Here is a 140,632-nt window from a genome sequence, read left to right as displayed (position 1 = left end):
TTCTGACTGCAGTTTTTTTCTAACAGATATGCTGATCGTGCAAAGAAAATCAAGAACAAAGCTGTGGTTAATGAAAATCCAATGGACAAACTGATTCGTGAGTTACGGGAAGAAAATGAAAAGCTAAAGAAAATGTTTGAAGGTGGAGGACTTACCATGGACCTTGGTGGCAGAGAAATGAGTATGTATCATTCTGTTGATCAATTACAGTAAGCTTTGGATAATCAGGAAAATATAGAGACTGGATTTTTGGATACATTCATTTCTGTTTTTCAAGTACTAAACTGTTATGACTGTTGCCCAGGTGATGCGGAGAAAGAGGAAATGCGAAAGAAAATGAAAGAGGAGCTCCTTGCACAGATGGAGTTTAATGCTCAGAGCATGATGAGCTGGGATGAAAAGGTAATGTAGGGATATTAGTATATACCTCTTACTAACCTTGTCTTGTCAGTCCGTACTGTAAGTTATGGATCCTTTATCCACCTTGATCCTTCATTAGCACCTCTTAATACACAATGTAGAGTAAAGTTTTAAACTTTAACTTGCCATGAAAGGTAGAAACACTTGGTGATAAATCACAAAAGATTTTGGCAATGAAAACAGCTTTAAATTTTAGTATGCAGTACAGTATAACACAGTCTGTTAAATTGGCAGCCCAATCATGCGTTGTAACTGCACCTTACAGTAAATATTATGAAGTCTGTTCCTTTTTTTTTGTTGTTGTAATTTTCACATCATAGCACGTTCTTCCATGAGTGATTTAAGAGATGTGGCAAACTCTTACCCATCATCATTCTCAACAGGTCCAGATGTCTCAAAGTGATTCTTCAGTTGGAGAGCAGAGTGAAAAACAGAAAAAGATTCAAACTGTACCACATTTGATCAACTTGAATGAGGATCCTATGCTGTCTAGGGTGATTTATCATTTCTTGGAACAAGGTAAGTCAGAGTATATTGACATCCTGGTATAAACAAGACTAGTCTCAATCTCATTCTTTGAGTCTTCATTCCTTACTGTGCAAGCTTGATGAAATATGTGACTCTTAAGAGTACTTATCATTACAGGCTTGATTTTGATTGGTTTTTAAAACAATAGAAGTAAAACATCAGTGACTAAATTGAGCCTCGTGTATGCAAGCTAGCCATGTGCTATTCAACTGGACGTGCAATATATTTTTTACTTCTATTCAAGCTTTCTAAGGTTGGACTAGTCTGAGATTGAATTTCAGGCAAAGGAAAACCTTCATCTGACAAATTATCTACATAGGTCTTTGTGCTTTTCATATCAGACTAGTGTGGAGAATCCAATAATCTGTCATTAGTAGATCAGTGCCTTGACAGTGGCAGAGAAGAGGAGATGTTGCTTTCGAAACAGCTCCACCAGTGAGAACCTGCTGTATGCATAAGTCTATCCTGTTGTCTGGCATTTTGGCTTCTAGCATTTACGTGATTTACTTTGAAATTACATTCTAAACTAATGTCTGTTCTTCCTAGTGGAGACAAAGATAGGAAGGAAAGATGCAGATCCTGCACCTAACATCCCTCTGACTGGCCTGAGGTGAGTAAACCAATAAAAGGTGCCCCATTGTGGACATTCCACTGGGTCTTGTCTTGCTTTACATACTGGAGGTTGATATTTTGAATTTGGCCTTGTGTCATGCAGTTCATTTGATTTCACAGTGACATATTAAAAAGTGTGCCTTTGATATACTTTACTCACCAGACTAAACCCTGGTGGCTAAATAATGCTATCCACCAGGCAAATCACTATGCAATGGATCTAAGGAAGTTTGCATTGTTAACACCTATCCACCAGATATTTGACTTATTCACTTACAGTACATAGCATCACCCATCCTTTGCACAACTGTATGACAGTACGTCACTCTGGTTTTCATAGAATGATGCACCCAGGAGTGTTAATTTTACTCCCCTGGGTAAGATGCTCATCTATTGTAGGTTACCTCCCCCACCCCTGGTGTTGACCCCTACTAAGGAGTACAAGGGGTGGCAGTATCTTATTTACGGTGAAGGTGGAGAAGAAATTCTACTTCAAGTAATTGCTTCATGCTGCACATAAATCTTGGTTAGACTATTATGTGTTGTCAACTGACTTCTTGCTTGATTAAAATCATTATTAGTTGATTTTCAAATTAATTTTTGACAACTGGTTTTAAGCTTCTTAGTTTCTTGGCTGTGCTAACTAGCTTTCTTATCTACTTTACAGTATTTTAAAGCAACATGCAGTGATAAAAACAGCTAATAATGAAATAACCATTGAGCCTGCGTCACCGGGTGCCAAGACAAAGGTGAATGGAATGCCGCTAACTGGAGAGCGTGTTCTTAAAAATTATGACAGGATCTTATTTGGTAAGCTGCAAACAGTACATTACAAAAACTTTGTAAATCCATGAGGGACAATAAAGAAAGATAGAAAAAGGAAAGAGCAAAAGTTTCAATAAGATTTATTTTATTGCCAAGTTGTCCATTCAATTTTATTAGACAAATAAAAATTTAAACATGGTAGTGTTGCGCTCATTCAAAATATGAAAACCAAATTTGTTTTTTAGTTGAAATGAAAGACCATCACAGTTATAAGTGTTGTATAAACTGTGTTTATGATTGCCTCAAACTACTGTTCTAGGAGCAAAAATGTCATGTCAAGGGGGTTTGTCTTGTTACAGGTTCAAATCACATGTACATTCTGGTAAACCCAGCCAACACCGAGAAAAGTGAAGGAACCCCTGATAATGTTGACTGGGAGTTTGCACAAAAAGAGATTGCCCAAGCTAAAGGTTTTGCAACAGGATTTGGCTCTGGACTTTCCAAAGGTAACCATGTCATCTTTTTAGAACCGGAGGGTGCTGTGGCCTAATGATTAGTGCTCTGGACATCTAATCTGGACAGAGTCATAATACGTGATGAATTATTCCTACATAATTGTACTCACTTCATACAATAAAAACAGGAGATACAACACTGTAAGCACAAGCCTGTTGGGCCACGAACCTCAAATTGAGGCTTGACGTACCTTTTTTCCATTTAGCGAAAGTGATAGGGGTAGGGAACATATTTGTCAATTATAATTCTATGTATACTTGGAGCAGATTTTGTTTTTACCCAATTTAGTTTTGATGTAAGTGGTGCTAAAACAAGCGATGGCAAAAATGATGTTTAATTTATGTTTTTGTTATTCTGACCAACAGATCAGCAGAGAGCCCAGGAACAGGTGTTAGAATTGCTTCCCATGGTCAGTGAAGTAAACGCTATCAGTGAAGAGCTCAACAAACACAAGTATGTCTGGAGAAATGTTGATTTTACTAACACTGGCCTGTGAGCAGGCTTTTATTTGGCTCCTTGCTCTTCTGATCATGTGCTTGAACCCAACAGGAAGCTGGCTCAGTTGCTTAATTAGTTCTTGCGTTTGCTTTTTTTTTTTTTGTTTGCCTTGTTGGGAAGAGGAGGTACCATGACCAACTAGAGATACTCTTGTTTCTCCCGTCTTAGGACCTTTGAAGTGATTCTAATATCAGGAGCAGCACAAGGAGGGGATTCAGAAACCAAGTAAGGCACAGGAGCTGTTGTTATTTAACACACTGTTACACACGCACAACTGTACTGCAAGGCACGTTATTGCATGGTACTGATTTATTATCAAGGGAGTTATTTTGCCATGACTGACTCCAAACATGGATATCAGAAGAAAATGGGAACATTTTCATAAACTTAGAGTGCAAAGAAAGCTTGGGGTTAGTGGATTTGCCAAGTTGAGTCTGTTTTTCACTTGAGGGCAAGTGAAGTTTCATAGCTGGGAAGTTCTTTTAGGAATAGCAGATTTGCACGTTGTTGTCATTTGACTACAACTACCAGAATTCCTTTCGTTTTTTCATTATTATTTAAAGTTTGAATTCCTAGTGGGGTTTAAGTAACATTTGCCCTGATTAGCACAAGAAACAGAAAAAGTGAAGGATTCTGGTAGTTGTAGTCAAGTGATGTTATCATGCAAATCGCCTATTCCAGTGGGACTGTAAGAGATGAAATTTTTAAGGCCTGTGTGGTTCAATAAAACCAGTATTCCACCCTATGTTTCAAGGGAGCAAATAGTTAATGACATTGAATCGTCTTTCCTTTATACGATATATTCCTTACTTTACACAAATACCACCAAGCATTTATTTTTAATAACACAGTCAGATCAGTAGACCTGGTTTGTGGTCTTAAGGGTGTTGATCCCAATAATTTATTGATCTAGTTCCAATGCTGAACAATTACTGCACTATAAATGATTTATATTGTACATCCGTTAGTTTGGCTAGTTTAGTTACTGGTAGTTTAGCTACATGTAGGAATGTGGTGGTTGATAGTTGAGTAGATAGATAGGATATTAATGTCTGATTTGTTTTTTGTCATGGTAGCATAGAGATCAGGGAGTCAGAATTCTTCAGTCATGTTGAGTAGGTCACGCGGTCTCACCCTACATATTATCAACCTTTCTCCTTGTCACACAATCACTTACTGTAAGGACACTTACTGTAATGGGCGTAAGTTGATTTGGAGGGTACATACGGACATGACCAGCCACTCAGGTTTAGAAGAAGGCTGACACAAATTACTCATTGTTTTGGTTTTAGCAAATCTGGAAATCAAAACTTACAGTTTGTTCTCAGAACCCCTAGGAGGGTTGCAGCTTAGGGACCTTAGGCTCGATAGAAAGTTTGGATGCCCATTTTCAAAGTCTGACTAAAAATTATTTATAGGCCATAAATCAGGGAAAAAATGAGAGAGGTCCTAACATTCTGATGAAAGTCTTGGAGGAAGCTTACTATTTTTAACTCAAATGGAACTTTGTTAGCTTTCACTCTGTGTTTCACTTCCCTCAAGTGCAGTACAACATTTCATACAAACATCTTCAGATCCCTATTACCTTCAACCTGTTCGTATAGGGACCCTATAGGCCTTTCTTAAGGCAGGTGTTGTTAATATTAAGGAGTGCCAGTTGAGACAGGCTAGGAATTTGGTAAGCAGGAAGCCTTACTTAGAGTAGAACCCAACAAAAGAAATAACAACAATTTCACTTTTGAAAAAAAAAAACGTTTAAGACATGCTATTATACTGAAATGAAGAGTTATTTGGCGTTTTAAACCCAATTAAATTCTGTCTAAAGTTACAGTAAAACAAGTTAACATTTGAGTTATACCTGATGTTATTTTAGAGTGATGGTGAGAATGAAGAGCTTACTGAATGGTAATGTTTGGCTCTGGGACCGCGGCAAGTTCATGAACAGAAGATTTCTAATGCAGGTAATCACGGATAGTGAACAGTCATTGAGTCCTAATTTATTTATTTATCAAATATTTATTGAACTTAGCGCTTTAACAAAATCGCGCGTATTGAATTGTCCTTGGTAAATTTGCAGTTGTTTACGCGCGCGCACCGGTTTTTGGGAGGTTTGCTAAGCACTCAAGAAGCTAGAGTCGCACGAGGCTATCGCCTCGTGCGACTCTTACGCTTCTTTCGTGCTTAGCAACCTCCCGCGTGCATCCATGACTCAATAGTACACGCTATGGCGTTTACCATTTGTTAAATAGTATACGAGTAGCTCAGCCAATCAGATTGCAGCATTTGCATTAGTTTACTAGTAGAATTCTACTAACAAAGATTATGTTTTGTTTTGTTTGTTAGGAACATTACCAACGGTCCATTGACGGAGAAGATATGAGTAAAATCCCAAAGGAAGAGGATCCTTTCTGGGAACCGCCTGAAGATGTGCTTATAGGAACAGCAAGCGTGTTCCTGCAGAGTCTGAGCTATGCTCTGGATTTTGATGATAAACTTTGTATCACAGATTACAAGGTATTTAGAGAAGAGTGTGGTTTCCAAACTTAACATGAATGTAGTGCTGGAAAGGTCTGTGTAGAGTCATTACAGCGTTGAGCATTGTGCATAGCTCACGCGTCATTTTGTTAGTATTCTGTAAATCCTGACTGGCAATTTCTTTATAATAACTGTCTATTGGAAAATCTTGATTTTTGACAATGGGAGGGGAAAAAAAAATCAGCTTTTATTTGAGAGTAGTTGGGTTTGCAGGGCTGTGCAATTGGCTCGTAAACTGTTGCAACTTGCTGCAACCAATCATAGGAAACATGCTGTTTCTTTAACCAATCAGGAGACTTAATCTAAGCTCATTTTCCCGCGCTTGACGGTGATTGGTTGTTCTTACCAGGAATAAGTTTTGATTCCCGCCATCTTGCTTTTGTGGTGTCTCACGAAGACTACATATGATTTGGTCGACAACATCCGTTAGAAAAACAGTTATATAAATTAGAGTTCAGTCTTACTAAGTATCAATTAAAGTAATGTCTTCGTCCGGTTAAGCAGTCCATACCGCCGGAGCCTATCGCAGTTTCTGTAGCATAAATCAACTAGGAGTATTTCTACTCCCCCCTGGATGGGACACTAGTTCATCGCAGGGTTACCCCCCAGCATTAAATATGGTGGTACCCAGTTTCTATGCCTGGGGTGGAGAGAGGCGAAGTGTCTTCCCAAGAACACAGATCGACCTCAGCCAGTGCTTACTAAGTATAATTTCTGATTTATTTCTTGCTGTTTTAGGGCGAAGAAGTGGCGACCACAGTTATAAATGTTTCTCCTTGTTATGCCAATGGAAAACCGCTGAATGAAGAATTTTTCGTTGAAGATCCCTCTGAGCTCCTTGGCAAAGATTACCACTTCAAGGTAGACCTGACTTTTTACAGTTCTACACCTGAACTGATGAGATCTTTCAGAGGAGGGTTTTGACCATCCACCATTATCTTAAGATTTCTAGTCCTTCGCTCGTGTTTAGCTACAGTTTAAGCCGCTTTTTAAGAGGTTTTGCATATTAAGACCCACCAAAATGTGACGTAAGCCTCTTACCTAACTGTCACTCTTTAAGCGTTGCGTGACAAGCTGTTGTGTTACCATTCAAAGTAGCTACAGCTAGGGGCGTTTTAGCCTGCGAAGCAAACGTAATACGGGAGATAGGAAGGGGGAGCGCGGAGATGGTAGGAGAGGGGTGTGCGGAGAGATGTTTCGCCTTCCCTACCCCTTCCTCGTTTACGCCTGCAACGCAGGCTTAGGGCGTTTTGCCCTACTGATGCTTTCTACTTTTCTTTTGGTGCAGGTCAGCATTCGAAATGCTAACGTTCATGACAGCAGGTTCAACAAAGGGTTGTACATCAAATACAAGTCATTCCAGGAAACCGAATTCACCACAACTAAAACCGTGAAAGATACTCTATCACCGGAGTTCGATGAAAAGGATTCAAAAGTATTTCACTTTGACGTTGTGAAACAAGATCTCTTGGACTGGTTCGATTCTGGCTGCATCACTTTTCAGCTGATGGGCCGTCAAGAGGACAGCGATCCGGATTCCAGTCGTAAAAGAATGACCACTAAGGTATGCGTTACACGTTCTTGCGGTGCGTCACATTTTCGTGGATTGCCTGTCGAACTTGGACACTCTTTACGTCACGAACGGATGTCATACTTTGAAGGAATTTATGAACGTCGACGTTCTTAATCCCTCCCAATTTTAACAAATCTCGTTCCTTTTTGTCTCTGATTTCTTCCTACCCTTGAACGTTTGTATTGTGGTCGATTTGTAGCTAATTATAGAGCGGTTTTAAATTGAGTATCGTATTAGTAACTCTAGCCAATCACAAAGGACACGGACAATCCAGTGAACCAATCAAAACTCGAAGCAAATACATTTTTTTTTTTGGTTTTGCTTCTGATTGGATGACGCGTAGTGTAGTAACGCAAAACCAAAGAAACTGTGAATTACTTTCGACACTCAAGTGACAACCGCTCTGTACATCGTGAAAAAAATCACTTGCTGTCGAGACATCTTTTGAGAAATATTCCTTGTGTGGGGGATAACGTTATCACAAATTGGACTAACTGAAGTTACGAACATCGAAAAAAGCGAACCTTCGTCTTCGGTACGGCCAGCGTGCTTTTAAACAAAATTTTACAGCCAGTAAAAAAGGCCTGAAGCAATAATGAAACAATAACGAAAAGCATTTATAAAGCCAGAATGTTGGCAAGGTTTGTAATTTCTTAGTCTCTGTTCCATAGGAGTTGCGTCAAATGGAAATGGAAATGACCAGGCCTGGTATGGGTGCTCGATCTACCACCGTGATAGGCAATGACATCGCTCCTGCTCAACTTAAGGCCGAACACATTTTGCTGAAGAGGAAAAACCAACTTCTGCTCAAGAAAGAAAAACGCATCCAGGTCAGTTGGTAGTTATTCTTTCCGTTATTCGTTGGTAGGAGTGTTAAGCGCGATCTTCATCAGTGACGGGAGAAATGAGCTCAAACGCAAACTGTGTCCAGCTCCATGGTGTGGAGGTACAATGTGGTCCCAGTTGATGTGTAAGCTGGAGTTTTTCCTTGCGATTCTTACACGCGCAAATGTCGCTCCTTGCTCGACCATCAACACGGAAAAAAACAGCAATACGGGTCGCCAGAAACCCTGTTTACCAACACTTATTGGCCTTACGATTTAGCAAAATGTATCAAAATCGCCATGATAGTGTCCCTTTAAAAGAACGAACGAAATTGCGCACAGCGCAGACGGGTTTTCGGGTTAAAGGGAACGTAACGAGGACGTATTACAGCGGTTCCTGCTCGGAGTACTAGTATCCCTCTGTTACAACGTTGTTGATATGTTATGTTTATAATTTTTTTTTAAAATTTTTTTCGACAGGATCTCTGTACCGAATGGGCCAAAAAGCCGAAGGAAGAGCAGTCATTTGAAGCTTTCCATCGGGCAGTGAGCGCGGCAGCCGCTCACCAGTATGGACGAACTAAATACAAAGTCAACACGCTGATGGTGGTAAGTACAGAACTCGCATGGGTAGCCTGAGTATAACATGGAGGGCCACAGTGAGGGTGGGTGGTGGAGCTATTCTGTCCAATCTTAAAACGCTTTCGAGTTCTGAGTGTCTTTCTAAAGTACGAGAAGGCGGAGCTAGTGCAAGTTCCGGTTGATGAAAAGCGGATCTTGGAGTAAATGATATCATTAGCATATTTCGAATTAGGACAAAACTAAAACTATCGTGACAAACAAGTCTGTGCAATATATATAAACCTGAATTGAATTCTGGATTAGCCAAATTCCGCTTTGAATCCAGTTTTACCAATAAATTCAACTGTAGGAAATGCTAGTTCACCATGGAAGCCAGTAAGGGAAATGTGGAATTTGAAGTTTTCAAGGAAATGGGGTATTAAATCAACGCATTAAATTACCCTGTTTGCGGGAAATAATTGAGATATTTACCATGTCCGACGAGGTTTATGAAATATCGAGAAATCAGCCTCAGCTGATAGCGCTTACTTTGATTATTATTATTGCCAAGAATCTACTAACCATCGTGTCATTATATGTTGATGTGGCGTTCGTTGTCTTTTAATAATCAAATCTAGTTAAAAATATGAACAAGAAGTCGGTGTGTGTAATCCACCATGCTCCAAGCCGTTCAAACCCGCTAAGACAAGCTTCTTTAGTAATAATCGTAGTAACTTATGGCGTTTGTTTTCAATTTCAGATGTTGAAGAATCAAAACGGTACCACGGCTAATGGCGGAGTCATCAAAGCGGACCCCAAAGTCACAGAGGGGAGTCGCGCCTGCGTTATTATGTGATAAAGCGCTGGCCACCGTAGTAGTTTCACCGTGGGCCTTGCCATCACTGTAGTATTTTTGCCCTTAGTTGTTTGTAGATTCCTGAAGTTTTTAACAAATTGCGTAAAGAACTGATGTAAAAGACTATTGGAAACTTATATCCTTTTTAACTGTGGTCTTGCTGGACGAGCCCTTTGAACCTTGAACTTTCAGTTCCAGAAAAAGCAGCGTTTCACAGCCGTTTCTTTCGTGGAACTTAACATAACCCTCCCCCCCCCCCCCTCCCCTCTCCCTTACCCTTCACTTTGAGCTTTGAGCAGGTATCACTCCATTTGTACGTAACACTTGACCCTTTATGCCCGAGACTGATCAGCAGTCGACTTCTCTTTTCCTTAGTAGAGCATTTTTGAGCTGACGGGTGATGAGAGACAGTGAAAGCCATCAACTTTGAGATAAATTTTCTTGATTTACAACTAATTTCTCATACCTTGCACAAGAACAACCGTATGACAATTAGGAAAGGGAATTCGCAATTCAATCTTTGGACGTAAAAGGTTAATACCATGTAAGAACACTAGGATGTGAAAACCGGTGCGGTTGTTTTGCATAGCAAAATATTTAAATCTTTAATCAACGAATCAGTAAGGTATTTGAAAGTGGAGAATATATATTTTTATAAACGGAGATTGATCAGTGAATGCGTAGGTTTCTTTTTTTCTCAAGCGTGCTTCTAATGGTTGTCAGATAAGTCTTGATCTAGGTGTTCAGGAAAAAATGATAGGAACATAGTTGGTAATATTTATTGCACCTTTTGTACAGATCTGTTGTTTTTGTAGTCATAATCTTTGTAATAAAATGACAACTGTTGATTGTGATATTTAACAGTGTGAAATTAAGTCTTGCCTCGTTTCTGGTGCATTATCACGTGAACAAGTCGTGTTACAGACTACAGTGTCACGTGAACAAGTCATCTTACAGACTTGAGCAAACCAGGGTTGCCGGGTTAGGCATAGAACGGGTCGTTATCACGTGAACAAGTCATGAACAAGTCATGGCATCACGTGAACAAAGCGTGGGCTCCAGCCTGTAATGTGGTTGATATCGGGAACAGATCTTGCACGACCAGTTCTGTAATAACTACAATGCAAAGGGAAAGATTAAAGAAAATTGTCTTCACAGTAAAATCTGATTTGCAGCAAAACAAAATGTATGTGAACTGGAATGTTTATTGGCCATTTAAGGCCAGCACAAACCGCGATCTAATTGGTATTTCCCATGGAAGCTGAAGTAAGAGAGCTAAGACCTTTCCAAGACTTTCAAGGAGATCTATCTAACTCACCTGGCTGTACTTTCTGGAATCTCCAGCTTTGAGCATGTCGAGACCGGTTTCTTGTCCTTAAATTTAGCCGTAACGTTTCTGTAAATCTTTACAAACGATCCCTGAAAATTAAACGACTCTTGAATTAGCGAAACGTTTGGATTCTTTCATCATATATAAAGAGAAGACCACTGGTGAGTCACTGACATCTGAATCCCAATAAAACAAAGCATCACAGATGGAAAGCATAGAATAGACCATATTCGTATTTTCGGTTTTGGACTGGAACTAGCTTGCAATGGAGGCTTAATTATGCGGGGAGTCTTTTCAAATGCAAAATATTCCCCCGCATGAACCTCCATTGCAAGCTAGGTCCAGTCCAATACCGAGAATACGAATATGGTCTATTAACTCTAAGGTAATTTACAGTACCGGAAAATGACCCCGTAATTTCCTCTGAGAGGTAGCCCTCAAACTGCATGGGAAATGAGGACCAGAACGTTACTTACGCAAATGCACCCTTTATTCTATTCAGTAGATCAGGAAATGGTCAAAAACTATATGGTGAGATGAAATCCGCACGAAGATCGAGAGTGACTGATCATTCAAAACTAACGGACAAAGCTGAAAATCCTGTGCGCGAGGCTGTTATACTGTGTCAAAGTTTCAGAAGGTGACTGCAACTCTTGTGGCGTGTGATGTTCAGTTCAGAAAAGATTTTAAAACAAGATCCCTTTGCGGCTCACATGCACGATCCATTTTATATCAGGCGTTACTACAAATATCACCGAACCGTGGAATGGTGCCGAATTTTTGTACAGCGACCACTCCCACTTTTTTTTTTGCAGACCCGAACACATATTTTCGTGCTGTTGTGAGTTGACAGCAAGCGAAGGTCAAATAAGGGGAAACGGAAGGAAGTGGACAAATGTGTTAAAATATTTTAACACATGAAAATTTCAACGCCCAGAAAATGGGTGTGGTCGCCGGCTGTACAAACATTCGAGTCCAAACAGGCACGGTTCGGTAGTTTTCGTAACATCACAAACATTCGATCAAATGAAGAGGTTTTGCGCTAATGATGTTATACTTTCAATATCGGAATTATTCTACCTACCGATCTTGCGGGTTTCTGTCTTGGAGAAGGTAACACGCCTTTGTCACCGTCTAGTTTATCCATTCCTGTCCCAAGCGAATTGCTCAGTGCTTTCATCTGGAGGAATATGGAGCCGATGTTTTGCAGTCCTTTGTTGCGGTTCTCTCCTGACGATACGAATACTACAATTGCGAGAGGGAAAAAAAAACTCCTGTCAGTATCCTCGTTCCCAGGGTCTCTCTTCTTATCGCCCCTCTCTCGCTCCAGGGGGCGGGAAGTACAGAGACCCTGGGAACGAGGTTGTCCTGTCAGTTTATTCATGAAGTACCATCACTTTTCTTCTCTACAAAACTTATTTTACATGAAAAAAAAAAAACCTCAAGATATTCAGAAACTAAAGTAGAAAAACATCTAAGAATAAGCAATAAACCGAAAATAAGAAAGGATGAATACCACTCAGGAAGGTTAAAACAGAAACAAACGATATATTGGAAAGAGCTTGGCCTTTTTTTTTAAATGAGCCTTTGGTCGCGTAGTTTTTTTACGGTGTTGATGATGTTGCCATTATAATCTAGTGTATGTTTGTTTCTTAGGTCTCGTCCACACTACACGGAGGAATTTGAAAATGCTGGCTTTGCGTTTGAGTGACAGAAAACATTTTGAAAACCAAGCCTTTCGAAAACGACGTGCTTACGATAACCATGACGTTTCCGTGCCCAAGTTTTACTCAAACACGAATCCAAAATGATCGATGGCTGTTGCGTTTTCAGATTTCTCCAGTGTAGTGTGGACGGGGCCTAAAGAACAATCTCCCCGCGGTTTCAGATCGAAAGTTCTCTTCCATCATTTCCCGATTATGTTGCCAAATGCCACCAAATATACATATAAATCGAATAAAAAGATTCCACAAAGCAGTACAGAGAGAGGACAGGATTACGTGGGTGGAAGTGGATTGTATAGTGAAATTTTTAATCTTTCAGTCATCAGTTTTATATTTTATATCAACAGGAGTTCTGCGAAAAAGGATGAGTGCACAAATACTAACCCGATGGCGCCAGTCTTTTCCCAAGTTTACCTGAATAAAAGAAATCAAGAACACGCCCATGCACGTGGCAATTAGTTACTTTAATATGAAGCCGCGCAGTAAAAAATCTTGTCCAGCGAATTGGGCAAAATAATTTAGTATTTGCTTTGATTTTCACGCGTTTGTGGCTGAGCTCTCTGACTGATTGAAAAGTTGTTGTGCTTGGTTTTCAACCAATCAGACGCGACTTGACTTACGCGGGTTTTCCCGTGCCTCGACTCGGTTTATCTTACCACATATCTGTTCGTTGCTTGACGAAAATTGACAAAGACTGTACCTCACCCAGTGCAAACAAAGTTTCTCGCTTTTCAGTGCTCAAGTTTCCCCAGTTGTCTTATTTGTTAACAAATAACCATTGAAAGGCTCGCTATCATCAGTCGCAAAGTGACGCTGTTTTCAAGCCGAACGATATCTTACTTTGTATCCACGGTGAAGTGGCATCCTTTATGTAGTGTTTTGGCTTCCGGCCGCTGTTGTCGCGGGCGTCAATATCAGCTCCTATCAGACAGAGAAAGAGGCCGGTTATAAGTTTGGTATTGGCATTTGGAAATTTTCCTACCCGGTAGACTATTTGAGCAATAGACTAAGAACGGTTGGTGTTTTTTTCTCTAGATCACAGAGAAGTAGAAAATCCAGCGAAAAATGGCCTCGTAATGTTAACTTGAAATAGATTTTGGTTTTCCTCTAGCCAAGCACACAGATCTAGCGCGGTCATTTTCTTCAGTTTTGCTTGTTTGGTTCTCGAAATTAAAGAATAAGAGGAATTTAAACTTCTCCCCGGCCAATCTATAGGAAATATGAGTTTTAATTGACATTCACTAGTTCTCAGAACGTTTGTTTGCTCTCGAAGTTTCTTGGCTGATAGTTCCACTCCAAATCAATCAATATAAACCCCCTCATTTTCTCTTGCTATAACACTTCGTTGTGCGCAGTAGTTTGCAACAAAGAAGAGGGTGACCAAAGATATTTTCGTACCGCAATCTAACAGGGAAGCCATTATACTCTCGTGGCCTTGAATCACGGCGAGATGAAGTGCGGTGTATCCCTGAAAAATGAAATCATACCATACAGATCAAGTCAACAAATTATAACAAAAATGTAACAAAATTAGACACGCCTCTTTCCTCTAGGAGCTTCCCGTTCTGGCGATTTGCTTGTTCCCAGTTCTCTGCTCGGTTAGTCGCAGCCGTAATTTTGGTCGTCACATTACAAACTTCTCTCAATGGCGTTAGTAGCGTTGCGTGACTACGTGACACTGACGTATTAACAGATCTAAAATTCAAAGCCGCTACTTTGCTCTCCAAGTCATTTTTGTACCTCATTTCCCATCGATGCTGTGGAAGTTGAAGGCCGATTGACTACCTGGTTTGGCGTCATTGCAGTATTCAAATTCACGCGAAATAAACATAACTTTCTTTTTAATACTTACCCCCTTTAGTGAGAAAGACAAGATTACAAGGTCATCATTAACCGGAAATGAAAGAGAATTAATAAATGTTAGTAGTGTGAGCCATAGTGTGCCTAGATGGTCAGCGGAAAGCCCTGTCATTGATTACCAAAGGAGTGAAGCCTGAGAACGAGATTACGCTAAGTTGTGCAGTACGCAGAGGAAAATTTGATCGCAAAATCTTACCTTCTGGCCGATTGTAGAATAATTGGAAAGTCCAATACCAAAGCCGGAATTTAGGAATTTTAAAAGAAAGAAAAAATACTTTAGTCAAATTTTCATATTCTGCAACAGAAAAAAGATCTAGGAAAATTACTCTCACAAAGGACTTGTGGTCTTCCTGATTTAATATTTACGTCCATTCCTGTATTTGTCAGTATTTCAACTATATCTTTTCTTCCTTTTTTCGCAGCCCAGTGCAGTGCGGTCTGTAGGTAGAAAATAAAAATATTCGACAGGTGTCCATCATTGTCGTCTGTCCTCTTATTGATGATAAATTTCGTCATAACATTGTCAAAGTTTACTGCGGAACCACTTGCCTGCGGCTCGTGGTTCCACAGCCACTTTGACAATGCTATGACGCAATTTATCAACAATAAAAGGACACGCATAAAAACCTGACGTCAATTTGTTAAATTGCAAACTTCTATAGTTTCAAAACTTATTGTCAGCGTTATATTGTAAGGAAACATATACTTACAAACTAAATCGTTCAGAGGTTCATCACATCATGGTGGGGTCATTTGTAGAAAGAGAAAAAAGAACAAATCAATTAGGATAATTGACCTTTAAATGAAGGACAAAACAGAAAGCTGATGACAAATGCAATATACTTACTCCCTTTGTTGCCACATCATTGCAATGGAATCAAGGAAAACAAGAAAAGTGAATTAGTTCTGAAGAAGATATTATCGAATTAACTAAAACTGGTGACAAAAGAAACAGAGAGTGAATAAACTGAATGTGAAAAATGGCCAATCAGAAATCGCTTACCATAACAAAATCCTGTGGGTGTCGTTGCCAGTCAGGTTCAAGGACACAAAATGACAAATTTCAGTACTTCTGATATATAAGTTTACAATTATTCATTATTCCATTTTCCTATTTCATGCTGCAATTACTCCATCAATATTCTAAGATTTGCATTACATCGCTATACCTGAGTAGTTACAAGGTTAGGATCTTGTTCTAGTAACGCCAAGATTCCAGGAAGACTTCCTTGGCTTGCAGATTGGAGCCATTTTTTCTCGAGGAATCCAACCTGAACAGCAGAAATTCCAAGTTATATATCAAACACGAAAGACCATGTTTGATCACATTTCTAAACACCGAGAAGAGAGCTTAAAATACAAGCGGGATATTTTTGACTAACTTAGGAGTGTTTAGGAATGTGTTCAAACACTTCTTGAGTGTTTGAAGTATCATCTCAATCAAAATAAAAAGGCGGATTATTTAATAAACAATTATTCCACGAGCGCGTGGGATGTGAGATGATAGATAGCCAACGAGGCGCATAGCCCCGAGCTGGCTATAATCCTTTCATATCCAACAAGCGTGAGAGGAATAATCCTAGGAATAATTGTTTCATTAAAACCCCCCCCCCCCAAAATATAGAAAACTAAACTAAAAAAAAAAACGCCCCCCAAAAAATCACGAGTACACTTACCATATTTGTAGAGCATGGTATAATGGCTCATAACCCATGATGGCTAAGCCATTGAAAACTTTCGAATTGCATGATCCAGTTTTTAATAATACCTGTTACTTATTAGCTTTCTCTTCAACAAAGGGATGAGTTAGTATGAAGATTTTCTGTCTTGTCTTGTTAGGGACCGTACCGTTAAAGGGGCACTGTTCCTTCTTTCCTGAAGATCTGCCCTTCCTGTGGAGGCTGAAAAAAAAGATTATTGATCAATTAAAAGACCTTTCCTGCATTGAGAGACTTTCAAATGATTTTCAAAACGAGGTGTTTCAAAATTCTTAATCAGTGCTTGACACGTATATATCTTACAAAGTTCGAGAATCTTTCATTGAAATCGTGACTCTTCAACGCATGTACCTTTCAAATTGATTTCGTCGAGTTCTATTCCCACATGTAGATTATTTCTCGTTTCCATAATTCGAAAACATGATCACGAATCGAAAGCTACACCTGATTAACTGAGAAGTCTCAATGAACAATCTTGGAATCAAATCAGGCTTTAGGTTCGTCACTTCTAAGTGGCTTTCGCTAAATGCTACAGAGAGTGGAAAAAAAGTAAATGATCTTCCAGACAGTCTGCGTTATTTTGGCCACGTACAAATTACATTTAATTTGAAGGAAACTTGAAAATAGTGGTTTACTAAGATAGAAAGACACCAAAGGAAGAATAAGAAACCATAAAGGAACAAGGATGGTTAACACGGATTAAAAACGACGAACCTGAAAAGCTTAGGCTAAGCTTTTCAAGATGCGCAAGCCGTGACGAAGCTTCTTTATGCAACTAAACTGTGCTGAAAATGGCAAAACGTGACGGTTGTTCCAGTAAAGAGGTCTAAAAAGGCAATTATTGCAAAATGAAACGTTTCCAGTGAAATCTTAAGCGTGTTAAAAGGAGTTTCTTACTACTTCAGAACAAATATTTTGATCTATAAACCAGCGTCAGATTGATATTTCGCTTTCAAAAAAGTGTTCTGTGGTTTTTACTAGATTAATTTAATCGATAAAACTAGAAGAAAATCTAGCGTATTTCAGTCGAGTAATTCCGTGAACTTTTGTCGGCCACTTTACAGTCGTCTCACCGGGCGCGACTTATGTTGTCAGGTTGAAAACATTAATTAGAAACACCGGGTCAAAGACAAAAGTCTGTTTTAAATCAAGATCTTGGTGATTCAGTCTACTGTATCATTGCATGCTTGTAGTTACGCATTAGTCAACCGTCTAGCCAATCTCGTTCCCAGGGCCCGTGCGTTGTTAACCAAACAGAGAACGGTGGTGGGAACGAGATTTCCCGCCAATTTTGCCACATCACATCGCTCGTGCGGCCAGTTTGGCTTTACGGCCTAGAACGACGAGAAAAACGAGAGACAGCTGTATTTGTAGGCTAAACATGTGAAGCAGTAATGAGTAACCGACGCAAATTAGGGGGGTACGTGAGGGGGCGACGATGGAGAAGTGGAGAAACGGGACCAAATGTCAATATACTTGCAAATACATTCATACATACCAAAAGAAGTTTTCTTAAATCCAAGTGCTTCTAACACCTGCGATAAAACAGATTATACCTACATAAGTGAAACTTCATTTGCGTCTGGACAAATGCTGGCTTTTGATACGGGATTTGTCGTCTAATAAAATACCAGCCTGGCTGCTTTTCAGCAAGTGAGTGTTTTAATCTGTTTCAGCGTCAAACGAAGCCGATCAAGAGCACATTATACCTGTAACCTTCTCAGTCTAGCTCGCGCAGCAGTCATTTGCTCTTAGCAGAAATCGAGATATTTACAGCTTTGTGACTCAGTTGGTCGCAAGATTGCACTGAGATCGCGGGAGTTTGCCACAGTTCTCTACACAGAGATTTCGACAAAGGTTGTCCCACGAAAGAGTAATGCTAAAATAGTGTAAGCAACAATGCCGATTGTTATGAGAGGTCATTAGTTGTTTGGCGTTACTTGAGGTTGGCAGTGTGTCAACAACATGAGAAGGAAAAAGAAAGCACGTGTTTGTGCTATTTCCTTCTGTCACAATGAAACAACTTGAACTTCAGGCCCCGTCTACACTACGCCAGATAAACTTGAAAACGGCGCCTTTCACTCTGAAAACGCATCAAATGTTTTCCATCCTCACTACGCCGGAGAAAGTTGAAAATGCAACAGTCACCGGTCATTTTGTACTTTTGTTTGAGAGAGGCTCGGTCAGGGATGTCATCGTTTTCGAAAAGCTCGTTTCCAAAATGTTCTCCGTCCGCAATAAAACGCAAGGCTCCGTTTTCGTCACAGATTAGTGCGGACGGTCGACCTAACCGCAGGAATATTAAAAGCTGCGTTTTCCAATTTCTCCGACCGCGGTGGTGTGGAGGGGGCCTCAATCAAGCAACGCTAACTACCATTACCCATAATACCTTTCGATTTTGTCGCGCACGCCTTTGCACTCGTGTAGGACAAACTTTCTCGAAACAGGTGTAAACAACAATTATTAAAGCTCAATGATTTCTTTAACAATTGAATAATAATTTTTAGCCATTTTCACAGAGCCTAATAAGGCGCAAATTTGTAAATATGCGAGATTACACCGGCACAATTGCTTTATTGTAATCATGAAACTAAATTAAAAGCAAGCAGTATAAATAGCATTTTATCTCCGCTGCACTCAACGTAATTAACTAATTAATTAAAATGATTGATTAATATTCAAAAAAAGCCAAAGAATTGAGTCAATTGAGTAGCAAGGCAACCATTTTCAAGCTAAATACATTGTGCGTCCCATGGAACATTTAAAGAAACTATTTGGATGATTTGTGGTTTACGAGAAGGGTAAAATTAATTTTCGGTGGGGACGATCGACGAAACTAGGTGATTTTGTTCGAAAACAAATCCAATTTTATCTGAATGATCAGCAAGCCTTGTGAGGTTATGAGAACAATGATGTAAATTCTTCGATGCAAGATCTTACCGTTTACCAATACTTCTGTACCTACCGCTTTCGACGCCCGAGGCATTGCAGTCTAAAGTTTAAACAATAACAGCAACCCTTCTTGGTTGATCTTTTTGGCATTTACGTAGATCTGTTTCTAATTGATTTAGGATCAAGCCTTAGTAGCTGTATTTTGGATTGCTTAAAATGCTTACATTTAATTAAAATTCGCCTGTTGTCTCTTCACATGTTTGCCGATGCTTCAAGTAGACAATAGTAACAATACACTACCGAGTTTTTTTTCTGTATTATTATAAATGGTGTGTACAAAAATTTGTAAAGGACAACTAACTGCAAAAAAGAATATTTCAAAAAGAAAAGTACAGAGATTTACTAGACATTAATGAAGTTTGCTCATATCTTCGCGATCGTTTTCGAAAGTTTCAAACTTCGATTGATGTTATTTAGAAATTTCGGAATGCAAACATGGTAACGCAACGGAAAGTGTTTGAAAAGCCGCAAAAATGTCATGGAAGGCTCGTTCATTCTTACACTGCAGATGTCCTAGCAGTACTAGTTTTAAACTTTAATGATAATTCGTTGTTATCATTTCTTGTTTAAGGCCCCGTGCACACTACGTCGGAGGAATTTGAAAAACGGAGGGTTTACTTTGAAAATTCCGTTCACAGTACGCCGGAGGAATTTAGAAGCACGACAATCACCAGTCATTTTGGATTTCTGTTTAAAAAAAAAAAACGCGGGCAGTGAAATCACACGATTGTCGCGAGGTCATCGTTTTTATTTAACTCCGTTTTCAAAATGTTTTCCGTCCACACAAAAACGAAAAGCCGGCGTTTTTAAATTCCTCCGGTTTGAAGGTCGTTTTCGAAAGGCTCCGTTTTGGTGACGGATTAGTGTGGACGGTAGGCCGAACCGTAGAAATAAAGCTGCGTTTTCAAATTTCCTCGGCGTAGCGTGGATGGGGCCTGAGTTAAACGAAACCCATGTTCGTATTTGACTATTTTTCTGTGCAACTACCGTACACAAAGACACTAAAACAGCAAATACAATTCACATCCCTGATCGGCTCTAATCACCTGTGAACTGGTTCTCACTGCTTAGTGAGCTAGCGTTACAAACTGTACAGCTATCTAGAGATGTACGGCAAACAAAGAAAACGTGTTACGTAAAGAAAAATATCCTGTTTAATTTTCTCGGGAAAGTAATCTTACTTACATTCTCTGGCTATAAAACAGTATTAAATAAAGTTAATAAAACTCATTTTTCTTCTCAGCAGAGAAAAATAAAGGACACCCAAAACTGTTCAAGATTACTTTTTGCTAATTCTGGTTTTTTGTTGTTGTTGTTTTCAACTGTTGTTGTTGTTTTTCGTGATGAAAAGAAGCCTGATTTAAACTTTCCCAATCTTACCAGATACTCATAGAATTCATGGGTACCATTCATGCTTTCATCCCTTTACAACATAGCATTTTTCCTGAACCATCAAAATCCTGATTGGAACAAGTTTTGATGAGCAGATGGGCGAAGTTGTGTACGTTCCCTTGCATTGTTAGCATTTCATCAACAGCTACAGATTTGCGATGTTTTCGACAGTCTCTGACAGTTCTTCTTGAGTAACATCTTTATTCGATGGAATGAGTTTCTCTTTATTGATCTGCACGAAAAGAAATAAAAACAATGTCAGCTGAAATGAAATGCACTATGTTATAGCTTAACATGTAGAACAGGTGACAAGCCTTATTTGTCAAATGATCTTGATTGCCATAGCAATTGATAACATTTGATGACAAAACTTTGAAACTTTAACTTAAACTTTTCTTTTCTTCTTTGAAGAACTGGTGTTGGAAATTTAATTATTATAACTATCATTATGTCTGCCACAGTTTTTAGGTCTTAGTGGGACACTTCTCTAACCAGTTGAAGATCAACTAATTCTCACCACCAGCAGGTTTGACTTTGTGTTGAGATTGGTAGAAGAAAATAGATTCTGATCAACATTTGAGCTCAACTGGTTACACATTAGATGTGTGCCTAGCCAGAGTGGAAGAGTTCACAAAAGAGCTTTCTTTTTTTCATTATCTTTACCTTATCACACGATTGCTGTTCTGTCATCTTGACTTTTGAATCAGTCCCGCCTGGACTTTTAGCCTCAATCAACAGTGTGTTGTGGACAGCTGTAAAACTCTTGTTGATCTCCTCAATCTGCTGGAACGTTTTTTCTTTTAACTGTAAACAGAAGAAACGATATCAACAAACATTATACACTGTATGTCTACTGTCCCCAGGTTGTGCGAGGGTGAATAATGCTATCCAATGTGTTAATCACTATTCAGTGGGTAAGTTGGAGTGTAGATTGTAGAGACCTATAGAAGTGTAAGAGCTCCTTAATCAGATGTAAAGAGAATCAAATATTAACTTCATAATAAAACCAACTATGATATTCACTTGATGGTAATTTATCCAGTGGATGTATTGCCAATCCTTTGAACAACTGGATCTTAGATTTCAATTCAAAACTTACATCCAACCGCAAGCCCTTTGTCTTATCTCCTACTCTACTGTTTGTTGCACTGTTTATCTATAAAGCTCCTCATTGCATGCTAAGGGGTGGGGGGGAGGGGGGGTGCTTGCCCTGCTGGCTTTTCCTCATTCTGCATTTTTTTTTGTTTTTCCCAAATTAAGGGAGGGCCTGTGTCCCTCCCCTAGATCTGCCACTGCTGATTTTCCTCTAGCTTCCACTCTGCTGTAGGTTTTCCCCCCTTTTCATCACTTCCCACATGCCATCACCAATCTTTTATCAATTCTCATAGAGAATTTCTTTTCCTTTCCTTCATATTATACCCTGTTCCTTCTCCTACGTTGCACCCAAAACAGTCAAAGGAATCTAAATGTGCATCATCATGGGTCACGAAGACCAGTTATTAATCAATTCATCTGCGATCGGATTACAACATTGAGTTGCATTTGTGAGTCGAGGAAAAAGACACAAGAAGCTGAAATGTTCCTGGACGTTATTAGTTCCTTAGATGATTGTACCTTCTTTTTAGGGAGACTGTTGTTCTTGGCCTTTCTGACACCAGAACTGTTTCTTTTTCTCGTCTGAAATTTATTTTTCAGCTTCAATTTCACGTGTGTTTTACCGGGCGCCATGTTTTTATGCAATATTTAAGAGCAACACCGCTACTCAAATGAACTGCTTTCTCGTCTGCAGGGCTTTGTTACATCCGGGCTTTTACAGCCCGAGTCCCTCCCACCGCACTTGCGCATAACCGGTCCCGGCCATATTCTCCTTGTCTTCGTGGAACGTGGAGCGTTTTCTCTCCTGATTACCTTCTTTGAGGGAGGAGTTTGATCAAAGTTCCTTGATCAGGTAAGTGGTGATCATGTAGATAGTATCTCCTTTTTCTGACCTTTCTTTCGAGCTCTGTTTGGAGGTATATCTCTCTTAGGGCAGGCGGAAGAAGTAGGCAAGCAATGCGATACTCGAGTTAAACTTCACTTCATTTGCCGGATTTCACCCGAAAATGTGCAATTTTAAACAGGAACTTTGCTCAAGGGACGGTTTATCAGTTCGTGCTGTAGACTTTTTATGGCCAGTACTTTGTTAGGCATGTTTGTAGTTGGAATATTAAGCGTTTACTTAAAATCAGCTTACATGTAGTTTTTGTAAACGGGCGAATATTGTGAGCTGTGCACTTTGTAAGTAAAGTACTTTAGATACTATGTAAACTTAAATTACTCTTCTTAGATGAATACGTTGATGTGCACTATCTGAGAGTCAGTACAATTTTCGACAATGCGCACGTAATTGTGAAATAAATCAAAGTTTTAAATTAATTTTATAGTTGCTATGTTATGTTCTACGTTAGCGGCCGAGTTCAATCCAGCGACAAGGCAACATAAGACGGAATCATGCTGAATGTTGCTAACTCCTTCAGTTTTTTGATTTTGCTTGTACACGAAAACCCGTTTGTGTCAGTTGAAATTAGTGGGTGATTTGATTTTTAATTCTTCAGGCAGAAACTGAAACTCCAAGGGTAAGCTCAATGTTAAATTAGTGTCATCAGTGATGGTTTTCTGATCATTTCAAATTTAATTTGCTTAATTTCTTAACAGTGATCTTGCAGTTTGCTGGAAAGGAATACTGATATGTGATCGTTTGGTTGTAAATAAAAAAAGGCATAAGCAAGTGCTTACTGCAAGGTGTAATGAAAATCATATCTGTTAGTTTGACGCTAATCTCAATTTTCCTGTCATGTTAACAATGTTTCACTCACAGAACCAGAATTTTTGTTTCCAAATGAATTTGAATGGAAACAAGCTGAGAACACTAGGTGAAATTGCCACTGATTTTTGCAAGTGTGCTAAAATATATCATTTATTGCCAAGGATCAGAGTTGCAGACAATGTGGAGGTGTTTACATGTGACAACTGACGCCTACTTCCTGCAGAAAACGAGTTACCACTTATGACTAAATTTTAAAAGTTATTTAAAATTCCCTTGAGGCAGAAGTACACTGTGTCTCATTCTTAGCTGGTATCAAAAAGGGAAGCTCTAAATTTGATGTCTGCAAGTGATGGTTAATGCTTACAAGCTCTGGAAGTCTTTCCAAACTCCATCACAAGCATGCATGAAATTAATGAGAAATCTGGATTTATTGACTGCTCGAAGAAAGAGGATTTACAATTGAAATAATCAGTGATTTTCCTTTCTGTTGTTTGCAATAGTTTCTAAATGAATAAAAATATTATTTCTATGCGTTTTTTTCAAGTTATACAGGCATACAGATCTATAATCACATGGCATATGTAGAGAAAAAATTATCCACCTTTTTGTTGTCATTACCAAGGGCAAAAAGCTGTTACAAGCTACATGCTCATTTTGTCGCCTGTTATTTAGTTAAACTGTCTTGTAGATGAAATTAAGTATACCATGAAGTCAGCATATGTCAGACTGATATGGCCACAGGACAGGATTGTGAGAAATATGCCTATTGTAAATCTTGTACAAGTTTTTATAATATTTATGGCATGCAATGTGATTCATGTTTTAACAGGAGCTCCCGAGTTAAGGCCTAATCATGCCGGCTCCAGGGAAGCTGAGAGACCTGATACGAACAATAAGGGCTGCACGGACAGCTGCAGATGAACGAGCAGTGATAGCCAAGGAGTGTGCATACATTAGAGATTCTTTCAGGGAGGAAGATAATGATTTTAGATGCCGCAATGTTGCCAAGCTGCTTTACATTCACATGCTGGGATATCCTGCACACTTTGGTCAGGTGCGATTATTACTGGAGCTGCCTCCAATCATAATTACGACAACAACCAATGAAAAACAAATGAAACGGATCAAGATCTGCCAATCACAACCCACAGATGTTACTGCAAAAACTCTCTTCAATAATATGGTGTATTTGTTTAAAGTTTAGAGAGGTGTAGTCTGTTCAAATTCTGGAAATTAGAGTAAGATAAAAACTTGGAAATGAAAGAGTTTCCTGTAATTTTGGGTTCTGAAGAATAGTGTGACTGAATCTTTCCCGGAACTGTTTACCCATCTTTTATTGAACATCATTTATTTTTTTTTGTAGCTGGAATGTTTAAAACTGATTGCCTCACCCAAGTTTACAGACAAAAGAATAGGTTATCTAGGTGCCATGCTTTTATTGGATGAACGACAAGATGTTCACCTCTTGGTCACAAATTCTCTGAAAAAGTGAGTACAAGACAAAGTACAGTGTACATGTATGTTACATTGTGCTAAAAAGAAGTCTCTTGGTTTCTTGTTTTGATAGGTTGTTAGGGGTTCCATAGTTGAACTTTTTACACTTTAGTTGTTATTCTTGGAAGCTGTTTTGGTAAAGAAGATTAATATGCAAATTTTTAAAGCTTCATTTCAATAGTGTACAATGTACATGACAACATCAAAAGTCTTGTAGGCTTGAAAACATAGCATTAGAGAACATATGAACATATGTGGTGATTTCATTCCAGATTAGAGTCATCTGAGACTAAAAACAATTCACTCTCAGATGATGTAGCAGAGGTCTGTAATGGTTGTGATTGCTAACTTCACACGAACATAGTATTTTTAATTAATAATTATGTGTAAATGTCATTTTGTTTCTTGTTTTAGCGATTTGAGTCATTCAAACCAGTTTGTGCAAGGTCTTGCACTCTGCTCTTTAGGAAAGTAAGTTGAATACATTCCTTTTTCGTGAGTGTAGTGCAGATTGTATATTTTGAAAATCTTTTTCTAGTTGCATATTTGTCCAGCTGTGCAGATTGGTCAACCTTTAACATTTTGTTTTATCCATGTGTTACATTTGACATGTATTTTTGTCATCCTTCCTGTCATAGCATTTGCTCTCAGGAAATGAGTCGTGATTTAGCAGGTGAAGTGGAAAAGCTGCTCAAGTCCACAAATTCCTACCTAAGGAAAAAAGTAAGTGTAGAGTGAGTCTGCTATTTCTAAAGTTGATCTTCCCCTCGACGTACCGGCAGTTGAAAAAGAACTTAAGCAAGCTCATCAACATGTGCAGCTAACCAGTGCACCTTGAAAATTTTCTCAGCTCTTTTGTTTGGTAGTGAAATTTGAGCTGGTGGAAAGCTCCTTTTCACCTGGTAAAATTAGCCAGTGGGTGGGTCTTAGCTACAGGTACATGTACAACTTTGTTTCCCTCCCCATGATCTGGCAGGTTGAAATATCAATTTGTCTGTATCCATTCATACACGTGGGTGGAGAGAGGCACTGTTAGAGTATTTAAGGGACCATTAACCAATACATGCGCTCACTCGCGCGGGTTTCTAAGGGGATGAAATTTCATTCCGGTTACTTGTCTTTGCCTGAGCAAGAGACTGATTCAAACAGTTCGGTAGTGTGCAAATTTGGTTACGTATTACATGTTTTTCCTTTGTGTTTCACACAATGCCACGTAAAAAAGTACAAGCAGAAGCAAAATAAGAGAATAACAGAAAAACAATTGCAAAAGAAAAAGAAAACTATCTTTGTGTGGCTTTTGTGTGATCTTATCAAAGTGCCACTGGTAGAGAACTGCACAAGCGCCGATAGGATAACTTCGGAAACCCTTCCAGTTTCTTTTAAATGTTAAAGGAAATGTGTTTTTTTTTTTTTAAATCCAGCTTTTTTTGATGAGTTGCGATTTATGCCAAGGCTGGAAGTATAGCTACACATTCCTTTTGTGAAATTTTTGCCTTTTTCAGAAAATTATGAATTTTTCTATATTTTGAAATCCCAAAATCGGACCTTTTAGAAATGAAACAAAATCTATGCATAGCATAACGAAGATTAACATTAAATCAATGAAAAAAATTCTGATTAAGTGATATGCCTGGGAGCCTTTACATTTTTTCTGGAATTAATCACATGACCATGGGCATGACCTGATGTCATCATCACTGGTGTTACTGATCATGAAAAAGTTAAACACAAGAAATAGCTCTGAACTACAATGTAGCTAAAAATGATGAGGTTATATGAAAATGAATTTTCCTCAGCAATGGCTCAAAAAGGTCAGTTAATGGGCCCTTAAATTGTAATTCCCGAGAACACAATGCAGTGACCCGAACCAGGGTTCAAACGTAGATGACCCTAACACAAACCATTAGGCCTTGTTGTTGCCTATGTAAAGGTGCAATGTCTTCAGTCAGTGTTCGTTTGCAGAACATATGTACCTTTTAAAGTGGAAATTGTTTGTAATCCATAAATTTTGAGTTTGTACATTCCATAATGTTTTCCCTTTACCTTTCAGGCTGCACTTTGTGCTGTGAGAATTGTCCGAAAAGTACCTGAACTTATGGAAGTGTTTGTTCCTACAACAAGATCTCTTTTGAATGAAAGAAATCATGGTTAGTTCTTACACATTTGAGATTTGAATTGAAAACAGTTGGAGAGTTTAAGACAAAGTATAACTATGGCTCTGAATCGTCTTTAAACAGATACACTGTTTCCTCATTCTTTTAAACTAATACACTGTGGCACTTTCAGTTGTAGTGGAGATACATGTAGGTGTTTTTTTTTCTTAGTAATGATATCAAACTGTGGGAGAACATGCTTTACCAGATGTGCATGTAGTGTTAACTATTTTGTTCTTGATTTCTTTATCAGGTGTTTTAGTGTGTGGAGTGTCCTTGGTTACAGAGATGTGTCGTGTTAACCCTGAAACACTGTCACACTTTCGAAGGGTAAGTGAATGTTAGGCTGATGTGTAAACCTGTCTAGTGTACCATTCAACAATACTTTTGTTGTGAACTGTGTACAATACAGTGATGTGAACCTTAGTTAGTATTCCTACAAGAATTGGTACATCAAGTCTCAGAGTGCATGTATATATGTACATGACATGTACATGTAAACCAAGAATGTAAAACAAAGAAGTGACAGTAACAGCAGCTGCCATTTTATCTCTAATGTTAATTAGATGCTGATTTATAACTACGTTGTTATTACTGATATATGTATGTGGAAGAAGCAAAAAGCCTTTAAAACTCTTGCTCTAATCGTTTCACTGTCTTCGAAAACGACTTCCAGATTTTGAGATAATCTTGCACTTGGTTGCATGGCTCTACCTCCCCAAGAGTCTCACTTAGTTCATATTATTTGCAGCACGTTCCAATATTGGTCAAGACACTAAAGAACCTTGTGATGTCAGGATATTCTCCAGAACATGATGTCTCTGGAATTAGTGATCCATTCATTCAGGTATTGTACAGATTCATTGTGGTAAACATTTAACTATTAAAAACCTGTGATAAAATATTTCTCAACCACATATTGAAAAAATTATGTTATGAAACGACTACGGTTTTGATGTTGAGCTAAATGTAACCTCATTATTGCATTTTATAGATACGTGTACTAAATAAAATGATAGTTAATCACAGAGGAATAAAAGTGACAAAAAAATGTTCTTTCAGTCAGCGTTTCACACCAATGGAGTCAGCTTGTGTGTTTGAACTTGGATTATGTTCTTTTATGGATAGCACTCATTACAACCTTTTTGCATGCGTATGTATGTTGTGTTCATGACAACAAAATTTCTTTCATTTGTGTAATATTAAGTTTGTGGTGATGTTGTAGCTATCTTTTTGCAGGTTAAAGTTCTGCGACTCTTGAGAATGCTCGGTAAAGACGAGGAATCAGTTAGTGAGCAGATGAATGATGTCTTGGCTCAGGTTAGTAAGTAATTCCATAAGTGAGTATAATTTAAGTAAGTAAGTATAATTTCTCCTTACTAGATCAATGTATTGATGAGAGGTCTACAGACGAGAATATAGAATGTCATCAACTGTGCAGTGTTGTCTTGATGTATCTTCAAATTATCAAAACGTCATGTAACATTGAAAGATATGTACAGTGTATATCAAATTTTATGGAGTTAACAACAGCGACAACTGGTCTGATCTTTGCGGTCAGTGGCATTTTGATGTGCACATCCACAGGGATTCAGCTGGCTGCCAGTAATTGAAGTTCCTAGATGTCTTCTGCACCCAACCTCCATTTTTCAAGGCAGTTTTTACTAAGTGAAGTGAACAATAGTACAGTGTACAGCTCTCGTGTATCTGAAGAAAGAATGCGATATATTAATTATTCCATCATTTGTCTGTAGACTTGTACCTCTAACCTTGTACATGTATGCACTAGTACTAACATCTACATTCACTTTGTTGATGGTCTTGGTCTATTTTTTGTACATTGACAGGTTGCAACAAACACAGAAACTAGTAAAAATGTTGGAAATGCCATCCTGTATGAGACAGTTCTAACCATAATGGATACAAAATCTGAGAGTGGCCTCAGGGTATGTCTATTGTTTGAGTTACATTAGGGTTTCACTCTTTCAGATTTGCCACTCCAGTGAAAACGGCCTTCAAAGTTGTAGCCCTGGTTTCTGGCTCTTTGACCCTCAGAAAATCATAATTTTCATCTGTCATCCAGAGGTCGTGGGTTCAAGTCCCGCTCTGACCACTCAGCTGGAGTGTTTCTTGGTAGACCCCAGTTCAACTCCTCAGTCACGTTTGTGAATAGCCAACTGGTCTGCCTCCCGCCAGTTGGGATTTTTAAGCCTGTTATGTTTATTTGCAATATTTGTGTCTTTCAGTTCAAGTGGCATGACTGAAAATTAGCTAGTTGTAGCTAATTGCATCAACCACTATGAACATTCAACAAAAATTGAACTGTCCCAGAAATTTTACTACCAAAAGCTAGTGCATACATGTAGTCTGTCCAAAGCTCTGTCTTTGAGGAAATCATTAGTTAAACTGTGTATAAATCTGTTGTATATATGTGACATGGTTTAATGTATATTTAACTTTCCTTACCTTAAGTTTCTTTCCACTTTTAGGTTTTAGCAATCAATATTTTAGGACGCTTTCTTTTAAACAATGACAAAAATATAAGGTGAGATAAATATATATATATATATTTTTCTTACAATGCTTGTAAATCCAAGAATGATGACAGAAAATGACAGTATACAAGCATGTACAATCAACAAGGTCTCTCTGCGCCTGCTGGTCAGACTTAACAAGCCAGAGGAATCCTGTTTATAAATGTAGTTAAGGTCTAGAGCATGGGGTTCTGACCAGTCAATCTTTCTGCAGATACATGTAGGTTTGGCCTCGTATCCTTTAAATTATGCTCGGCTGTCCATCTAAGAGTAACATTAGGGATCTTTTAATAGAGGTTTCTGTACAGAGCATGTGATCAATCAAGTGCCATCTCCTGATAGGTCATGCCACAAACAAGGATGAAATTACCTTTTTTGTTGTCGCAACTGAGATTTAAATCCCATAAATGGAACACTGACACTGACAATTGCTATGCCTTGTTAGTTACATTTGTAAATTATGTTTCCATTAGCTATTGTGAAGTAAGAGTTTGTTTTTAAAAAAAAGCTGATGTTGTGTTGGCCTTGTGCTTGCTATTCTGTGTTATAGATATGTTGCTCTGAACACACTTTTAAAGACGGTGCATGCAGACTACAATGCTGTTCAGAGACATCGTACTACAATTCTAGACTGCCTGAAGGATCCTGATATCTCTATCAGAAGGTACTTGCAGCCCTTGCTAACCTTCCATGTTCCTGTCCCTGCCATCCATGATAAAAGCACTCCCCTCTCCCCAAGCATTTTATAGCTAGAAGATTAGGTGAACCTTGGTCAGACGTTATAGGAAACTGTTGAGAATGGCCACAAAATTTGTGATATTTTAATAGGTTTTTCCCCTGACGTTTCCTTTCTTTCATTTTCTGGCTATAATCCAGCCTTTTCATTTCCCTTTTTAACCCTGACATTTTTCTAGAATTGTGTTGCAAATTTGTGTACACTGTGCCCCTAGTCTTGTATTGCACTGACAGTCAGATAGAATAAGGGATTATGTAGGGGAATATTTCCAAGATGTTCAAAAATACAAACAATTTTGCAGTGAATTATCTCAAAAACTTTTGTTGCCTTTTGTTGCCTTTTGTTGGTCAGTAAGATTTTCGCCATTTTTCTTGAACACAATCTTCACAGCAGAAAAGTAATATAGTCGGTTATCATTAACATATTTTGAAAATGGAATGCCTTTTTGCATATTTCATTATCACGAGCTGACATGCTCACCTTTAAACCCAATGAGCACACAGTTACATAGCCTTCTGGCATTACATCACATTGTCCTTTTATTTTCAGGCGAGCTATGGAGTTGTCCTTTGCTCTGGTAAACTCTAGTAACATTCGTGGCATGATGAAGGAACTACTGACCTTCCTGGTCAAGGCTGATTTGGAGTTCAAGTCCTACGTCACCTCAGAAATTTTCTTAGCAGCTGAAAAGTAAGAACTTCTTCCTGCATCAAAGAGAAAGCCTCTTTTTCATTGCACAAATACTTAGCTCATGATTTATATAGAGGATATTGTGTGGTGGCAAGAAGATTATGAATTTTATGTTCGAGTGGCAAGAACAATACCACGTTTGCTATGCTCACTAGTGGGATAGTGTTTTTGCCACAAGAACATAAAATTCATATCTATGAGCTAACATGAAGATTTCCGAAGATTCTCCAAAACTTGTGCGAAGGTCACACGAATATTGCCGTACATTTTCCAAAAATTTCTGAAGACTACCGAAGATTGCCGAAGACTTTCAAGGAAGACCCGAAGATGTTTCGATCATACACCAATGAATTCAAGCACAATTTAAGAGACAAACTTGATATCAGTGAAATCATCGATATCTTCACTAGTGGGGATATGGAAAATATGCCACCCGAGTCCCGGATGTGGTTTTGTATGAATTTTACCACTGGTGTATTTTCCAGTAAAACACTTGTGTCTATATAATAATTACTGTTATTTTGCATTGTGTTTCTAGGTATTCTCCAAACAAGAGATGGCACATTGACACCATGATGAAAGTTCTTACTACAGTGAGTGCAATAACCTTATCTCCAAACCTCCATCATAATTTGGAAGTTACACAAGGGAAAATAAAATGAAAAGAGTTCTCAGGAATGTTCATTTACAAAATGTTGTTACAGAGACTAATTGCATTAGCCATTGCTGAACTATCTAAAAACTTTAAATGACTCAGCTGAGTGTTTGAGGTGTTAAATAGGGACAACAAAAGTCATTAAGTTTAGTCTGTGAAAACTAGGTGTTATCCTTGAGAAGTCCTTGAATTTTGTCTGTGAAGTTGTATGAATTGTGATAGTGACATTGACTATTGTGTGTAAATGTGCCCAATGATTAATGATTTTGAAACACTACTACGTTTTCTGACAAAAGGAATGATCGTTACATTCTGCAATATGAGGGCTCCTACCAATGGTTAGTTCAGTTACTACATGTTTTAGTGAACTCAGAGTAATCAAACAAGTTTTAAAGATGGCTCCTGTACTGAACACCAGTTCAATTTGAAATTACATATGTAAAAGCATGGTAATCTCTGAGGTCCAGTTCATATTATGTACATGTATGAATCAAATCAGTAACAAATTCAAAGTTAGGAAGTACTTGAGAAACTCTTTCTTTCTTTCTTTTTGCACTTCAACTACATGTATGCAACAAGTATGCAAGCATAGAACCAACTAAAAACAACAACAACAACAACAACTTTGCCATTGTTGTTTTATAATCCTACATTCCGAGAAGTTGTCTTCTTCCAGTGTTTCAAAATGACCAGCTGTGGTGGCAAGTAACAAAAACCTGTTGGTCATACAGTGTAGGTTCTTTTTGGTCTCTGTTTCGTTAATTTCTTTCATCTTGTCCTAGGCTGGAAATTTTGTTCGTGACGATGCGGTACCAAGCCTGATCCATCTAGTGTCAACATCCAGTGAGCTGCAAGCTTATGCTGTCCAACGGCTGTTTAAGGCCATGCAAAATGACATAAGCCAGGTACTTTCTTGAAAACGATGTCATCAACAAGTTTATTTATGTGATGGATGCACAGCTGAAAGCATGAACTTATAAAACCTTTTTTGTTGTTATAATGTAGCTACAGGGACTGGGAACGTTTTGACTAAATTTCTGTTGGCAAGAATTTATTGCATTTGTGCTTGATGATTCTGCTGGAAAATCCCTGTTGCGGTTCGATTTTACCCGTGGTTCAGTTTGATATTTTCCTTTGTTTCATGTACATTATTAATTCAACATTGTATCTTGCCATACACTGGTCAGAACAATGGAGATATCGAATTGTACCAAAGGTAAAATTGAACCAAAATATTCACACTAGATCTTGAGATCATATAATTAATAAATAATTTTACATAGGTTTTTAATAGATTTTTAATTATTATACATGTCTATTTAAGAGGGCAACAAGTTTATTAGTTGTGAAACTTTTAGGTGTTACCCTCTATAAATAAAGATTGAGTGAGTGAGTGAGTGAGTGATTGATTGATTGATTGATTGAAGGAGTTTTCTAGCCTAGGGTAAAGGGAAAAAAATTGCTATTACTCACTGCATTTGTGCGCCTCATTTTGTGTAGCACTGGCATCCATTCATCACTTAAGGTCATTCCCCTGAAAAAGAACGCACAATAGATTTGCATTCAAATTTTGCCTGTTGGCCTCTTACATCAAGAGAACTTAAATATTGAAATAAAAAAGGGGGGGGGGTCCCCGTACTTGTTTAGGAGCAGGAAGACCCTCAGTAAACCACATAATTCCTTACATTATCTGCTTTTAGAAACGTTTACATCTAAACCACTCACCTAATGCTTTGTGAGAGCAGAAAAATTGGGAGAAAGTTAAGCAAGAAATACAACAATGGATGTACTGCATCAATGTTAAGGAGTAATTTGATGTACGTTTTATGATAAAGGCACCCATATTTAGTCGACAGGGATTCAATATGTTCCAAGCATGCAGTGTTCTTGAGGGCACATCTTATCGTTTATGAGTGCTTGGTATGCTCTCATTTTCAGTGATAATTTGTTACTCTGCGATAGAAATTGGTCTATATTCACTGTATGGAAAGGTGATAGCTGTTTTCAAACTAAGTAAAAAAATCGTTAGGTCCCCGTACTCGTTTCTGAGAAAAAACGATCATTTGTCTCTCGCAATCCAAACCATTTAGAAAAAGCCACCATTTTGTATGTGCATGCGCTTGCGAGCACACGCTAATGACTCGAAAATCATGCGCAGTAGGGATGCACAATGCAATTCTGAGGAAAAACCTTAACTGATTTGGATTGCTTGGAGTAAATCTAACGCTTCCATTATAGAATAGTGAGAGCTAATATCTTTCAGCATTTAAATTGAAGGTTTCAATGTTGTATGTGTTTGATTTCCTTTCAGCAACCAATGGTCCAGGTAGGTTCCTGGTGCTGTGGAGAGTATGGCGATCAGTTATTTGTCGAAAATGAAGAGGATGAATCTCTCAATGTAAGTTGAAATTGCAGGTGACGTGTATGATTAAAAATGAAAGCTTTTGCAAGGATGTCTAAAGGTTGCTGATCTTACAATCTTTTCTAAGGAATTGGAAGAATAGAGTAGCAGGGTACCCAGCTGAGTTCACAAAGTTGATTGTGATTTTTGTCGCGAGCATTTGACAACCCTGAGAGTGTTTGTAATAAAGAAAGTACAAAGAAGCAGGACAAAGTTAAGGATGACACGACTGCAGGGGTTTATTAACATTTTCAGCAGGGGAGCAACTGGTTTTCACAGACAGGCAAAATATTTTGAACTGAACTTTTTTATAATAAAAATTTTCCTCTTCTTGGTCAAACCAGCTGGGCAAAATCATTCTCACACCTGGTCAATTTGCCCGGTGCACGGCCCATAATGTAACCCCTGAACTGATGGAAGCTATTTACATTGGCAGGCTTTATGTTAACGGTGTCACCTTGTTAAACTATATGCAGTTTTCACGTGTTAATGTAATGTTTCAATTTGCCAATGTTATTTCTAGCTCACTGAGAATGATGTCCTTGATGTACTCGAGAGCGTGCTCTACAGCTCACATTCTACGCCTGCCACAAAGAATTATGCATTGAATGCTGTCATGAAACTTAGTACACGCTTTACTGCTACTATGGAGTAAGTACCTGATGACTTACGACGTGTTGACAGGTTTTCTGTACATTGTTTTGGTGAGCATAGAATGAACTTTCAAATGTGTAGAATTAGCGTTTCTACAGGATTAAAAAAACGCTAAATGTCTTACACTGGTTTTTATGAAGAACTCTCATTCTTTAGTCACGAATCTGATGTACGAAAAATGTCCAGAGATCGATGTTCAAGGGGTCCTCTACTGTCAGGGCTGTCAGTAGGTTTCGAGTCACCTTGATCTTCACACTCGTAACAAACTTGTTTTCTTTTGAGTGAATTGTATCAACAACAGGTAAGTTCACCCATAACATCAAGGGCCCATCAAACATACTCAGTTGCATCAGCTGTTGAGGGTTATCAATCAATTAAGATGATATCTGCAGAACAATCGAGCAATAATGGCAAAAATAAAGTTACCAAAAAAACCTCATAGCATGGTAATATTTTTGAATAAAGGTGAGAAGATCTTATCGCGAGTTAAGTTTTCAAGCTGACCCCGCGAGAGAAATTGAACTTGAAGTTATCCATATTTCAATTAAAACGGATATTTCGCGTCTGTTGAAAACACAATAACACACGCATTAAGCATTCTTACGAGGTTTGACTTTAAATCTCTTGAGAATGCTTGGGGATTTAATCGTGGGGTCACCTAGAGAAATGAATTACAGTGAGATGTTTTGAATAGTATTCAAAAAGTTACTGTGCTGTGAGTAGATTTTTAGTAAATAATTTTTGTACTTATTGCGGGAACTTTGGATGGAATCCGTCTCAATCTTTCTTTGCACTCACTCTTGCACAAAATAAGAAATTACGACAATGAAAATATTAAAAGTGAAAATTAGAGTACTAGCTGCTTGGAATAACCATAGGGGCTAGCAGAGCCAGGCAGCCAGTTAACATCAGCATTAACTAGAAATAAAATACAGGTCAGCAAGAAAACTGAAGCACAAATGCACACTAAAGAAGAAAAGAAGAGGAAAAACGCTATTTCTACGCTATGAAGGAAGTCTAAAATGCAATATTAGGAGTTTACAAATGAAAGTCTTACTCAAAGCAACAAGGAATATGGCCCTTATTGACAACCCTGATTGTGATGAAAAATTTGTCTACCTCAACATCTTTACTGGCAACTGACTGACTGACAGACAGACAGACAGACAGACAGACAGACAGACAGAAAGACAGAAAGACAGAAAGACAGAAAGACAGAAAGACAGAAAGACAGACAGACCACCCATTCCATGGATCTAGAGTCTGTTCCACTACTTTGGATATCATGGTTACCGAAAAGGAAATGTATGCTAAAAGTACATGAAGTTGAGAGTCAGTTGACGATATGGTTTACTGAAAGAGGCTCACAGATCACAGTAGAGCAGAAGTAGGGGATTAAGTTATTTTCATGATCACTGTGTTTTGGTGTTATTTTCAGGCGGATTAAGAATGTTATCAACCAATTTGAAGTGAATATGGATGTTGAACTGCAGCAAAGAGGTGTGGAGTTTGGTTCTCTCTTCAATAAACATGACAGTATGAGGTGAGTATGCTTTATATGAAGATGTAATGGCTGGTGCACCACACCCCAGATGCAGATGTTTGGGTTGTTTATATGCATGGTCTGCTCAGGGTTCGTTACTCTTACAGTGCTTCTCCCCAACCTAGGAGTTTAAATAGGTCCCAGGTAGCTGTGGAGTGCTTGTAGTGACTTCGTGCTTCAGAAACCGGAGTTGAGGGGTGTGGTAATGAGCCATCACGATCATCTGATACCTGAGCCCTACAGATTGGTCCCAATCCTAGAGTTGGAACAAACCATCTGCAATAAAAGGTCATCCTTGGGACTAAGTCTACTGGTCTGCTTGCTTGAATGTGTAATGCTCAGCGTGACACTGAGTGACAGGGTCATACACTCAACAAACACACTTCTGAATGTACCAAGGTGATGTCAGGAAGTGGCCATTTGAAAAAGACAACTCCTCACTCCGGAAATTATCAAAATTTTCATTGAATTTTCATTGTATATGTAAAAAGATTCAGAGTCACCGCTTATACATGTAGCTGTGACTGTTCATTGTAATTTGTTGATTTTTAAACCTCAGATCTGCTCTGCTGGAGAAGATGCCTGTCATGGAATCTAAACTCTCTCCTGAGCCAGTCACAAATGGAGAAGTGCCATCACAACCAGAGGTGGAAACAAAACAAGGTACCATGTCTGCATGTTACATTTGTGTGTGTTTGTCTGGGGCGGATCGAAGGGGGTTTCGGTCGAACCCCTAAATTTTTTAAAAAAAAATTAGACATTATAACACGCTGTGTTGACTTCAGAATGCAGGATTCCAATTTTAAAAAATATTCAGGGGGAAGATGCTCCTGGACCCCCCTACAGGGGACTGGATTCAGCGGTCCGTATCTCGAACCCCCTTACACATATACGTACATACATAACTTTATTTTGACTCGAATTTCGAATCTCTAAAATCCTGTATTAACCCCAGTTTGTGTACATTAACTTTTTCTTTCCCAAACTCAGAATATTGATTATCTCTTTCTGTATTGCAGCTGTGGTGGAACAGAAACCTCCTAAACAAGGGGTAAGATTGCGAGAAAGTCAATTCTCAGTTTTATTTTTATTCACTTAGGGAATAGTATTATGTTTTCCTAGTGATTGTGCTATAAAAAAACATTATCCTGCTTTCCTGAATTCCCCTTCTCTTCCTCTTTCCTGCGCATTTGCTGATGTCCATGAAATCCTTTGGAATATAAATCGTCGTGTGCTTTCCCTGTGTTTGGAAAAAGTTCATCTGTTTTTGGGAATATTTTAAAAAGCTAAAAACGCGTAGATCACATGAAACTCATCGATAATGATTTTGAAGAAGAGTGCTTTACAAATGACAGGAATCGATTAGGAAGTGAAAATGACTTGCGATGGTTAACACGGAAACAGATAAGAACATGAAAAACAGAAAAACGATGCTCTTTTCGTTGTTTACAACATGGCCCCATGCGCCCAAGGACACGAAGAGAATTGAGCGAGTGTGAGTTGTTTGCAAGATGGAGCTCATTAAGGCTTTACTTGAAGGAACTTTACTTGTATTACCTCTGAATTGCACTCCCTTCATTCCCTACAACGTCCAGTCTGAAACCCTGTTGGATCTACTTGGAGGAGGCCCGACACCAGAACCCGCACCCGCCCCAGTCCAACCTCCGGCTCCAGCGGCCTCATCAGGCGGGGACCTCTTAGATTTATTAGGGGATCTGGACCTAGGCTCAACAAATGCAGGTCAGTTGTACCAAATTTCTCTTCTGTCCGCTATACCATCCCTTTATATTTTCTTTGCGCGATTTTAAGCAATTAGTAAAGGCTAAACTATTGACATCTTTATTCCTCACGTCCAGGTCCTCCTCCCATGAACATGATGGCGCCGTCACCAGCAGTTCCTAACTTGTTAGATGGTGGGGGACTGCTGAATCCAGCTCCATCTGGAATGCCGGCTCAGCTTCAGCTCAATCATGAACCGATCGCTCCTCAGAATCAAACTCCAAACTTCTCTTCTGGTTTGTATATTAACAAGTCTTATCACTTTTCTCACTTTCAAAATGTAAAGTTACTTGCGAATTTCTTCTCTGTAATTGAACGCTCCACTTTGGTTATTAACGCTCTCTCGTGGTATACCATAGACACTTGTATTTTCTCAGTATGCACACTCGCCTGAAGACTCGTGTTTACACCAAGAAAATACAAGTGACTCGTGGGATATTTCATGGTATACCACGAGAGAGCGTTGTATAACTATTTTATACCATGCCTTAGAAAATACAGTGGCCAACACAATCAATGCGACATACGCGCAGCGCATGATGGGAAGGTTGGGTGCAATACCGTCGAATATACAACGGCTTTCCTGTATTCTGATTGGCTGTGGCATGGTATAAATATTTAAAGGCTTGATGTGATCTTACACTTTCTTAAGCGTCGCTCGCCATATCAGATCTGAAATTTATCCTTGATCACGACATGACGAATAACTGTTGTGTTGATAACCGAGTTATATAATGTCGGACTCACTTGATCTCCTCTTTCTGTTGATAGGTTTTCCGTCCATAACAGCCTTCGAAAACAATGGTTTAAAGATAAACTTTGGGTTTGAAAAAGTTCCTGGTAATCCGTCTAACGTAGTGTCGATCATGATGACGGCTACAAACTCGCTCGCTCAACCCATGACTGACTTTGTGTTCCAAGCAGCAGTACCTAAGGTGTGCAGGCAGTTTTTCTCTTCGCTTCGTTTGAATGATAAGAACCTTACGTAAATCGTAATGGCAACAGCAACGTCGCCAAGCAAAAGATTTATGAGTAGAACAGTAACTTTGCAACTGTGTTGTGTTGTCTACTCCTAGCCACCCTTAATGAAACATCGACGCAGGGTTCGTACTTAAGTTAAAAGTCGGTGTATTCAATTCAAGGCCTTGAAAGTCCGTGAAAACCATATTGGGTCGTTGAAAAACCTTGAACTTTTTTGTGTGACGGTTTCCATGTAGAACCATAACTAAAAACGATTTAGACTTGAACAGATCCAGCAGGTATCCCTCAAACCTGAGCATCTCCTGTCACGTTCTAATGGTATGTTTTTAGTGTCCCGGAATGTCCTTGAAAGGTCCTTGAATTTTAGTCCAAGAAAGAGAACAAGAGAACGAACCCTGACGACGTGAAATGGCCAACATCTGCGTAGACGGAGAACGTAAATCATAACTGCGAATTTTTTGTCCGTAGTTTGAATTTGACAATTCGTCTACGTGTTCATACTGAATAAATTTACAGTTTAGGTAGTTACGAGATTCTTATTAAGTTAAATATAAATTCCTGTGACTTAGCCGGACGTTTTTGACAGTTTTACCGGTTAACACTGATTGAAATTGGGACACAACAAATCTTGTGTGTGGCACCCTGAAGGAAATAAGTGTAACTCATAAGTTGAAAAGCGTGTTTTAAAGTGCGACTCAAAAAAACCACTAAAGTCGAGGCGTCTTGTTTTATTGTCCTCGCAAGAAGGCTCAAAATATGCACTTAATAAACCTTGTGTCGTTGTTTTCTGTAATTTGCCCCTCGTTTGTTTTTATACACAGACATTTCAGTTACAGCTTCAAAGCCCGTCTGGTAATGTTGTACCACCCAATAATTCAGGCGCTATTAATCAAGAAGTCAAAGTAGCGAACCCTCAACAGGTAATCAATGCAGCTGTGCGTCAGTTAAATGTGATGGAAATCTAGCAGATGTAGTGTTCGCGCGTAACGCCAGTGTAAGTAATGCTCATATAACACAAGCACCAGGAATATTGACGTTGAATACACGCACAGGCTACTACTCATGAAGCCTCTTCCTGGCGTTCTGTTAGTTGGGGCACAGCGCGAAAAACGGGGAGCGAAAATAGGGGAGAAGCGCGGCGAGAAAAAGACTTCTCCCCTATTTTTTCGCTCGTCCTTTTTCGCGCTGCGCCCCAGCTAACTGAACGTCTGGAAGAGGCTACTAATCATGTGCGACACTGATCTCGTTCCATGAGGTCGTGATCGTTTTGGTCAGAAACGGGACCTCTGGGCAAAATCGGAAAATGAGCCACACAACAATTAGTCACGGCGGTTGCTCTCTGTACGCTTGTTCAGAAACCATGCACCCAATCAAACGGGAACCGGGATTTTCTGTTGCTGGTTTTTTATTTTTATACAGAGCGTTGGGTGTTCGGTTACCGCTGTCCGAAAACACGAGGGCTCTGGGTCGAGATTTTGGTGTGATTTAGGCATGAACGTCATATTTACGCATGCTCATTTGAAGCCTTTTTTTTCTAAGATTGTTTAACCACTGGCACGCACTTGTATTTGCTCTTGCGCATACTTTCTAAGTTAGGCAGGTAGTTCGGTTCCCTTCCATTTGATTTTTGTTTTAATTTCTTTATATTTTTGTTCCTTCGCCTGTGTTAACTGTTTTCTATAACCATCCTGTCGTTAAGTGAAAACTACTGTTTTCCTTCCCTTTGACGCGGAACTCTGCTGAAAGGAAATCTATATTTGATTCTTGCCTTCAGCTGAATTGGCTTGTCAGACGCTACACTCGATGCTTATATCGTGTGTTGTATGTTGCGCTTAACAGCAGCCGGACTGATTTGGCTCGGTTTCATCGTTGTTATCTTTCCGAAACAAAAACGTGACATTCAAAACTTCGTTAATTCCTCCCCTTTTCATTCAAGTTGAGAACCTTGTTATTTAATTGTAGAACTCCCATCCTTGCGGTAAAGTGGTTTTGGAAAGAACATTTGTTTGAACACCTTTAAGATAAACACGCGTTAAGATTCTAGATTGTCCACTGAGCTATTTTCAGCTTCGCCAGCGGCACAACACGTGTGAAGCGCTCTTCTCAGCGTACAGGATGTAATATTCTACCGTGTCAGTTGAGTGGGTATATGCACGTGTTTTTGGAGCGCGTTGTCAACGTGTCTCAACGCGACAGACGCGCTCGGTCGAACATATTGTTTTTTCACACGTGTAGAGATTTGCCCTTGGCAGGTAGGAGCGTCCTAGTTGTTTTACGACCGCTCTTCCGGAGTTAAATAATGTGCGCCCTTTGTTTCTACTGCGGAAGGTGTGCAGGTCTTTGTGTCTTGCGGTATCATGTCATCCTGTGGTTCTGTTGATGTCGACAGCACTATTCCTGTTTTCCGCTTGTTGCTCATTGTTTGCGGTTTGTTGCAAGTGTTGTGTTTCTCGCTGCGAACAATCAACTTCCTCGGTTGGACAATTAGACGCATTGTCTGAATATTATGTAAAACAGTAATCAATTGTTGTTTAATATAGCCACGCCGGGCGCACTTGATGCTGGTTAACCGAGTTTTAATAATAAAATTGCATTAATTTTACATTCGCGTACCCGGCTGTATTGGGCGCGCTTCTTCTGTTCATATACCCGGCCATATTGTCTCTTTCTTGCCGCAGATTCTTGGCTGTTTTTTTAGCTGCAACAGATGAAGTGAAGTAAACACCAGTGGGTGTTAATGAGTCGTTCAGCCCCGAAGTAGTTCGAAACAATAGAACAAAAGTTATTTGCTATCAAAGAGAAATATTAATCTTGAAGTGTATGCCAAGTGCCAAGATGTTGTTTAAACACGAGGCCTACATCGATTTTGTTTCATTAAACCATGTGATAACCAGACGAAAACTCTTGTGACGGCAAGCAAGACATGCGACAAGTATCCGCCTGTTTTGTCAGCGAACACGTGAATTGATCTGAAAGTGAAACTACTAGATCAAACTTCGAGTGACACTTTTGAGTAATGTTTTCCCGTGGATACAGAGAATTCTGTTTATTTTGTTCTTGACTTTCAAATGCAAGATCACCGTTAATAGAAATTTATCATTTTTATAGTAGAACTCCGCCCTAACCCCAGAATGTTAAAATTGCTTTTTTCTAGAAAAAAATCTCGGTCATGAACAATGCCTTCAATACACTCCCTTTTTATATAAGAATGTTGTTCTTCCGGCTGAGGCCGAATATTCTTATTTTTCTTCCGATTTTAGGCCTAAAATATCCTTGTGAATATTCTTAGATTACAGCGTATGACAATTCTGTTTTCGAATGTATTTGGTGTCTGGATGGTATTGAAGTAATTTTGGAGCCAGCCTGCAGGCATTAAAGCTTGATATGACGCACATAACTTCTTGCGGAAATGTTATTAGTATCGAACATACAGCTAGTACTGATTTTGTTGCTTTTTGGCTAGTTTTGCCGTTTAGACAAAGGAGTACTATTATATGGTCTAGTTAAAAACATATTGAATTGTGTTTTAAATTTTCAACGCAATTATATTCTTTTCAAAATCTCAGCCTCGTGTTTATCCTTAAAATATTCTTAAAATTTCGTAAATTTTAGTCTTTTAGAATATACTCTTATTTAAAAAGAGTGTACCGTTGTAAGATAATAGTTTGACACTGACTATTTTTGGATGTTTGTTCAAGACGTTTCGGCTGGTGCTTGAGCCTTCATCAGTTAAAATATTGACGTTAGTACGCGTGATTCAAAACCATTATCTTACAATGTTAGCTCCTGACTATCACTTCTCCATATTTGTAACGCTGTATTTAGTTTGTAAATTGTGCGTTGTACTTACTATTTACAACACTGCACACGTGTCGCTTAACCCTTTACCAACGCGAAAATGTTTTGTTTGAGTCGCGGTGGGTCAATTGAATTATCAAAACGCAGCTCAAACGCAGTTTTGTATTAGTTTAGTTCCAAGACTGAAAAAAAAAAACTGAAATACTGTCCCCTTGTTTTCACAGCAACCATTACGTATGAGAATAAAAGTGATGTACAAGGTGAACGGAGCTCCCGTCAACGAACAAGGAGAGGTGAACAGCTTCCCCCCCGGACTCTGACGAGCAACCGTCCACCGCCAGACAGGATTATATGTAGAAATTATATTTTGTACGGTAAATGCTTATCGATGTGTATTCGGCAATCATAGGTCTGGCTGTCTGTAGATTTGTAGAGCTTACACTGTAAGGACTGTAGGGAGTCGACGGAGAAGCGCGGTAAGGAAGGCTTGCCATTGATAAATGACAGATGTTCAAATTCTCCCAACTAATACTGTAAAGAATGTATGGGGATTAGGAAAGGAGAATTTATGTGTTGACATCAGGACCTTAAAAACCAAGTACAGGTTGAAAGTAGCGTTGGTGATTGTCAAACGATATGATTTCATGGTACTTCACCATGTTGCAGTAAATGTCGACGGCGCTCGAGTCTAATCATGGAGACTGTTGTAGCGCTGTCTTGTTCCGTACCTCTACAGAAGTTAGCGTACCGGTTTATTCCTACTCCTTACACAAATCACTTTACCCGAGGGGTATGGGAAGTTTTCCATGTTCTGATGCGAACTTCCCCCACCTCTTGCAATTCAAACGCTTTCACAGCTATGTGAAATCATGTTACTGAGGAGGACTTCTTAGGAGGAAGCTGTCTGGTGGGGGTGGGGGGATAGGGGGAATTGAGCGGCTCCGTACGAAAAGTAGTTAGTCTGCAGCCAGACCGTAATGGTTGCTGCTTATAATTAGATGACTAGCAGAGAGAAAGATAGAAAGAAAAAGCAAGTACACAACAAAGAAATCGGACAATTGTAATTTGAAAAGGAAAAAATAGTAATTCCAAAATGATGCTTGAATACTCATTAAATGTTTCCGACCACTACAAGGCACACGCGTTGTATTTTACGGTAATGTACAAGTTGTGTATTTGGCGCACTGGACAATTCATTCGGCTGAAAATGCGCATTCACTGGTTATTCATAGCCATTTATTCCGTCTCTAGAGTTGTGTGATAGATAGTAAAATGGCTTCCTGACGACTGTGTAAAACTGAATCCAAAAAAACATGTGCATATGCCGCTTGGTTTGGTCTTCGATTACTGTTCAGACGCAATCCCCATAGCAAGTGAATGCTTCCACAAGAGGCGGAAAATTCTGCGTGTGTCTTAAGTATAGACTAGGAAAACATAAATTAGGTGGGTAGAGCCGAGAAAGGTTTGTGTCCAGTGGTCATGAGATACAAATGTAAAATTGTAGCGCACACGCACAGGTTACTACTTACGTTGGAACTTGAAGATGACCATGTAGTCCACAAAGATCCAGCCGTTTGATTTCGTGTTACAATTTCGTGCGAAATGAAATTAGTGATAGCCACTGTTTTGTCTGAAGTTCATTTCAAGACGTTAAAAAGCCAAGGTAAATCTTAAGATAGCGATTAATTCGCAGGCAAAATATGTCGGTTAGATTAACCGTCTTGCAGTGGAAGGACTGCTGGTGATTTTTTAAGTACAGGATAATTTTACCGCACAGGTTTCATGTTTTGGTTCTTGCCAGGCAAGTCCGAACCAGATTGTGAATTCTGTAAAAGTGTAGACACGGTGAATTGTAGCCTTTTTAACAAATTGACGTTGAATCTGTAAAACCTGATGTGAAAATAAAAAGTCAGTGTTTAAAAACATTAAAATTCAGTGTTTTCCGGAGATTGAGTTTAATATCACCTTTAAATTTATAGGAGGTCGGCGACAGATGCGGCTTAATGAAGCGTCAACTTCCCTCCATACCCAGCCATCTGGGATAAGAGAACTTTTCATACATTTCTTAAGGCAGCAAAAATCACAAAGTTGGCTCGGAAGGCATAGACCGAGGGAGGGTGGGGGGGGGGGGGGTATGGGAGAGCCAACGTTTTTCCTTGTAAAACTTTGTTATTTTTGCCTCGTGTCCGAATGTGCAGAGAACCATCCGCAGGTACGTTCAGGAAGCTTGTCTCAAACACCCTCAAGCCTGCGCTAACACTGAAGAAATTCCGCGTTTGTAAATTGTTCCTTGAAAGTTTGCGACGCTTTGTTGGTGTCAATTCCTGGCTCGGTTAACAGTGACTCTCGCGTCAAAAGGATTTACACCTTTTCGCGTTTGACAACTGATAACTCTAATGGGAACGTCAACCTCTTCCAGGGACAGGCCAAAATACTTTTTTTACACCTGGATGGAGACAGGAATGATGAGAGGAACTCGCCTTGCCCAACGCAAACCCGGGCTATAGCAGGAAATGGCCCAGGGAGAAAATAAAAGATCCAATGTACTGAGTATCTGCTCGCCCTCGCACCATTCAGTCTTCTCAGCGACATTTAAAAGCTTCCAGCGCCATATTAACTTTGGGTGTAAAAACTTTTGTTCCTTTGCAATTTGCAAGAGATATGTAGAGAAATGGAAACGAAACCTCTGCATCGATAGTATAAATAGATTTCCGCGGTAACTTTTAGCGTCAGGGAGGATCATCTGTGATGGACAAACATCCTTACTAGGAGGAAAAACAATGCTCCTAGCCTCCTCTTATTACAGAAACACCAACGGGTATAATCTAAAAAAAAAAAATGCGTTTACTAGTGACATACATTAGATCAAACACGACAGGCCGTGTTTACAACATTTTCCAACAGCGAGAAGAGAGTTGAAGACAACGCGCAGCGGAGTATTGACGAACTTCAATGTGTGGGAAATGTGGTTAAACACACTCCGAGTGTTTGACATATTGACATAACTGAAACTAAGGAGAAAAGGGAGAAGTAACATCGTAAAAAATCTACGCTAACTAAGAACCATCCCAAGTATGATTTTGCTGAATTATGAACGACTTCGTTATGACAACGAGACCATGTACCAGTACATATTCTAAGAGTTTTATTGATTCGTAACACAAATTCTACAGAAAATTTTCGGTTGCAAATCGACTTATCCGGAAATTTCTAAACACCCTTTTCGGAAGTTATGGATAACCTTTAATGGGTACACTTTTTTCCCGTTTGGCACAGAATGCCGGAAATTTCCAAACCGCTTGCACGTTTCTGCTTCTTCCATCTTCTCTACCGCATAGTTTTTCAGTGTTGTACATGATGACTTCGAAAGAAATATTTTAGTATTACCCATTCGTCAGTTTCACCAATCCAACCAGTTTTTATTTTACGCAAAATGGTTTAAGCTCCTGTACAAGTACACTCCTGTGAATGAAAACACTTATTTTAACATTTTCTGGCTATCATTGGGGTCCACAGGGGTGTATGAACGTAGTGCCCCTCTCTCCCCTCCCCAGCGAACTCCTCAACGAGGTCGTTAAGGTACCGTTATACGATATATTGCTATAACAGGAAAATATTTTACATCTACATAATTATATTACCACTGATTGGGAGATACAGCGGTGGTTTGAACTAATGAACATGTTTCTTAATTAGCAGTAAAGCGATATTGATCATAAAACATAAATAGACTTCAATACACAGAAACGTGTACGAAGTTGAAGAGTTTCATCAAAGTAACAAATCACGTCAGTATTACCCACTTCATTTCCTCTGCTATCATGCCGAGTTAAGTTTACTTTGACCAACATTTGACTACGAACCGCTGGATTTTGTGTCTTCGACAAGCTCAAAAAAGGTCTAACTATGCCCGAAAACACGAAGAAAGCATATGGATTAGTCTTTGTGCAACGAAATTTATCTGAACGACGAAATTTTCGTTCGCGTACCATTTATATGGGAACCGTGCCAAAAATGTTCTGTCGTGTAAATCGGCCTTGTAGTTATTGTAGGTTTGGACTGCTGTCTTTTATGGTGTTTGCCTGTTTAGACTGCTTGCCCTCATGGACTACTCTCATAGAAAAATCGGGCTCGAACAACTTGAAATTGTTTAAAAAAAGAGGGACTGGGAGAATGTGATATGCGCTGGGAACACTTGTCGAGTTCTCTTATACATTGACTAGTGTTCTTACAACTCGATAGAAATGCGAAAAATGTTCCTTTATCTCAGTTAGATAAACAGATCAATGTAAATCTGTGTATTTGTCATTACCGGTGGTGTTTCCACAGGCGTGTGCGATATTGAAATGCAAATATTCAATACACGTTTATGTTCTCTTTTCCTGTAGCAACACAGGATAAAATTCTGAAGTGCTCTAGTGACAGACAAGTATTTAGTGCACGGGTTGCAAACGGCTTTTTAAAATGATAAATACTTCCGATCCTGTGTTTCCTTGCCGATTCCTGCACCTACATCACTGAATTCTGTAGCTTGGACGCGGGTCAAAACTCGAGCGAAGGAGGTCGTTCAACAGAAACGTTGCCAACGTTATCGTGTCTATCAGTGGGAAGCGGAAATCATTTAAATGGCTTCGTAGGTTCCAGAACATCAAATCAAAGCAGCACACAACCACTGGACGCTTTGAGGACTAAGAAATTCTGATACCTCAGTGAGGCAGATAAAGAGGATGGTGGCGATGCGATAGAATTAGCTGATCTAAGCTCCTAGTGTAGGGTAGGATTAGGTTCTCAAAGAGTTGCGATATGTTTTTTGTGCGGATGGAACAACAATGGCAATTTGTTCCCTGTCAGAGCGATGATTGAGATCACATTGTTTAATTTCTGACAAGACATTATCGAAGATTTTAAGCTGCATGTCTTTTGTTCTCACAAGATTTTTTTGTCAATTTGATCCCGTGATTTACTGAGCATGTGATTTTAATTCAGCAGAAAACGAGCTTGCTTCAATCAGCTTGATCTACATCACAGAATTCTCTTAAAAGGCCAGCCCTGCTGACCAGCACACGAAGTAATAATTGAATTAATGAACAATATGCCACAGGAAGCCAATAGCGGAAACGCTTCTCAAAAGATAGCCTTTAGACCGTAAAACCACTGGATGTCCCGGTCAGGAAAACGCCTTTTTTGAAATTCATTCTGGTCACGTAGTACTGAAATTCAAACAGTGCTGTCAGCCCAACACTTTGTTTAGATTCGCGTCGCTTCTTGTTCATGCTCGTCGACCTTGAATACACTGTTTGCGTGTGTGTGACGCTGATCCGCAATTTCCCGACAGCTGACATGGTTGTGCTTGTCAGCTGTCATGTTTACAAAGGAAAGAACAAGTTCCAAATTAAGAGAGTGTTAAAATTAGCACGTTTAAGCTGTGGAAGCTGTTATCGCCTGGAATCAAGTGATAGTTATTGTCTGGCGAGGAGACCTTGCCTTTGGCCTCGGGCGAATAAATGAAATGATACAAACTGCAAGATAAGTGGGTTTTTTTTTCTTGGGTTATTGCCAGTTTTGTGCGAATGTCTTATGGTATTTGATCTTTCGATACTCTGCGCTAAAGACAGCTAAAATAGACAGATATCATTTAATATGGTGTTGATCCTTTTAACTAAAATACAGCAAGAATGTTACTCAGTTGTAACTTGTACTATTGTACATAACGTGCTGGTATCACTTAGCATTTGACGATGTTGTTCTGCACTGAAACGTTGCCAGATATGCCGCTCTCTCATGGTATACTTCAGTCGATTGAATACTTTACATAACGTGCACAAATATTGGAAACACCGCGTGTAACGCCGTACAACAATGCCGAGGCAAGTCGCACGAAACCGATCTTGCCAAATGCCAAATGCAAGCAAACCAACCAGTCACCACCCTCTGAGATCATGAGAACAGTTCCAACAACGAAACATTTGTACGAATTACTGTGTTAAGCCGTTTTTCGAAAAGCCAATAATCGAACCCGGATAGAAAGCGACCCTTAAACATTACAGAGACATTTGTGATGGAGATTGAAATGTATGGCTCTTGACTTTTTTTGTTCGGGAATAAGCAGGCTACAGGATTAATTAGCGAGAAGCTACCAACGAATGATTTGCTCACTGGTATGAGAAGATATGCTATTTAAGTTAGTATTTCGATAGTATTGCCGTAACTGCAGTAAAAAGCATGTAAATCGAAGTCGAAAGGAATTTAAAAAACAGAAAGCCAGTTCAAATATTACGAAGTGAGTACTGGAATCCGCTTCAGTTAAAACTACCGGACTCTGATGAAGGAAGAGGAATCTTCAGGAAATAAACTGTTCTTTTCTGTTGTTTTCTGGAAATTTGATCTGTCAATAACTTTCTGGAAATGTTTATACCAAAACGAAAAAAAAGTAAAATAAATAAACACTACGCCGAGTATTGCGCGCGCATTCCTGAGATTCTCTCCGCCTGTTCAATAAACTGACTTTAAAAATGCAATCATAAATTGAAATTCTATAATCTGTGAATTTTAAAGGTCAAATTCTATACAAATCTCGAGATAATCTGGACCTTAGCGTTGTTCAGTGTCCAGAGAATTTAAAAATACTCGGATTAAGTTTCTTTAAAGAGCTAGGCAGATGACGTTTTCAGATAAACTGCCCCCAGAACAAAATTCTGAACTTTAATCTTTCCGGCAAGACATCTCTGTCTGTAGTAACCGACAATGCCACAGAAATAAAACAGAAACGAGTTAAAAAAAAAAAAATTCGATTATACAGCATTGAGAACACGTAGGAATCATTAAAAGGAAGGAAGTGTTAAGAAAATTGTGTTTCATATAAGATCTTGCAGACTCATTGGGTAAGAAACTTTTGCTAACTGCAATGCTGACCATTGCGGTTAAAATGGACGTTAAAATGTTAATAACGGCCTTTCATTCATTCATTATCTAGCTAACAATATAGCTCAATACAGCAACAAAAACTTTCATGCTGCACTGAGGTTGTCAATCGATTTACCAGACGCAAAGAGTAACCAAAATTACCGAATTAGGGATGAAAGAAAATTATTGTACCCACGCAAAATAATCTCGGATACATTTTATTGCATTTTACGCTTATGAGTCTGAAGTTCAATTGCTGATATGGCCGGAACAGTTAATCCGACGGTTAATTTAACAGGGAGTGCCCGGAAAATCTTTTTCAGGGCGTATTCAGTCATAACAATTTATTTCTATATCCATTCACCCTGAGCAGTTTTTTCAACGTGGGTCCCCAGTACTTTGAGAGCCGGATGTCAAATAGTTTTGTTTCTTCAATGTTTGTTTTTTTTCTGTTGACTTTTAAAGAAAAACTTTAGGATTTGTCTTTCCGCCGGTTTTCCAGTAAATACGTGCATGTTTTGTATTTTTCCTTTTTTCACAGATTGTGTCTTGAGTGTTAGGATTTCCTATGCCAGAAACTGTTTCTCGAACGTTCTTTCCCATTTTTTTTTTTTTGTGAATGACTTGTTAATTTTAGCAAGAAAGTTAAACAAGGACTTTTTAATTCTAGTGTTTATGGAAATTAGAAATCGAGCTCAATCTTCTCGCAGTCTTCAGTAGACACATGTTAACAGCTACTTGGTAACAGAGCCATGTTTGCTAAAAAATCATCTCAATTAATAACCGGATAAAAAAACCTCTCCGACAAACTAGCTCCAAACGACTTCATAATGACTAGCAATGAAATATAGCTATTATGGACTCTGTTTGGCTGCTGAAAAACACCGATGCAAAATATTTTGTTGCTTTGAATTTCCACTGACAACTCAGTGATTGTCTGAGAATTTTACCCGAGGTCAAGTCTTAAAATGTTTTACAAGCTCAAAACAGTGCTTAGAATTATTTATGGCCTTGATATCACACGAGACACGTCAGTGTAATCAATTTCCGAGCCTGTTAACTGAGCTTTTCCAAAGAACAGAGTTGAGCCGAACTAGACGAAAGAAAGTTACCAATACACTGCTTGAGGAATTGCCGGTATCGATAGATTTAGCTAGACAAATATCATTTTCTTAAATCTCATCACTTTCGAACATTGTTCTGATTGTGTCAGGAGAAATTATATACTGGTCACTCTTAAAAAAAGTCTGGATTAATGCTATCAAAGGGAAGGTATATTTAACACAGCTGATGTGTTTTCGCAGTATCAGCTGTAAGCGAAGCTCTGTTTGGTTTTTCTGTTATTCGGAGGTTTTCGATGACATTGGCCTTGGGTCTCTCTTTTTTTACCAAACAGTAATTTCGTTTAACATATAAATCGTCATTTTATCACCGGATTTTATCGCTTCTTTTCTGCGAGATTAGCTTTAAAACGTTAGATTAGCATTTAAATCCATTCCAAACTTCTTTGCCAGACGTTTTATTAAGCGTCCTGACATATTAATATTTTAAATGCTTCGTTTGATATCTTATAAAAGTGCTACCGGAAATTCGGCTTTCAACCTTCATGTTTTCGTTATCGGGCATCTTCTTTAAGGCAAGTTAAGGCTCTTCACTCTAGATAATGTGCACCATAGCTGCTTATCCATCGATTATTGGACCTGAGCTTTTAGTGTAAGCCGTATGAAGCAGGTTCAACATGTCGGATTTTCCTCGATAACCTTGTCTCCAAGATTTCCGGGAAGAGAGGGAATTTTCCTTAGTCGCACATGTATGCACGTTCCATTTTGAACTTCTATGAATAAAATCAGACTGGAAGTGCCAAGCTCTTTACTAAGTTATGGCGTGAAACAGAAACCCTTCCCGCCATGAAAAAAAAACCCCCCAATCTTCACCTTTTCCTTCCGAGGACAACAAACATCAACGTTTGTCATGTTTATTTTTGAGATAAGACTCAGTCTTCAAAAAGCACCGCTCTAGCTGCAGAGCGAGTCATGCTAGGCTTAATCTACTACACAAAGAAGAAAACATAAACAGACCAGGGGTTCTGGTCATAATACAAAACGGACCCCAGAGAAAGAAGAAAAGAGGAAAGGAAAACATTTCCAAGAGAGCGGACAAGGAAACTGGTGATTAGATCCCCGTGGGAGAAAAATGAGATTGTTAGGGGCTAATTCTTGTAATTTCCATCATAAAATATTATTCCAAAAGAGGTAATTATTTTCAAAACAAAAAATTTTCTTTCCACCATTAAACTCGGAGAAGAAACTTTGAAAGTTCAGGTTCTCTTGTCGCGTGTGTTTCGCGTGCCGTTGCGCTTGAGTGCGTCTCAAATCACTGACGTCACTGTACAATTTGAAAGGAGAGTTTAATTAACATTCAGGCACATTCAAAAGAGCTTCAAAGACCATGTACAGAACTCGAGTGGTTTTTAACTAACGCGAGGGCTGAGCGACAAACATGTTCGATGCTTCAGAAGGATCAATTGACATTTTCATCTGTGGGGGGTCACAACTGCAATTCTCACAACGGGAGAAGGCAGAATTCAGAACGCGTTTTTTGTTCCGTTTTGTGCTTTTCCGGTTTGAAATCGTTTGCCATGATAAAAACAGGGAAAATCAACAGCAAGGATGCTAATTTTATTAATAAAGACATGCCTACTGAGGATTCTGGGCAGATTAAAGGAGAGCATAATAAAAATTATTTCCGTGCGAATGGTGTTAGAAATGCAAACACTGTGTTATTATGGTTGGGAAAACGGACCTATTTAACATAAAAAGTAGACATCTTATAGACATTTTCACACCTACGAGATAAACACACAAAAGCCTTTTGAAATGAGTCAGCAGCGAGTTCACTGCCTTTCAGGAATATTCTACTTATTCTTAGACACGGAATTATGGCGTTTTGAAGCGTTTTAGATCGCACAAGAGACGCTGTTTTTAAATGACATAGCGTCCACGTGCTCAATCGTGTCACAAAACCTCATTATCGTGTAGCGTATTGTTTGGAGAAATATAAACAACACGAATACAAGAGGCATGAACACGACGGGTATAGACTTAATTGTTTAAATCCAAGTGCTTAGGACGCTGTCATAACTCAAGTTTATTATTTGTCTTGGAGTGAAGGCCGGCTGATTTCCGCTCTCCCAGTGGATTTCAGATGGCGCGTTTCTCGGTTCGTTCGCTGATCAGAATAATTTGGTTTCCTTAAATAATCATTGCAACGACAAATTGGATGTAGTACAAGCTTCTCGAACAATTGCTGGTTAATTGTATGACCTGGACTTGTTAATTGTCATATAATCGATTGAATTACATCTAAATACATGTATATGCATGTATTCTCCGACCGACATCAATCAAGTTTCGAAACCGCACGAAGAAAATTCAATGAATTCGTCATGTCGACCCTTGGCGCTGTGTTGCCATACAGCTGTGGGGGTTTCCCGTGCACTCGGTTATCAGCCAACGTCTTCTTTGCTACCAGAAAAGTGGAAGCGATAAAATAATAGCTCGGCACAGCTGTGTTGGGAGATATTTATAGCTCAAGGCATGGCACGAATCCTTCTGCGAATATTGTTTTCCTCTGCGCAAATTGCATGATAAAAAATCCGCCCCATTTCTGTTGAACAAAAGAAACACAGAAATTACACGTCTGTTAAACATTGTGCGATGAGAGCTATGATGTTAATTTCGAGAGAAGTACGAAATTTAACATCTCGAGGAAAGTTTAGATAAACCGATACAAGCGATCGACCAACACGAAAAGCAAACGCGACCAGGGAAGGCTACACAATCGATGCACATGTTCAAACTCTTTGGCCTCGATTTGCGCTGTTCCAAAAGTAAACCAACAAAATAAACACAGTAGAGAAGCAATAAGCACATAGGTTGGCAAAGGCTACCGAAACAGCGCTCTCCTTTGAGATGTCATGTCGCGGTATTGACTAGCTTACAATCGCATTCATTATGCCGATAATAGCCAGAACAATCTAACTTCCTACGCCAGTGCAATCATTAGCTAGAAAGAGAGATCAGCAATCACTGTTTTGAGACACAACAGAATCGAGAGCACCCAGTAGGGCGGAGCTACGTGCCACAAAAACACCCACATGGGCGGGTTTTCCCTGTCACCCGTGTCGATTTCCATGTTGGCAAGAGACAATAATAAATGTTAGCCTAGTTAACAAGCCAAGTTCTGCCAATCATTTTCACGCGTTTTCAATACAAAGCTTGTTCGCTTTTTAATTCGATTGGTTCGACCAGCAAACGTTGTGTCACAAAGTGTCAAAATTGACGGAGCCCTTGTGGAAACTACAAGATGAAACGATTGAAGATATTGTTTTGTGCACACAGGACCTGATCGGTGCTCAAGATTGCCTCATGTGTATGTACAGTACAACAATACTAGCTGGCTAAGAAACTCGATCGACAGCGCTACACTTTAGTAGCCTTTTATTCACTCGGCCTGTCTCGGGCTAAGAAATAACACGGCAAACCTATTTTCCCTCTCCTTGTTAATTTATTTACGTCTCGAGTGCTTCGATTTCAATCTGTTTGCCGATCGATCTAGTCACTTGATGTTCCGTCTCAAACACTGATGGCAAATTCTACCGCTACAAAGATTTCCTGTCCTCAATTTGGCTGCACCTACTCCCCACAGGTAAGCTTTTCGTGTTGTCAGTAACTTGTTCGACCGCATTCGATGCGATGAACAATGTAAAACTTCATCTCCATGAAAACCAGACATGATTGTATACCGTCTCGCTGATTTCAGTTGATGATTCCTGGAGCTCATACTCCGTGTTGTGATTCAGTAAGATCGCCTTTACACGACGGCTTGTCTTCTCTGTGTCCTTGCCAGTTAGATCGAGTGCTTCAACACAGAGTTTCAACCATGCCCGTGAACTTGCTTCCAAGACCGACTTTCAACGAAGCTGGCTTTACAATAGGCTCCGCTACAGACCTGTCGGCTTTCTATTCGCCTCTGGTAAGCCAGACTTAACTGACTCTGATATTTTTTTTACAACCTCGTGTACAATAGTCTTTATATGTCTATCCTTCTTTTCTCCTTCACACATTCGCTCACTCGCTACTTGTTTCGCCAATGTAACTACAACTTAAAGTTTTTCCCCCCCTCCATTAAGTTAATTGAACCTAATAATCGCCTGCTCTGCTCTCGTCTTAACTCATGCTTGGGCGGACTCTCTTCGAACAGGCTCGAGCGTGTGACATCAAAGAATGGCGAGATTCATGGTATCTAGCTCAAGCCAGCGCCGCTCGACATCCGTTAGATGTGCACGGCTTCGATCCCCATACCCACACATCTTGTCCGGGCCTCGGCGAAAGGTAAATAAATTAACCGTCTTTGCCGTTAGTTACTAGACCACTTAAGTAAGCCATTAGAGTGCTTCATGCTTCTGCTGCTTCTTAATCCCATTCAGTGCATTTGGTCACATTTGAATGGCTTCGCGAAAATTCGCCCTCAGCCAGCGAAGTAGTTCAGCACGGCTAAAGCCGTTTGCAATTTTGTGGGTTGTTACTTGCGGAAGGGCTTTAATATGGAAAGTTCCTTTTACCAATCATTTCAATACTGATAGGGTTGAGAATAATCAAGTTTGTAAAGCAAACAACAATGATCGAGCGCACCCGACAAACTCACACTCATGACAACACTTCCAAAGGTTAAATTCCACTTCACGACCGACTAAAGTCCAGAATTGATTTTTATTTTTGTAGGTTTTCACCGATCGATTTGGCTGCAGCAGGAGCGAGACGGAAAAACGCGACGAGAGAGACAACAAGCACACTCAAAGCTTGGCTTTATGAACACAGAAAAAATCCTTACCCCACGAAGGGGGAAAAGATAATGCTGGCGATTATGACGAAGATGACATTGACGCAAGTTTCAACGTGGTTCGCGAACGCTAGGCGAAGACTTAAGAAGGAAAATAAGATGACTTGGTCGCCGAGGAATCGGTGTGGCGAGAAAAAAGATGGTGCTGAGGACGACGACCCTGTCAGCGATTCAGACGGCGAGCATAGCTGTAGTGAAGAAGACAAGATTTGTGATGACAAGGGCGAAAATATAACTAGTATTAAAGGTATTGCTTAGTAAACATAGTGTTTTAGTGATTTCTCGATTTCTAAATACATCAGTTGAAAACTGACAGGGATTATGTAAAGTTCCTTCATTGAAGTCATCTATTTTTAAGCGCGGGCTGGTATTGTCTGGTGTTCGACAGACATGCATCGCAACGAGAGAAAATAACTCGGCACAGAGTTAAACGTTCAGGAAAATGACGAATCGGAAATGTAATAAACATTTTAAGTACTAAGGGATACAGTCGTGCTGTGGTTAAATGTTTTTATCAAAACTGTTGTTTTTCTTGGGTGTTATCTTGTACAGTTTAGCGTTACTTATTGTCCTGAAACAACGAAAACAAGTTAAGATTATTTCCACGTTCGAGTAATGATTTGCACCCTGAAAATCAGGTGCCCAGTGAAACGAAGTGTGTGTTCGAATGGAATGATTCCAACGTACGAATGGGCCGGAAAAACTCCTACGTATCTTTTATTTGTTTAACAGAAACGAGAGACAAAGAGGAAAGGAAAGAAAACATCCAATTGAACGCGACCGACAACTCGGAACAGCCCAAGACTGTCCACAATTCAACCGGCGAGAATTTACAAAATAGAACGACAAATCCTGTGATTCGATTCCAAGCGCTGCGTGCTGTTCAGTGCGTAACTACTGGTGACTCAAACGTGGAAGATTCTCCCGTGAAGAGCTTAAGAAAATGGGTGGATGGGTGCTTTCACAACACCCCTGTAAATGTCGTAAATACCAGCCCTGCTTCATGCGAGACCCCGCCATCGACACCCCCACAGAAGGCCTCTACTGAAGCCTCCGTCATTATATCAGGTAAGGATGGACCCAGGAAAAAAGGTGCTGAGAGGTTCTCATGTCATTATTCAGGTAGCTCCGAGAGTATTCATTTTAGCGTTCAAGGACAGTGCTGCAATAACAGGCTAAGCCGGGGCTCTTTTGACTTTTTTAAAATGACTACTCAGTTTCTCACAGCCGTCTGAAGTGCCCAAGAATTGCGAAATAGTAAGCTAATTTTTCTCATCAATGGTGGATGCTCTAGGATACGCAAGTTAGTAGACTTGCAAACTCTAATAATATCGTTTGCTTCGATCTAAAGGTGTACAGTAATTTTTTTGCGTGGTATTGGGAAGTCAGGGATTTCGTTACAGATATCAATCATTAGAGTGAACTTTGGTATCTTGAAAATGCTACCCTGGTTGCCCTCGGTGGTGTGGCAAATTTCCACCTTTGTATTAAATTTAGAATGTAAGGTCACTGCGTTCTCATAACTTTAACGAAGCACGAGTTGTTAGTAAGCTGACAAGTTACAACAGAGTTCTTTTCTATCATCTTGGTTCATTAAAAGTACTCGTAAGATTCAGCTCAAACGCCGATTAAGACTATGTTAAATGTAACGTAAAAATATCGCCCTTAAAACTGCCAGATTGTTTTTCTATTGGCTTGAAACGTTAGAGAAGAAATTATGGTCTGAAAATGGGGTCTACTTTGAAGGAACAATATTCCAATTTTTGTTTTTTTGAGAGCAGAAGATACTTCAGAAGAGAAGGGAAAACCTCTCATGTCATTCATTTAGGACGATCTTTAGTCTTTACCAATTTTTTGATCAATTTAACTTTCCCCTTTACTGGACGATGTTCTTATTACGCGTCTTATGACACCACCCTACCCTTCAGTTCTCGGTTTAAATCGCCAATCGAAATACGCGTTTTTCAAATTTCTGTTATTCACCAAATTGGCGTGAATTGACACGGTCTTTCGTCTGAAGCTGAAGTACTTGGAGCGAGCTTGAAAATGCTGGTAGCAGCGTTTTGTCAACTCAATTATACATGAGTCGCTAATTGAATAACATACTAACATGGTTTAAATTCCCCGCAAACAAGTTGCGTTAAAATTTTAAGTTGCCCGCTCCTAATTCCGCTCTACGGGTTGAAACATCTTTTTCACCCATCTCCTGCGGTTTTTTTCTTTTTTTTTTTTTTTGACGAACGCGGCAGATATGTCCATGAAGCCCTACTCTTTTTAATAAAACTTGTTTCGAGTGTTAATTTTTCCAGACGTGGTGAGAGTAATTAGTCTACGGCGCACACCTTTTAATAACGAGAAATACGAAAAGAAACCCCCGATCGCCGGGGGACAATTTTATATTTCACCACAAATTCAAAGTGTTACTTAACATGTTTAATCTATGAAGTCGTATGATTTCTTTTTTAAACCTTGATGAAAACATGTTTCCCCTTGTATTGCTTGTCTCTTGGAACAAAAGCTGTTGCTTTAGAGTTTTTAAATCGCTCTCCTGCTTCCTTTTTAACTTTGTCTTTCTCACTTTTTTGTGCAGTTCAAAATTCAACGCCTTCTCTAGTTAAAACAGAGAAGAAAGAAACAGAATGCTCACCCCAAAGGACACCCTCCTCGCCGACAGACGAAGTATCGAGGGAAAGGCCTAGAGTTGAAACGCCAGGAGCTTTCAATCCCGTCAACACAAGGTAAACAATAAAACTACAGGGCAGTCGTTATTCTCCGATTTATTTCGTATAGGATACAGTTCAAACATTAGCGAAGCTGTCTGCATTAATAAGGAGAGATAAATACAGTGACAACGATGCCTTGAAAGACGACTGTGTTTCATTTGCCATCGTTCATTGCCATTAACGAGACTTTAGTCGACTGGTTGTGAAGAAATTGTATTCTCGCTAACGAGTACTTGTTAAGTAAAAGATATTCTGTCATTTAAAAACTTGTGTCGAAAATGTCATGTTTGAATACGAAAATGGTTTGAGAACAAGCTGTTCCAAGTATTATAGCTATAAACGGCAGAAAACACGACAAAAGTGTTTTGTTTTGGTCGTTTGACCAAATTTTCCCATTGGCGTCACTGTACTTTGCACAGATGATACCCAGAAAGTGATGTTTTTATTTTCTGTTTCTTGTCAACAGCATAAATGTCGAGACAACAAACTATCGAGAAATTGACGCGGCCCTAGCCTTGACGACTCTTTCAGCTCGGTAGAGGGAGAAAGAAATCTTTCCTATATAGAAGTACTTAAAAAAATCCTCAGCATGTGTACATAAAAAAGAGTGGACGATGTTTTTTCTAACTGACCAAGTGAGGATTGCGCGCTTTCAAGAAACAATTCTGTGTTTAACACAAGATCTTGTGTCGTTTTTCGTTTGGTGTGGTTGATGCGTGTGACTATGAACGCAACGCGATTTGGGCTGGTATCAAATACCTCCCTTTCAATACTTCTTGTGATTTTATATGATGTTTCGAGTCGTTGGTATGTTTGCGACAACATTGGTTTGCTAAAAGCACTAGCCAATGCAAAAATAGGACTCGAAATTTCGATTTGTTTGACTTGAGCTTAACACAAAGTGTTACGAGAGCCACTTTCTATTTGCAGATTTTTTAAAACAACGGGTTGTAAATTAGTTGTGTTCCGAAAAAAAAAAAAACAGATTCTATAGGAAGCTAAACTCACAGTCCCTGCCATACGAAGTGTAATATAGATGATTTAATTTGAAATTCTGTAGATAAAAGAGAATATTTGTAGGTGAAAAGAAAATGTAATTTTGAAATAAAACCTGCCTTAATAAAACAAGACTGTCTGAGTGTACTTTGTATGTGATTATGATGTGTCGCATATGGGATTATACGTCGACAATTTCATTAAAACTATAACGGAAAGTGGATTAGAATGAAAATGTCGACGTTAGCAAACTTAATATGTCGCTGTTCCCACGAGGAAAAATGGTATTTGTAGAATGTAGTTATCAGCGATCTGGAAAATTCTATTGTGGCCGAGATATTAAACTCTTAAGGAGCGTTCGTTCATCAGACAGCTATGTCGAGCTTAAACAATATTCCACTTTCCGCTGCCCTCTTGTATATATTAAAAGTTGTCTTGATGTCTGTAGAGAGGAGTGATTCTCTATGCAAGATCTCGAGCGAAGATATTGTTAAATTTCCTGGCGAACCTTGCGAGCAAAAGTTAACTCCAAAACATTCGTGACTCAATGGCTGAAACTTATTGCAAAAAAAAGATCTCCTTATCAGCTAGACAGCTGTTTACAAATTATCTTTTAATAAATACAAAAAGATTTCGTGTCAAGATACATCATTTACAGACATGTTGAAAATAATTTATCCAGCGTCACAAACCGCCCGTGGACATATCATAAAGGCCGCATTTCTGTTTTCTTTTGGTCGAATTCACCACACAGGCCACTGTGCACATATGCTCTGCTCTTCGTTGGAAACTTGTCGACAAAATAAACTTTACCGTTATATTCGGACCGGTCAAACTTTTTCCCAAAGATTGTCCGAAAGGGCGTCGCTCGTTTGCTCTTGGTTAACACATTGAAATGAAATTTACACCTCCAAAGAAAACTTAAAGAAGTTTAAAACTGATGCCCTACCGAGCAAAAACAATTTCAAAACTGATTCGCGGACGTCGAAAGGTTTTCTAAATTTTGATGTATAAAGACTCATTTGCATCAACTCTAGCCAGGCTTCGCGGTAGTCTTTTGCATAACAGTTTATGCCTGCGTTTTCAAATTAAACTGAAATATATTCATGACATTTTTTGCGCCAAAACAATAGAAGTTTTGACTAGTTATAAAACTGGGAACAGAGTATGAAAAGTATACCCCGCGGCTACCAAACAACATATGTTTCAAGTTGAAAACAGTCCTAACAGAGTTCGAAAGACATTGTAAAGAATGGTTCCATTCCCTCGGGGAACCTGCTCTTCGACTGTTTGGCCATTCCATAGAAGTAGTCGGTAGAATTCTCAGCGTAAGAATTAAACCCCATCAACTATAAAACCTTTTAATCGATCTTGAGAACATGACTAGGAAAAAGTTGGAGTTTTAAGCGAGTTTCTTCTTTCAGAAAACTACGGAGCACTGACAAGTTACCTTCTATTGTTGTGAGCGGAAGCAATAGACACAACGTTTGAATCTTCTCTAGAAGAGCTTAATTACTTCTTGTTTGATAAACTAGTAGGAATTTTCGCATTCACAGCTCAAACAAACTAATGGCGTCCGCATAGAATTCTTGTCCTAGCCGTGGGCACCCCCAGGCGTTTATGGTTTTATCTATCGCTTTTCACCCTTGGGCTCCATTTTTTCCACATTTCCTCGTGTTATTGCCGTCTAGAGCACTTCATGTTGACATACTTAAGTCCACAAAGAAGGAAGTGTTTAATAAAATCCGTTACGAAGTAAGATTTCATCTTGCCTACCGTCTTCCTGTACAGAGCATAAGAGTCAAGTTCAAACGAACAACCGGCTTTGAAAATTCCCTCATAGAGCTGTATATTTAGACTTGAGAACTTTATGTTCTCACTTTGTTGGCGAAAGTCCGTGTAATTAACGAGATAAAAGCTTAAAACTGTTTAAGTCTTGTTTTATTGCATGTTCAGTGTAATAACCCGAACTTACCTGGCCGAATTAGTTTCAGTTTTGTTATAAGCTTCCGCTGCCGACAAAGCCTTGAACAATCTCATTATTGTCTTATTTTTTTGGCGGAATCAAAACATTGTTATCCGTAGGAAAACTGCCAGAGATAACACAATAATTGCATTTGAGAGCTTTTTTTCTTTACCCTATTATAGTTTCTCGATAAAACTAACTAAGGCTGCTAAAGAACTTGGATGGCCTCCGCTTTGCCGACCGGTATGTCTTTTGTTCAGTGATTACAAGCTTCGGAAATCGGATTCAGGTTTTTCTGGTATGGCTTTATCTTCAACCTTCGAACAGAACTGTAAAACAACCCTTGTTAATTAAATCCTAGTTTTTCCCGCACAGCAAGTGCACGTTAAATTTTCCTCAATTTAGGTTTCAATGTCCGCAGGCTGAGTTCCTATATAAAGTACTTCGTCTTTCATCTTTTAATATTTCGGCTCTGAGACAAATGAAATGAAGTGACTTTAATATCTCAAGTTAGACGGAATTAAGCGAATTTTCCAGAGAAGTAATTGGTTTTCGGGAGAAGAAATGGCTTTTACTTTTCACCGATGCTTTCGACAACACATTTTAGTGCGATATTTTAAAGCACAAGAAGACTCTACCGCAAAACGAAACCAAACAGTCAGGCACTTGAATGGGATACTTTAAAATAGCCGTCTTACTTTTAGTAATATTCCGTCCATAAATTTAATCCCCGTCATCGAGAAACTCAATACAGCGAATTTTAACATTTGGTGTTTATAAAACTGATAAGGAACACAAAGATTTTCTGCCACAACTGATCTCCTGAAAAATGCAATTTATTGAAATGAAAACATTTGTCGACTTTGTCGGCTTCAACGGAAACAACCTGAATGGTGTTGTCTTTGAAAACAATGCGAACAAGTTCTAAATTCAGTTTTCAATCAATGTTTTCACCAGTTATTCTACATCCGTTAGTGGTACACCACATCAGTGAAACAGATGAAGTCCGACGAGATTCTTACATCGATCAGTAAACTGAAGGAAGGAAACGTTTTGCAACCCGCCGGAATTTGGCAACGTCGAGGACAGAGAGGTGATCACAACCATGTCATTTCGTGCCTTAAAGAACATTTGCTACGCAGATTTGAGAAAGGACCAATGAAACTGTCATTTATCATTTGTTTTGATAACTTTAGTGCTTTACGGTACCAACATTCAAACTGAAACTTGGGGTCCGTCCACACTATGCCGGAGGAATTTGAAAACGCAACTTTACTGCTACAGTTAGGCCTACTGTCCACACTAATCAGTCACGAAAACGGAGCTTTACGAAACCGCTCTTCAAACCGGAGGAATTAGAAAACATCGGGTTTACGTTTCATGTGGACGGAAAACAAAAAAATTATCCGGCGTAGTGTGGATAAATTTAGAAACGAGGGGTACGCCTAATAAAAAAACATAACTTTTCCATGCGAGTCTTGTTCACACGTGTATGCAACTAATAGAGAAATTAAAGGCCTGTTAATCGTGTGGCGTTCTCACACTCGATCGATAGATGTATTTCAGTAGTGAAATTTTTTCAAAGATACTTCTTTACTGCGTCTTAATTTTTTCACAGCGAGGCTGATTAAAAATATTCTGCAGATCAATCCATTTCTATTCGTACCCATTCGTGTCGGCTAACATTAGGTTGGCTTCCCTGAATATTTGGTAAAAATGGTGCAAATTTTATAGTGCCCGTTTATACCGAGGTGCAATTTACCCCCTGAAGAGCAAATCATTTTTTGCTTGAAGGAAAATGGGGCTTTGTAGCTCGAGTACAAACCTTGAAAGAGAAAATAACTATTCGTTCCAATCGATTGAAATGACATACAGAAAAAAAGCTGAAGGTTTTGGTGTTAAAAAGTTAAGGTGGCAGTTCTTTCGACCATCCAACAAAGCTCTTAACCAGACCAGATTCACACGGCGCTTAACTTACAAGCAGAACTCACTCAAGCGTCTTAAAATGTTGTTTGTTTCACAAGGGATTAAACACAATTGAAGAATCTAAATAGAGCAACCTAAAATTAGAATTAGAAATAGACAGAGCGATGCTATTTTAAGCAGTTTAGCGCCGTTTGGCTGGAGTGCGTAACGGTCTAATTACTTGTACCTCTAACCGATCAAAAGACATTTACAACAATACTTCATTTATAACTTGCCGGATTACAATAAGAGCGGCTCTTTAACGAGTATTCTACTGTCTAGACACACAGTATACCGCTGTCAAAATTATTAGACACTTTAGCAACGCCCCAAAAAGCTATTTCAAAGCCAGAGATTACAAGGATTTACACCGGTAAAGAATGAAAAACAACGCTCAGCATTTTGTTAGCATGAGTCGCGTAGCTAAGATGACATGTACCAAACATGACAAACATCGACACAAGACACAACATGGAGATTTGAGCTATTTCGAGAGTCAGGTCATGTGCAAGGTTTAATTTTTCTAGGCTTCTTCTCATTCTTTGCGCGTATATGGAGTGAAAACAGACAGTTTGAAAACATGGGTTGTTGCGAAATAAGGAATTGTCCCACTATTTTGCTGTAAATACTATTGAGTATATAAATGAAATGCTTTTCAATAAACTGGAACAGCAAATGAAAAATACGTTCTGGAATTATTCCCAGAGGTTTAACCGAATATTTCGTTCAGTTATCATGCAAAAGCAATATGAAGTTCGTCTTAACTTATGACCTTGAGATTCCTCTAATGGTCCAAACACTCTGGAGTACATTACAAAGATTCCTCGAAGGCTGAATTCAGTTTTACCACAAATCTAACTCTTCAGCGACAAAAGCCAATACGACAGCCAAAATGAAGCTATATTTAACAACATCCTCAAAGATTTTTCTTACGTAACTCTTTACCGTTAACTGCAAAAGAAATCAAGAGCTGCCGAAGCGGGTAAGAGTTTTAATCTTCGTAAAATCGATTGGCAAAAGTTGATTTGTAAGCACTAGAGTCAGTCATGTTTTGAGTTATAAAACCTGACCAACACCGGGTTTGTCCCAGAAAGACATCAATGAAGCTTTTACTGCTACACTGATTTTTTTATGAGAATATTGTTTTTGCGGCCCAATTTACTTTCATGCCGCTAGATTATAGCGTATGACAACTCTGTTTTCGAATGTATTTGGTGTCTGGATGGTATTAAAGTAATTTTGGAGCCAGCTTGCGGGCATTAAAGCCCGATGTGACGCACATAACTTCTTACAGAAATGTTATTAGTATCGAACATACAGCTAGTGCTGTTTTTTGTTGTTTTCCGGCTAGTTTTGCCAATTAGAGAAAGAAAGAATCTTATACGATTTAGTTAAAAACATATAATTGTATTGTATTTACAAATTTTCAACACACAATATTATATTCTTGTGAAATGTTCGTGGCTAGTCTGACGCGGCGTTTCGTCTCGGCCAAGAGACTCTTCAGAGACCTTTAGAATTCAAAGGCAAACTCGTTGAGCATCACGCCCAAAGTCCCGTTCGCAAATTCTTGATGTTGACAGTCTGGCCCTCTATCGCAGAAGGATTCCCAAGCGTACGTTCACGAGTTAAATTTATACAAAAGCAAACAATTGTCAAATACTTGTGAAATTTGAATTCTAAAGGTCTCTGAAGAGTCTCTTGGCCGAGACGAAACGCCGCGTCAGACTAGCCACGAACATTTCACAAGTATTTGACAATTGTTTGCTTTTGTATAAATTTAACTCGTGAACGTACGGTTGGGAATCCTTCTGCGATAGAGGGCCAGGCTGTCAACATCAAGAATTTGCGAACGGGACTTTGGGCGTGATGCTCAACGAGTTTGCCTTTGAATTCTAAAGGTCTCTGAAGAGTCTCTTGGCCGAGACGAAACGCCGCGTCAGACTAGCCACGAACATTTCACAAGTATTTGACAATTGTTTGCTTTTGTATAAATTTAACTCGTGAACGTACGGTTGGGAATCCTTCTGCGATAGAGGGCCAGACTGTCAACATCAAGAATTTGCGAACGGGACTTTGGGCGTGATGCTCAACGAGTTTGCTTTTGAATTCTAAAGGTCTCTGAAGAGTCTCTTGGCCGAGACGAAACGCCGCGTCAGACTAGCCACGAACATTTCACAACTATTTGACAATTGTTTGCTTTTGTACAATATTATATTCTTTTCAAAATCTCAGCCTCGGGTTTATTGTTAAAATTTTCTTAATATTTCACAAATTTCAGCCTCGATATTCTTATAAAACATATCAAAGAAAGAGTGTATTCTGACTGACATCTTGTTCACTCATAACTTGTTCTCTTTCGTAGTCAAACGCCAAGTCACTGATTAAGGGCATGGTTTTGAGGAATACATATCCCTCAACGAAAACTCTCGTATGTAAACATTCAAATGAAAGCTGCTGAGGAGAACTTTCATGCAGCACTGCTCAGTTTTGAACCGTCCAAGTCTGTGAACGAAACTGTTCTGTGGTGGCAACTTAAACCCTACTTGTGAGCATTGAAAAGAAAGTTTCCGAGCAGTAGTTTTATGTAGCACTGTTTGTTATGCTGCCCAAAGAAGGTCAGTAATTGATATCATTGTGTCTTTGTATGAAACCAAAGCGTGTGACCTTTCAAACTAAAGCTCATGGGTAGTATTTGCAAGTGTTGTTTGTTATTTTTAAATGGCACTATGTATTAAGGAGACTCTTATGCCTGTAGACGAACATTGAAATAAAAGCTGTTCAGCGATTTACTTCTATGTGGTACAGTTTATTACGTTCTTTATACAAGGTAATTCGTATCTTTAACTCTGTAGATGAAACCCAGTCTGTGAACATTGAAAAGAAAGCTGTTGAGCAATGGTAGCTAATAGTTTCATGTGCATCAGGTACAAGGTGCTTCTTGTTTGTATATCTGTTGATAAAACCTTTAAATCTGTGGCCATTCACCTTTAATGTTGCTGTCTATTTTACCGTACCAAGTCATCTTTCAAAGAACTTAGCGTATTTGCTTTTTCAAAAGCAAAAATTGTTTACCGTCATACCAATACCCGAATCAGTTAATTTTTTTTGTTCTCCTTTAAACTAAACAGTAAACTGTAAATTCTTCAACTTTTTTGAAATATACTACATATTAAATACACTATACATGTAATAATATTTGTTTTCGTGACTTGAGAAAAATAAAGATTTAAGTCCCTAATCGGTGTGATCCTTCAAATGAAAGCAACTGAGCATTTCTTTCTTGTTTGGCGGTCTTGTTATATAATCATTAAACAGCTTCAGTACTTGTATTGTTGGTTTCTTCACCAAGATCCTGAACCGACGAAAACTACTCAAAAATCGAATTGGAACTGTTATAACTCGCGGCAAAACGCGCCCGGGATAAATGGAGTCTGTATTGCTCGGTGTTCCACCTCAAACTACAGCTATTTCCGAACTGAATTTTCACGGCATAAAAACAATCCGTTGCGAGCCTTTCGCAGCGCCATCGTCGCACGATGTACAAGTCGAAATACGATTGGCTGGGACGCGAACCAATGAAATGCCTATATGGCGACCGTTGCGCCCTCATATTTATTTCATGTCAACTATAATTGACAGACAGGATGTGCGAAGACATCGTTAACTAATTTTTTAACAATAGTGGTCAAGTGGAGAATTTAAACTCCGATTTGACACCTGAGAACGACGCTTTCTGATAACATAACATGAATCAAATTAAACAAGAGAAAAGAATATAGCACTACTTAAGTTAGTTATCATTTATTATCGACAAAACATTTGGAAAAAAAATTGTGAAAGGATTGACGGCTTTACGGGGTGGTTTTGTTGACGACTTAATGAAACATTTTTTCATCAACTAAAAAACGTTTGGCTTTTTGGGAGGCATCTGAGAAAATACCTGAGTGAAAATGGCGGTAAAACGAAGCCATCATTACAACGCTATGAGAGAAATGTTTCGTGTGTGGGATTAATTGTCGAGGCTGCTGTTAGTCAACTATAAGCAAACGGGCAAAAGGTCAGCTGGTGTAAACAATAGTCTATTTTTCTAACGGCACATGTTTTAACGGTGTCACCATTAAATGTCATCGTAAAGAAAAAATAAATGTCTATTGCACACAAAAACTGTCCTTTGTCCACAGCGTCACTTAACACATTTTTGAGGTTTATAAGGGGCGCCATTTTCTATCAGGAAATTCCCAAAGAACCACACTTCATTGACGAAGAATAAAACTTGGCTTCAAGGGCTACCCGGCGGAAATTCCTCATGCATGAATCCGGATAAATAATCCATTTCCTTCCAAATACAAAACTGAGTGGGACAAAAAACAGTTGCAGGAAGTTTTAACATTATTTATTGGTTGTTCTAGACTATAATAATCATAATATAACAACCATCTTTTATGCGTTGGATTACCATGAAATCACCACCTGGTTTTCACGGTGGACGTGGTCGGTAGTTTGACAACGAAATAATATTTGTTTTGTTGGGCAAGCGCTGCCAGAATTTAATCAGTTGCGACTTAGGGTTGTTGTAGGCGTGTGGCGGAGGTAGGCAGAGGAAGGGAGTGGCACGAAATTCAAAACTGTAACACTTCAAAGATCTGCTTCATGTGGGTGATTCATTTCGATAGCATTACCGTGAGCACAGAAATCCGATATATAGAACAATAGAGGCTGTGATACTTTTCACTATTTTAAAATAACCATGACAAGCGTAAATGTGAGGAATAGCCAAGGAAATATTGAACGAGAAATTCGACACTTTGCGAACAGCCTAAAAGCGCCTTTGCAAACATGCTGTAGCGCTCAAATCCACTATCGAAATTAAATTTATACCCCGAACGTAAATTTATATCCCCTTTCTTGCAATGTTACGTGCCGTCTGTTCAACAAACGAGTTCTCACTTAAAACAAAATGTAAACAATAAGATCACTAAACAATCCTTCTAAATTGACAGGCAGACCCAGCCTTCTTTACAAAATTCTCTTAAGGCCTGGTAACGAATTCTTATCCTCTACAAATAAAACCGCCTCTCGAAAAGCTACTACCGGTATCTGCAGGCAAGGTTAGTTTTCATTAAGTAAAGAGAAGAATGCCTTTCCCACGATAGAAACTGTGGCGAAAAACTTCGTTCCGCTCGCAGACTACAGATGGCGGAACCACAATTTACAACGACAAGTGAACTACAACACAGCACAGTTCAAAGGAAAATCGAAATATCACCAAGCATTAAAATTGTGTCTAAATTTAGTAAAAGACATTTCAAAATTAGGGTTTGGTACATAGGATGGTGGAAAAAAACAACCCCTGAATGACACAGAAGAGGAAATAACTTCTGAATTCGAAAACGATAAACGCAATTGTCGTTTTACAAGGGAAGACCGGAATTAACTCAGTTAACTATAAAAATCTGGGTGAACACGTTTTTACTTATCAGTTTATTCAACATCCTATTTGCAATTTTACTGCAGCAACACCTTAGTCTATTAACCTTTAAGAATACCGTTACGCCGGTCAGAATTACTCAGCTGTTCAAGTCCCCTCTTAACCATGGAAACCACTGAACAATCTTCATTAATAAGTCAAGTCATTTCAACCTTAAATTTTTGTACCATTGTTTGCGTTGGACGTGAAAACAGCCCGGGTGGGATGGGCTAAGAGGACTCGCAGGGTGGTCATTTTAGAAAACATACCCTGAGCGGTACCACACCAGGAATTTTAACACCTGGAAAATACGACTTTCTCTCAGCGTTATATGGCAGAATATCTTCGCTTGAATAGGAACGGAAATTTAACAAAGAATTTAAAGAAATCGGCACTTAAGAGTTCAAATAGTCGCATTTAGAACTTGATCTACTTTTTTCTAAGCAGGTGTCAGATAAACCAAATTTTTGTAAACACAGTGAATATTCAAAGAATGGTTGGAGACAGAATCTAATGTTTCGTTGATTAAAAAAAAAAAAATTCCAAAAATGTTCATCATTTTCTCTTATACTAAAAGTACGTATTTGGAAATAGAAAGAAACTGGAATGTTTATTCACCGGCTAAGATCTTTTCTTATCGTTGTCACTGACCTTGCTTTTAAACAGATAACCGGTGAAGGTGAGATAAATAATGAAAAACCCAAGACTTGTTTTGTCAAACCCTGAGAAATACACGGGAGGTTATTTATCAACGAAGTTCTGCGGGTTTGAGGTGTAACCAGTAATGAAATAAAAGCTTTATTGACTAATTTCATTTTCCAAACAGTAATTAAAGGTTAGCTTTCTTTAATAGGGCAGTTTATTTATAACTGTCAATCAACACTTCAAGCCAAACATGTCACCAATAGAAAGCGCGGGGAAACACGCGATCAGTCGTCAGTCAATGAGCCACATGTATAGCGCGGGACAACCTCTTCGCGGTGATTGGATAGCTTACTTTGCACCTGTTTCAATTGGCCAGTCATAACAAACCAAAGCGGAACTTGAACAAACTGTCAAAGCTAGTGGTAGGCAAGACATGACTGATTCGATTAAACTGAGAGAAAATTTCAACAGAACCAAAAACAAACACGGCCCGGTTTCAAACAAGAACGTCGAGTCCGGTTCGTGCAATAGCTAGTCCGGACCTTGGCGTGTGAAACGGGACGATTGCAGTTTCAGACGGAAAACTCTTCTGATTTGATCCGTATACACTTAACCGTCACTTTACACGGATGACTAGAAGAATGATTTCAAACTGTATTTGTATCCATCCCGTTTTCACCCTTATGGAAAGTCAAAGTCGGGTCACTCGGTAATTGCGTTTATTGTGAAAACATTATTTTATTTTGTCGGGACACAAGCCATCTGTTTAAGAGTAAAACTCATCTCCTTTATCCGCCTCAAGTCTAAAAACTGACTAAATACTGACGAACCATTGCACACAAACATTGGGGGAAGAAACTGATTCAAGCAACTGCAGAGAACGTATCCGCGACCCTATTTTAAGGATGTACAATCGACGCTTTTTTTCGTATTTCCAACCAGGAGGCTACTATACTGCTGCATTTTCGTCACCGCTGCTTTCAGTGATAAATGAAGAAAAGGAAAGTTACAGGTGTGTGAGTTGTTTTTCGCAGGCCTGTCTCATCCATGAAATAACAAAACAATCCTGAACAATTGCAGTCTGAATTATTTACTAAGTTTATGGTGTAGGTGTCAGTGCACACGTTTTTATACAACATCGTGTTGTGTTTACCTCAAGCGTTTAAGCGACACGCCTGTGATACTTTTGAACAACAAGCGTCTTTTCAGACAAGCCAGAACAATTCCCTCTTTGAATTATTTAGTCTGTACAAGATGTAGGTGTCATAAGACAATCTGAACTTTGTCGACACGGAATTGTATTCGTCTGAGGCGTCTTCAAAACAAAACGCCCTGCCACATGGTTTGACAGGTCACTCATTCAGTTTTCCATAACATGAAAGCCTAACATCCTCATCAAGGCTAAAATACTTTGAAACTTTGCTTTATGCGGTTTAAAGAAAATCACCACGTCTCCAGTATTTTCGTCGCTTATTTTCTGTTTTGTTTTTTTCTGTCAAGAACGAGCGTCCTTTCCGACAAGCCAGAAAAACTCCCTCTTTGAATTATTTAGTAAAAACACAAGATGAATGTGTTATTAGACACATTTTTATGGACAATAAGGCATTGACTGTGTCCGCCTAAAATGTCCACAAAACAAAAACCCTGCCATATGGTTTGACAAATAACTCATTCAGTTTGTCATAATATGAAAGCTTGAAATCTTCATCAAGGAATCGAAACTTTGCTTACGGTTGAAAAAAACTCACGATGTCTCGATTATTTTCGTTTTACGTAGAACACGTTGACGGATAAATTTTTAAGACGCTATGTTTCAAATAACTGGTACTTCCATGAACTTGCTACCACGAACAGCTAAGATTTAACTTCGAGGTTACTTTGCCTGCCAGACCAGTGATTCTTTCATGACTTGTCGTCCAAATGACTAAGATTCTTTATCTTTTTACCAGCTTCAACTGTTGAGGCAACTCGTCCCGCCAATTCCCTCGAAGGATATATAATTTCTTAAGCAGGTACCCTAACATGGCACACCTGCCAGCAGCGACCTTTTTAGGAACAGACGTGCGCTCACTCGCAAACGAAACTAGATCAAAACGATAGATAATGATCGGGCAAGGACACGTGGAACGTGACTGAGAAAGAAAAAAACACAATCGTCTTACTACTTCATTTTGAGCAGATGACGTTTGTTTTATTTGCCGGGAAGTGACTTAAAATTCATTGAAAAACAGTCATACATGCTCTAAAATAACCAACAAACAACAGGACATGATTAAAAGAAGTGTGTAAACTTTTAATGCCTATATTTATATTATTACGTATAATTTGAATTTGGTATAAAGTTCTGTTGTTCCATTATATTGGAATCCTTCATGTTGTATTTTGTCATCAAGTGGTTGAGTTGTACATGTATGTCTTAAGCAATGTCAGCCCAAGCATCCGGCGTCGTTAAAATACCGCTATACCAGGGAATTGTGCCGTTGAAATCCTCAAGCGTCCGCATATATACTCGCAAAAATTAACGAGGCTTATCAGATCCGCCAGTAACACGATCACTAGCAACGTTCCGTTGTGGCTCACAACAAATCTCGAAGTTAGTTCCTCATTTATCAATTACTGTTATACAGTACTGGACATCACGATGCTTCGGGTCCAGGCCTTACGCATCCAATCCGATTAGAGGTCACATGCCTTCCTCGTACAGTCACGGGCCTTTGATGTAAAAAGACGCGAGCTCGGCAGCACAGCCGACAATTGCTCCCAACACACTCCCCCAGAAAACTATCCAGCTGAGATGAAGGTAGATCACGTCCTTGACAAGCTATACAAACAGGTAGAGTCAGATGACGATGATTTTTGTAATCTAAAACGTTCTAAGGTCATTCACGATGAATATACCCTCCAAATGTTAAAATGATGGCTTAACACGCCAAGGAACGTTGTTGCCAAGGAACGGTTTTATAACGAGTATCGAAAAAGCAAATCAAAGAAATCACACCTGACCAATCACAACAGAAGTAGGCGACGCAGTAACCCAATCACAACACGCGGGAAGCGCGTGTTGTAATTGCGCGGGAAAACATGTAACCAGCACCAAGCGCGGGAAAACATTTTACCAGTACCAAGCCCGGAAAAAGGATTGGTTATTCACATGGCGTAACATTTTTGTAAAATTGTAGGGCACAGCAAATGTTCCCCGCAACCAAGAACAATAAAATTAACCAAACTGAAGAAAATTAATTTAAAAATTAAATTAGGCGAACGTAATTTTTAAGACGGGAAGATTTGAGGAGGGTCAACTAGAAACAAAAATCAAACTTTTTTTATAGCCATTTTACCCTTTCAATCCTAGGATCAAACTATTAATTCTCCTTGCTGACTCCAAAACATTTCTTTCATTGTTAGTTTGAAACATTTAGGTACAAGAAGGCAACATAAGACTACGAGTAGCCCGTCTTTCGCTTAGTCCGCCGTACGTGACACGAAAGAAAACCGCGAGGAAGAATTGGCCGCGCAAAATCCTGGGGGCGAGAAGCGGAAGACGGACTACCGTATATACTCGAATAAACGCCGCACTCGAATCACGAAAAATTCAATAAACGCCACGGGGTTTAACCGAGTAAATACGGTACTCTTAGTCTAACGTAACATGGGAAAGTTCGTGATTTTCCTCTTTCTCCTCTGCTACTTGACAGTCTACCAGGTATTGTAGAACGAATTCAGAAGACCTTGTTCGCTCTTGGAAATGACGTAAAGGGCAATCACACAAAACAGACTACAGTCAGTGAACTTACGAGCTTGACTTCTTGAGCAGACAGTTCATGTGTCCTTGTTAAAATCAAATCCACGATCTAAATAAAAGACAGCAGAAGTCATGGATTTCGTTTTATAAAATAACTGAGACACTACGCGCGCTCCCATTGGTCGATAGGTGTGCTTAGATGAGACTATGTAAACGCGGTTGTGACGTTTTAGATTCGTACATATTTTGGAGAAATATTTTATAAAAGCAACAGAGTACATGTACTTTTTCCGTGTTTACATAGCTTCATCTAAACACTTGGGGGGTTGGGAGAATTCTTGAAAGTTATGCAAACCCTCGACTATGTCTTGGGTTTGCATAACTGTCTCAAATTCTCCCAAACCCCCTCGTGTTTAGATGAAGCTATGTACCCAAAAAAAAAAGATGCTCTCTTGCTTAAATTCAAATTGGCTTAACCTCATTTCACTTCTGATTTGAGCTTAAAATTGGGGTATTTTAGTGTAGTAAGGCCACAACTTTATTAATAGTCTTTGTATTTGATAGGTGTCCCTTTCTATCCTTAACGTCCCTTTGTAACCCCAAGTGAAGTTAAGGTAAGACGGCTGAGGGAGGAACAGAACTAGAATAAACTTCCTTTGCCATTCAGCGACCCAGTAAAATCAGTTGATAAAAGAATCAACGATCGAAGCGATACAAATTACTTGACAGTATCCGTCTGCGATTCCACAAAATGTTCTGAGATTGGAATGGAAACCGAGGGAGAAAGGATACATTGCAAGAACTGATAAGGTAACTTCTAACATCTTAGATCTTGCGTGATGAAAAGCACTCTTAAGCAATAGTTTAATTTTACAGTTAAACAAGAGGTTACAAACTTGTTCCCTGAGGTGGTCTGCATTCAACAATTCCACAGATTCAACAGACGAGAGAAGCTGTAGGACACAAGGTCAAACACACACACACACACACACACAAAAAAAAACAAAATTATTATTGATTCTACAAAATGCTAGTCGTGCTACATGATGTGGCCGCCATGTGTACACGTAGAGGTCGATGGTAAGCCAAACACAAATGACAGCTTTGCAATTCCTGCTGGGTTCATATGGCAAAGTATTAAACGTATTAAGAAGGGGCTTCATCCAGGGTAACACTATAGGTACCGTGGTTCAAAAGCTTTTTCTTGATTTTTCTCCGCATGAGAGAGCCGCGAGAAATTCGCGCCGCTTCGCACCTCTCTCATGCGGAGAAAATCAAGAAAAGAGAAAAATAAAAAAAACCCTCTGGGACCAGGGTATACTATAGGCTGCTAACTCCTCATGAAAATTTGACTGCGCCTGTGTTTTTTGAGCAGTGATGTCGCTAAGCAACAAGATGTGTTGTGACGTAACTGGCAACTTTCAAAGCATTCACGCAGCTATGCTACATCTGAAAGTGTACACGAAGGGTATTTTCTTTTAAATTTCAGTTTCACTGACGTGCTATATAGCAATAAGAAATTCTTCCTTACCAAGGGTACCATGCAAGGTTTCAAATTCAGTAAGTGAGCTTTTACGAGAGGAAGCAGTTTGGCTTTGGTGACACCAAGCATTTGAAGTCTCAGACCTAAAAAATATGCACAATATCGATTCTAAAATCTGTAATATTGAGTAATAAGTCTGTAAATAAAATTTACCTTTGTGGGCGACCCCTTCTTTGTGATCGTTCAAATGAGAACTGTATGGTGCTTTTTCTTACACTTGGCTTCGTACATTTAAGGTGTGATCATTCAAATGAAAGCTATCGAGCAGTGCATTCATTTGGTAGTTACTGCTTTTCAAATATTTTATTCTGAACTGTAGCACTCTTTGGAGTAACATGCAGGTACATGGGACACACATTTTATGTCTGTGCAACAAGGATTTAAACAACAAGTGAATATTTGAAAGTTACTTGAGCTTGCGGACAAGTTCAATATAAAAGAATTTTTAAATTGCACAAAAAATTTAAATCTGTAATAATTTATTGCTTGAGCTTCTATACAATTATTACTGATTCATTGTATGATTGAAAACATTACAAAAGCATAATGCAGTAAATTTAAATTGCACTGCAGTAAGAAATAAAAATTTAATGGTAAATTTGACTGCTCTCTGCCAGTAATATGAAGATCTATGAAGTAACTTCCTCAGTCATGTCTTGGAATTCACAAATTGATGGTCAGGAAAATCTGAGCATGTAGCAAGTGGGGAGGGAAGGGGCAAACCAAAATGGAATATTACACACTGTTTCTCATCAGCACAGGGGTCGGTCAATTTTGTGGCATATTTCAGGTATATGTAGGCCCCATGAGCAGGATTTCAAAAACCCACAGTACTAATAATTAATAAATAATCTACAATAATAAATCAATTATTATAACAATTAATTGATTAATTATTATATTAATCATTATAAATTAGAAAGCTAACCTTCTTGTGTTCCCATCAAGATGTGTAGCTGTTCATTTATTATTTCTTCAACACTGGAAGAATTGAGAAGTCTCTCCAGCTGATAATCTGTTTGAGCAAAGCCACAAGACAATATTATTAAAATTTGGTACTTAGTATACTTTTCTTTCTTCACCAAGGAGATTGCATGCCACTTAAAAGGCGTGACAAGCTTAAAAGATAATGGAATTACATTGACTGGAAAAAGGAAAGGTACAGAAAGCCAGAAGTGTGATAGACAAGGGCAGCTGCTCTCTAACATTACATAACTTTGTTTGCTTGTTCACTTGGTCCCTTATTTCAGTTTAAGATGAAAAATAGAGATTGCTTCCAGCATACCGGTAAGCTGAATGTACAAAAAGGCTATCAGTAACCACAAAAGAACACATTCAAACTATTTTTTTAAAAGTGCACTTACTAACCAATTTGCTCTGCTGTCAAATAGTTCCTAGTCTTGTCATTGATATATTTTTTCACTTGAGAAGGGCTAAAAAATGCATCCAGAATAAAGCTGGCCATCAACTTCTTGGCAGTTACAAAGTGCTTTGTTATGGCTCCACTACAAAACAGCAAAGACATTTTTTACATGTATGTTAAGTGTAACATAATTCTCTTCAAAACTGAAACATTTGCCCCTCATATACTGTACCTTATAGAGTGAGGTGGTGTAAAAGTCAAGTGTGACTCTCTTTCAAGAACTTAACAAACAGACAATTACCTGGGTTCAAATCCAGAGTTATTTATACGAAATCCAATGCTGCAGTAACCACCAACCCTTGTCGATTCCATATGGGCTTTGCTACTAAATGTGCTCTAGATAGCAGTATGTACCCATGCCCAGCTAGATTTGAAAATGTTATTTGATAAGCTGTTATGTAGGGTCACATACCTGAAAAATAAGCCTGGTATCCTGTTAAATATCAGCTTTATTCCCAGCCAGTTTGTAACTCCACCTTAGCAAAACCAGAAAAAAAATAAACATTTACAAAAGGAGACATGCCCCTACAGAATCCCGCAAATACTGGTTAGAAGCCCCCAGCTTATATGACTAATAGGTTTTAGTTTCAGGTGGGTGCATAAATGAGACTTACATGCACATCTTGGGTGGAGGGAGTTTAAGAAAAAAAAGGTAATAAAAAACAGTCAATTGAAAGTAAATGTACATGCTAGTTTCCAAATTTAACTACTTCTTTGTGCCATCTGCTAAAATCCAACAACACAACAATGACAACAACAAAAAATAAATTGAAAGACACATAAAAAAATTACATCAGACTGACTCGCAAACTGTGAAGCTAATCTGGACAGGTCAGTCTTACAATATATGTAAAATAACTTGTTTGATCAGACATTCATTAAACAAAATGTTCATTTTCATACCAGTTAATCCAAACAACCCTGCTGCTGTCAGTGCCCTACAAGCTATCTTTACATCTGAGGGAAGATCAGAATGATGCCACATACCATATATTACATGCTTCTACTTGATCAAAAAAAAATATCCCTTTATGTAGTTGAGGTCTCTGTGATCTACCTACCAAAACAATAATTATTGAGCCTTACTTTAAATAATTAAATTATTTTATTTGTAGTTGTGACCAATTTCCTGCTTGAAAATGTACTCATATTTTATTCATGCTAAAATGACGCCATAATTTTCTCAACTTGCAGAAACCTAACTGCTTATAAACATGTACATTGAAAATTCAGGGTTTTCAAGCGTACATTTCAGCATACATTGTACACGTAAAACAAGGTGACACATAGCCAATGGGTCTCTTAGTTTCATGTGCACTAAAATGCACAGCCATAACTTACATAACCACTCCACCCCCATCCTCCAAAGGTGTTACAGTCAAACCTCGATTGTCCAGACTCATTGGGACTAGACGAAATAGTCCAGATAATCAAAAATATGAATTTTGATGAAGAACAGAACTGTTTAAATAACGCAACATTTAATCGTGAAACAACACTTTTACAAATCATTTGGAAAACAATATGGTCTACTGTACATCTTGAACCACTCAACTCTGAGCCAGTCAGAACTCATTCGAGTGTTCTTCATTAGTCACGACATGTGCGAGCGCTGCTTTTGCTCTTAAAAGCAAAGCAAACTCACTTTTGACTGCACTTTTCAATGCTATAGTTTTAAAAAAATATATATTGCTACGAATCTTGATCATGACAAATGAATACTCATGACAAAATTGGGACTAGAGAAAAAGTCTGGTTAATTGAGAAATCCGGATAATTGAGGTACGGATAATCAAGGTTCTACTGTAATGGTTAACAGTTCAACTGAAAACATTACATGTGATAATTTAAAATTACAAAGCACTGAAGTACATGATTCTACTGACTATTCTAGAAATTTCCAACCTGTCCATCATGTGATGCATGTTGGGTAGGGCTGTAGAAAATAAATTATTTATTATTTCATTAATATTACCATTCATAAATTAAATATAAAACTTGCCTTTCTGCTCATTTTTATGCTTATAGACTGTAACCAGAATTCCACCAGTGACAAGAAGAAAGAACGCAACAACAATGCTGATGCAACCAATGGTCACATGAGGAGCACTTGATCTGTAGGAATAGGACTGAAATACAGAGGAATCCCACTTTTTTGAACCTCCGAGGGAAATGCAAATTGGTTTGAAAAATCGGGTAGTTTGAGAAATCGGGGGGGGGGGGGGGGGAATAACACTGTTCAACTGAAGGGAGGGAAATTACTCTTGGTTCAAGTAAGCGGGGGGTTAGAGAAATCCAGGCTTCAAGAAATCTGAATTTGACTGTTGTTATGAGCTGCAAATTTGAATTGTCAGTGAAATGAAAGAGATATTCAGCACACATGGGAGACTTGACTTTGATTTGATTCGTACCAAGCAACAAAACTTACGACTTCTGCTGTTACTTGAGAGGCTCCAGACAACTGCAAACTCTCATGCTGACTGTATAAGGAGTCTGTATGGAATGACGACACATCACTCATTGCTTGCCCATCTTGCTCCACGGAAAGAGCTAAATTGTCAAATTCTGCTTGCCTGTTGTTCAATTGGGCACTGCGGAAATTTCTGTCCTTACCATCTGATAATAACTCAAGAGTCGCATTTCTGAAATGAATACCATTTTCACTCACCAGAGTTTTCTTAACGCCACTCCCCCACTACTAAGATATCCCTCTTGTTGAGGCGACAATGGTACATGTTACAACTACTTTTTCTCCTGGTCTCTGCATTTGGTTACCTGTCATTTAGCCCCCAAGTCAATTAGCACTTGGCCGGTTAACCCCCATTCACACTTAAGGTGGTACTATGACAAAAATCACATCTTTCCCATCTAAGCCATTTTAAAACATACACAGGTAGTCTGTATGAGAAGGAAAATGCTGTTTACTTTTTTCAGATATCTCTTTTTGTTCCAGAGATATTCAAGTTTTTACAATATGCAAATTAGCCAAGTGGTGACGTCATACACTTAACCAAATTTTGATCAAATATGATGAAAGATATCTTAGCCAATTTGTATCAGAAATGTGTGATTCTTTGCAGTACAATTCTACTAAATGTTCTCCACAATATGAGCTTAACAGTTTTGTTACCATGGCAACATACTGGTTTCCAGATCTCTCCAATATTCAAGGCTTTTCTGGCCACCTTTGGCATTCGATTTTGATATTTGCTAATGGTGCCTCACATGCATGATCCAACAAACATAACTATGATAGCTTGAGTTCGTGGCTGATGTTTTTCAAGCTGAAAATCACTAGCATATTGAAACCAAGTGGGTGGGGACTGGAAAAGAGTGAGTTGCCAATGTTTCTTGTAGAACTATTAGCCTACCAAGTTTCAATGGTCTGCGTTGCAAATTGGCCAAGGTAGCTCTATTTATATACTTGATATAATATTGGGTTGAGTGTTCGACATCATCACTCATCTCATTTGCATATTTACAAACAGTAAAAAGGCATTTTCATTCTTTCATGGAATTTTATGTGATACACCTAAAAAATAAGGGGGTAAAAATTTGATGATACAGTAGAACCCCGGTAAGTCAAACTCGGATAACTCAAACTCCCCTGCTAACTCGAACTAAGTCCCATTTTCCTTGGATTTGACCCCACTTTTCAGTCATTTTAACTCAGTTAACTTGAACTCGGATAGCTCGAATTCCCCACTAACTCAACTTAACTTTCATTTTTGTTGATAAAAATTTACCCCAATAACTCAAATTCTGGTTCATGTAACTCACCAGGGATGTCATCCCATTAGCTTTTCTTGTCATGTAATCGGTAAAAACACTCAAAGCTAACACCACAGCAATTTGATTTTAATTTGTGCAACTGACCATTCACATATTTGACAATCATTTCCTGATGTTATGAGTCATACCGGATGTGGTGCCTTTAGCTGTCGCTGTCGCTTAGCTGTCGCTGAAAAATCAGTGAACTATCCAATGTTAACATGGCAAGTTGGATATTCAATCGACCCCGATGACTTGAACCCCTGCTAACTCGAACTGTTTTTTGTTTCCCTTCAGAGTTCAAGTTACCGGGGTTCTACTGTAGTACCACTCTAAAGAATGGGATATATATAAACAGTGTTTTCAGTAACAGCTGGTTTCACTACCTCTCATGTTCGTTACATGTTCACTACCCACAACTTCCAGTTCACTACCTATCGTGTTCGCTACTATCGATGAAACTATGACTTCACACAAACATAGATTTTTTCGTCATTCTTTGAGGTTGCAAGGGCAGTAAACTGAGATAGCGAACTCAAGCTCTGGGTAACTGATCATGTGGTAAACTTGAATGCAGTGAACTCGAAAGGTAGTGAAACTGGTGAAAACCATGTTTCCAACTTCTGTTTGGGGACTTATTGACTTCTGGTTGGAGGTTAAACAGTTACCCGAGTCTAAACGGTAAGGGGCTTATCAACTTCGGGGCTAAATGGCTGCTTACTCTGCATTTGCGTATAATTTTGCGGTATTAAAAATCCATGCCATTGACAGTTTTTTGGCATTCAAGCATTTAAACTCTTGTTGTCCATGCTTGATTTATCAAATTCCTTTGTTTTGCTATATGTAAGAAGTCACTTAGCCTGCATAGCAAGCGTTTCTGTGGGGTTTAAGAGTAAAGAAAGACCAAGGAACGGGATTTTCGGTGTTTTGCCCACGCAAAAAATGGGGCGAGACCCAAAAAGCGAAAGAGGGGGGTGGGGGAGGGGAAGGAAGGAAACGCTTGCAGACAAACCCCAAGATTTTGAAAACCTCCGTTCGCCAGCGAAAGGAGCTCATGATTAGCTTGGCTTGTCGAAAATTATTGACATGTGTCGATCAAAGGTATTGAACTTTGCTGGCGAATGGAGGTTTTCAAAATCCAGGGGTTTGTCTGCAAACGTTTCCTTCCTTCCCGTCCCCAACCCCCTCTTTCGCTTTTTGGCTCTCACCCCATTTTTCGTGCCGGCAAAACACCGAAAATCCCGTTCCTTGGTCTTTCTTTACTCTTAAACCCCACAGAAACGCTTGCTATGCAGACTACAAGTCACTTGATGCATGGTTTCTTGGAAAACCACTCGTTTCCCTCAAATCTCATTTTTTCCCATGATGAGATAACTATTCTATTGTGCCTGCCTCAAAAATGGATTGCATTCAAAATAAACTTTGAACAATAAAGCACTAAATAAAGGCATTCCCATTGATATAAGCTTGATATAAGCTTAATATATATTTCAGCTGTGTACAGTATTTGTTATTTTTGTCATGCAAAAAATCGAAACAACCGTATCAATAATAGATTGTTTGGTATTTTGATTGATGCCCATGGCTATGCTCAGGTAACTGTCACCAATCAGATGGAGTGAAATCGAAATTGCATGAGGTTTTGTCGTTTGGTAAAACTGTGAACTTCCTTCTGAACGAGACGCAAACGTCACTTGCAGCCTTCTCTTACCGTGAATGAGAACGTTTCTGGTTCTCTTTTGGCCAAGTCGCCATGATCACCAACCAAAAAAGAGATCTAAGCTGAAATAAAGTGGACCGAAACAGAATACCTCCTTCTACACCTCCTGCAGGACGCCATGTTGAATATGGAGCCAGAGTCTGGGATCTACTTCGAGTCGAGTCGGACCCAGGGAAGCCCGAGGAATTGGAACATGGCGGTCAATGTTTGGTTGCGAATGTTCTTTTACGGTCTTCATGGCTTTTTTGACGAAATTCTTTTCACATCGTTGTTTAACTTCGTGGAATCAAACTTCCAAGACTGGCGATTTCGAGGTCATTCGTCTCTGTGGTCCTTCTTTATGTACGGATTCGGTAGCTTTGTCATTGAGCGACTGTACCTGAGCTGGAAAGACAAGTGGTATTTGCCAATGCCTGTACGCGCAACCATTTACGTTTTGTGGGTGTACATATGGGAATTCAGTTGCGGTTTGGTTCTGAGATATTTCGCGGCTTGTCCGTGAGATTACAGCAATCACCTGTGGAACTTGTGTGGCCTGATAACTTTGCAGTATTTCCCTGCTTGGTTTGTTGCAAGTGTGTATCAAGAATTTGTTGCAGAGTATCTTCTAACGCTTTCCAGAGACACAAGCCCAACCAAACGGAAGGGGTCTTGACGCCCAGGACACACGAAGGTGAATAAAGAGCTTTGAACCTGTTTAAAGGAATCGTGTGTGGAGGGCTTGGGGTGGTGATGTTGCTTGGGGGAGGGGGAAGTGGCTGGTATTTCTGGCCCCAAGGTGCATTCAGTGTGGGTTACGCCGAAGGTCTTCGGCGTGGCCTTTAAAATTTTGCAGCGTTCTGGCGTGCGATTGGAGTTTTTGGCATATAGTGGCATGCTCATTTATATTTGCTGGTGCTGGTGTATAAAGGCATAACCACATTTACATAGGGTGTCTTGGCGTGATAACTATGACTTCTTAACTTCTCTTTATCCCCCATTTTATCCCATATTGAATACTGTATCCTGGCCAATAACGGGTATCTTATATGATCTTTCTGAGTCCAAAGTTTCCCAGTGAACATAATATGATGAAAATTGGGATTATTTGAGCAGAGCAGTTGGGGACTTCGGCCGCTTGCCAAACGCATGGCATCCTGTGTACCAGAGTTTTTTTCGTGGGGAAGCTGCTAACAGTGGGTGTTAAAGCCGCGATTGCTGGTGTGGAATTTAAAAAGCCTTGGTGTATGTTGTTGTTGATAGTGGTCAATGCACTTAGCTACACCTAGCTACACCTAGCTAGTATCTTTGGTGTGGAAGTCTTCCAGAATGCACCCTGGTTCTGGTCAAAAGCTTTCAGCAACAAACAGCAACAAACTTCTTCCACTCCTGCAGTTACCAGCTTGATGTGCCCAGCAGTGCCAAACACATGTGGATCAGCTGTTGCATATGTGCAATTTTTAAGGAGCGTCAATTTCATTTGTCTTTTCATCATATTTGATCAAAATTTGGTTGAGTTTATGATGCCATCGATGGCCGATTTCCTCTATGAAATTTGCCTGCAGGGAATCATGGTAGTTGTATTCATCATCTTGGACTTGAAGTTATTAATAAATACAACTACCATGATTCTCTGCAGGCACATCTCATAGCGTGAATGCACCATTGGCTAATTTGCATATTCTGAAAACTTGATTATCTCTGAAAATAGTACACAGCATTTTCCTTCTTGTATAGACTACTTGTTTATGTTTTAAAATAGCTCAGATAGGAAAGATTGGAATTTCATCATATTAGTACTTTAAAGTGCTCCTCTCGATATCCATTTTTTTTTCATTTTGTACACAATGGTTCTTTCCTAGCTATCTTGCCAAAATTCCAATCTATTAGGAACAGTATTACCCGCATTTTTGTACCTTTATTTCTGAGAATTTACGGCCGCCATTAATTTCCCTTGATTTAAAGCTTGGTTAAGAATTTGAGCAAATGACGTTGTTTTCTCAAATTTGAGTAAACGACGTCATTTGCTCAAAACTACCACACGAGTTGAAATTACAATAACAATTAGTACTGCAATTCACATAAAGAATAACAAAAACTTTGGCTCTTATGTCCGTGCAATTTTCTACACTAATAGTTTTAATTATAATTTCAACCTGTGTGGTATTTTTGAGAAAATAACATCATTTTCTCCAATAGCGAAGGGCACGAGTGACGTCATAACTCAGACAAACTCAGACAAACAAAACGGAATGGTGGACGATTTGACGCTTTTTCAAGCACATAAGCAAGTGTTCCTTAAACAATTTTTAAACGAAAATTTGGCGTTCATTTTCCTCCTATTTCTCTCGGAACACGCTTATGTTGTCTGACTCTCGCGGGGTTCCATTAATTTGCATTCTATTTTTAGACTTCACGCGCTTCGTTATTCTCAACCAAGACTTGGAACAAGGAAAATTAATGGCGGCCATAAAATCTAGGAAATAGAGGTCTTAAAAACGCGAGTTCTTATGTTCGTAATGGAGTGAAATTTGGCAAGATATCTAGGAAAGACCTATTGTGTACGAAAATGTGAGAAAATGGATATCGAGGAATTGATCATAGGGGCACTTTAAGGGTGTATGGAAAACATGGAATAGTCATAATGAGAAATCATTTGCACAGTGACGCAAACATATTTATTCCTATTCAACTATTTTTGCTAAAAGAAGTGGAAATCATTTTTTAACGGTATTGTTAACTTTCTTATCAAGTGCTTTTAAGAGTCAAACTTTAAAACTATTACTTATAACCATGAACCTGATCATGTTTTAAAGACGATGAAAAACATTGTCATTGAATGAAAAGGTGTGTTATACAAGCTAACAATGATGGATTTATGTTTCTGGAAATGTCCAACCCCCCTACGAAGTGCCATGATTCCACTGAAAACCACGAGGGAGCAAGGTACATTGTCATTTATGATCCTCTCGTTTTCATCCTCTCTCTCTCTCTATCTCTCACGCGGTTAGAAGTACCGTGAGCAGGTGAAAATATTTTAGTTCAGCACGCAACTGATGAGCCAAGCTAGCGAAAAATGCAACTTTTTTTCAAAGACAACACAAAAAGAAACACGTGCGGTAAAAAAAACACGATTACTAAAAAGTTGAAGCCATAAATGGTTGGTTTACAAAAAATTGAAATAAAACATGCAGTATGTAGAAGAAATGAATAATTAACAGCTTAAGCTCTCACTTGGCCTCATGAAAACATTAGTTACTTTATAGACTTCTAGGTCTCTGTTCGAAAAAGATCGAGTACAAGACAACAGTAGACAAGAACAACTTTGTTCCAGTGTTAACTTTCGTTTTTTATTCACTATACATGCAGTCAAACGAAAAGTCAACTAATCAATAGTAAGACTATGCTGAAGAGATCTCTAGTCAAAACAAGATTTGTATACAGGTTTTAATACTTCTAATGACAATGAAAAAACGTCTGACTAATAAAATATTTATACTGCACAATGTATGACGTACTCGTTCCTCCATCAACACTGAGCTTCCGGAAAACCACAGTTGTTTGAAGTACTCGGCTGCAGAGGTTCTAAACACAGATGACGGCGTTTTTCAGTGTCATATTTTTCTTCACCTTCTTTCGCCGAGAACTAGCTGGCAGATCATTTACAGATCACCACTCGGAACATGGTTTCGCTCTGGTCGATCACGTCTATAACTCATTCAGTACAGATCATCTGTTTGCTTGTTTCATCGCCTGTAACATGCAACCAGCTTGTCAAAGTTTTAACTACGACCTTGCTGACAAAACCTGCCAGTTTAATAATAACACAAAATACTTTCGTCCCAAGTGTTTTGTGGAAAAAGGAAGTTCAGTGTATGCTGATAACCCAGACTCGGGTAAGCTGCATTTGTACGATTTCTATAGCCTTCAAGTTTGTTGTTAAAGGTTTTTTTTATTTCTTTTGGAATACTTTTTCAAATTCTTAATTGTAAATACCTATTTTCTCTGCTCGTAACATTTCCGTTTGAAACAATCGCTACAGTCTGTAAAATAAATGGTTGTTAACGGCTATATGATTTTACTGCAGTAAGTCAGTGTTCAGTTATACAGTTTCAGTTCTTGCGGCAGCGTACGAAAAGCAAGTTTTCTTTTTCGTTAAGCAATGCATTATTAATAATACAGGAAACGAGCTTTCTTTCCGATGTAACGTAACAAATCGAAAGACCCCTTATCTTGTTGCTATAGAGCAAGGCTATAATCACAGTCTCTTGTCTAGAGTTAGAGAAACACAGTATTAACGAGCGCTGTATAAACAATAATAAGAACTTTTGTAATTTTATGAATACCACAGAAGCCCCCTGGCAAAAGATGAACACTGCCCCAGTGTGTTTTGGTGCGAAAGGTGACCAGTTTGGCGAATTTGAGGTTGAAATTGGTGGCTCCGTTGACTCTGTGAAGTTTGTTCACGTATCTGGTCATGTCACTTGTGCCGTATTTGATATTTTGGGCGGTGCCAACGCACGGTCCAAGTTTGGCTGCCAAAAATCGTCATCAGAGCTTTACACCTTTATTACGACCGCGAATAACGACATCCTGCTACCAGAGAGTCGCGAATTCCCGTCCAAGTATACTTTGCAGGGTTATCATCCGGATTCCTCGGAGATTGTCTTCACGAATATCTCAACTCCGCTACGTCTCTCTTCTGGGCAACAGCTTCGAGTCTGGTACGGAGAAGATCTGATGGACGAAACCGAGCACGATAATTCTGGATCAACCTGTGTTGATGTGTATGCTAAGTATATGTGACATCACTCAAGAGTAACAATGTATAGTACTGTAACCTTCAAGGAGTTAAAAATACGTGTTTTGCTTCTAGTTCCCCGGGGCGGACTGTCGCACGAAAGGATCGGGGGTGCTCGTGGGAAAATTTGAATTAAACCGCTAGAGGAGACCAATCTTGGTGTGACTCGGGCTTTATTTGACCCCTAAAAGATACCACTTAAAACCGAATAGGTCGATTACCAGCCGCTGTTCAGGAAAGGCGCCCGCGCTTGTAGACAAACAATTGAGACAGGACTCGAGAGAGCGGCAGAAATCGAGCCTAAAACGGAAACAAGAGCGTTTCTTTAATTGTTATTTCTTCGAGTTCACCAGCTAAAAATAGTGGCCTTTCATCATGAACACGCTAAGTGAGACCAGAATCCTTGATTTATACCCCTAAGCGAGACGACGAGCATCCTCGACCTTATTCGGGCCTTATTCGGGCCTTATTCGGGCCTTATTCGGGCCTCATTCGGGCCTTATTCGGGCCTTATCCTGGGGAGATACACATTTCATCCGCTTTTGTTTTGTGAGAGCGAGCGATCTCAGATTCAGACAAGTTATAATTAGGCTGCTACATCTGCAGTTTTCGTGGCACATTTTTGAGTATTTAATTAATGAGTAGAACATCCATATAATCGGGGGATTCAATGTTAATTTAAATGACCGTGACGTTAATTCGGCAACCTTGTTCCCAGGGTCTTCTCCACTTTTCAAAAAAGGCGGTCGTCGAGGAGAAGACCCTAGGGACGAGTTTGACGTTCGAACGTTTTTCTTCTCGAGCGCCTGACGTTTCGTTGGTGCAAAAACAAGTCGCGGACAAGGCAATCATTGCCGAGCAATTATCATTGGGCTGGGTAGAAAATTAAACTGATCACTGAACTTAAAACTTTTACGTCTTCACACCAGACTCGTACCCAGTCGCTATTCACGTGTTTTTGCGAGGAAAGAAGATTGGATACTAGAGTAGATTAAGGCGCGCGGAGTGCCATGGGAACTCCTCGCGCTCCTCAATTCGATCCAGACCGCCTCCAGGTTTCTCTTTGAAACAATCGTTATGGCGACTAAGTGCGAGTCCGACTTCAGACCATCCGAGAAGTTGTATTACTCTTCATTTTAGCTTGGATGTTGCTTGCGCGTTGCTTAGAGGGTTTGTTAATGTTCTGTTTACAAAGCAATCGAAAACCTCCAACGCTGTAGGGATGTCTTCTTTGATATTTTAAAATCAAAGAAAGCAAAAAAGCAAAGAAACTTCGACCCTCGCTGTGTTTTAATACACTTCGGAACTTCTATGGGAGTCTGAATAAGAAGCAGGTGACCCCTGCCTAGTCTGCCTAAACAAAAATGAATAAACGGCAGAAAAGCCAATCGAAAGCGAAGCAAATTAAACAGACGTCCGTGCGCAACGCAACCAAGCAAACAGATCAGATGGTTGAAAGTGAAGACAGATGCTCCCCGTCCGACAACAAAAGGGAGTTTGAGCAACGACGACATTATATTCAACCTATGAATGTCGTAAGAATTTAGATTCATTCAGTTTGTCTGTCCCAAACTGAATATCTAAGACAGCGTCAAATTCGAAAAAGAAAATTTGAAGAAAAATTGGCCGTCCTAGTTTACGTTCTTAGTCCAGAAGTGGACGGCTTGGAGTAGAGAGCAATGACGATCCTGCGCAACAAGGCGTTTCCCATAGATCATATCCCATAGAAATGTCGGTTGTACTGCAGGGAGCATGCTGTGATCAAAGCAAACAATGGAAAAAGCAATTTTCACCTTAGACAATTCTTTAAGCTTGCTCAGTTTAATGTCTTTAATGTCTGATTATCATAACCGCTTTAAAGTTTATGAATAGCCCGGATTTTCTTTTCCCTGTTGTTTTCCTAAAATGGACCCGAGCGAAACCAAATCGTTTCGACTTTGAAATACTCAACTACACATTGATCCGTGGATTTACAAAATTTGGCTCTGAGAGGAATTTGTTAAGGGCCTGTTTTGTTGCTTTCTGAGGGAGGTTTAACCAGAGCAGCCGCCCACTTCAAATCCCGGAGGGGACCTCCCATATAAAAAGGACGGGGGTGCTCCTCGGAAATTTTGAAAAAAATCCCTAAGAGGTACCAAGATCCTGTTCTGTGGGCGTGGCTTGCAATTTTTTTCGCCCCGAAGAGGTACCAATTCTTAAACAACACATTACCTAACACCTTCATAACTTTTAATATAGTGTTGAAGACGATTGCTTGGAATATCTTCTACTCGCAAAGTTGATTATCAAATATCTCCTGTCATTTTTTTTTTCGGCTCAATACCCTAAAATTAAGGTACCACGAAAGCTCCAGCTTTGGACCTTATGAGGCTGAACAGCCTGAGAGGTACCAAAACCGCATTTTTTAACCCCTAAAAGGTGCGACGAGCACCGCCATCCTTTTTATATGGGAGTCGTCCCCTCCGAAAACATTGAAAGAGTCACATATCACATCATCCTCAGAGACCCAGGGGCAGTCAGAAGGAGCAAGGGAGAGTCGAAACGACGGAACAAAAATCGGCGTAGAAAACTTTAACATAAATAACTAAACAGTGCGCCTAATTTGCAGCCCGGGGATGGGGGGGGGGGGGGAGGGGGAGCATATACTTAGAAGGACTTAGAACCCCTAAGAAGTACCAAGATCCTGTTTTGTGGGCGTGGCTTGAAAGTTATTTTTCACCACTAAGAGGTTCCAATTTATCTCCTGTCATATTATTTCGGTTCAATACCCCGAGGTTGAACACCGTGAGAGGTACAAAAATCGCTTTTCTAATGCCTAATAGGTACGATGAGCACCCCCGTCAATTTTATATGGGAATCCCCCCCTGGGGGGGGGAGCTTTCCAGTCTGGATGGCGATGCTTGTCAGGTTATCCCAGCCCTATCAAAATATTTTGTAGAAGCATGCTGGATAATAACAGAAGTAGCAGGCAGTAAAGAGGTCAAAGTTAGTTAGTACTCAGGATTAGTGATCTCCAGTGTGAAGATGGCGGGAATTAATTTACTGTAGGTGGGAAAATAGCCAACTGCTAGTCATCCTCAAACAAGTCAAATCACTATATTTCACAACATTTCAAACAAATTCAACAAATTAAATTGGGAAATCTTTGTAAATTTTTGTAGTTTGTAGTTTGCTTAGTACTATTTAAATTTTCTTCTAAGTATTTATTTACTCTATTTCTTGTCTGCTTTTTAATTTTATTTTTAAAGTAATTTGTGTTCCACTATGTAAAAGCTACAAGAAATCAAATTGAGGCTACTTTTTGAAATACCAAAAATAACTCGTATAACTACAAGTACACAATATTACTAATTCTGTCCCAGGTTTGGATCATCTATGTATAAACTTGTAAATACAGCTGCTGCAGGAGAGCATTCTTGAGGTGTGGCGTTCTAGTCTCTTGGTCTACTTTGCCTTGTAGATTGATCAATAGTGCTCAGATTTCTAGGATTGACTTTGTACCAGTACACAACTACAATGTTTCGAGTCTGTCCAATAAATAAACTAGCAGAATGCGAGTAAATACCCCACCTTCCCTGGGTGAGGTTTTCAGTATCTATTGAGTAAATGTCTTTGGTAACTTTAGCAATGACGCTTGCAAGTATGATCGAGGATTTGGCATACCCTCAATTGTATACCATTTATTTGTTTTGATATCAAAACATTCCACTGCTTTCACAAAATTATCTGTTTCACTTTCTCCTCCAAACAAGTAAACAATACCATTTAAACTCACAGCGCTACAAGCAGCACGAGGAATACCGGGGCTAGACAGCAGGTTCCATTGATTTGTATTTGGATGATAGATTTCACAGGAAGGTTCTATGATATCTCTATCATTGTCACCAAATCCTCCAACAGTAAAAATCTTCTCACAAACTGTTGCCACAGCAGCATACCTTCGTGCTTTCGATAGATTTAAAATCCTGCTCCACTGGTCAGTTAATGGATTGTAGCACTCCACACTGTTTTGACAAACATTGCCATCATCACCGGCCATTACATAAATATGTTCTTGCAAGACAACTGCACTATGACCAGCGCGGCCAGTTCCCATTGACGCTGCTGTTTTCCATTCGTTAAGAACAGGATTGTATATTTTAACATCATTCCAAGAACCCTGTCCACCAATCACATACAGCTCTTCATTAAAAAAATGTGACTGAGTAGTCTGTTTTAAAATTTAATTCTATGTCATGAGAGCTCCATTTATTTTGTTTTGGATTAAAACAACATATATTTTTTGCACTCATTATGTACAAGATTCCACCACACATTGCAGCAGCATCTTCCATGCAGGGGTAAGGAATCGTGGGCAGGGATACCCATGTCTTGGTAGAGGGCACAAAACAATGAGACTCCATTTTCACTCCATCATCAGCAGCCCCACCAGTGAGTACTACTACATGCTCGTATTTATCTATAGACAAACGAGGTTTAAGTGGCATGTCTTGGAAACGGTCCGGAAAGAGACAGAAATCCAGTGCATTGATTACCAGTCTTGTGCAAGCAAGGTTCTTACTGATTAACTCTTCATCAAGAATTCTTCGTAGACCGTACTTTGACACTGAGAATAATCGTACACATTTCAACAGGTCAGGCAGTAAACATTCCCTTGATGGCAGATCATGTTTAATCCAAGCAATCATTGCTTGGTACACTTCCTCTTCTTCCGACACATTTATCTCATCCATGCAAATCAGTTCTTTGACTTTCTCCACGTCAAGTCTGCTAAAATCTTCGGATTTGGTGACGGCAACGAAGTTTTCACATTTGTACGTAACTGCAGCTTGCTTAAGTGACTCACAGTTATACTGACAAGCGAACGATTCCAAAGCCAAGCAATTGGAAGCATTGATTGAACCCTGCAGGAAAAGTGACGCTCTTGTTTTCAAACTCGGAATGATCAAGTAGTCGGCGATCATAGCTAAATCTTGTACGTTGGACGAGTCGATGCTTGTTTTACCAGTGTAAATAAATTGAAGGACATCGCTAACCGTGGTCGATTTTGCCTCCTGCAATTCCACGATGTTGCTTTTCGTTTCCTTCATTTGACTCGTAAATAGAGCCCGAAAGTACGCGCTTGCAGCACATAAAACACATTTGTGGCGGCGAAATCCTGTCCTTCAGTTCGGATAGTCGCATCACAGAGAATGTTCGTTTCCCTAAGTTCGTTTAGTTTGTCAAGCAACTCGTCTTTAAAATCCTCGCAAATCATCTTGTCGGGGTATCTCGTCTTTGGGAGATCAGTAGGTACTTCATGTATGGGACACATACTTTCTTTTAAATCATTTGCATAATGCTACTTGCGACCTCTAGACCGCCCCCCTGTGGACCGGCGGTAAAATGTAGTCTGGGGGTAAAATGCAGACAAAGTAAGGCTACCCTGAATGCCAGAGGGTTTTTCTTTTGTTTTCGTGGCGAAGCTGCGATTGTGAGCGACGAAGATCGCAGCAGCGAGATTGCAGCTTCGCCGCTCACAATCCACCGTAGGAAAAAAGATGGCGGCTGTACATTTCACCACATTGCCTTGCGAACTTAACACAGCCTAAAAGGCACAAACAAAGCCAAATTTTGACAATATTTGTCCCTGTACTAAGGAAATTGAGTAGCCTAGGTTTGAAGATTTTATAACGTTTCTGCACGTTTTTATAAACGTTGTTAAGAATTTCATGCGCTAAGAACTATGGGTAAATGTACCAGTCGCCATCTTTTTTCCTACGGAGGATTGCAGCTTCTCTACCCAGGGTAAAGTAAGCCTGTTTGTAATTTTCCTGATCTTACTAAAATGACTATCATCGTGTGCAGCAATTTATCTTTATTATATTAATAGCTTTCAGCCTTTTCTTTAGTTTGTTCACCTCACCTTGAAATGTTGCTGTTGTCATGTGGTTTGGGGCTGCCTTTCTCACACAAAAACTACCCAGCACATGCTGGATTGTCACCCGTGGAGGACTCCCAGAAAAGCTGGGTGTTGGGTGGGGGTGTGCGCCCCACTTCCCAAAACCCTTACCCAGGCTATTTATGACCAAAATCTGCGACTTTTGCCATCCTATTTATGACCTGGCCAAAAATTTGATACCCTATTTATGACCGTTACGGCTGGCACAGTTGCCCTAAATATAAGTTACGAAGGGCTTTTGTTGACGGTCTTATTTATAATGATGAAAAGGTAGCTGCTTCCAAGAAACATACACAATTCAAGACTTAAGTGTTAAAACCATACCCTATTTAAGACCAAAATGGCAAAAATCAATACCCTATTCATGACCAAAACGGCTGAAAAACCCTACCCTTTGGGGCCACACATACTCATATAGCCCATATAACGGAGTACCCCCCAGGGATTGTCACTTATTATGTAATCATAGCTGGCTTCACATTTCTAAACATCTTCGAAGACTGCGTATTGTCCATGTCTCTCTGCTATGAACAGCTTTTCCATCACACTAGAGTCACCGCCTGCTCTCTCTTTGTAGGTCTTGGCAATAACTCGTTTCCAAAGAAACTAATGTTTGTCTTAACATTTGGTATCAAGCCATATTTCTTGTCTTTCCAGTTTTGCTGAGCCTGTGCAGTGGAAGGCGGTTTGCGCAATCAGACTGTTCGAAAAATGGATGGCTTTGTGAAACATAGTTATTGTTTTTTTTATGCTCAAATAATAGAACAAAGTGCAAGGAAGCCGCTCGCGTGGTTTTTATGCCAATAGATAAGTGTTTTCATCATCAATCTCTTTAATATCATATCATTGGTTGAAACTTGTCAAGTGGTACCTCTCTGTCCATGCCGTTCTACAACTATGGGGTTCAAGGTTATAGTGTGTCCCTGGTCTTCAAGTGCCAGGTATTTTTTTCCAGGTATTGAAACGAGAAACACGTAACTCAGCAGCATCATTACTTCACACTGACATCTGTAGAATGAATTAAATAACTTTGGTGTATTGCTACTTTCCTGTTTGGATGGCATACATTGTAATCCCAAAGCCTGAAGGCATTAGCAGAAAATTGCAACTGGGATTATGGAGTTAAATTCCCATATGTACCTCATGCACAAACAACAACAACAACAACAACAAAATGAATTCATCAAATTAAATTGGAAAATTATTTATTGAGTGTTAGACTTGCATTGTGGTTTGATTACAGGATTACAGCACCATTTATTATCTCCTAAGAATTTATTTGCTCTATCTATTGTCAGCTTGTTTTATTCTTTTTTGGAGTCGTTTTTTCTTTTTTACAGTTGCTATTCAGATACACCTACTACTAAAAATCAAACTTTTGCATTTTAATAACACAGCAGCCAGAATAACTTATATATATGATATTAACAATAGATTATACCCTTTGAACACTTAATTCAATGTTGTAACAAAACATTTTGAAAACACGTTGGCATTAGACTAACAACTTCGAACTTGCATCTACATGAAACTGTGTTGACATCACAGTAGGTTGAAGTTTACTAAACTACCCTTGGTACAAATTAAGTTTTGAGACTTGAGTTTGGATTATCGATATATCAACTTGAACATATTACTGCTGAAGTACAGCATTCTTCTGGTGTGGCATTGATATCTCTGGGTCTGTTTTGTATGATAGTAGATTAATCTATAGTGTTCAAATTTACATTTGAATTTGTAACAGCACACAACTACAATGTTCCCAGCCTGTATACCATAGAAGCAAGCAAATGCAAGTAAATATCCTACATATGTACCTTCCCTTAGACCTGTGAGGTTTTTCAGTAACTAGTGAAGAAACTTCTTTGGTAATTTGAGCGATGATGCTTGAAAGTATGAACGAGAATTTGGCATAGCCTCTATTTCATACCATTCATTTCTTTTGATATCAAAACATTCCACTGCTTTCACAAAATCTGTTTCACTTTCTCCTCCAAACAAGTAAACAATGTTATTTATACTCACAGCCCCACAAACAGCTCGAGGAATACCAGGACTAGACACCAGGTTCCACTGATTTGTATTTGGATCAAAGATTTCACAGGAAGGTTCTATTGTTTCATCTATCATGCCACAAAATCCTCCAGCAACAACAATCTTATCACAAACCGTTGCTACAGCAGCATACCTTCGTGCTTTTGATAGATTTGAAATCCTGCTCCACTGATCAGTCAATGGATTGTAGCACTCCACACTGTTATGACAAACATTGCCATCATCACCAGCAATTACATAAATATGTTCTTGCAAGACAACTGCACTATGACCAGCGCGGCCAGTTCCCATTGATGCTGCTGTTCTCCATTCGTCAAGAACAGGATTGTATATCTGAACATCTTGCCAAGAATCCCTTCCACCAATCACATACAGCTCTTCATTAAAACAAGTGACTGAGGAGTCTACTATATTCAATGCAATGTCATGCGAGCTCCATTTATTGTGTTTTGGGTTAAAGCAACACATTGACGATGAGTCTTCCTTTTCGGCGCCCATTATGTACAAGATTCCACCACACACTGCAGCACTGCCTTCCGTGCAATAGTAAGGAATCATTGGTAGGGACACCCATGTCTTGGTAGGGGGCACATAACAGTCAGTCTCCATTTTCAATCCGTTATCACCTACTCCGCCAGTGAGTACTACTACATGCTCGTATTTATCTAAAGACAAGCGAGGTTTAAGTGACATGTCTTGGAAACGGTCCGGAAAAAGGCAGAAATCCAGTGCATTGATTACCAGTCTTGTGCAAGCAAGGTTCTTACTGACTAACTCTTCATCGAGAATTCTTCGTAGACTGTACTTTGACACTGAGAATAATCGTACACATTTCAACAGTTCAGGCAGTAGACACTCCCTTGATGGCAGATCGTGTTTAATCCAAGCAATCATTGCTTGGTACACTTCCTCTTCTTCCGACACATTTATCTCATCCATGCAAATCAGTTCTTTGACTTTCTCCACGTCAAGTCTGCTAAAATCTTCGGATTTGGTGACGGCAACGAAGTTTTCACATTTGTATCCGACTGCAGCTTGCTTGAGTGACTCACAGTTATACTGACAAGCGAACGATTCCAAAGCCAAGCAATTGGAAGCATTGATTGAATCGTCCAGGAAATCTGACGCTCTTGCTTTCAAACTTGGAATGATCAAGTAGTCGGCGATCATAGCTAAATCTTGCGCGTTGGACGAGTCGATGCTTGCTTTACCAGTGTAAATAAATTGAAGGACATCTCTAACCGTGGTCCATTTTGCCTCCTGCAATTCCACCACGTTGCTTTTCGTCTCCTTCATTTGACCAGTAAATAGAGCCCGAAAGTACGCGCTTGCAGCAGATAAAACACATTTGTGGGCGGCGAAATCCTGTCCTTCAGCTCGGATAGTCGTATCACAGAGAACGTTTGTTTCTCTAAGTTCGTTTAGTTTGTCAAACAACTCGTCTTTAAAATCCCCGTCGGAAACCATCTTGTCGGGTTCCTCGGGTGGTTTCTCGTCTTCGCGTCGTATCGCGGGCTTTGGGAGAGCAGTAGACACCTCATCTACTATTTCCAAAACGAGAGCGAGTGTTTCATCGGGGTAAATGAAAGCGCGAGGCCGTATGAAAGCACGAAGCCGTAGGCCGAGTGCTTTTACTGTTTCGAGGTGTTTGGATATCCCTATGAAACACGAAGCACGAGTTTTGGAAATTACTTCTCATGATTACTCTTAAAGAAATAATAAACAAAGACCAATTAGAATTGTTTGCTGTCTAACATTCCTTCCTCGATAATTTCAATATCAACGATGTTTTTACCGGCGTAATTAAATTTGCATTTATGGTGCGATTTAATATATTCTGAGATGTGAAAGTTGCTGGAGTTGCCAGCATTTACAAGTTGTCGCTCAGTCAGGATGTATATCGCAACAAAGTCGTTCGAGAGATTTTGACAGCCGAAAAGTGTGGAGGATAAGAAGAAAAGTGTTGATAATGCAGTACCGAAATCAACAGCTTATAAAACCAAATGGTCGTGCGGTGAAGGTTTTCGAGGAATGGAAACAGAATCGATAAGTGAAGTCCTGTACTTTGGAACCCGGCAGCCTTTTTACCACGAAAGACTTTGAAGAAGGAGTACAAACTTTGGACACGGCCATTACAGATATGTCTGCATGCAGTCTCAACTACTGGCTGTTGAAGTTCGTTCAAGAAGTAAGCAATTCTTCTGGGGAACGCTATCCTTCCCGTACGTTGCACTCAATTGTTTGCGGACTGAAGCGCCACCTTTCTGATGTAAATGGAAGTGCTGCATTGAAACCTTTGGACATGTCCGACCAAAAGGTAAGTTACATTTTTTGGGGATAAAATTTGGTTCGCGTAAACTACTTGTGTGTATTGTTGTTTTTAATACTACTTTTTTTTCTTTCGCTTTCTTAGGTTTGTGACATTTCGGCGTGTTTTGGATGCAGAAACGAAGGAAGCAACGCGAATAGGTGTGACTTTGAAAACAAAAGGAGACGCATTGTAAAAGCGAGGTTACTTCTGTACAACTTTTGTACAAGTTGTCATTGGGCATATTTTAGTGGTATATACCACTCTCACTGGAGAGTGGTATACTGTTTTTCATTGGGTATCCAAACACATGCACGTGATGTGGCATACATCTTGTGGTTGGTAGTTGACCTCATGAATTATTAATGAGTTTTAGACGTATGGGACATCGTCTGGAACACTTGTATACTATCAGCAACATTTGCGAACCTGAAATTTGAATCGACCAATAAGCATTCAGAGGGGGAAGGGGGGGGGGGGAGAGAAACTGTGCTGTCCGCCCCCGCCTCCCTGCGACCCCAATGCGACCATGTAGGCCTTTCCACAAATATCTTTCTTGATATTCTCAAAAATGTTATAAATATCACAAAAATATCCTAAATATCAGTCCAACCTCCGGTTGCGACCACCTCTCGTAAGCGACCACCTCTCCTCAGCGACCAGTTTTCTAAAATACCAAAAGTTTCCAAGTCAAATCACTATATTTGGAACCTCTTGTAAGCGACCACCTCTCGTAAGCGACCGCGACCACTTTTAGAGCTAAAAGTTTGAAATATTCTTTTGTTTTTAACTTCCAGTAAGCGACCACTTGACTGACAGTAAACCCATAGAAAGAGTGGTCTATTGCTTAAATCAGACAGGATATTACACGTTAGCTCGAAGATATGAATTTTATGTTCGAATGGCAAGAACAATATCTAACGAGTGAGCGCAGCGAACGAGTGAAATATTGCCACGAGAACGTAAAATTCATATCTTCGAGCTAACGTGTAATGTTCTTTTTATTATATAGACACACTGATGAAGGCGTTTTCGACGATTTTCTGAGGATTTCACAAGATTCTCTAAAACTTGTCTGAAGGTCACACGAACGTTGCCGAAGATTCGCCACTCGAGTCCCGGATGTTGTTTCGTATGAATTTTAGGAGTGGTGTATTTGCCAATAAAACACACGTGTCTATATAATAAATCTCTATATTTTCTAATTACATTAGTAGTTCTCTTAAGCAGACACCCACGGGACGTAAAAAACGCTGTCCGTAACTGGAGCTGGTCGCTTACGAGAATGGTTCTCGTAAGCGGCCACTAAAGTTGTAAGAAAAAGATGTCCACCTACGGGAGCTTGCGCAGCTTACAATAAACAGCGGGAAGGTAAAACTATCACCAAACTGCTATTTTTTATTTCTTTTCTTGCCTTGTGCAATGGCGCGATAATGGCGATGTCTGCATGTACACAGTACTGTATACTGCCGCACTAGGACTGGCCCTTGGTGATTAAAGAACAAACTATAATATTACAGACAGCATTCACATTAGCCTTAACAGTCTCACTGCAACAAAAAGCAGTGATACTGTTTACAAATGTTTACTTTCAAAGTCAGACCCAATTCCTTTTGGATCGTACGCGCTCAAATAGTCCGCGGCCTCTTACGAGAATGTCCGCTTACGGGAGTGAGTTAATGCGGAGTTTGTATGGGAGTTCACGTCGCCTTCTCAATCAAAAATAGTGATAATATGTGTGGCAATGAAAGTTTTACTAATGTCGTCATGTGAGACTTGTGTATGTTGGTTTAGAAATCAAAGTTTCAAACTTTGAGAAGGTAAAAACTGACACCACTGAATCAACTTGACAACTGCATTTTTGATCAAGAAGACCTTCGCTCCAAATAACCATCTGGATCATTGGATAATGCAATTCGAGAGTTTTCATTAGCTTAGCCATCATGGTATATGAGAATTATACCATGCTCTACAAATACGGTAAGCGTATGCGTGTTTTTTTGGAGCGTTTTATTTTTATTTTAGTTCAGTTTTCTATATTTTGGGTACGTTTTTAATAAAAAAAATTATTCCACTCAGTCGGGGTCTCTGTAAAGTGCGGCCCGGATTGCAGAGGATGGCGGATGGCGGATGGCGGATGGCGGATGATAAAATGCGGATGATAAAACGCAGATGACAAAATGTGGATGGAAAAATGCGGATGATAAAATGCGAGAATGACAAAATGCGGTAACCATATTACGGATGATAAAATTCGGACAAGGGAAAAACACCTTACGATATTTTAGGTAGGGAGAAATAGAATATTCGTGAACAGAATTCGATCATTATAAACCATTTTTTCCTGTTATGGCTAGTGTAGGAATGTCCATATGTTCAGTTAGGAATATTGATGCGTACTTTTGGGACAGATTTCTAAAATTAGTCTTAGGTCTTTGTAGATTCCCACACAGTGCCGGATACGCTTCAGTAAACTACAATTTCATCTGTTATGAAAAAAACAAAACAAAAACAAAAACAAAAACAAGATGCGAACTTATTTCCCTGTAATGTCAATAGTAACTGACCTTTCTTAGGCTGAAACACTGAACAAAATTTATTTCTGATATGTTTAATTGTGTCTGTGAAAAAACCGACGAACTTTGACGGGTTTTGCTGGAAAGGGCGTGCAAAGCTATCTTTAGCACTTCTTCATCTAGAGTTTCTTTGTGGCTTTAATGCGGACTGTTAATTTTAAAAGAGTTGTTCGGTTTCTTTTTAACTTTTTCTTTACTTTTCCCAATTCGTCTTTTTTCCAGTCCGGCCTTAAAGTTTTTTCAAATAAATCACCGACTTTATGCTTTAAAGTTGCCTTGCAATATTGTTACAGCTGTGCTTATAAACTGCAGTACATCCAAAAAGAACTCTTTACAAAAGTTTAAGAACGTTTCCTCCTTGTGTTCAAGTTTTGTTTCCGCTATTTTAATGCCATGAAATCTGTTCCAAAACAAAAGCTGTAAAACGCTCTTACCTTCCATTTCCAAAGCCGGTCTTATTATCCTGCCGATCGGAAGATGAACCGGCGCTTTCACTAGACAAGCACACAAGGAAATGGTTTGCGGAGCAAAGATTTCGCGAAATAAAGATAAGGTCGAAGCTCGATCGACTAAATTAAATCCATCAACTCTCGTTTTCGAAGCAAAGATAGATTCAGTCAGAGAATCGTCGCTGTCGGACAACTCCGTGACCCTTGTGCAGCTTGCGACAGAGACACCTTTGCACACGTGTTGTGCACAGTCTTTACTTGCCAACTAGGGTACAGTGAGTAGCCGATCTGTGACCGTAGAAGTGTTTCACTTCTTTTGAAATGCTGGTTTTCGGCAGAGGAAATTTGCTCAGGAGAAGTAAATAGCCGAAGGCCTTCGATGTGGTAAAGGACGGAGTCTGAATAACGACTGTTCCTTGATCAAAGTCTCTTCGCGTTTTTTTTTTTTTAATTTCACTTTTTTAATAAACGGCGTAAAAAATGTTTCGATCTATGAATTCTCTAGGCCTAATTTTACAACTCAGAATGTAAGAAAACATCGTTAACTTATTTTCCTTCTTCCCTATATTATCATTCAAATTTTGTCATCCGCATTCTGACATCCGCATTTTTCCATCCGCATTTTATCATCCGCATTTTCCCATCTGCATTTTGTCATCCACATTTTTCCATCCGCATTTTTCCATCCGCCATCCGCACTCTACTGAGACCCACTCAGTCGCGCTTGTTAGATATGAAATGATTATAGCCAACTCGGTGCTACGCGTCTCGTTGGCCATCTACCATCTCAAAAACAACGCGCGCTGGTGGACGGAATACAATTATTAAGTAGTCACTCAGCTGTGTTCTATTGGAAATCCGCTAATCTGATCGGCTCTCTCGTCGTTTTCTATTTAAAAAATAGATTCCATGTTGTCGTGCATCTGTTCAGTAATAGATCACAGAAGACGTCAAAATGTGGTCTCAGCAAAAAATTGGTACACGACTAATTAAGGCGAGTTTGTCAATGATGTTCTGACCACTTTTATCGTCTTCTGTGATCTACTGCTGAACAGACGCATGGCAACATGGAATCTATTTGTTTTATGAAAGTTATATAAAAAGAAAAACAGTTTTATGGCCAGCGGCCACGCTCTTCACGCTTCTCTTGGAAAACGTTGACGGTGTTCACATCGGTGCAATAGAGCGTGAAATTTTTTTTTTATAGCCCTAACAAAGAAAATCTAACGATTATTAAACAAGTACACTTGTTAAATGGGTGAGACCAGAGTCATATCACCCGGGAGGGGGGGGGGGGTACTCCCTTATGTGGGCTATATAGGTATGAGTGGCCCAAAGGGTAGGGTTTTTAATTGGTTTTGGTCTGAGATAGGGTATTTAGTCTGAAATAGGGTATGGTTTGTGTGTAAAATAGGGCTGACAGGCCTACACGACTCCCGCGGATCATGGCATTTGTACATTTACCAAAATAAGGTAGGGTAAGGTCTACTTCAGGCCAAGTGGTCCATAAAGCAGTGGCTTACCTCGCTTTCCATAGCATGAAGTCACAAGGAGTATTTCTACTCTCCCCCTGGATAGAATGCTAGTCCATCGCAGGGTTACCCCCCAGCATTAAACTTGCAGGTACCCATTTATGCACCTGGGTGAAGAGAGACACTGCAAGAGTAACGTGTCTTGCGCAAAAACACAACACAATGACCCTGGCCAGATCTTGAACCCAGACTTCCTGATCAGGAGTCCAGTGTGCTAAACATTAGGCTACCACACCTCCCAATCAAAAAGAAATAGAAAATATTAAATCTGGTTTCCCACAGAGGTAAATGTGAGAACTGGAAAAAGCTGTGGAAACACTTGAAGGGATGTGTGGAAAAAGACCCTTAGTGGCATCTGATAGACTGCAAGATTCTCCTGGCAAATTGCTTTTCAGTTCCTTCTACAAATAAAGGAGAATTTGACACAAGATGAAGATTCAATAGGGGTTTTTTCCACACACCCCTTCACTTGCCTGTGGCTCATGTTCCCAGAGCATTTCCTCATTCTCACAAACTTCCACTCGAGTTTAGATTTAACAATTTGATAAAGAGCTTGAGATTTCTATCACGTGATAGTTGGAGAGCGTGCAGCCTGAAAAAACTATCTCACAAAGAACTCAAGAACAAATAATCTAATTGTTTTAGTAGAAATCTGCTGGTTGCTCAAAACTTCAGCTAAATCATCTTCACAGACACTTCAAAATTGCAAAGAAGTGGCTGCCATTTTGTTACTGTAACAACTGCACAACGTTAGCTGTAGGCTACTAACTGTCTACAACAGAATAGTTATTTAGTAGCTTAGCCAATGAGAGAAAGGCACTCGCAATAGAACACAAGTAGATTTATACTAAAACTTGATAGAGGTATGGACATGTTTTCTATTTGTTAATCAATACCATTCAGTATAGTTAAAGTACACAGAGTGTTCAGAGGATTACAAGCCACATTCATAGGGATGCAATGTGTGCAGAAAGCTACAGATTTATTGTAATAAATAATTTGTTATTGGTCGAGCAGCAATTGTGCCTTGTCATGGATGCCATGGCTGAAGCATTTTCACAAATCAAAACTGTTTGTACCCTCTCTTTAAGTTTTATTAAGACAAAAACAGAAACAGTTAAAAAAACACTCAATAATATTAGTGAAAACACAGGACTTCATTCCAACCTTTTACCTTAATGACTACTAACTGGGAAAATGTTTAACTCTAATCAAATATTGGTCTAAGTTTTTTTCACCAACTAAAGAGACTAGTAAAACAACACTAAATAACCCAAATTCAAAGTTTTAGTTGTCTCAGACTAGATCAATGGCCATTGTTAGACCTGAGTCTGGTGCAATCAATTGATGATAAAAATGTTGCCAAAATAACTGCCTGGTATACTGAATGGAAACTGTCAACTTTGCTTCAGCAGCTTCTTTGGCAATTTTAGCAAAGATGCTTGAGCATGTGATAGAGGTTCTGGCAAGGTACAGGACATTTCATGCCATTCATTGGATTTAACATCAAACATCACAATGTCATCGAGACAAGCTTCCTGGTTATCGCCACCAAACACATACACAGTATCATCAACACTCGCAATAGCACAAGCAGCTCGTGGAACAGCAGGACTGGCCACCAGACTCCACTGACTCAAACAAGGATCAAACACTTCACAAGTAAATTCCACATCACCCGTGTCTGCCATATCACAGAATCCCCCAACGACAAGAATTTTTCCACATGTAGCCGCTGCAGAAGCGAACCTTCGGGCCTTTGCTAGATTTGGAATCTTTGCCCATTGGTTGGTTAATGGATTATAGCTCTCGGCACTCTGCAGACAGACCTCATTGTGACAACCAGCAATCACGTAAATGAGATCCCCTAAAGGTACTGCACAGTGATCGGCCCGGCCTGTTTCCATTGAAGCTAACTTCTTCCATTTATTCTGAATTGGACTGTACCTAACAACAGTATGCGGGTATTTCTCACCACCAATCACGTACAGATTTTCATTGAATGAAGTTAATGTGCGACTGAGGTCAATGGGAAGACCAGTGTTCCCTGACTTCCATCTTCCTGTTTGTGGGTCATAATAACTTATTGAGGCAGAATTGTCTGGTAAAATAAACAACTGTCCACCACAAACTGCAGATACACATCGAACATCTGTATATTCGGCATTTAGTAAAGAGCTTGGTATTTTGGTCAGCCGCTGCCATTTCTTAGTAGTAAGGACTAAACACCTGATGTTCCGAGACAATTCCAAATCAGGGTCCATCCCACCAGTGAGAACTACCACATGCTCTTCCCTCTCGATAGATGTGCGATGTTTTAGTGACATACCAAGAAACTGATCCGGAAACAGGAAGAAGTCCAGTCCTTTAGTCAAAATACTGGTGCAAACTGGATTTTTCGTGACCAGCTCTTCTTTATCTAAAATCATTCTTAAACTGTATTTTGACATCGAGAAGAGTCTCAAGCATTTCAAGAGATCTGGAAGAAAGCATTCCCTCGACACCAGATCATGCCTGACCCATGTGATTATTGCTTCATAAACCTCTTCTTCTTCGGAAATCTGCAGCTCGTCTTGAGACATCAAATCTTTTACTTGCTCGAAACCAAGCGACAGAAAGTCCTTTGACTTCACAAAGGCAATAAAATGTTGCTGTTTGTGCTTTATGGCCGTCAACCTCAGCGACTCACAGTTATACTGAGAAGCGAACAATTCCAACGCGATGCAATTCGAAGTATTGATCGATTCCTCCACGAATTGAGAAGCTTTTGTTTTCAAACTTGGAATGATCAAGTAATCTCCGACCATCACCAAATCTTGCGCGTTTTGTGCTCCGATGTTCATTTCGCCAGTGTAAATAAACAGAATGACTTCAGCAAGAACAGAACATTTAACCTCGTTTAGTTCCACAAGATTGCTCTGATTTTCTTTCACTTGCAGCTCGCTGGAAAACAGAGCCCTGAAGTAATCGCTAGCGGCAGATAACACACATCGATGGGCAGGGAAGTCTTGTCCTTCAGCTCTAAGAGTTATGTCGCAGAGATTGTTGGCCTTTCTAAGCTCGTCCAATTTATGGAGCAGCTGGTCTTTAAACTTTTCGTCAGTAACCTTACGAGGTTGTCGAATCCGTTCGGCCGCCTCTTCAGCCACACCGTCCATCGAATCGCGAATGTTTCAAGATCTTCAAAATGCACGATGCTTGCACTTGCTCAGTATGCAGACTGGACACCACGTGTCCAACTACGTGACAAATCAATGTGTCACGGCATCAGCGAGAGCCAGACAAAAGGTATATCTTATGTAGCTAGATCTGGCTACGGGTTTCTCTTTATACTGAAAACTATATAGGTCAGTTTGTGAGCCATTAGTTTACAGTATCATGCTATTGCCTTTTGAAAGCTTATCCATGAGAGAATTGAATAAGACCTGAAATTGGTTTCTTGTAGGGTACTAGTAATATGAGATCACGCGAAGCAGTCAAAACCGAGCTGTTCTACCGAAACGACACGATAATAGTCTTTTTCTTCACAGTTAACAAAAGAAAAGATAAAACTAAATTTGCTTCAAAAATTTGACGATGAACAACACATATACATGGTTCAAAATTATAAGACATTTATTATCCTACCTGAAAGAAATCGAGGAGAGCCGGACGCGGGCAGCCAGTTTTGGCGCCAAATTAACGAATTTACAATGTGATATCATATGGTTTTTGCAATACTGTAAATCCCCTTTCGTAAACTGTTCAATGCCGTCTCCAGTGAAAAAGTTACCCATCGCCTGTGCTTAGCAAATTCACCTGATCACAAGTTCAATAAAATGTGCAACCGCTATTCGGCATCATACTGAAGTTCATTATCTGTGCGCTGGGAATAAAAAGGGTTTCCTCTCTTTCGAAAAAGGCAGAAACTCCAGCATTAATAGTTACCGTTTTTCAGAGAAAAAATTTCCCCGGGTTTACTCAAGTTTGACGCGAGAGGTTGATCATTTCCAATTTGAAAAACAATCGTGTTTTACTGTCCTGGTGCAAAAATAAGTTAAAATTTGTGATAGTATCGTCGATACTGGTGTATATTTTTTTTGATTGGGCTAAGCCGGTCATGTAAATAGCAAGTTCAAGTTGTTAGAGGATTAAAAAATATATATCATGGCGCCATAAATAAAAATGACTTTATTCTGATGACATACTGAAATCTAGTCTGTTGGTGGTGTATAGCGGGTGTTTGACGAATTCCAAGCAATTTCTTTCCAAGATACAGAAGTTGTAAAGGACGATGAATATTTTGTGGAAAATTATTAGAACGGATCGGCTAAATTACCCCACACCAAGAAAGCAAGGTTACAAAAATTGACTGTTCTTTGGACGCGCCGAAATAGCGATTTTTTTAAAATTAAATAGCTACTACAGGATTGAAGCAAGCTTTGCTCAAATGATGTGGATAAGTTATGAAGTTCTTTTTCAAACATCTTCTGGATTTACGTTAATAAAACCGGATATAATGAAAACAATTGCAAAAGCTGTGCAACACCTTACCGGGTCAGTATGATTGCACATTATGATGTTTGTAAAGCAACGCAAACTCGACATGCTAATGTTACAAGATCTTTGTTTTATCTAACACTCCTTTATCTTGATTGAAAGATGAAAAATAATGAGATCAGCAGAATTAATATTGAAAAAAAAAAAAACAGTTGTAAAGGACAAAAAATGACGACGTTGTTGAATGAATTTCACTGCAAGACCAGCCATTTTAATAACTGAAAGAGAAAAAGTAAATAATGATCTACTTTTCACGAGGGAAGACTTTATTTTTTTAATTCTGCGGCTAAAAAAACGTTATGAAGTTGTCGCCTTTATAGACCTCTACACAATCTTAAGAGAAAATTGAGGCTTTAAGCAGTAGTTATAATTAAAGGTGTCAGTTCCTGTCCTAAAAATTAAAAACGGATTTTCAGCCTTCACTGTTGCCGAAGATCGGCTTGTTTGATGGGCGGTGTATATAAAGAATTCTGCAAAATGACGATTCGCGGGGAATTTCCTTCACTTGTGTACCGGCAGGAAACAGAAGTTTTCATTCCGTGCTCATTTTTGCTACTGATTAATCAAAACCCAACGACGTGAACAGTGTCGCGGATCACGTTATTAGAAATCATTTCCTACTCCAGTTCAGTTTGGTCTCTTCTTAGTTTGTTTGAACAAAAGCACGCTTGTCGAAACAGTCTTTTAAATGCCCTTCTGAAGTCCTTTCTAAACAGGCTGTAAGCCACGGGGTTAGCTGCCGTACTCAGCAATGATAACACAGTAGCAAATGTGTCCACAGACGCTGGAATAATTTCGTGATTCCATGTCACCGTTTTGATAAGTCGCGTTACGCTGAAAGGAGTCCACGAGAGAATGAATAAAACTATGACTAGAGTTATCGTTCGGAAACCTTTGAATCTGTAGTAGTTTCTCCACGCATGACGCCTGGAAGTTTTGGGTGTTTCTGCAGACGTTATCGTATCCACTCGCCTTCCTTGATGGCGCACTACAGAAATAATTCGAAAATAACAGAATAGAATTACCCCCGACGGAATCATAACACACAGCACAATCGTGAAAATACTGTAAGTTATCACTTGCGTTTTCCACTTATCTCCCGTTCCGGAGAAGTTATACGTACACATGGATTCATACTGCCCGTATCTGAACCAGCCTAGCACGGCGCAAGGGATTGTAAAAATAACAGCCCAAAACCAACTGAAAGCGATGGCTGTACAAATCTTTTTCAGCGTTACGTCCGCCCTGTACTTAAGCGGATGAATGATGGCGTAAAAGCGATCCCAGCTTATGAATGCCAAGCTTTCAAGTCCAACGATAGCCAAGCTATAATATACAAAGGCTGTTATTTGACACCACGCCACGCCAAAATTCCAGTCTTCTTGGATCAACGCGGCAGCGCAGAATGGTATCACAAATGTGACGGTTAATAGATCAGTCACCGCCAGATTAAAAAGGAAATAATTCGAATACTGCTGTCGAAGATCTCTGTCGCTGTAAATCGCCAAACAAACTAACACGTTACCCACCAGGCCGAAAATGAAAATAAGGAAGAGTACTCCGGCGAATGCAGACGCTTCCTGACTCGATAGCAACATGTCGTGTTGTTTACTGCAGTGTTTTCGTGAGGTCCCGAGAAATTTCCGTATCAAAACTCAGATAGTTGTGCGTTGCGTTGAAGTTTAGGGACTGGGAAGATACAACAAAGACTACCTGCTGGACTTCTTCATAGATAGTAAACAAAAAAGCTGTACTTTGTCACGTGATATGTCATAAAAAGCATTTTGAGTTAATTAATGAAAAATTACTTCATCCCTCGACATGGGACTACGTCAAGGGTTATAAAATCCCTCTAAAAGTGTTTGTTTACAAACGAATTACGCTAAAACATATTAAATCTTTCGTTGTGAAATGTCGATTTTTATTTTCCAGTGAGAGACCTACCGTTTTGAGTTGCTGTTTTCTTGACTTATCTCACCGGGTTATCTCAAGCCGTTCTGAATATTTCGAGAGAAATTTCTATTTTGCAATGTCGGATGTTTGCAAAAGGACTTTTATCACCTGCCTTTAGGAAAACATGCAACGCAAAGGAAATACATGTTAAATCAATATTCGAAGTCTGACTGAACAAGGTGTTGTCACTTAAGCAAAGCTTCATATCCGGCCGGGAGGCAACGTATAACCCCACGGGAAAATAGTAAATTCTTAGCATCAAACGGTGAAGGAACTATTATATCGCCTTTCACACTGTTTTACAAAACGAGTTTCAGTGCTGTACTGCATAAAGAAGGCGCTAATGAACCGAACAAAACAGCTCTGATATCACTCTGAACGGACAACATAAAATGCAAAACAAGTTCTACCGTAGAGGGGAGCGTTTATTATCTATATTAGAATCGGAAGATATCATCTACTTTCAGAGCTGAATCTTAATATAAGTTCATAGCCGTTGTCATAAAAACTGGGAGAAGGAAAAATATTTTGAGGTTTTTTATTAGGGGGGGTATTGTTTTCGGGAGTTCCGGTGGGGGAATAGGGAGTGCTTATTGCATATATGTTGAAAATCTAATTCCAAATATCCATCGGCTTCTGTTCGCTGTACAGCGAGCGCAACTGACACATTTTGCAGTAACTAAATGATCTCTATTTCCTTATGTCTTTTTCTCGCCAGGCCGTCGTTCTAGATATATTCTTATCAAGTAAATTTAAAACGAAAACAATGTTTAGGTCTTCTAAGAGTCGTCGCTGGTCACATCAACCTGCACATCAGATTAATGGAACTGTAATGGATATCATATGGACCTAAAGGTATATATTGGCCGTAATGACAAAGCGGTCGTTTTAATGGAGCTCCCGTAAGTCGGGGCCAGGAGGTCGGGGCTCTGTTGCAATTCTTCCGTGATGTTCAACTTGAAACATCTGTCATACTTGGCACCTGCCTCTATAAGCACGTTTTATTGAACTGAAAATTTTAAATAAAGACAAATATTCTAAGACATATTTTGGTTTGGAATCCTAGTGCAATGTCCTCAGTCGATAAATACGAGAAGTTAATTAGAAGCTAACTATTACAACCATGATGATGCATGAAAAATGAAACTCTTTTCCCACGTAAAATAAATGAAAAAGAGAAAAAAGTTTCAACGGCTTCCGTCCGAGCTTAAATTCGAACGTGCTTCAACCTATTCCGCGGACGTGAGCAGAGAAAAGCACTTACCGCAATTTGCTATTTATAGAGCTCAGAAGATTCCGGAAAACCAGCAGATGTCATAAAGCTGTTAAAACTAATGACAACGCGTCAGAATTAAATGGAAAAGATTATATTTCATTACGTTATCTATTCAAATTGCAAATGTCCACTTAGCCTGCGAAAAGGCTCCCGGCGAGCCCGAACGAAGGACAAACAATATAAACGTCCTGCTCCGATCGCTTCGCTCTCCGAATTTTCTCGCCGAATTTTTTTTCCGCCCTCGCCGGGAGCCTGTTCGCAGGCTGACGTTCACTAGTTTGATGAAACATCTTTTTTTTCTTTTATTTACATTAGTTATACCAGGATTATAAGTTACATATATACAAGAAAATGATAATAATATAAAACAGATCCACTTCCCGTCGTTTAGTCTTTCCACAGAAGTTTATATTTTTGCTACGAGTTGTTTTTCTTTGAGAACGCGAGCGACGTAAGCGCACGAGAGCGGGCGAAAAACGATGAAACTATTTCAGTCTTTCCCCTTGCGTTCGGGCTTTTTCAAACATCCTGCGGTTTTTAGAGGCTCTATAGACAGACTAACGGTCGTTACGTTACATAACACTACGTTACGTCACTTACTGCGAAAGCAAAACACAGCTGAAAGCCAAGAATATCTTCGAAGAAGATGAGTCGTCAAAATTAGGCAAGATTGAAATGAATCGGAAGGTCATGCCGAAAAATAAGCAGATAGCTGGATGAGAAGTCGGTTGCCAGGTCTAAATCTAACGTGTGGCGTGGGCTAAGTAAAACGTCGTACGAGAGCGCGGAAACATTTATAGTACGCCCGATGGAAACTGATCAAGTCTGACATGTGTGGCGAAATCTGATAGGAAATACTCTAAGAATCCTTAGCGTTTGTTACAACAACTAGATTTTGTCATGTGATTAGATTGAGATGGGCTGTGAAATGACCGGATTCAGCGTTCAATTCTGTGAAATGCCTATTTAACAATTAGACCCGTGATCCTTGAGGGCGAAGGGTCTAATTGTTTTAGTATCACCCAACTAGTCGGACAGAAAAGGCAATAATAAAGTTAGCAAATGCAAGTTGAAGAAATATTTATTTGGAAATAAAACGAAAGAAAGCGTCACGCTCGATTGCGCCAAGTTCGCTGCTCGAGGACTATTACTAATAGTCCTCTAGTAGCGTAACCAATTAAAATGCAGGATTTGCATTGGTGCACTAGTTGGGTGATACTAAAGTAATACATCACAGGAATAGAGAATTATGGTCACAAGATTGACCGATATCTGACAGCAAACATGATCCATACTGCGCACGCGCTCTCAGGGTAGGTAAATACTCGGACCCGAACTGCCAGCCTCACGTGATCTCCTCGGCAGCAAATGATCTCTTCGCACACCGGAGACCTGGAAATGACAAATCCTTTGAAAAATTAATTTTTCGCTCTTTCAAAAATGCACAAGTTATTTAAAGATAGTGTCAACAAAAATAAATAGTTCTCCATAATGCTTTGAAGTATTCCAAAACACCGCAAGTTGATAGAAAATCCGGCAATGGTTTGATTTTGTAGAACAGTATTTATAAAACAACAGGAACTTACTGGGAAGTGAGGACACTGGTAACCATGGCGAGAATGGAAATGGGAGGCACCTTAAAATCTCGCACCTTTAACTTGGCTCGGTTTCTGTGACTCTCCGTATGATACCATACAAGCAGGTAAGGTAAGGTGAGGTGAGGTAGTCTGCTCAAGAGCCAAGTGGCCCGTCAGGCCGGTGCATATCTCCGTCTCTGTCGCATGAAGCGACTAGAAGTATTTTTACTCCCCCCTGGATGGGATGCTTGTCCCATCGCAGGGTTACCTCCAGCATTAAATTCGTCGGTACCCATTTATAGCCTGGGTAGAAAGAGGCCCTGTTGCCGTGTGAGAGGGAAGTGTCCTTCCCAGGAACACAACACAAATTTTCCAGCCAGGGCTCGAACCCAGACCGTTCGACCCGGAGTCGAGCGCACTAACCATGAGGTCATTGTGCCTCCGCGCAAGCGCATCCAAGTTTATAATATTCGTATGATAGCCCACCTTAGACACGTGGCAAAAGCCCGTCTTGCATTACGGTGTACGAACTGGATAGGAAACCCTTTGAAGGTATGCCCGTCCGGGATTGCTCTTCTGATGGCTTGTTGAAACTCTTCATTTCCGGCGGAAACTCCTGTGCTGTGTTCCAATTCATACGCAGCTAGCGCTGGAGTTAGAATGTAACTTAGCTCGTCATCCCACGTTGTGTTCAAGCCAAGATCCTTAGGATAAAAAAAATTGAGAACTCTATATTAAAGTTAATAACTTAGTTAAACTTTGGAAACTCCAAGAAGGATTATTTTCCTTGTCTCATTCAATTGATTGCTTTACCCTTCTGTGATCCGTCACCAGGCTCCTCAGCTCGTGCTCCATGTCATTACTAACTAGGGCCGAGTCCACACTGGGAGGGTACAGAGGAGGAAAGACTGGACCACTAGGCTGCGGCGATAGAGACAGACACGTTACACAACCTACATTAAAAATTACACGCAAACAAGGCAGGCGATTGGTTTTGTCGAACAATAAATAAGATAGGAACGACAAGTACACGACAAGCAAACGTCGTTAAGGCATATATAGGGAATAGGATTAGTGAAATAACGGCCTAATGGTTATTGCTCTGTTCTGTTCAAGGAGCCCTCCCAACCAGTCCTAGAGAAACTGGGTTAAGAAATATCCTAAGTGTTCTATGAATACTTGAGATGCATCTAAACCTAGGGGAGGATCCTCCGCTTTATGGTATCAAAACAGACTAACTCTTACCAGCAGTTTAGGCCCACACACAGATCTTATTGCTTCTTCACTCATGCTCTTCCATCGCGTTTCATTCTGAAGCTCAAACTGACAGACCTCAACCGAATCTGTGGGCTATGAACAATAAACGTAATATCTCTGTCACTGCTGAATCTTGAAAAAATGTCTGATACAAGAATAATTTAGTGCAGTCTAACGGCAACGACGCCATTTTTTAACATGGCGTATGTGTTTAAAAACACCAACTGCTAAATTTGTTTATGCAGAAAACCTCCTCATCTTTTACACGCCTAACACCGTAGCGCAGTGCAAGTGCAGTGCAAGGTTATGCACCTTGAAGGCAATCGGGCATCACCAGAGTCCCTTTCAGAGTAATAGAAAGATCTGATCATTCAAGCTAACTTGATGTCTGACCTGGCTGTTGGCGTAGAAGGAGCGGTGGTTGAACACACATCCCACTGTCCTGTACGGGTGATCAGCGCGTGATTGCTTCAGGGCGGGAGGATCATCTGGGTTAATAGGACGATGCGCGTACCTGTCAGATCAAGAGTAATATTTCGGCGCTGAACTTATAAAAACCGTCATTGAGTTCAGTGACAGTCCGATAGAAAGGTTTTCAGATGACAATATAAAACAATGAGTTTGGTTTCAAATCTAGGAAATGTTTACACACCTGTGAGCGGTCAAACTCTCCCAAAAGGCGACTTCTCCCTCGGGGCTGATTGTCATAACCCAAGTGTGGGCCGCACCTTTAGCCTTGGTGCCGACACAGACATACGCATTGAGGCCAAAACCCAGCAGGAGACTACACAACAGAACTGCGTGGTCCTCACAGTCCTTGATGTGAAAAGTAAACAAAAACAAAGACCAGTTTAATTAGGAATGTCAGAAAATTGGAGGAAGTGAGAGAGACAACGATCACATGTATATTATCTGTGTTTGCGGATTTAATTTTCCTCATAACATATTTAGATATATTTATAACATTCCAATTAAACTGAAACTTCCAGGTTAGAAAGGTTTCCGGATAATAAAAGAGTGGCTTCGTATCATTCTGAAGGCATACACGACAAATGCTAAAAGGGAATTCAGTAAAGAAGTGTTGTACCCCACTTTTAGCTTGATACTATTCCCAGTAGGCTCGTCGCTCTCTTTCACCATTTTTCCTGAGCAGGGATTTTTTGGAGGAAATTGTCCAAGCACCCCCGCCCCCGCCCCCCTCAATAAAATAATGGTCCATCCCTCAGTAGCGGAGTTCCTCCCTCCGGTCTTCCATCACCATCATCTTTTTTTTCCTCAAAACGTTGACTTACCCCTTTGCCTTTGCACAGAAATGCATGTAAACTGCTCCACATCTCTGCCTTTCCACCACCAACTGATGGCGCATGCTCATACCCCAACAGACTAACAAACCTCGCAGCCTGTCGAGGACTGTCGAGCAGTCTCCCTGCACGAAGAGGACACACAAACGAACACACTGGACGATTTGTACCACACTCGTCTTGAGCAAAAATTTTAACAAGTCTGTTACTGTGCGATGCACGAATCTGCAGAAATTCCCTCCACCACTGTTTTGCATAAACCAAGAAAAGTCTTTCTCTCTCGGCAATTCTGGAGTGTTCCAAGTTAACTTGTGCTGTTATGACATCTTTGGTTAAGATCTGTAATTTTTTTAAACACTGTTATTATCAATAAAAGATGATAGCTCTCATATTACCTTGTTGAAGATAAATAGATAAATACTTTATTTAACTTTGAGTAATTGGGCTTTGTTTCAAAACCTAAAAATCTAACCAAATAGACTAAAAATTATGAATGTGTAAATCGCGAATGCATGAGTTTTAATTTGCACTGTAGTGCCAATCAAAAATTAACGGTGAATTAACCTGCTCCCAGCCAATTACAAATTAAATAAGTTAATAATTAATAATTAAATAAAGCCAACCTATGTAGCCATGTTAGAATGCACCTTTACCTGACTCAGTCTTGGAATTATTTCAAATTTTATGTCTAATATTCCCATAGGTACTTTAGCCTCAGCTCCAACACCGTTAATTTCAACAGAACATGCTAGCCGTCCATTTGCCGAAGACAGAATGTCTCTCCATGTGAGAAAATGTGAACCAATAAGTGTTGTGTCCCCTGAAGGATCTGTTTTAATAAGGACTAGATGAATGTGATCTGATAGTGATAACAGAGTTGCTGAGTCAGCCATTTTGCCTCCATCTTTCTGCAGTTCTAATAAAAAGCCTGTGGAAAAAGGTCCATGTTAGTGATTATATAGGAGAAGCCCAAGCTAATAATTAAATCTCATTCAAGAGAGGTCAAGGGTTTAACTTGTTGTTAATATTTCAATTTAGTGCCGAGGGTGCTGATTATTTTCGGTAGCTCAAGGGAAGGCACTTATTGAAGAGGGGGCACTTGTAAGGAATGAGGCATTTCTTTCTTTCATTACATTCAAATGAGCAGAATTCATAATTATTCACTTGAGTAATCGGTCTATTCTATGTCACTGTCTTAAATGTCAATTTTGCAATGGGGGTACTTACTGTATGGGGGCACTTATCGGATGTGGTTGATTAATGGATGGGGTCAGTTACCGGTATTAGAATAGGGCCCCTTATTATGAAAACATTACTTCAGGGGAACTGTTATTACAAAGGGGACCTTATTGGAAGGAGGACCCTAAATCAAATCATTATGGTAGCTCAATATTGTGTGTTGTTTTTTTAGGTAAAACAAGTCACCCTCACGGTTTGTCTGTAATCAGGACTAGCAAGCTGTTAGAACAGCTGAGACATGTAAAATAGCATGTAAAATGGCAACGGGGAAGACTTGTGATAGCCCAGCATCCAATCCCTAGAGGGTATCAATATTACAGAAAATGAATCAAGGTGAGTGTCCAAAGCCCAAAAGCCAATGATCCAGGAAATCTGGACACAGGGGCAGTGGAATTTGCAAAAAGAACATAACCCTGATAGGTTTGAACAGTCACCTAAAAAAGTTCAAACCTACCTTCCCCAATTTCCAAGAAAAAGCAGATGAACATGGGGAAGGAGAGGCCTGTAGCCTTCTCAGCCCAACTTTACATCCAACTATAATTAAAAATATGTGGATTAACCTTCATTTATGTCTGGTTCACATGCACAAGGAACAGGCCTGGATCGAAATCTCTGTCCTTTAAAGTGAACATATAAGGTAAACGAAGATGTAACTTTTCCTGGCATTGGTTCAGGATCTTGTAGATGTTCCAAAAATGCTTTTCCACCAAGAATCTGAAGATATAGGTAACGTTTGGTGGGATCCACTCCAACTGCAACATACAAGAAAATAATGCTAATCATCTACATTGTGTATCATTCATAAAAATGAAAAATGCCTTGGGTTGCATATTTCTGCTTGTCACATAATTCCTCAACATTTTGATATTCAATTTCCTCTTTCATCAAATCCATGGCATGTCATTACAACTACGAACATAGCCATAAGAAAAGTTAAGACTATTTCATTCAGTCTGTCAGTCCGTCAGTAGTCCAACTGTTTGTCCATCAGTCATTCAGTAAGTCTGTCCATCCATCAGTTAGTCAGTCAGTCAGTCTGTCTGTCCGTCAGTCCCACTGTTTCTCCGTCCGTTATTCAGTCCGTCTGTCCATCAATCAGTTAGTCAGTCAGTCAGTCTGTCCGACCGTCGGTCGGTCGTGAATACATTGACTACAGAACTACTAAACTAAGAAACACAACATGCGATTAAAACTTAAACATAAGCTTATATCATCAAGCTTTCTATAAGCGGGTTAAAAATCTGCGAAGGGAACGTAGTTGCAGCAAGCTGGCTTTACTCGTACAGATTGTCTCAATACAAACATTTCTGCTGCCAAAGCAGATTACTTAACCTCTTGTGGGAATTTCCTCGACAGCGTCTGCCCTCCTTTTATCTTTTGATCGTCTCGGTTCCCTCTCAAGGCCTTCGAATTTTAGGGTGTTCATCACATCATCAACGATACCTCGTTCTTTCAGAGCATTTAGCAACCCCGCTTCATCGATTCCCGAGCTTTCAGGATCGTCCCCTCTAAAAGACTCGTCTACGTACTCCTTAATCCTGGAATGCACGTTCATTTGCGATAGGTGGCTGTGAATGATTTGCTTCAGTTCGTGAACTTTTTCTGATGGAAGTGACATGTTCTTCCTGCAAGCTATTCCGTTCAAAATATGGCGCGGAACTTCCGGAAACGGAAACTGCGTAGTAATGGCCTACGCTTATTTTATTTGCTTGTCCGCTGGTTGAAAATAATGCAGAAACGATGTTTTAATTTGGCGCCTGTAAATTTTGAGAGTAGTCGCTGTTATTAATTACGGGCTCATTTCCTCTTGGCGCAAAAATTTGAACGCACGAAAAACATTTTTTCGCAGTAAATAAGTTTGAAATTTAAAGATGTATCGCGGATTTGAAGCAGTAGAAACTCTCACAAGGTCAAATTAGTCACTATTATGGAGCAAGTCCACGATCTCTCTGAGGCTCTCCCATCGCAGGCTCCTCTAATTTACCATGTCGAAGTTCTCCAAGATCCTTGCAGGTGAGTAGATATCTGTTTTACGTTCTTTGCTCAGTGGATTTTTGACCATTTGTTATCTGGAATTACTTTTATTAAAGCGGATTTTGCTGAATAATTTATATAAGCTTATATCTCCTCTTTCTTTAGAAACAAGCGTCCAATAATTTTTCCGTTTTTCAAGGCTTATTTTAAAATTTCTGTGGAATTGAAGAGGTTTAATTGAAGCAGAACTCAATTCCAATCTTTTCTGTTCATAGCACGGCTCGTCCAGGTGTTATAAAAGAACATGTGAGGAAGTTTTTGATGTACGAGGCAACAGTGTATGGTGACACTACTTTCACAGAATTCACAGATGGGTTTTTAACCGAGCATGTTAAGTCTGTGTGTGTCTGTGATACAGAGATGGTGTCCAAGGACAGACAGGTCAGCTAATGATTTGCAGATTATGTTCCATAATTATATGAATACTGAAATTATGGTAAGGAATGATATTGGGTCAATATAACTTGTCATTTTATCACAGCCTTTGGAAGCCATCTTGACAAGCAAGCAACACTTGTCAGACATTAGAGTGTTTGTATGGAAATCGGATGGCAAATATTTTTATTAAAAATTGAATGCGTCCATTTGTGCTTTAAATCTTCCTTACATTTGTATGTAATGATTATTTCCTTGAACTTGTAAAGCCGTATAAAAGGTAATTGACAAACGTATGCAAAGTTGAAAATGTGACTAGACATTTTCCAGTACAGCTACATTGCTCAAATTTGGTTGATGCAATCCTTTGTCTAGTGTCTTAACTATGCTTTTCATAAATTGTACAGAATTCAATTTTTGAGGGTTTTTTTTATGAGGTAGCTGCCCATGTTGGATTTTTGACGAGAGACTCTAGAACACAGCTTTGTCCATCCAAGGGTCTATGTGGTGGGACTGGTGTGAGAAAAATTGGACTCATTTTGGAAACCACATCACCTAGAGTCAAAATGGTCATAAACGTATAGTCATTAAATGTACTGTTTGCTATATTATTAATAATTATCGTGATTGTTAATCTTGTTTTTCAGAGCAATCTCAAGAATAGCAAGCTAGCAATCCATGTTTTCCAGCTGCATGATGATGGGCCAGCTACTGAAGAGTTAGAAGAAGATATCGCAGCTGCCAATCACTGGCTTCTTCCCTGTGGTATACATCATAGTCAACCTTTGACTGTTTTGATTTGTGTCCTTTTTAGAGTGAATGTTATATGTGAACTTCTAGAAGAGGGAAATGATTGGCTTGTGTTACTTGCACATACAGTAGGCTTTTTGGTTTTTCACCATTTTGAAAGGGGTGGAAACACAACACAAAATATAGTAAGTAAACATAACCTTCCTGAAAACTTTCCAGAGTGGCTTGGTCTGAGACCCAGACAGAAATTTGAGTAATAGGGAAAGAAATTATTGTCAATGGCACAGGCCCCTCAGGTTTGACATGCAGTAGCAGTTTACAGAAATCACATTTTAGTGATTGAAATACATACATGTATATGTAGGATAGCTGTTTAATATTAAATTCCCATGTAAATACTTTGATTTCAAAAATATCATTTTATCTATATAGAGAGACATAATTCAAAGACTTTGGGGATCAATTTTGACAGTTATATTACAGAAACTCTAGGAACAAAATGTAAATTCAAAAATTTTAATTTTTTTCTCAGAGGACTTTCATGGAATCTGGGATAGTTTGATATTTGATTCAGATGTAAAAGCCCAGGTAAGAAAACAGTTAGATAGTTTTACCGTCATTATGTCCAGAATAAATATTGTTATCAAGTTATTCAATATACGCAAGTTTCATTGTTCTTCTTTTACAGCTGATTAATTATGCGATGACAACTTTACTCTTCTCAGACAGGTTAGGAATCATTCTCATAGCTATGTTAATAAATACATAACATTTTATAGATTATGCAATCTAGATACTTTCAGTGGCAATGTGGGGGTTAGGTACTGGTACTGGCAATTATGCCACTTGAAATCTGACTGTCAGTGGTTTGGGACCTGGTCTCAGCTGTCTTGTTGAGTTCTTGGGGCAGACAGTTTACTCTGCAGTGTAAAGTTAGTCTACTTTGCAGCCATTATTAGGGTTTTCATGCAATGGAGAAAGCGTTGTGTGATGACCCTAATAACGGCTGCGAAGAAGACTATGTACAACTTGGTACCAGCAAATTGTTGTGTTCAGGAGAAAATGGCGAAAACGCTTGGAGACTCTTGCATGTACCATCTATGCATGACATACGTGTCTGTTAACTAGTGTGCGTTGGGAAGCAAAGGTTGAACTTTACTTGCATGGAAAAAAAATTAAATTAATAACCCTTGCAGGCCATAAGCCATTATTTTGTTTTGCATCCTGGTTTTGTAACTTTCATGCACATTTTTGCATTCTCTTTGTTTCCTTGTTGAAAGAAAAATATCTGTGAAAAGGGTTATGATCATAATTTTTTTGTTCCCTTTTTACTCAGGGGTGTAAATAGTAATGTAATATCATGGAATCGAGTTATACTTCTTCACGGTAAGGACTACAATCATTTTGTGTCCCTGTACTGTTGACAGGTCTTCTATAAAACTATAGAGTATGTATCATACCTTGCCCTAACTAAATTATGTCCTTCAAAGAAACCTTTTGAAGTTAGGCCATGTGTGGTCCTCTCTATACTGTGCAACACTACATTCACAGGGTAGAGAGCATCTACAGTTGTGTGACAAAGAGAAGACCCACAAAACAGTCCAACAGAAATCTGACATAATTCTGTGAAACTAGTGACCATGGGAATATTATTAATAAAAGTAAATATGTAGTGCTGAAGAATCAGTATTTAAAGGGAGTTTAATAACTTTTTTGTAGGTCCACCGGGAACTGGTAAAACATCTCTCTGTAAAGCTCTGGCTCAAAAGCTGAGCATCAGATTGTCAGATCGGTAAGTACAGTTTAATCTGTGTACATTCATGTATTTATCATATCTAATATTAGGCAATTAAATTAACTGTCTAAACTTACAAGTAAATGTATTTGTTGCAAGCAGGTTCCTATTACATTTGCCACCGAACTAAGATATTTAATATTTTTTATCCTAGATATTCTTATGGCCAGCTGATTGAAATAAATAGTCACAGTCTGTTTTCAAAGTGGTTTTCTGAGGCAAGTTTTTAAATAAATAGAATCATAATTAAATAACTTTTATAATGCTGTTCTATTGACATGTCTGGTTTCATTTGTTCATTTTCATAGCAGAATTCTAAGGGCCTAGCTAGCTGAATTGATGAAATTGTTATTTGTTTGTTTCCTAATAAAATTTTCCTTTTTCTCTTTAACAGAGTGGTAAATTGGTAATGAAAATGTTCCAGAAAATCCAAGAATTAATTGATGACAAAGATGCACTTGTTTGTGTTTTGATTGACGAGGTATTTTGAAGTTCTTAAATACTTATGTGCCTTACCCTACAATGCTTGCAAAACTTAGGACAACTGCTACATAATCTATGCTCTTAGAGTTATCACAAAGATTTGAAATAGGCAGCCATGTTGTTGGAGTAGGTAGCAGATTTTTCCATCTTTTTCTAAAGAAGCCCAGTAGAGTTAAGGTGGCTGACATCATGAAGTAGATGCGGGGCTTTCCTGACCATTTCAAGTAGATGGAGAATGTTTTGTAGTGGGCAGCACTCAGTATTTTCAGAGATATTTTTTATGGCAAGCTAGCTACTTTTGACAACTTTTGACTTCTGACTCTCTGCACACGTTGCATACCTACAATTCTGTTATAGGCCTGCAATGCATGCTGATGGCTGCAACCATGTAGTCCTATACACCTATTAGAAAATTAACGTGCCTATTACTCACTCACTAATCCTCTTTCAAATTATATCTGATTTGCACATAATTAGTTTTGAGGTATACATGTATTTGTTGTTGCAGGTTGAAAGTTTGACTGCAGCTCGTAAGTCAGCAATGCAGGGCCAAGAGCCATCAGATGCAATAAGAGTAGTTAATGCTCTGCTCACTCAAATTGATCACATTAAAAGGTGCTCTTGACATATATATCATTTATGATTTAAATAACTAGCCAACCTCATTCCCAGCCCTCCTAATTTCTAAGGGAAAAGCCCTGGGAATAAGATTGTTAACTAGCTTTTCAGATAATATCCTTGATAATTTAAATTTAATTGCAGTTAACAAATTATTCATTCCTATACATATAAAATCAATTTTGGGACTGACTACCATGCCATCCAGGGGATGGGGGTGGGGGAGAAAGGGAAACTGACTGGGAGTGGGTGGGGGTATTTAACAGCACATCCAGGTTCCTGATTCTTGAATTTGAGGGCTGACTAGCATGTCATCGGGGGTTGGGGTTACTGACTAGCATGCCAATCAGGCGTGGAGGTGGGACGGGGTAGATAACAGCTACTTGATTCTTTCACAACATAATATAATATGGGGACTGACTAGCATGCCATCCAGGGTGGGAAACTGATAAGCATGGCATTCAGGGGTGGGTGGTAAGTAACAACACTACTGCAGTTTCTGTAGCTCTCTTTGATGATGTTTCAGATTTCCCAATGTAATCATTCTCACCACCTCCAATGTTACGGGAGCTATTGACTTAGCATTTGTTGACAGGTATGTTGATAAATGAAATTACAAATATACTGTATTTTGACACTTACTAATCTCACAAGCTACATGTAGCTGAGTAGGTCAGTAAGCTTCCTTATGGACAGGGTGGCAACTCCTGCAGTAGACAACACTTAGGGGACCGTTCATTTTTTATGAGGTAGGTGGGGCTGGTGGGATTTGGGGGAGGGCATGCGAAAAAAAATGGCTTTCGAGGGGGGCGCCATTCCAAAAAAATAAGGGAAAAGGGGGGTCACGTGAAATATTTTACTAAAACTTTAAAATGGCATAATGTTTGAATATCAAAAAAATTGCTATAGAATAAACATAGAAGGCAGGATACAAATTTATTACAAACTTTCCTTCTGCTTTAAAAAAACGTTTGGCGAGAAAAAGCATTTGTAGCTACTGAAAAGAAGTATATAACACTGTTATTTTCGAATGCAACTTTCACTGGCACTCATCTTCATCTTCGCTGTTGTCGAGTTCTTCGTCGCCGCTTGTGCTGCTATGGGAGTCTCTTTCACCAATGCTGCAAGAAGCAGCAATGGTTTCCATCAGGGTGTACTCTTCAGGGTACATGAAGGTGTAAACATAATCTCTGACTTCCTGCTCAAGGTTGGTGGTGATTCTGCTTCTTGCAGCATTGGTGAAATAATTCCCTTCCAAGAGCTGTGCGATGTATGGCCCATCTCTTCTAAATAACGACGTGGGGACATCCTCAACTTTAATACACTCTTCCAGGACGGCCGTTCTAGGAGGGTACACGAGGCATTGTGGAAGATCATTTCCTAGCGGGTTTCCAATACAGATTCCATAAACTCGTTGGACGTTGTTTTCAGTCCGCTTCCTCTTTCTTTCATTTGACTTTCTGCGGTTTTCTTTTTTCCTTCTCCTTTTGTTGATGTGCTGTTTGAGTATGCCCTTGAATATGCTGTTATAATTGCTCTTATTTTCTAGTGCTTCCATGCCCTGCGTGACCTTCGTCAACTTAGCTTCTATACATTTGATCTGTTTTACATTAAAACTGTGGGCATTCATCAATTCAGATGATGAAAATGCCAGTGAGAGACCAAATGCCACACGTTCATGGGGGCCATAACTAGGAGATCCGAAACTGAATTTTCTTTATTTTGATTTGTTTTTCAAACAACAGCTCTCTGTAGTATAGGGATTGTAAATATTGTCTTCATAGTGACCACAATAACGTGAAGTAGGGGGATAATAGAGAAATATTAAAAAAAGTTGAAATCTAAATATTGTTTGTTCAATTTTTTTTTGGGGGGGGGTCATCCCAAAAAATGACCGCTATAAGGGGTGGACATGTGAAAAAATTGGTAAGCTGAGGGGGGGTCATGCGATTTTTAAGTGGCGCTTCCCAAATCCCACCAGCCCCCCCTCCCTCATAAAAAATGAACGGTCCCTACGTGCAAGATATCAATTTGCAAACTCTATTGCTTATGGTTCAGAATCATTTATGGACTCAGATCTTATGAAGCAAAAAGTGTCACAGTATTATCTTTAGTTAATGTCTAAATGTCTTTAGTTACCGGTAATGTCTAAATGTCTTTAGTAATGTCTAAATGTCTAATGTTTTTCTACAACAAATGTTCAAAAAAGAAAACAAACAAGATTAATTCGTAAAGTTGTTTGTAAATAATACTTTTATTAATATTCACAGGGCAGATATCAAACAGTACATTGGACCTCCATCTGTTAATGCGATATTCTCCATTTATCACTCCTGTATAACTGAACTTATGAGGGTAATAAATTTGATACCTACTGAATTCTTAATGCTATATAATCGAGTTGTCACATTGAATCACTGTGTTGTTTTCTCATTATTTTTCCTGCAGGCTGGAATTATCTCACCTATCCAGCAGATACTCGGCATAAGGTTTGCTAAATCTCATTGATTTTTTTTTTACTCTGCCTCCTTACATTTCAAATGAATTTTTTTAACGTATTGACACTGTTTTCCTTTCCCTTCTTCTCAACAAAATCGCCTTTACAGAGACTTGGAGGTATTGCGGTAAGTGAAGTTCCAGTGAGTCTTTTTAGATCTTGTGTCAACAATCCAGTGTCTCTTTCCCGGCAACTCACATGTACTTTTTCGTGTGGAATGAAGGCAGGTGCTGCAATCACTCTGATTGCTGTAAAACAACAACAACAACAACAACACAGGGTTCGTACGGGTCCTGGAAAACCTGGAAAGTCCTGGAATTTTATTGCGGCACTGATTTTCCAGGACTGGAAAGTTCTGGAAATCTGTTAAACTCAAGTAAAAAACTATGAAATGTATGGCAGACAGTACGGAGAATTAACATTAAGATCTTGGGAGTGAAAGGGTTAATGTGAATTTTAGAGTCTGAGAAAAATCAATCTGAGTCCTGGAAAATCCTGGAAAAGTCCTGGAAATTTGTTTCTGAAAAAGGGTACGAACTCTGGACAACAACAAAAACAAACTGAGGACGTTTTTTGGTATTTTTCCTTGGTCTGCCGTCTTATGCGAACCATGGAAATGAGGGCATAAAATGTCCATAACCGTGCAGTGAACCCACTCGTTTTTCTCTTGCTCAACATTTTACGTCTCACTCAACCGAAGTATGGTGACTCTAACTTCAGCACGCTTTAACTTTCATCGCAGTCTTCTTTTCCTCGTGAATCACTTGAACAACGATAACTTATTACAACGAGAAAGATTTCCGTCAAGCTTCTGTATATTAACTTTCTTTACAGTTTCGTCAGTAATGACGCTACAAATCTTAGCCTGGAGCTTCTTGAAATAGCCAGGTAGGTTTCTGTACCCTTATACATTATATTTTGCTTTTAGATGTTGGTGTCCATTTTTAATTTCTTCTTAGTATAGCTTACTATATGCAGACCGACCGTTCCTCTTTTGCTTAGCTCGTCGAGCTCGACACCAAAACAAAAAGCACCAGTAAAGAAAGACGCGCGAAAATCTGGTTGCGTTGTTTTTCGGTCTATTTTTTTTTTGGCTCTTGTGCGTGAAACTAGAGCCGAAAAAACCCCAATGCTCTCGCACGCTACACAGGCTCTATCGACTTAGCGAAAGAGGGACATGGCATTTGTAATTGTTTATTTTCTTATAATATTGTTAGTATTTCTGGTTTCTTGCTGTAGGAAAAGTCACGGGCTGAGTGGCCGGACCCTCAGAAAAATCCCGTTTCTAGCCCACGCACGACATATTCAGGTAAATTTCGGTCGCTTAGTTCCATTCCATTCTTTCGGAAAAAGAACTTATTTTTGAGCTCGCTCTTCGGGCAAGGTATAACTATGATACACTAACCAGTAACCCGAAAGTCATTCTTACTAGTCCCCAGAAAATTTCTTACGAGTATAAATTCTAACAGTACTTCTGTAATTTGAATGTCCTCAAAAAACTTCAATTGCCCGTCGGACAAGTTTAGGACAGAATTCACGAGCCCGGCTGGAAAGTCCACAAGCCCGAAGCTATCGGACACGACTTTATCTGCACGCCGGTTAAAGGTGCTTTGCGCATCTTGAAAAATTTAGCCTAAATTAATCCATCCTTTTAAAACCATCCTTGATACTTGACTGCATGTTTATTATTATCTCTTCGGTGTTTTTCTATCTTACTGAACTACTATTTTCAGGTTTCCTTCAATTTAAATGTAATTTTGTACGTGGCCAAAATAACTCAAAATACCGTGACTGAGCTCTATTAAAGCTGTGGATTGTCATGGATCTTTTGGTCAATTCTAATTTTTCGTCTCTAATTTCTCCTCGATCTCTGTCAGTTCATTGAGCTTGTTTGAATTTTTTTTTTTCTGTTTTTTCTTCTCCCCAGACTCCTACAATCACGCTTCCGGGCTTTTTGAGCGCACTGTCCTGGACGGTGGATAAGCAGTTTGAAGATCGAGATAATCTCAAAAATGATGATTGACAGCTGTCCATCTGCTCAGAAATAAGCACGTGCAAAAAATGAAATACTGTGCAACATGGGCAGAGCTATGACTTTAAAGCGGATTTTAATGGTTGCTATGATTCCTGATGGCCCATTCCTTCTTTGATACCTGTCTGCAGGGAATCATGGTAGTTGTATTCATCATCTTGGACCGGATATTTGTTCTGAAGAATACGACTACCATGATTCCCTACAGGCACGTCTCATAACGGGAATTGGCCATTGTTCCGCCATTGAGATCAAATTGTACAATGCCATTCCACTTTTCCTACGGTCTTACTCGCTATTATTTCAGTTGCACTGTATTGTTTGCCTTGAAAATGTTCGCATTGCCATAGATGCAATTGTAATACGCTGTAGAGTGAGCCATGTGTTTTTAATGACTAGCACGGAACGGGAACCAGAGTAGTCTAGTAAGAAGCTACGCCTATCCAGTTGCTACGGCGGCAAATAACGTAATACAACGTAAAACAACTAAATTGAGGCAAAAACGCTGAAGCAGTCGTAAGCGCCAAAAATATATTTCTTAGCCCAAATCACGATTGACGTTACCTAAATTATGAATGGGCACCATAAGACCCCTTTCAGTTAATTCCCAATCTGGAGGACAAAACCATAAGATTGTTTTGCATTTGAAAGATTTGTTTCTCTCAGGGGAGAGAACAACCACTGTTTTGTCCTCCAGATTGAGAATTACTGAAATGGGTCTATTGGTCGATAAACATGGTTGTTATGATTGGTTACAATAGAACACTTAAGCAAACAAAGATATTGCTAATACTTCCCATAAAAAGATAATAGATTTTTACACTTACCTGCCGTCGTGGCTGGAATGTCTCCGATACGGAGGAAATCCTTTCGAAAGAATTGTAGTCAACGTAAATTTGTGATAGCTTTGAACTATATTTTGTATTTCCCTTCTTTTTTAGTACAGTGTTGGTTTTATTACCGTTTTCAGCAATAGCTCAAAAAGCTGCCGAAAAAGTCACCCGGTAGCAATGTGTTTTGCGTAAGTAAAAACATGTGAAATTGAGAATTGTCTTCATAGCTTATTTTGGACAAATACGCAGATGGTCCTCAATTGAAGTGTTAAGCAGTCATCCTATCACAAACCGTGTTTCATTCCGACGAATTTTATCCGTCGAGCTTTTTCTCGCCCAATCTTCGCAGTCACCGAAAAGTAAAGAAATCAGAGGAAATTTTTGTTTCCCCTGTGTTGTTATCCGGTCTTTGTCCACACCCAAAATTCAATACTACAGGGAAGAGGTTTAGTATGTTGTAAGGATACAGCCGAGGAGGTTGCCGTAGGTTCTAATTAATATATCCTTTTAACCAAGCGTGAGGGTCGTACTTGGACAATATCGGCCTGGGGTCTTCACAGTGCGCTCGGTCCGTGCAAAAAAAGACTGCGAGGTGAGGGCTGATATTCTGCCAGTACGGTCGCGAGCAAGCTTGCTTTGTGAGAGTTTTTGCCGCACGCTAGCGGATTTTTTGTCGTAGAACTGCAGATTTTTTGTCGGGGTCAAATCGGGTTAAAATTTGTCAGGCCATCAGCGAGCTGCACACCAGCCGATTTTTCGTCGCGACTAGTCGCGTTGAGGCTTGGGGCCGAGTCATCCAAAACCAAGATGGAGCCTATTCCACTCACGTGACTCTCATGACATTTCTTAATTGGTAGAGGCGCGCGCGAGCCCCGACAAATTGTCTTGGTCCACCGCACTAGCCGACGAGGCCCGACAATACATTTTGAGATCTAGCACTATCAGATATCGCCCTACAAGCCCCGATCTTGTCGCAGACTTGTCTGAATTCACCGCACACTAGCCGACAAGTGAAGATTTATCGTCGGCCGCAAAAAGTCGGCTAGTGTGTGGCGGTCTTTACATGACTAAAATGTTTCGAAAAAATGCTACGATAACGGACTGGAAAAAGCGCGCGATTCTGATTGGTAGCAAGTAGGTGCACACTCACACCTGATGTTAAACAAACCAGAAGGGAAAGAGAGTTGGAAGAAAAAGAAAAAGGAACCTTTTATGTTTAAAGCAAGTTCTTTCAGAGACGTTAGCTATAAAACAACCAAAAAAATCTTCAAGGGTGATCGTGTGGCATCATTCGGAACACTGCGGTTCAGTGCTGACAGAATGTTGGACCGGAAAAGAAGCAATCTCATTTGATTTTAGTTATTGGACCTCTGAACTAATTTAGTCTTGTAACAATGAGTATTATTGATAGCAATCGCCTTAAGGCCCCTTATGGTTAACGAAAGTTGTTTTCTGCAAATAGATTTTAAAAAGCAATGATCAGTGAAAATCGTGAGAGAAGTTTTGGGAGGCAACCGCGATCCTTCTCGTCAAAGGAACTCACCCTAGCAAAGTCAAAAAAAACTTGAAAACCTTTCGAATTACATTCGGACATTTTCAGATGTCATTCCCTGTGCACACACTCTGACTTTGCATTTTGAAACTTGACAATGACATCGTAAAGATATCGAAACGTTTTTCGAGAGACACATATCAAATAAAATTTTTCAGTACATGCAAGGCTCGATTGAGGGAAAAAAATGCGACCCAACCCATGCGCGGGAAAAGTCGCGTTCACCAAATCACGACGGTGGTTCAATTGGCTAGACACGTGATTGGCTTTAAAAATCTGTCAGGTTCGCTTTTATTTGTCTATAAAATGCACGCGTGTGGGGCGCCGTTTTTGTAAACTACAGGTAGCAAAAAATAAAATACATTTTTAAGCCATGATTACTTTTGAAAATTGTCCGAAAATTTCGCAAAATTATTTTCCTTACTTTACTTGGATAATTTCAACGCCAGTGTTTCGAAAAATCACTCAAATTCGCGTCTACGAGTTATAATTATAATGACACACCTCAAGTGTGAAATTTCAATTTCCTTTGTCCACCTGCTGTTTTCGACACTTGTTTAGAAAAATAGTTAAAAAGATAAACATTGTTCTTGTTTTGAATTCATCAGCTTGACCAGGTTTGTGATAATTTCACAAGCTTTCTAAATTGATGAAGTAAATATTTGGAAAAGAGCACGAATAGCATCGACAGTGAAATACGAAATAAACAGGAAAGAGGGTGCCTCAACAAATATAAAACATGTAATAACAGCAACTGATACTAAAAAACAATTTTTTTTATATAATCCTTTTTTTCAAGAAGCTTAATTCGCCTTTTCGTGAAAAATGTGAATATACATTTATCAAGGTAGATTTTAGACCGCCTTCTCCTCGACGTTCAATATCATTTCTTGAAAGTCGAATAATCGCCAAGCTCCAATTCAAACAAGCATTGAGGTTTGTTTACTTTTAACATTATGTGATAGAACTGCCAAAGAACCTGCCGGCATATGTCAGATGCTTAATAATACGGGAATATTTTGTAACAACCGGAATGCTGCTTTCGATGCAAGCAAAAAAAAATATCCATTTCATTCAAACAACCAATTACAATATCGATATGCCAATAAACGTCGCTGATGTAATGTAAAACTCGGCAGTCGCGCGCTCCATTAGGAGGCGGGATTTTAGCGCGGTGTTCCTCCACGCGCTTAAACTAAAAAGCTATAATGAGTTATTCCTTATGTACTTGTGCTACGTCTCTTTCTCGTTTTGGTTCGTTTGTGAGCCTTCCGTTTCGTCCAAGGAGACTTCTTCAACCTTCTGAATAATATCTTGTAGTTTGTCGCGCGCAATATCTGTGCCAGTACACGCTCCTCGCCTACCCGTTCTTCCGCAACTTTTAAACGCTTCTTCGCCGCTGGTGACTCCTTCGTTGGCAGATGGTTCCATTTCATCGAGGAATTACATGTAATCCACAGTTGCAAGTATTTTTCATGAATGTTTCGACTTTCCTCACTTCTGTTTGTTGCCTCGGTGCTGGTTTTCAGTTCTTGAGAAAAGTCGATCCGTGACTCTCGAAATTTGCACTGCCTTCCATATTATTACATCATAATAGACGGAGAATATGGATTTTTCTGTGCGGTGTCTTGGTAACCGGACAGACCAGCTTGTCCTCGCGCGAGAATAACACAGCACAATTCTCTACAACGTGCTCCACGAGGTTCTAGTGTATACTTAACGCCGTACGCAAGTACACTTTACTTGCGAAGAAAACAACAGTCCGTTTTCACAGCGAAATGTTTTCCAAACCGGATGTTATGAACTTGTCACAAGGACTTTTTTCTCTTTTCTTGATGTAGATTTTAACAGGAAAGATGCTTGCAAAGCCAAAAGTAACCTTCACCCGATCCGCCTTAATACACTTGTCAACGGTTTTCGTGTTAACTGAAAAAAAATCTCTCTAAGTCTAACTCGTTACGCAGGAGCTCTCAACATTAAAATCGTGATTAAAATTCACAAACTTCAAAAGCGTACGGCTGGTATATTAATTCCGTTCAATTGTAATTTGTTTGCATAGGCAAATGTTATTTTGGGACACATTTCAATATGAAAGGCGAAAACAGCTATCAATCGTGTTAATGAAAGCCTGTACTATCCTTGGCCCCCTCTTCGAATTATCGTTATTTTAAGAGCGGCAATTATCCGGTTCTTAATCTGCAGTTCTTTTATTCGGTATAGAAAATATATTCCTCCTTCTTATAGTGAGCTGTTTTATAACAGTAAACCTTCTAAAACGTCCTTTTCAAACACAGCGCTGTCAAGCCCTGGCTTATTATTCGTTTAATCCTCAAACACCAGACGATGCTAAGGGAAACAAGAGGCAGAATATTACTGCGTCGAGACCTTTCTTTGTTATTCGCGAAGTGCTGTGGTTAGGTATATTGTTCTAGTTTCCCGGGTGATTAATTATAAATCGTGATTCATTCAGTTTTTTGACAGTAGAGACAAATAATGCATCGTATAAAGTGCGGGAAACTGATTCTTCTGTGTGATGTTGAAAGGCGGTCGCTGCTCCTTAGCGCCTTTTACGCAGGTGAATCATTGTGCTTTGTCAGACAGTTCAATATTACCATAAACACACTACCATAACAAGGACCGACTGTTGCTTTCAGTACTAAATAAACCGAAGCGTTTTAAAATCTTATTTACCTGTCGTTCGGTTGGTAGCCATATTCAAATGTCGACATCTTCATGATCAAAAGGTTTTTTGTTCCGTGGCTTTGCGCATCGATTCGTTGACTTTGAGGAAAGGAAAATCCTTAAATGGAAAATTCTTTACCAGAGCGCAGCATTTGTATCGAAGTTCAAGATGATGCTAAAAGAAAACAATATTTTTTCTCAGACAAAGTCTGTTGGCCTGGGGTGGGGGGTGGGGGAGGGGGCGGTGGGGACTCCCTTATATAAATGACGGGGGTCCTCGTCGTATCTTTTAGGGGTTGTAAGACGCGGTTTTAGTACCTCTTGGGGTGTTTAACCTCAAAAGGTCTTCACCGGTGCTTTTGCGCTACCTTTTAGGGTATTGAGCCAAACAAAATATGACAGGAGATAATGTGTTCTGTAGGAGTTGGTACCTCTTAGGGGGAAAAAATTTAAGCCACGCCTAGAAAACAGAATCTTGGTACCTCTTAGGTATTCTTTTCAAAATTTCCGACCAGCATCCCCGTTTTTTCTATATGGGAGTCTCCCCCGGATCCGACGGAGGATCTCGAACAAGGGGCCAGAAAACACGAGTCCAGTGCGACAATGATCGACATTTCTTGATAGTCATTTGCAACTGGCAAATACCATTTCTATGAGGCTGTCGATTTTATATCTCTTCCTGGACAATTTCGACTCTCCGAAAAAGAGTTTGAAATCCAGGAATTTTACCAGTTAAACCTAGAACTAGTTACAAAAAAAAAAATTGTTTTCTATGAATTTTATGACTCCATGCTCCTGACGATTCCCGTTATTTTACTTCACGATAAACTGTAACTATAAAAGAGTGATACTTTTTGCTGTGATTTTAGTTCCACTAAGGCATGTGAAAGCCAGACCACTGTCATGAGATAGTACACGACACTTCCATGATTTCTTGACTGCAAAAGCAAAGGCGTGGCATACGAGTGTCACTCGCGCGCGTCTCATTGCAGCCTCGTTGGCCGTTTTGACACTCGCTCCAAACCTCTCGAAGACCGTGCTCGTTGGTTTCTCCAGTAATGGAAGATGGCGACCGGCCATCAACAAGGAATTTCTCGACCCGGCTTCCATTGTCCGAGATGATTCGAAAAAATAGGATTCCACTGTTTCTTGCACTGTATGGTAAGAATCTTTGCCAATCTAACGCCTCCTCACATTGGTAAACATATCGCATGCTATTTTTGGGGAATTTTACGGACCACTCCTTCGGCTAGGTCCAAAATCTTGTTAAGAATATCGGACTATCTATCACATGTCATTTGACAACGGGCCGTTTACGCGAAATTCTTCCCATGTTCATCTCAAAACTCTGGCACCTTCATACTTGTATCATGTGAGTATTCTTTACATTTTGGTGTTTTATGACTTTTATGAACTCATTTGTGATAAAATGTTCACAAGGGCACTTCGAAAGAGAGGCTTTGGGATGAAATTTAGTTGGTTTGACGGAAACAAGCGTGAGGGTTAATATTTACGGGTGAGGGCTAATTACCTCCGCAGGGTTTTGGCCCAGAAGCCAAAACACGAGGAGGTACCCTAGGATTCCCCACGTGTCAGTACATACAAGGAATTTCAAAAAAGTAAGAAATGTGTTTGTAGTATGCAAAGCGTTCCCGATTTGATGAAACTAGGCCCACGCTGGTCTCGGGTATTATTTTAGCAAGCGCGCAAGCTGGTGTCGGGTACATGTGATTCTTGCAACCAAGGGGTCGCGTTTCACCATCTTCTAGCAGCATTTCAAGGTTCTTGCAACCAAGAGTTCACGCTTCGCCATCTTCGAGCAGCATTTCAATGTCAAAAATACACTCCAATTTAACCTTTGGCATCTCCTTTATTCGGATCGCTTATTTGTATTAAGTAATCTTACGTGGCGTAGAGCTCATGTGATGGCTGGGTGACTTTGCAGGGATCCGAATGTAAATATAAATGTTTTGCAGCGATTTCGTTGAGGACAAGAAGCTTGACTCTAATTTGCATATATGGTGACTGTAACGCGATACTTTTTTTTACGTCTCGGAAAAAAAAATCTCGACTTCTGTTCTGCTTTCGAGATACGTTTGCTCGTATATCAAGACAAATGGTTTGTTTCAGCATCAAATTGGAACACTGAGTAGTTGTTTTGCTTTAATTTTTTAACCTTTTTTTTCCCTATAAAGTCCTATTGAGTGAAATTTTTGTAAAAGAAATATCAGTTTCCAAGAAGGCAACCTTTTTTTTTTCCAGAAAGTACTTTTTGTGTCCTTTCTAACGAGATATGGTGAACTACTCCGCTCTAAATGATTCGTGCGAGTATTATGTAAAGAATATCATGTGATAGAATGAGTTAAATAAAATTTTGTTAAGTTGGATAAGTTGATTGTTTGAATCATATTCATGGTAAGATGCCTAAGTTACTGGAACAGTATGAGTGACATAGTTAACAAAAAAAAAAAAAACAGTTTTAGTTCATACAATAATGTTCAATATTAGCAGAAATAAAAGGAAGTGGGGGGGGGGGGGGGGCAGTCCCGACAGAAAACGTACAAGGTTACACAAGAATACCGAAAGGTATTCTGGGTAGGCCTAGTTTTTTGTTTCTTGATTGAAGTTCACAGAGTTTTACCCCGATAGAAGTAAAAAGCAATGATTTCCTGTAATTCGCGTTAAAGCAACAGAAAATGCGACAAGCCAAAATCAGTTTCGGCGTTGGTTACGTTCGTTTTTGCGCTTTTCGAATTACCACATCCTCAAAACAGCTGAATATTAAGATATTAATCGAATGTTGTTTAATATTTTTTACTGTGACAGTCTTAGAGTAAATAAAGATACCCCGTAGAGAATTTCTAACGTCACCATTAATTGACTGAAGCGAATATGTTTAATTCGCGAGTATTTTAAGAAATGTAATATTTAGCCGCTAAAGAACTGTTAGCCTGAGTGTACATGTGCACAATTTCTTTCACGCTGAAAAAAGTCACTCTTTCGGCTTGATAGGAAATCCTCGTAGACGTCTCCACGTAGGCAATTTCTTTGACAGGTCTTTGACAGGTCGCAATTTCTTTGACAAACAATTTTGATCAAGGTTATACTTACCATATGCAGTGTTTGCGGTCAGATTTTTTCGTCTCATTATAGAAATACCCTAATTATAATCGCTTCATGACGGTCGACACGCAAAATTTAAATACTTTGAAACAGCTTCTTTTACTTTGAAAGTCCTATGTAAATTGAAAGACTACGCTTTATTCACGTTCTGCCTCTCAGTAAAGAGGAACAATTATTTTTTAAAACAATTTTTCCCTTCATTTATTCTGTTCCATTTTTGGTGACACTATATCGAGTTAAGTTGAAGTTGTTTGATTTGACGCGCTACAGAATTTTTCTTCAAATTAAAGTTTTAGAATGTGATGCTATTTCCCTTGGTAAATTTAGAACTTATTTTCAAAATTCGGAACGTTCTTTATCAGGCGAAATCGGCACTTTTATCCCGATATTAATCTGAAAAATGCTTTTTCACTGATATCATCTAAGAAACTCCATTTACATATTTTTCGATATTTTTGCTGGAGGTATTAACGTTTCTGCAATGTGAGGAAAATTTTATGCGAAGCCCCATGCTGCTTGTTTTTTTTGATGCAATTTGTTAGTCTTTTTTCTCGAGGTCTGTCAACCGACACATGGCTGACTGGAGCTAGACAAGCAATTTCTTTGCTCAGGGAATTTAGGCTGTTCCTTTCGAGTCACTGTCGACTCGATTGTTATTCGTAGAATTAGCAGTGGCTGTCTTAAGCGCGATCAGAAATATAACAAAGCACATAAACACCTCACAAGTCCTTAGTAATGTCTGCACGGCAATCCACGGCCAGTGGCGCACTATTCCTGATTCATTGTACACTCCTGTGTCGCCAAGTGCCGTGTACACAATGGTGGAGAACATAACCACGCCACAAATTGACCCCAAACACAGCAAACACACCAACCTTTTTATCTTTTTGCTCTCGGCAGCGAGGCCTTGGTTGTACTGCGTGGTTTGGCGCGAAGCTTTCAAGTTACGCCATAGTCGTGCCGCGGCCAATGCATAGCCCAAAGCAAGAAGAAATCCCCAGAGAGCGAAAGTTAGTTGACAAATCAATATCATTACCTTGGCTTCATGAAAATGAGCAACGATTAAGTCCGAAAGTATCACGTAAAGTACGTTCACGGTCCAAACCCCGAGGAAGAACCTTTGGTTTTGAAACTTGCTCGGTGCAAGCGAGATACGAGTACTTTCTAATACAATTAGCAATAGGTAACTGAATGCTGAGGTTACGCACGCTGTTCCGACGCCAAAAGTTATGATGCAAATGACGAGCTCTGTTTTGTTGTGGTTTGGATTCGAACCGTACGGATCCCAGATCAGAAACACTGTGCGAGTCGCGCCAAATGTCAAAAGAAGCGCGTTCATCAAAAAGCGGTGATCCGTCCTCCTGAAAAACGCTTTCCCTTGCTTTAGGAGGACGTAGAGTCCGCGAACTATGACAAAGCAATACAGCACTGTAAAGAAATACACGTGAAAGGGCCAGCCCCATTTCCAAATTTCCTTCGCTTCAGGCCAATCGGGGACTGGCTCGGGCCACGGTTTTTCGTTTTCCACCATACTGCATGAAAGAACGGAGAAGTTTAGCTTACAACATCCTGTGGTATTGTTTAACCTGGTTAACGACTCGTACTTGACATATATATAGCTACACTTGACAACCGAGACAAGTTGGTTTCCGTTCTTACGCAGGTGATCGTGCAAACAACGATTTCATTGGCTGATTTTATCACTGTATATTACTTGTTAAAACAATAATTAATCCCCACCTGAGGGGATTTGGATAATTCACATGAAAAACAGAATGTTTTTACACAAGATGATTTCAGAAGGTACTAAGTTTCAGCAGAAAGGGAAGAAGAAAGTTGACAAAAGTTAAAGAAAAATAATCAGCAATTATCTGTCTCCAGTTCAGGGTTCTCCGCTAAAGATGCATGTGTGCTTTCTGAAAGAGGATTTCATGACTTCGCTAGATGTCAGATTGCAGCGTCCTCATTTTAATTTCCATCACAAATATAAATGTCTTGTTTTTAAAGGCGACAATTGGCGATAGCTTTCAAGAGAAAGACTTACACTGTGTTCGAAATTCTGAGACACATCTGGACAACTCTTGACAGAAGTGAGGAGGATGTTTTTCTGAGAAAATGAATCTGCTCTGTGTATTTTTAGCGAAGTATCCGGCAATCCTTTAGTTTTATTAAGTTGCTCAACATAATAAGAATTCCGGAAACGAAATTTATTTTACTAATTGGCTTAGAGCGAAAATGAATAAATTAAAAACTACGAAAAAATTCATTCCCGAGTTTGCCTTCTCTCCAAGTTTAACATTTTGCTGAATATGAATATAAAACGGCTTCATTTTCCTTTTTTCTTGATGTAAAATTTTTAGTTTTGTGTTGGGGGAACCTTCGAGAATAAATTTTATTCCCTTCAGATTTTTCATTCAGACAAGTATCTTTTTAGACTTGTCGATGCAGGTGATCTATGTGTCAGTTAAAGATAGCTTTAGCAGTTTGTAATTTACATATAATTAAGTTCTGTCCTAACTTACGCTTTTTCGTCTGTAAACTCATGAAAAATATTTTCAATGCTTTATTACCTTGAATTTTGCTTCATGCGACGTACAAATGCTGAAATGAAACAAAGTGACCCTTTTTCTACAAATTGGTTATCATTTTTAACTGTTAAGCGGGCAAACAATTACCAAGCCTTTTCTTGTTGTTTGTCGAAATGGTTATGTATTGATCCTCAACGGAAACCCGATATGGCGGGGACTTAAGTTGAATGTGTGTTTTATGCATGATGCTTTATTTGTTAAAGAAAGCTACACATGCCAGCGAGCAAACATACTTTTTCAAAGTGGCGTAATTTTGACAATTTTCAGTGCATTGACAGATCGACTATTTTTCGCTATTTGTGTTGTGCAGCCTCGTTCCCGGAGCCTTTTCCCTAGCTTGGGGCCTGGGAACGAGGTTGTGTGTTGCGGAAATGCCGATTAGATTAACCTTTTAACGCTAATAAGGATCGGAGTGCAGAGAGCTTACTGATTTTTCTTTTTTAAGCCTTAAACCGGGTGCCCGGTTCCTTTCCATAGCAATCTCCTATTAAAACACAGCTTTCCCCTTCGAGGAATTCACTGAATTTCTTTTCGTCTTGTTTTAGCCCCGCAGTCACGAAGCCAGTGCGTCTGGCTGAAACATTTGCCCTTACATGTCTTTTCTTGTTGTAACATAACAGTAACCAATTGAGCCAGTCAATTGTCACGACCCGGCAATGAAGCTACTTGTTGAGAAAATTAATTATATATCCCTGTGAGTCAAACTTAAAAGTACTCTATTACAAAGCACTGGTCCTGGCTGCCGGGTTAAAGTCATAAGAAACCCGAACTCTCCTATTTAGTGAAAAGGCTGCATTTGCGTCCCTTGTTTTCCATAACAAACACGCGCTGACTTCTTTTACGAAAAAATCGTGCAATCTTTTTTTTCAAAGGTCGATGACAAAAGATGCGCAAATTAAAGTTAGACCTGTGTGGTCAAGTACTAATGTGATTATAGATTGCAAGAAATCTTCTATTAAATCAAGTAGCTTTAACCACTTCGTGCATTACATGAATTTTGTTTCGTGCTTCAAAATATCGTTTTGAGCAAGTCATTAAATATCTAGTTTCAGGGTGTAAACGGGCTGTCATTATGTACACAGAATTATTTGGCCCCATCGTCCGGGTTTGCACTATTCGGAAACTGGACAAAAAGCAATGCAAAGGCGAAAGTTCTCGAAATGTCTGTCACGTAATGCGATTTGGGAGGAAAACTGGAGTTAATATAGCGTAACAGCTTCAGTTTATATTACATAGCTCTCTGCAAAGGCATTAGAAGTGTTTCTGAGAAATCTCAGTCTGACGTTTTCCCTTTTGGCGACAAATGCGAAGTGGAAGAGACTACAAATCACCTTCGCGTGATCGAATTCGCGAACGCGCGCGCGTGACACGAATCAGATCTGATCTATTATAAAAGGCCCTGGTGTTAGAGTGTCTATATCATTCAGTTCCACTTCAGAGATAATGAGTCCCACAGGGAGAGCAACAACAAAGGTTGTTATATTTGAGCCTAATAGCTTGGAAACATGCATTTCTATCTCTTATAGAGCAAATTAGCAACGCATCAAGCACTTTGAATGCGTTAAAAAGCCGTGCCAAAGCATGCTCCTCTCGAAAATGGCAATAAGCCATAGTGATGGGTCCACACTCGAAATAGTTGACAAAACGTTAACTAATAAGAGAAGATTAATTTTATTCTCTAAACTATAATCAAAAGTTCAGTTTTAGCCTCGTGAAGGGCGAGGTGAAAGTTCAGTTTGACAATCAACTTTCTCGTGTATTAGAATTTGAATAGATTTGAATTGAAAGGAAAAAAATTATATACAATTTGTCTCTTCTTTTTGAAAGTTGGCTGACTAGAGCTTAGAAGAACTCGATTACCACTGTTCGAAGTCCAAACTCGTCTAGCTACAAAGAACTTTGAATTTTCTAATATAATCTTCGCTAGCAAGTTAACTTCATACAAAAGTCTCGGGAACAGATTTGTCGTCCATCATGACACTAAACTTTTTCACAAACAGTCTAACAAGTTTATCATTCGCCATTTCTATTGCCATCTGAAATGGCGTCAATCCATCAATGGTCTCAGCAAAAGGGTCACAGTTCGCTTTTAGCAAAAGTTCAACACATTTCCTTTTCTCGCCACAGACAGCTGCGTGTAACGACGTCCAACCATCGTCGTCCTGCACGTTCACGTCAGCGCCGTTTTCTAGAAGATACCGAATGCAATCTACGTTTCCTTCGTACGCGGCTCCGTGCAACGCCGTTGCACCTTCGGCGGGGTTTGTGGCGTTCACATCAGCCATTCCCGACTCCACCAACATCTTCACCTCATCTAAATCGTTGGTGGTGGCGGCGTAATATAACCGTATGTCTGGATGAAAACTGACACTCCGAGGACGACTGTATTTCCTTTTGCTCGCGTTCTTTTCTTCTGCGGCGTAATCTTGAGAGGCACTGCGGATTTCCAGTGGTAATTCCGGTGTCGACGCCGCTCTTGGTAGAACAGTTTTCGGATACAAGAAAGTTCCAGAAGGCAAACTAGTTGCATCAGTCTCAGAAAGATGGGCCCTTCTTTTGTTGCCCTGAGCCATCACACTGTGCGCCAAAAGCATGTGTGTGTGGCGTGCATTTATCTGATCAAAGATATTCACTTCTATTTCAACCTGCTCTCCACACAGGCAATAAACTGGATTCAAAGACTGAGAAGGGTCGAATACCTCAATACTGACATGGTCTTACTCCAGTTGAAATCGGCAAGAGCAATGTTGAATGATTTGCTTGTGCGAGCTTTAAACGAACCGGAAAAATATTCCTTTTGTAGCCCGCTGAAAATAAAGAAAAATCACGGGAGCGTGTACAACGAGTCGAGGCTAATATATGTTGTAATGCTGTTTTCAAGAATTCTAAGGGGGCACGGTGATTGTTTGTAGAACCGCTTAACTAATCTAAGATAGCGACTAAAAAAACACTGATGTTTTGATAATCAACAATAACATTACCTCCAAAAACAAACTGTGAACTCCTGCTTCCACGAAGGGCTTTGTTTCTGCAAACTTGGAGAAAAAGACAAATGACGTGTTTCGAATTATTTTTTTTCAAAAACTGAATAAAGAAGAAAACAATCAAAAACATGACCCTAGGATATCTGACTTACTTCTCCTGGTTCGTGAACATGTGTGTGGGCGAAGAATACACTTCGTGACGTGATTCCGCTTACCTGACATCGCGTGACCTTGCGAAAAGAATCAAGTCCCAACAAGCTTATGCTCTTTTCCCGTCTGAACACGGCTGCACCAAGAAAAAAGTAGATTTTTCGTTGCTCCGCTTGTCTCCATTGTGAAACCAACTGGGATATGGTCTTGCATTATTTTACAGACCGCATCCCGGCTGATTGCGGAATAGAGACAAAGTATATACGTGACTTTTTCGCGGTTTTCAGGTTTTGCCACGCAATTGTTTTTCATGGATTATTTTAAATTCGGTGTTGTGTGAAGCACTTGGCGACCGGATTTCCGGCGACTCGAGTGGCATAAACTTTATCGCTAATTCAAGTGACTCGACTTGTCTCAAGCTCGGGAATAAAGTATCTTGCATTGCCATTTTATATCATTCGCGTGTACATCTCTTCGGGTGGCAGCCCACAGACTTTGAACACTCTAGTAATGAACCTATTCTGTTCGACTTCTAGTTCAGTAAATGGCAAGACAAATAAACGCCTCTGGCTTGATAGAAAACCATATTCTCAAAGATGAATTAAAGCAAATAGTATGAAACGCCTTAACAAACATTTTAATGTTTATCGTTTATATTTTATGTCTGGTTTCCTTAGTTTGTCAAGCTCCTTTTTCAGCGCCCCCGCTACCGTAGGAGCCTGGGTACGAATAGAAATTTACCTACTTGACTCGTCCCCAGTCGTCTTTTGAGTTCATTGGATCCCATGATCCCCTCCGCTTCGGATCTTCAAGTATTACAGCGCGAAAAATGGAGCGAGTAAAAGAGGGGGGAGGGGGAGGGGAAGGAAGTAAGTTTCCTTCCTTCCCCTCTCCCACCCCCTCTTTCTGTTTTTTTGGCTCTCGCCCTCAGTTTTCCGCGCAGACAAAACACCAAAAATCCCGTTCCTCGGTCTTTCTTTGCTTCCAAACCCCACGGAAACGCTTGCTACGCAGGCTAGTTTCTTCCAGACTCTCTCGACCGTCGACGCTTAAAAGACGACTGGCGACCACTCACTGCCTGTCTCTCTCAGCCGGAGGGGCCTTGGCTCTAGGAGAAGGTGGCTCTGGATACACATGATATGGTAAAGGTAAAGGTAAAGTCTGCATGCGAGCCAAGTGGCCCATCAGGCCGGAGCTTATCCCGGTTTCTGTAGCATGAAGCGACTAGGAGTATTTCTACTCCCCGCTGGATGGGATGCTAGTCCATCGCAGGATTGCCCCCAGCATTAAGTTCACCGGTACCCATTTATACAATTGGGTAGAGAGAGGTACTGTGAGAGTAAAGTGTCTTGCCCAAGAACACAACACAACGTCACCGGCCAGGGCTCGAACCCGGACCGCTCGATCCGGAGACGAGTACACTAACCATGAGGCCACCGCGCCTCCCACACATGATGTGATTGCCTAGATTCTCGGACTTTCAATAGCTCAACGCCGTTTTCCTTCCTGCAAAACATCGACCGGTTGATATCCGTTCTAAAACCGTTCGATTGAAGCGCCTAAACATACGAAGAATACTAAAAAACTCATTAAATAAGGCCCCTTCCACACTAAGGCTTTTTTGAAACGGTGCTTTTTTCAGTGATGTGCTTACGTAACGCTACCGTTTTTTTGCAGCGTTTTCCCTTCCTGTATCG

At 39.5% G+C, this 140,632-nt stretch overlaps 14 protein-coding genes and 1 pseudogene across 19 annotated transcripts in view; 5 read left to right on the top strand and 10 right to left on the bottom strand.

Moving 5' to 3' along the window:
- The window catches only part of LOC145466611 (kinesin-like protein KIF28), a 20,282-nt gene extending 9,738 nt beyond the window's left edge, over nt 1-10,544 (top strand). The window contains exons 13-27 of the mRNA XM_081450318.1: nt 27-181; nt 305-402; nt 804-939; nt 1,495-1,558; nt 2,228-2,370; nt 2,685-2,831; nt 3,207-3,294; nt 3,508-3,564; nt 5,213-5,300; nt 5,683-5,853; nt 6,613-6,735; nt 7,163-7,438; nt 8,119-8,277; nt 8,752-8,880; nt 9,593-10,544. Of these exons, the coding sequence (XP_081306444.1) occupies nt 27-181; nt 305-402; nt 804-939; nt 1,495-1,558; nt 2,228-2,370; nt 2,685-2,831; nt 3,207-3,294; nt 3,508-3,564; nt 5,213-5,300; nt 5,683-5,853; nt 6,613-6,735; nt 7,163-7,438; nt 8,119-8,277; nt 8,752-8,880; nt 9,593-9,688 (1,930 nt within the window). The 3' untranslated portion in view covers nt 9,689-10,544. The remainder of the gene's footprint in view (nt 1-26; nt 182-304; nt 403-803; nt 940-1,494; nt 1,559-2,227; nt 2,371-2,684; nt 2,832-3,206; nt 3,295-3,507; nt 3,565-5,212; nt 5,301-5,682; nt 5,854-6,612; nt 6,736-7,162; nt 7,439-8,118; nt 8,278-8,751; nt 8,881-9,592) is intronic.
- Nucleotides 10,545-10,643: 99 nt separating this feature from the next.
- On the bottom strand, nt 10,644-19,373 carry LOC145466625 (ankyrin repeat domain-containing protein SOWAHC-like). Its single transcript, XM_081450331.1, has 12 exons — nt 19,286-19,373; nt 17,819-17,855; nt 16,451-16,503; nt 15,772-15,873; nt 15,606-15,617; nt 14,942-15,040; nt 14,141-14,210; nt 13,583-13,663; nt 13,127-13,156; nt 12,103-12,263; nt 11,007-11,107; nt 10,644-10,804 (listed from the first exon to the last, which is right to left on the bottom strand). Exons 1-12 carry the CDS (start codon nt 19,304-19,306, stop codon nt 10,717-10,719), a joined length of 855 nt encoding a protein of 284 aa, XP_081306457.1. The 5' UTR covers nt 19,307-19,373; the 3' UTR covers nt 10,644-10,716.
- Nucleotides 18,634-22,472, bottom strand: LOC145466622 (uncharacterized). Its single transcript, XM_081450329.1, has 3 exons — nt 22,279-22,472; nt 21,328-21,468; nt 18,634-20,896 (listed from the first exon to the last, which is right to left on the bottom strand). Exons 1-3 carry the CDS (start codon nt 22,390-22,392, stop codon nt 20,810-20,812), a joined length of 342 nt encoding a protein of 113 aa, XP_081306455.1. The 5' UTR covers nt 22,393-22,472; the 3' UTR covers nt 18,634-20,809.
- A 47-nt stretch (nt 22,473-22,519) lies between these two features.
- LOC145466612 (AP-1 complex subunit gamma-1-like) lies at nt 22,520-44,996 on the top strand. The gene is made up of 25 exons (XM_081450319.1): nt 22,520-22,612; nt 24,300-24,524; nt 24,834-24,958; nt 25,379-25,435; nt 25,603-25,687; nt 27,015-27,111; nt 27,371-27,447; nt 27,869-27,964; nt 28,357-28,437; nt 28,965-29,063; nt 29,607-29,662; nt 30,202-30,315; nt 30,937-31,077; nt 31,616-31,670; nt 32,515-32,637; nt 34,044-34,130; nt 34,657-34,784; nt 36,226-36,330; nt 36,890-36,993; nt 37,350-37,381; nt 37,926-38,070; nt 38,187-38,345; nt 38,881-39,044; nt 39,912-40,010; nt 43,113-44,996. The coding sequence occupies exons 2-25, from the start codon at nt 24,324-24,326 to the stop codon at nt 43,206-43,208; spliced, it is 2,526 nt and encodes an 841-aa protein (XP_081306445.1). The 5' UTR covers nt 22,520-22,612; nt 24,300-24,323; the 3' UTR covers nt 43,209-44,996.
- Nucleotides 44,997-54,108: 9,112 nt separating this feature from the next.
- Nucleotides 54,109-64,599, top strand: LOC145466617 (uncharacterized). Of its 2 annotated transcripts, none has more exons than XM_081450324.1 (7): nt 54,109-54,498; nt 54,613-54,825; nt 55,054-55,184; nt 55,575-55,939; nt 56,425-56,760; nt 58,283-58,430; nt 58,882-64,599. In XM_081450324.1, the coding sequence occupies exons 1-7, from the start codon at nt 54,436-54,438 to the stop codon at nt 58,952-58,954; spliced, it is 1,329 nt and encodes a 442-aa protein (XP_081306450.1). In that variant the 5' UTR covers nt 54,109-54,435; the 3' UTR covers nt 58,955-64,599. The 2 variants fall into 2 exon arrangements, with proteins under 2 accessions (XP_081306450.1, XP_081306451.1); XM_081450325.1 differs by having other exon boundaries at nt 54,110-54,498; nt 54,700-54,825.
- Nucleotides 64,600-71,729: 7,130 nt separating this feature from the next.
- LOC145465363 (uncharacterized) lies at nt 71,730-83,227 on the bottom strand. 5 transcript variants are annotated; one of them, XM_081449141.1, is made up of 11 exons: nt 81,648-82,912; nt 78,594-78,807; nt 78,168-78,294; nt 77,069-77,122; nt 76,578-76,641; nt 76,111-76,247; nt 75,671-75,757; nt 74,731-74,825; nt 74,096-74,152; nt 73,252-73,308; nt 71,730-72,278 (listed from the first exon to the last, which is right to left on the bottom strand). In XM_081449141.1, exons 1-11 carry the CDS (start codon nt 81,689-81,691, stop codon nt 72,162-72,164), a joined length of 1,053 nt encoding a protein of 350 aa, XP_081305267.1. In that variant the 5' UTR covers nt 81,692-82,912; the 3' UTR covers nt 71,730-72,161. The 5 variants fall into 5 exon arrangements, 3 of the variants coding, with proteins under 3 accessions (XP_081305267.1, XP_081305268.1, XP_081305266.1); XR_014041579.1 differs by adding an exon at nt 82,921-83,227 and having other exon boundaries at nt 72,241-72,278; nt 73,252-74,152; nt 81,648-82,341; XM_081449142.1 differs by lacking the exon at nt 74,096-74,152.
- A 1,306-nt stretch (nt 83,228-84,533) lies between these two features.
- On the top strand, nt 84,534-87,868 carry LOC145465483 (uncharacterized). The gene has a single exon (XM_081449269.1). It carries the CDS (start codon nt 85,974-85,976, stop codon nt 86,439-86,441), a length of 468 nt encoding a protein of 155 aa, XP_081305395.1. The 5' UTR covers nt 84,534-85,973; the 3' UTR covers nt 86,442-87,868.
- A 1,191-nt stretch (nt 87,869-89,059) lies between these two features.
- Nucleotides 89,060-93,494, bottom strand: LOC145465481 (kelch-like protein 25; annotated as a pseudogene).
- A 71-nt stretch (nt 93,495-93,565) lies between these two features.
- Nucleotides 93,566-97,592, bottom strand: LOC145465482 (kelch-like protein 24). The gene has a single exon (XM_081449268.1). It carries the CDS (start codon nt 95,897-95,899, stop codon nt 94,226-94,228), a length of 1,674 nt encoding a protein of 557 aa, XP_081305394.1. The 5' UTR covers nt 95,900-97,592; the 3' UTR covers nt 93,566-94,225.
- A 4,777-nt stretch (nt 97,593-102,369) lies between these two features.
- Nucleotides 102,370-105,942, bottom strand: LOC145466043 (kelch-like protein 7). The gene has a single exon (XM_081449822.1). It carries the CDS (start codon nt 104,453-104,455, stop codon nt 102,695-102,697), a length of 1,761 nt encoding a protein of 586 aa, XP_081305948.1. The 5' UTR covers nt 104,456-105,942; the 3' UTR covers nt 102,370-102,694.
- Nucleotides 105,943-106,026: 84 nt separating this feature from the next.
- On the bottom strand, nt 106,027-108,650 carry LOC145466620 (allatostatin-A receptor-like). Its single transcript, XM_081450327.1, has 2 exons — nt 106,960-108,650; nt 106,027-106,824 (listed from the first exon to the last, which is right to left on the bottom strand). Exons 1-2 carry the CDS (start codon nt 107,432-107,434, stop codon nt 106,454-106,456), a joined length of 846 nt encoding a protein of 281 aa, XP_081306453.1. The 5' UTR covers nt 107,435-108,650; the 3' UTR covers nt 106,027-106,453.
- A 120-nt stretch (nt 108,651-108,770) lies between these two features.
- On the bottom strand, nt 108,771-116,128 carry LOC145466614 (centrosomal protein of 76 kDa-like). Its single transcript, XM_081450320.1, has 10 exons — nt 115,772-116,128; nt 115,000-115,191; nt 113,854-114,128; nt 113,192-113,539; nt 112,552-112,715; nt 112,293-112,413; nt 111,888-111,992; nt 111,456-111,563; nt 111,129-111,346; nt 108,771-110,457 (listed from the first exon to the last, which is right to left on the bottom strand). Exons 1-10 carry the CDS (start codon nt 116,055-116,057, stop codon nt 110,319-110,321), a joined length of 1,956 nt encoding a protein of 651 aa, XP_081306446.1. The 5' UTR covers nt 116,058-116,128; the 3' UTR covers nt 108,771-110,318.
- Nucleotides 116,129-116,362: 234 nt separating this feature from the next.
- On the top strand, nt 116,363-128,034 carry LOC145466618 (pachytene checkpoint protein 2 homolog). The gene is made up of 17 exons (XM_081450326.1): nt 116,363-116,452; nt 116,689-116,854; nt 117,496-117,613; nt 118,131-118,186; nt 118,287-118,327; nt 118,935-118,984; nt 119,318-119,390; nt 119,548-119,611; nt 119,788-119,874; nt 120,385-120,491; nt 121,021-121,089; nt 122,765-122,849; nt 122,943-122,983; nt 123,101-123,118; nt 123,826-123,879; nt 124,231-124,300; nt 124,919-128,034. The coding sequence occupies exons 1-17, from the start codon at nt 116,367-116,369 to the stop codon at nt 125,012-125,014; spliced, it is 1,281 nt and encodes a 426-aa protein (XP_081306452.1). The 5' UTR covers nt 116,363-116,366; the 3' UTR covers nt 125,015-128,034.
- Nucleotides 128,035-132,632: 4,598 nt separating this feature from the next.
- LOC145466621 (uncharacterized) lies at nt 132,633-135,113 on the bottom strand. The gene has a single exon (XM_081450328.1). The coding sequence runs from the start codon at nt 134,742-134,744 to the stop codon at nt 133,830-133,832; it is 915 nt and encodes a 304-aa protein (XP_081306454.1). The 5' UTR covers nt 134,745-135,113; the 3' UTR covers nt 132,633-133,829.
- Nucleotides 135,114-136,865: 1,752 nt separating this feature from the next.
- LOC145465715 (uncharacterized) lies at nt 136,866-139,353 on the bottom strand. The gene has a single exon (XM_081449488.1). It carries the CDS (start codon nt 138,393-138,395, stop codon nt 137,739-137,741), a length of 657 nt encoding a protein of 218 aa, XP_081305614.1. The 5' UTR covers nt 138,396-139,353; the 3' UTR covers nt 136,866-137,738.
- Nucleotides 139,354-140,632: the final 1,279 nt, after the last annotated feature.

Source organism: Orbicella franksi, chromosome 13 (assembly GCF_964199315.1).
Source record: "Orbicella franksi chromosome 13, jaOrbFran1.1, whole genome shotgun sequence".
NCBI lineage: Eukaryota > Metazoa > Cnidaria > Anthozoa > Scleractinia > Merulinidae > Orbicella > Orbicella franksi.
This window is presented reverse-complemented; position numbering and strand designations above follow the sequence as displayed.

Bases quoted from the DNA above. Each gene is read 5' to 3' on its own strand.
- LOC145465715 (XM_081449488.1), bottom strand. From the start codon at position 138,395: ATGCTTTTGGCGCACAGTGTGATGGCTCAGGGCAACAAAAGAAGGGCC.
- LOC145466618 (XM_081450326.1), top strand. From the start codon at position 116,367: ATGGAGCAAGTCCACGATCTCTCTGAGGCTCTCCCATCGCAGGCTCCT. The intron at 120,492-121,020 runs GTGCTCTTGACA...ATGATGTTTCAG, and splicing joins CAAATTGATCACATTAAAAG to ATTTCCCAATGTAATCATTC. The intron at 123,880-124,230 runs GTAGGTTTCTGT...TTCTTGCTGTAG, and splicing joins GAGCTTCTTGAAATAGCCAG to GAAAAGTCACGGGCTGAGTG.
- LOC145465483 (XM_081449269.1), top strand. From the start codon at position 85,974: ATGAATACCACAGAAGCCCCCTGGCAAAAGATGAACACTGCCCCAGTG.
- LOC145466622 (XM_081450329.1), bottom strand. From the start codon at position 22,392: ATGGCGCCCGGTAAAACACACGTGAAATTGAAGCTGAAAAATAAATTT. The intron at 21,469-22,278 runs GTACAATCATCT...TTCTGTTTACAG, and splicing joins ACAGTCTCCCTAAAAAGAAG to TTAAAAGAAAAAACGTTCCA. The intron at 20,897-21,327 runs GTAAAGATAATG...CTTTTCGTGCAG, and splicing joins AACAGCAATCGTGTGATAAG to ATCAATAAAGAGAAACTCAT.
- LOC145466617 (XM_081450324.1), top strand. From the start codon at position 54,436: ATGGCAAATTCTACCGCTACAAAGATTTCCTGTCCTCAATTTGGCTGC. The intron at 55,940-56,424 runs GTATTGCTTAGT...TTTGTTTAACAG, and splicing joins AAATATAACTAGTATTAAAG to AAACGAGAGACAAAGAGGAA. The intron at 56,761-58,282 runs GTAAGGATGGAC...TTTTTTGTGCAG, and splicing joins AGCCTCCGTCATTATATCAG to TTCAAAATTCAACGCCTTCT.
- LOC145466612 (XM_081450319.1), top strand. From the start codon at position 24,324: ATGCCGGCTCCAGGGAAGCTGAGAGACCTGATACGAACAATAAGGGCT. The intron at 34,131-34,656 runs GTAAGTTGAAAT...TGTTATTTCTAG, and splicing joins AAGAGGATGAATCTCTCAAT to CTCACTGAGAATGATGTCCT. The intron at 34,785-36,225 runs GTAAGTACCTGA...TGTTATTTTCAG, and splicing joins CGCTTTACTGCTACTATGGA to GCGGATTAAGAATGTTATCA.
- LOC145466614 (XM_081450320.1), bottom strand. From the start codon at position 116,057: ATGTCACTTCCATCAGAAAAAGTTCACGAACTGAAGCAAATCATTCAC. The intron at 115,192-115,771 runs GTTAAGTAATCT...TGTATGTTGCAG, and splicing joins CGAGGAAATTCCCACAAGAG to TTGGAGTGGATCCCACCAAA. The intron at 111,347-111,455 runs GTAAAGCAATCA...TTTTATCCTAAG, and splicing joins TGGTGACGGATCACAGAAGG to GATCTTGGCTTGAACACAAC.
- LOC145466621 (XM_081450328.1), bottom strand. From the start codon at position 134,744: ATGGTGGAAAACGAAAAACCGTGGCCCGAGCCAGTCCCCGATTGGCCT.
- LOC145466625 (XM_081450331.1), bottom strand. From the start codon at position 19,306: ATGCCTCGGGCGTCGAAAGCG. The intron at 16,504-17,818 runs GTATGTATGAAT...CTTTTTTTTCAG, and splicing joins ATTTAAGAAAACTTCTTTTG to CCTCCACAGGAAGGGCAGAT. The intron at 10,805-11,006 runs GTGAGTTAGATA...TTTGCATTGTAG, and splicing joins ATTCCAGAAAGTACAGCCAG to TTATTACAGAACTGGTCGTG.
- LOC145465482 (XM_081449268.1), bottom strand. From the start codon at position 95,899: ATGGTTTCCGACGGGGATTTTAAAGACGAGTTGTTTGACAAACTAAAC.
- LOC145465363 (XM_081449140.1), bottom strand. From the start codon at position 81,691: ATGGCGACTTGGCCAAAAGAGAACCAGAAACGTTCTCATTCACG. The intron at 78,295-78,593 runs GTAAGTTTTGTT...TCTGTATTTCAG, and splicing joins CTCAAGTAACAGCAGAAGTC to TCCTATTCCTACAGATCAAG. The intron at 74,826-75,670 runs GTTAGCTTTCTA...CATATTTTTTAG, and splicing joins CTTGATGGGAACACAAGAAG to GTCTGAGACTTCAAATGCTT.
- LOC145466043 (XM_081449822.1), bottom strand. From the start codon at position 104,455: ATGGACGGTGTGGCTGAAGAGGCGGCCGAACGGATTCGACAACCTCGT.
- LOC145466620 (XM_081450327.1), bottom strand. From the start codon at position 107,434: ATGTTGCTATCGAGTCAGGAAGCGTCTGCATTCGCCGGAGTACTCTTC. The intron at 106,825-106,959 runs GTACGTATAACT...TTATTTCTGTAG, and splicing joins CGGGCAGTATGAATCCATGT to TGCGCCATCAAGGAAGGCGA.